At 44.6% G+C, this 144,179-nt stretch overlaps 3 protein-coding genes and 1 long non-coding RNA gene across 4 annotated transcripts in view; 2 read left to right on the forward strand and 2 right to left on the reverse strand.

Moving 5' to 3' along the window:
• Positions 1-37,640: 37,640 nt before the first annotated feature.
• shmt1 (serine hydroxymethyltransferase 1 (soluble)) lies at positions 37,641-97,034 on the forward strand. The gene is made up of 12 exons (XM_084329860.1): positions 37,641-37,759; positions 38,602-38,709; positions 40,434-40,579; positions 40,914-41,029; positions 64,959-65,119; positions 68,872-68,953; positions 81,192-81,404; positions 82,391-82,504; positions 83,010-83,132; positions 87,338-87,454; positions 93,772-93,882; positions 96,291-97,034. Exons 2-12 carry the CDS (start codon positions 38,626-38,628, stop codon positions 96,461-96,463), a joined length of 1,440 nt encoding a protein of 479 aa, XP_084185986.1. The 5' UTR covers positions 37,641-37,759; positions 38,602-38,625; the 3' UTR covers positions 96,464-97,034.
• A 1,095-nt stretch (positions 97,035-98,129) lies between these two features.
• Positions 98,130-99,995, reverse strand: LOC311240194. Its single transcript, XR_014620477.1, has 3 exons — positions 99,555-99,995; positions 98,811-98,910; positions 98,130-98,639 (listed from the first exon to the last, which is right to left on the reverse strand). It is a non-coding gene; the product is annotated as an uncharacterized lncRNA (long non-coding RNA).
• A 33,040-nt stretch (positions 99,996-133,035) lies between these two features.
• cpsf4 (cleavage and polyadenylation specific factor 4) lies at positions 133,036-139,398 on the forward strand. The gene is made up of 8 exons (XM_084328896.1): positions 133,036-133,448; positions 133,746-133,796; positions 134,541-134,693; positions 135,184-135,279; positions 136,469-136,562; positions 137,342-137,414; positions 137,581-137,757; positions 138,303-139,398. Exons 1-8 carry the CDS (start codon positions 133,346-133,348, stop codon positions 138,369-138,371), a joined length of 816 nt encoding a protein of 271 aa, XP_084185022.1. The 5' UTR covers positions 133,036-133,345; the 3' UTR covers positions 138,372-139,398.
• Positions 139,399-143,550: 4,152 nt separating this feature from the next.
• atp5mf (ATP synthase membrane subunit f) overlaps positions 143,551-144,179 on the reverse strand; it is an 11,272-nt gene continuing 10,643 nt past the window's right edge. Inside the window, exon 4 of the mRNA XM_084329551.1 lies at positions 143,551-143,731. Within this exon, the coding sequence (XP_084185677.1) occupies positions 143,703-143,731 (29 nt within the window). The 3' untranslated portion in view covers positions 143,551-143,702. The remainder of the gene's footprint in view (positions 143,732-144,179) is intronic.

Here is a 144,179-nt window from a genome sequence, read left to right on the forward strand (position 1 = left end):
TGCCCGGCCCAACACTCGGCCCCTCTCTACTAGGCGTGCTACTACGCTTCCGCCAGGACAAGGTGGCTATCAGCGGCGACATCAAAGGGATGTTCCTGCAGGTGAGACTAGTGGAGGAGGACAAGCCCCTGCTGCGGTTCCTATGGAGAGAGAGGATCGGAGATGAGCACCCAGCCATCTATCAATGGGAAGTCCTCCCTTTCGGAACCACATGCAGCCCATGCTGTGCTACGTTTGCACTACAAAAACACGTCGCAGAGGACCCAGCAGCAGATGAAGAGGTCCGACAAAGTGTGACAAATAGTTTCTACGTGGACAACTGTTTACAAAGCGTCTCGACGCCAGAAGAAGCCGAGGCTCTTCTACTCAAGCTCCGCGCCTCCCTGATCAAAGGCGGCTTTGATCTCAGGCAGTGGGCCAGCAGCGACCCGCAAGTATTGCGCAGCCTCTCCCCCGAGGACAAGGCAGCGAGCAGCGAGACCTGGATGGCGACCATCCCAGGAGAAGCCCAAGAAATGACACTAGGACTAGTCTGGCGCTTCAAAACAGACTCGCTCCATTATAGACACAAACCCCTGACCAAGGAGCAGGGAAGGTCGACGGCAATACCGACCACCAGACGGAGTGTATACAGAACACTCGCCAGACAATATGACCCGTTGGGATGTATTCTACCTTACACCACCAGGGCAAAGATGATTGTAAGAGCGCTATGGGACAAGGACCAGGGCTGGGACGATCCCATACCCGAACACCTTGCATCCACATGGAGAGAGTGGGAGACGGAACTCCGCTCACTCCCAGGTGTTAACATACGCCGCAGCTACTTCCCACCCACAGTGAGGCCAGAGACATGCAAGATGGACCTGCACGTATTCAGCGACGCCTCCGAAGTAGCCTACGGTTCGGTGGCCTACTTGCATGCCCGAGAGGAGGGAGGAGAAATACATACTGCTTTCATCCTGGCTCGCTCAAGAATAGCCCCACGAAAGCAACAATCTATCCCGCGTCTAGAGCTCTGCGCAGCCCTAGCAGGAGCGCAGCTCGCCACGTTAATCCAACATGAACTCACCATCCCGGTGCAAAGAACAATCTTGTGGTCAGACTCCACGACAGTACTCACATGGATCCGGTCTGATTCGTGCAGATACAAGGTCTTCGTGGGAGTCAGAGTCACCGAGATTCAAGAGTTAACAGAAGTAGCGAGCTGGAGGTATGTGGACACCAAACACAACCCAGCTGACGTCATCACCCGGGGAATGTCCCTGGATGACCTCACCCGTCACAACCTCTACAGTGACGGACCAGAGTTTCTCAAGCTCCCCGAAGAAGAGTGGCCTACACCCACCCCACGGGAGGCGAGTAAAGAGGAGGCCGAAAACAAGAAACCTATGTTCTGTGGATTGAACACACTCGTCTCCACAGACCCCGACATAGACGATTGCCTCACCCTACAGAGTGCGCAGCTAAAGACATTTCTGAACCACCCAGAGGTTCAGCCCACGACTGACATTTCAGCAGCTGACTACGAAGAAGCAGAACTTCTTCTACTACAACGAGCCCAGAGAGACTCGTTCCCCGATGAGCTAGACTGTCTACAGGGAGCAAAGCCCGTCCCATCAGACAGCAGACTGCTCCACCTAGCCCCCAAGAGCGACGCCCATAGTCTCATCAGAGTGGGTGGTCGTCTGCGGAGAGCCCCAGACTTACCGGATGACGTCAAGTACCCGATAGTCTTGAACAGCCGACACAAGGTCACAGAGCTGATCATAAAGAAATACGACAAGGATGTGCACCACGCAGGGGCAGAGAGAGTCTTCGCGGAGATCAGACGTCGTTATTGGATACTGCAAGGGAGAGAAGCAGTGCGGCGCTTCCAGCGAACCTGTCTAGACTGTCGTAAGTGGCGAGCCCAGCCCAGTATACCCCGGATGGCTGACCTACCTCCCTGTCGCCTCCGACTCGGCGACAAGCCTTTTCACTCCACCGGTATGGACTGTTTCGGCCCGCTGTATATAAAGAAAGGAAGAGGAACCGAGAAGCGGTGGGGTATTGTATTCAAATGCATGACCACCAGAGCGATACATATCGAACTCCTTCCAACCATGAGCACAGACTCATTCCTTATGGCCTTCCGAAGATTCACATCACGGAAAGGAAAACCGTCTACATTATTGTCTGATCACAGGACAAACTTCAAAGGCGGAGAAAGAGAGCTGAGAGAGAGCTTCCAAGCTATGGGCCCAGAACTTAAGACCCACCTCGCTCCATCCCAGATTGACTTCCAGTTTAATCCCCCGAACGCACCTCACTTCGGTGGAACTTGGGAACGAGAAGTACGTTCTATAAAGACAGCCCTGTATGCCGTGCTTGGGGCCCAGACCGTGGCGGAAGAAGTCTTAATGACAGTCCTCACGGAGATCGAGGGAGTATTGAACTCAAAGCCCCTCGGTTACGTCTCAAGTGATGTAGCAGATGTCGACCCAGTCACCCCCAACACACTCTTGATGGGGCGGCTGGACCCCGCGCTACCCCAGACAATGTACAGGCCTGAAGAAGCGAACGGCCGAAGAATGTGGAGGTACAGTCAAGTATTGGCTGACAAGTTTTGGAACAGCTTCCTACTCCACTACCTACCGTCTCTACAGACCCGCCAGAAATGGGTGAAAGAGAGAGACAATTTGACAGAAGGAACAGTCGTCATGATTATCGACCAGTCACTACCCCGAGCTATGTGGCCGGCTGGCCGCGTAAGCAAAGTGATCACCGGTGCCGATGGAAAGGTCCGAGCAGCTGAAGTGCTCGTCCAAGGGCGGACCTACACCCGACCCGTGGCGAGGCTAATAGAACTGCCAAGGCTCCCCGATACTATCGATGACGACCATGACCCCATGACTTTGTGAACTGACTGACCCTCACAGCGGACATTGAGTAGTGGACAGTGCGGTTAATCTGTCTCTGCTTAGCTAATTAGGTGGGACTAATTAGGGGCCGGCTGTTACGAAGGATCAGATTAAACCGAATATATATATTTATTTATGGATATATATTGAATAGTATTTGTATGTCGTTTGATATCCCTTGTATATTCCTTGTACATATACACGGAATATCCCTTTAGCCTACTATAGCCCATAATAGTTCATTCTCCTATTGGACAAAGGACCAGGTGCCAGGGGACCAGCCCCCGGAGTCAAGTTCAAAGGTACCGACGAGACATGTCCGTACTAGCCCCGGCTCCGCTCAGGGATACGGCTACCGAAATGAGAGTGGCACTATTTGTTCACTGTGCATATAAATATGGCGCAAGTAAATGTAGAAGTCCCTTACCCTTCTTCCCAACTTAGTAACAGAACGTGAAGCCTCACCCACGATACGACGTGCGGTGAAGTATGGCCTGTTTGGCCTTAGAATAGCATTGAGACCTCGTGCGAATTAATAACTGAATTGTCAGAGTTTGGCACTGTACCGTCGAGTGCGACGTATTTCTATCAAGTAATAATAGTCTATCGTGTATGGTGCATCGTGCGGTTAGAGTTCTAAAGTGACCAGCATCTCCAACGCTTCCTCGTGTTATCTAGAGTCTTATCCAGGTTGGGCCGACCACATGGCGCTTTCATCCGAGGAGATCTAGGCGAGGACCGAGGGACATGTACACTGGATTACCTACCCGACGACTGCTGAGCCCTATGCGGCTGGAATATATATTTGCTTTGGTACTGTGATTTGTGGAGCGGATAATCGCCGACGCCTGTGAGTGTTGGATTTACCCCCGAGAGGAGTCAAGTTGAGTCGGCGCTCAGAGAGACTGAGGTCGCCTAGCTTCTTCTTCATTGTGGAGCTACAGCCTACAAGAGAACCAAGGTGTATTCATCTGCGGATCAAGAGTCTATTGCACTGTCTTCTGTACTTGAAGTCTCCATAGATATCGTTGACCAGACGGTCTACTACCGACGGCTCTCCTACCCCCCCTACCGGCTTACAACCGGGAGGACCCCCATCCAGAATATCCCGCTATATCATTAAGTGTACCATAGATATAATTCCCTAAGAGCCAGGTTGTATACTTGCTTCCTGCGTAACCAGAGATTGGACATTCAGTGTTGATTTGCCTACGAGTACTCATTTGCCTTACAAGTGCATTCAAATGATAAATGTAAGATAAATATTCTATGTACCTTTTGCTCCATTAAATATTTGATTATTACCTTTGACTGGAACCGATTTCATTGTGGAAAGTGTTCATCATATTTAGATATCGTGTACTGTATGGCCAGTAGTTAAAGTACATAAAGCGGTAGTGGTTTAATGATACCATACTTATCAATACAGTCAGGGAATTGTACCCCTCAGTTACAGCTTGAAATATTTTGAAACATTCCCTCAGAATTCTATGTAGGAACTTTAGAAACTCCCTAGCTTTTTTGATCCTCCTTTTTCTGTGATTTTTCTCCCCATCCCAATTTACCTCTCGTGCCAATTCTCCCTCCCCTGTCCTGATCGTTGCTCGCATATGCCCCCCACTGGCCGGTTGTAGGGAGGATAGAAGCCTTGCATCACATGTCCCCTCCGATACATGTGGAGGCAGCCTGTCACATCTTTTCACCTGCCAGCGCGGACTAATTTGGCGAGGAGTAACGTGTAACGTGTAGCCAGCCGGCAGCCAGCCTGGCAGCGCAGATTCTCACCGGGAGAGTGTAACGTGTGGAAGGTCACACTACCTTTCTCCAGATCCTACCCTCGCTGTGCAGGCGTCCCAACCGACCTGTAGGAGTCGCTGTTCACAACGACCAGACTAGCACCCTTCGACTTCCCACTCGCTAACTCTGTCAATTGAGTTAGTATGACGGCCGGCCCAAGCCGGAGGCAACGCCGACAGCCGGATTCGAACCCGGTGTCTCTTGCGTTGGTGACGACCGCAATGTCCGCTGCGCCACCCAGCCGCCGAAACTCCCTAGCTTTGAATGACCACCAGTAGGCCTATACCCATTGTACCATCGTCATTAGAATGTTCACTTTTTAAAATTAAAATCCCACTTGTGAGGTTGTTAACCTAAAATGGTAATCCAACAAATATATACGATTGTTATATCAATATCTGATTATTATAATTATCATTATTATTGTTTTCATTATAAAACCGCCATCAATTACTTTTGGACATAATCCACTGTGCCAGTCATGCAGCTGTAATACATACTTGTCATTGACCAGCTCTCAACAGCAGCTTGACACCCCCCACCCCCCATCTACTTAGAAGAGTACAAAAATAATCTATCCGATATTTGTACTGTATATTCCTAGATTATACAGTTGCACAGTGCATACTTCAAGTCCATAAAGTTAGTAAAACTCATTAAAAATGTATTGAATAACTGCTTAAAGAAGAAAATTGCCTACATCACAGCTAATATAGCTGATATAGATCAATTAAAATATACTGTGATTATCTCTAATTACTAGTGCTGTCAATCGATTAAAATATTTAACTCGATTAATCGCAAATTAATCGATTTTTTTTCTATTTTTTTTTACCTTAAACGGATATTTTTCAAGTTCCAAGTTTTAATACTCTTATCAACATGCAAGTCAACAAATGCTTGCTTTATGCAGCCATTTAACACAAAAGGATGACCCTCATGCATTGCAAATTTGCATCAAATTCAAAACAGAGTGATGCACAAAATAACTTAAAAGAAAATAATAATTTAAAACAATGAATAAAGTGTGCATGAAATAATAGGGGAAAGAAAACGTTAGGAACTTGTTACATTCACCCACACAAGGGCTGAGTAATCACCCCCCCCCCCCTCTCTCTCACACACACACTCTCCCAGCTCGCTTTCTCTCTTGCCCCTTCCTCATCTCTCACCCCCTCTCTCTCTATATCTCACACACACACACTTCAGAAACAAACATAGTATCAATGAGAGCATCAATAATACACCTGAGTGAAGTCTAGTAAAAAAAAAAAAAAAAAAAATCTTAAAGGTTAATCGTGAGTTAAAAAAATAGTGGCGTTAATAGAATCGGGCGATAACGCGTTAACTTTGACAGTATAACTTTGCCAGCCTTACTAATTACGCTAGCTCATCATAGAGGGGATAAGAGGGTTCTCTAGGACGGCAGTCAGCTTCCTCCTCATCCTCCCCTCTGCCACCACCTCTAAATTGTCCAGTTCGGCTCCCACTGCAGAGCTAGCCTTCCTCACCAGGTTGTTCAGTGTGTTGGCATCCCTTGTGTTGATGTTACATACAAACCACGGTGAGGAAGTGCAACATGTCCTCTTCCAAAATATGAAGCTCACAGTATAATAATAAGTGTCTTCATTTGTTCTACTGAGGAAAATATTTGTAAACCGTACATTGTATCAAACGTTATAATGAGTTTCATAGGGCCAGCAACGCATGTAACTGGTCAACTTGGATAGTATAAAACATATTCAGCCTAAATTCACTCCAACCCAGTTGGGAGTTCAGCATGGACACACGCCCCTGCAACCCAGGCGGGGTCCCATGTGGGTGTGCCTGGGGGAGGAGGTGCCCCTTTGTCTTCTTTGTTTTGCCCCTGCCCATTACAGAGTTTGTGCACGCCACTGATTGATTGGTATTCAGGATACCAATGGCTGTTCAGGATTTACCCATTGTGCTCGCTTTGAATAGAAGTGCTAAGTCATATAACTAGAGTTACATTCATAACTATTGATACTGTTACGCACCCCAGTATGGGGACGCAACACAAGGCCACAGACATGGTAGGTGAGGGTGTAGTGACACAAAACCATGAAATTTGCAAAATAATAGTATTTATTTCACAAAAACACAGCAACACAGAACAAGGAGGACTACCAGTGGCACCAAATCAATATTCAAAAAGGAAAAGAAAACCCACCACCCCCCTTTACAGACGCCGAACGCCCAAAAGTACAGGTGGTGGTGCTCACTCTAGGCTGGTGTCTCTAACATCAGGTGACCTACGTGATGCAAATGTAGACCCCAGATTAATTAAAAAGATTAATACAGAGAAAAGCAATCACCATAGGCTGGGTGAACAAGAACAAATATACCAAGGGTTAGGGTTAACAGAAATGTGCAACAAACTATAATGACTCCACAAAAGATATATTACTAAACACTAAAGAGCGCAAAGCCCCAGAACTCTGCCACCAGCTCTCACACAAAAGATACCAAAAGCCACAGCACTACAAAACACACAACACTAAAGATACAGCTTTACAATAAAGAATAACACTAAAGATAGGGTTCTACAAACCCACCGCACAACAAACCAGAGCTTTAACCAGCTCTACCAAATATACCTCAACACTTTGAGTGCCAACGACGAGATTAGTCGTCCTAACTCGCCATGCGTTGAGTGCCAATGACGAGTTTTCTCGTCTTTTAATCGTTATTTCGTTTATTAGTGATATCCATACATTTTTCATCCATCCAGCCTGATGTTATCATTGTGAATGGGTCTGAGCTCAGAAAGGGCAAATACCGCCTCCTATCGTCTCCCGGATGGTAATTGTGGTGGAACATTTATCTATTATTCCACGACATAATGCACATCATTGGATTGGGTGGCCATGTGCATCAGAAAAAAAGTCCGGTCCGGGGTTTTCCCATCTCTGGCAAGCAGTATCGTGTTACCAGATTGACTTTGACTTGAGGACCCTCAGAGCAGCGTCGATTATGTGTTTCGGACTATAACGTTGGATCAATAAACGCGATCAATATTTGGAATGGTGATCAGGAATTGGATTAATCTTTTTGGAGAACATCTGATCTGAGGTAAGGAATCTATTTTACCAGTCTTAGGATAATCGAATCTGTTTTCACAGAGATATCAGCGTGTGCCATATGTGTGTGTGTGTGTGCGCTGATCAGGAAATTAGAGAATAGATTTTTCAGCTCGTTTCTCTAGCGTGCATAAGTACACATATACTATCGATAATCTAGCGTTTATTTGAAAACTATTCATAAATAGGCCGAAAAATTACAACGTTTTTTGTGTATTCCAGAATATTCCAGTAAAGGCTGAATCTTTATATTTTCCTGAAACTTTCAAGAAAGCAAGGGTTTTTCAAAATGGCATAAAACGGAAATGAACCGATTAAAAAAAACAATCCGTTTCGACAATGTTGAATGCAAACAAGTAATTGATAAGCGACGGCCATATTATACACATAGCCATAAGTTAAGATATAATATATACGTTCACAACGCTATCATTGAAGTGGGTGGTGGCATTCAACGGGGGTAAGGCGCACCGCATTGCTGGTAATCAAAGTGTTAAGATGACAAGACGGGTAAACTAAATCTAACATAGTGTAATATTCATGCCTTGAATATGTCATTTACGCCAGGCGCACCTTCCTGTTATGTTTTTTTTTTTTTGATCAAATTTTTTTTTTATTATTATTTACATGAAACAAGACAACACATTAATCACAATCACAATACACAAGGCGGTTAGGTGGTCGAGCGGAGATTGCGTTCGTCACCAGCCCCGGAGCTGTGAGCTTGATTCGCCTGTTCGAATCCAGCTCACAGCTCCGGGGTTGTCACCAGCTTGGCTGGCCGTCTGCACTGATACAATTGGCTGTATCAGAGGGTGGGAGAAGCTGGCGGGGTGGGTCCGGGTTGTTGTAAACAGCGACTCCTACAGTTCGGTCGGGGCGCCTGCTAAGCGCGGATTGGACGTGAGGGGGATAGTGTGGTCCTCCCACACGCTACGCCCTCTCAATGAGAATCCGCGCTGCCAGGTGAAAAGAAGCGGTGATTGGCTGGACGTGTGTCGGAGGAAGCACGTGGTAGCCTCCACTCTCCCAGATGATCTGACTGTGGGGGGTAAGTGCGCAGCGACCAGGAAGGGACTGGGAATTGGCATACGACTAACATTGGGATGGGAGAAAATCGGAGGAAAATGGAGGGGGAAAAAGACAAAAAAAAAAAAACAATCACAATACACAGAACTTCACAGGAAAATAACAAAAACAATAATAATACAGAAATAACTATTTATAAATTATAAAGACAAAAAGAAGAGAAAACAGAGTTCAACCTTTTTAAATTTTAAATTCAAGGGGTACTATCCAATAAATGGCCTTTCCCAGTATCCAGCCCCAATTCCCGGCCGTGTGGCCCTATATTAATAAAACGTACATCTCTAATTCACAACAAGGCCCACTCTTCCAATTCACCTCACAGCATTCACCCTCACCGAGCTGAGTTATCACAAAATGTGCATATCAGTGATGTCAGAGATCTCCCAGCTGCATAACAATGTGGCAGATGCCACCGGGTCACACAGTGGTTGGAGCCCCACCTCAAAACGGCCTAAGGTCCTGAGGTAGAAAAACGCCACTTTTGAGAACACGACTCGAAAACAGAGCAATGAACCTTCATGAAAAACAAAAACCTACAGAGGTGTTCCATAGACTCACAGGAACCGTGTAAAAGTGACCAAATAGTGAAGAAATAGCTAAATAGCTGCCCCCCAATAAAATCCCCAGTTAAATTCAAGAGGACAACACAAAAGACAAGACAGACAAGACATTTCCTCCTCCCCCTCCCACGAGACCGCCGGACTCCCCCGAACAAGCACCCCAACCCCGCTCAGCCGCACATGGCGGTCCTGACCTTCTCAGCTGCTGCGAACCACAGGTCAATCCCAGCCTGCCCCAACCCAATCACCCGCGCCGTGGATATCTCAAGATAAATCACATCCAACAGTGTTAGGGACCAGTTAATCACTGTGAGCTTCTCAGGCTCCTTCCATCTCAATGCTATTAGCTTCTTCGCTGCTGTGACGCCCGCTAGGACAACCCTTTTTAGTTGTACGGACGCGGGTAGTGTTGTTATATCGTTCAGGAGTAGCGTAACAGCTGTGAATGGGATAGTTAAGCCACACAGATCTGAAAGTTTGTCCGTTATTGACCTCCAGAAGCGTGCCACTGGTGGGCAATCCCAATACATATGCATATAAGTGCCAGTGGCCTTTTGAGAGCACAAAGTGCACGAGAGTCTGTTATCAGTCCCATAGCAAATAGCTTCCTAGATGTAAGATAGGTCCTATGAATATAATTAAAATTTATTTGCTGGTGATTGGGGTTGCGGGAAGACAATGCCACATTTGCCCAAACATCCCAGTCAAACTCGGGGTCCAACTCCGGGATATCCACACGCCAGATTGTATCCAATGATAAATTTTTATACGTGGATTGAATTAAGAGCGTATAAAAGTCTGAGACAAACCCTCTGGAGGTCGTCCTGTCCACTATGAGCCTGAGGAAGGGGTGTGGTTGCAAAGCTTGAGCCCACGGCACGCCATGCGCCCTCAGTGCTGACCTTAGTTGAAGGTAAAGAAAGAAGGACTCGCCGGGAAGATCATAAAATTCTTTTAAGTCCTGAAACGCACGAAGGCCGTTCTTATCATAAATATCCTCCAGAGTATGAACTCCCCTCCTTTGCCATTGAGGAATACTAACCGGCTTGTGCCCAACAAGTAGTTGCTGGTTATTAAAAATTGGAGAGTCCAGGTGCCATGGGCATTTAACCCCACATGACTTCTGTACATTACGCCATGTTTGGATCACGTGAGTTATGATCGGTCCATATCTCAGTCGGCATTTCGAAATAGGGACAGTGGAGTACACTACATCCTGCAATCTTAGCGGTGAGACCGCCGCCGCTTCTAAGGAGCGCCAAGATACAGCCTCTACAGGGTCTAGCCAGCACATCAGAGGTCTCAGTGAAAAGGACCAGAAATAAAGCTTAAAATCAGGGATTGCGAGGCCCCCATCTTGTGTCCTACGTTGAGTAGTAGCTCTTTTGATTCTCGGGCGTTTGTTATTCCAGATAAACTTAGATACCATCGATTGTACCTTGCGCCAGTGGTCTATTGGAGGGGGCAGGGGGAGCATTGAGCTAACAAAATTTATCCTAGGCAGGACATTCATTTTGATTATGGAAGCCCGGGCTTGTAAGGAGTTAGGAAGGGACGACCATCTGTCTAGATCCTGGCGTATTTTATCATAAGTACCCGTGAAGTTGTACTTAGTAGTTTGACTCAGCGTGGGGAATATCTCTATGCCTAAGTATTTAAAATGTTCCACTATGGGGATATCAGCTGGTAGTCGCACCGCCTTGGCCAGCTCATTAAGAGGTAGGCAGGCTGATTTGTTCCAGTTAATCTTAAAGCCTGACAATTTACCAAAGTCGTCGATTATTCCCAGTAATTTTGTGGCCGACCGGGATGGGTCATCCATAAAAATCAGTAGGTCATCCGCATAGAGAGCAATTTTGTGTGGTGTATTATTGACCATTATGGGGACGATGTCCTCCGATTGCCTAATAAATTGGACCAATGGTTCGAGGGAAAGCGCGAATAGTCCTGGGCTCAGAGGACAACCCTGTCTAGAAGATCTGGAGACTGGAAAAAGTGTGGAACAGTTTTTGCCTGTCAGTATCATTGCCGACGGCGAGGCATACAGGACTTTAATCATATGAATAAAATTCTTTCCAAGACCCATAACCTCAAGTACCTTCCACAGGTATGACCATTCTAGTCTGTCAAACGCCTTCATGGCATCCAAAGACAGAACTGTGGACGGAGCTGTATTGTCTTTATTGTTATCGACTACATGCAACAGCCTCCTAAGATTATCTGCAGCCAGGCGCCCCGGGATAAAACCAGTCTGATCGCAGTGTACCAATACCGTCATAAATCTCTGCAGGCGGCGGGCCAGCACCTTGGCAAACACTTTTAGATCGGCCCCGAGAAGACTCAAGGGACTATAGCTACCACAATCATTGGGATCTTTATCCTTCTTGAGAAGTAAAGAAATCAATGCCATGTTGACATCCCTTGAGAACTCCCCTTGTTTGATAGCGTAATTGATCATATCGAGCATCAATGGACCCAGTTGGTCCCAGAAAGCTAAATATACCTCGGGTGGAATCCCATCCCAGCCTGGTGCCTTACCCCTCTGCATTTCAGCAATCGTCTCCCTAAGTTCCATAAGAGTGATTGGTTTCCCCAGTTCCTTAGCCTCTTCCTCAGAAATGTGGGGTATCTCAAGCCCGCCAATGAACGATTCAAATTTAGAGTTATCGAAATTAACCTCTGAGCTATATAACTGTGAGTAAAATTCTTTAAAAGTGTCGTTGATCTTTTTTGAGTCAGTAGTGACTGTTCCCTGTCGCGTCTTGATCGAAGGGATATCCGAGAAATTATCATTCGAGCGTATCTTCATTGCCAACAGATGGCTAGGCCTGGAACCGTGAAAGTAGTAATTTTGCCTTGTCCTATGTATCAAGAACTCAGACTGTTGCTTAAGTATGGAGTTTATTTCTTTCTTGACTATCTTACGTTGTGTGTTTAGTCGTTCACTATAGTTAGTTTGCAAAGATGCGTATAGGTCTGCGTATAATGTTTCCAGTCCTTCTAGTTTTTTTGACCGGGATTTACGCAAATTGGAGGCGAAAAGTGTGACATGACCCCTGATAAATCCTTTCAATGCGTTCCACAGGACCCTAGGGTCTTCGACCGTGCCGACATTGATCTGCAATAATTCAGCTAGTTTACTCCTGAACTCAGTACAGAAATCGTCGTTCTTTAATAAGGTTGAGTTAAAACGCCACCTGGGAGCTCTCGTGGAGAGCCTGCCAAAGGTTGCCACAAGGAAAATCCCCTTGTGGTCCGAGAGAGCCAGGGGAACCAATGAGACGTCGAAACTATCAAACATATTAGGGGACGCGAATGCATAGTCTATTCGAGAGAAGGTTTTGTGTCTGGCTGACAGGTGAGAGTAATCCTTGAGGGTGGGATTGGATATGCGCCATAGGTCTGCGAGCCCTGTGTCCTGGGCCCACATCCTGAGGGCCTTAGAGGACCGTTTTTGGTCGCTTGTTTCAGAGGACCCGGACCTATCCATCTCCGCATCCCAGCAGGCATTAAAATCGCCACCCACAATGAGAGCGTATCCAGTAAGTTCCAACATATTCTTCGTGATTGTATTATAGAACGCTGAATCAAATGTGTTAGGGGCATACAATGCTATTAATGCCATCTTCCTATGGCTATGAGAGAACTCAACTTTTGCTATAGTAATCCTTCCCTCCGTGTCCGACCACACATCCAGGACTTTGATATCAAGGTTACGTCTTGTAACTATGACGACTCCTTTTGTCTTATCGTCGGCTGAGGATGAGGAGATAACTTGATATTGTCGATTTGCTAGCCTTGACACATCACCCACCAATAAATGTGTCTCACTAAGGAGAGCAATGTCAATATTTCTTCTCTTCAATAACCAAAGGACACTGGCACGCTTGTGTGGGGCGTTAAGACCCCCTGCGTTCCAAATTAAAATATTCAATTTAGCCATGGTCGAACTTGTCTAAATGCGTGGAGAACATACCAGTGCAGCCAGGCTGAGGACAGAGGCGCTGATCCAGGCGGGCCCAGACGGTCAATCCCAAGAGTTCAGAGGAGGAACAATTACACACATACAGGACAACAGTACAAAAAACACAGAAAAATACCACCCCAGTTACAACCCCCCCTACTTCTACTCTATACCCTAACCCACCCGTCCTAATATTAACCCTCCTATACCCATTCTCCAATCCCCTCCCTATGCTCCATCCACTAAGGATGGTCATCTTCCTATTGTTTCCCACTGGAATCATGGATCCAATAAGACGCTCTCCACTCCGACCCCCTCTCTAGATAAACCCCTGATTAAACCCCCCACTAGTCCAATAAACACAAATAAAATTTTTTAATTCAATAAAGTCGGTCGAAAACCACCGTGAGCCTTGGCCCTAACATGAGACAACTATAAGGGAAAAAATTGCTATTATTATTAAGGCTGTCAAATATATCGCGTTAATATCGCGTTAACTCCCGATTCTATTAATGCCACTAATTTTTTTAACTCAAGATTAACTAAAAATAAAAAAAAATGTAACTAGACTTCACTCAGGTGTATTATTGATGCTCTCATTGATACTATGTTTGTTTCTGAAGTGTGTGTGTGTGTGTGTGTGTGTGTGTGTGTGTGTGTGTGTGTGTGTGTGTGTGTGTGTGTGTGTGTGTGTGTGTGTGTGTGTGTGTGTGTGTGTGTGTGTGTGTGTGTGTGTGTGTGTGTGTGTGTGTGTGTGTGTGTGTGTGTGTGTGTGTGTGTGTGTGTGTGTGTGTGTGTGTGTGTGTGTGTGAGATATATAGAGAGAGGGGGGTGAGAGAGATGAGGAAGGGGCAAAAGAGAAAAAGAGCTGGGAGAGTGTGTGTGTGAGGGAGAGAGGGGGGTGTGTGATTAATCAGCCCTTGTGTGTGTGAATGTAACAAGTTCCTAACGTTTTCTTTCCCCTATTATTTCATGCACACTTTATTCATTGTTTTAAATTATTATTTTCTTTTAAGTTATTTTGTGCATCACTCTGTTTTGAATTTGATGCAAATTTGCAATGCATGAGGGTCATCCTTTTGTGTTAAATGGCTGCACAAAGCAAGCATTTGTTGACTCGCATGTTGATAAGAGTATTAAAACTTGGAACTTGAAAAAGATCTGTTTAAGGTAAAAAAAGAAATTAAAAATAAAAATGCGATTAATCGCGAGTTAACTATGGACAATCATGCGATTAATCAAGTTAAATATTTTAATCGTTTGACAGCACTAATTATTATATAATAACTCAACATCATCCCTGTAACCAACTACTTCTGAATCCGCATATCAATGTCGCAATGCTATAGCACAAATGAATAAAGGAAAATGTTAAAAATTAAAGCATACCAGAAGATAGTCTAAGGCAGGACCCGATCACAGGTAAATTGTGCAAACAGATGTCATTTAAACAGCAACAATAAAAAGAAAAAGGAAAAATGGTTATGGTCAAGGTGCAAGCATTTAACCGTCTCTCTGGTCAGGCACAAAGGCTGGAATGACATAATCCTATATAAGAATAGAAGTAAACACCTTCATTAACCCGGGGATAGTAATAAGCTATACCTGACACAGCCTGTTATTATATATTGCATATATATACTTAACCGACCTTCTACGACTGGAGCCTAAGGCTCAAAACAGCCAAACCCCGTCTAGACAAGGAAAACAACAAACGTGAGCCTTGGCCCTAATATGAGCCAACTATAAGGGAAAAATTAGCCATTATTATATAATAACTCAACGCCATCCCTGTAACCAACCACCTCTGAATCTGTGCATCAACGTCGCAAAGCCACAGCACAACTGGACAAAAGAAAAATGAAAAATAAAGAATAATAAAGCATATCAGAAGATAGGCAGGGCAGGACCCAATCACAGTTAAATTGTGCAAACAGATGCCACTTAAACAGCAACAACAGCCAAAATACGTAAACATTAACGGGTCCCGAATGATTCGGTGCGGGCGATAGCCTGGTAGCATGTTAGTTAGCCCGAGGCTAGCGCGCAAGCTAGTGATGACCAGCCAGCACGCTCGTATCTGAAATGAACATTGTCCAGCTAGCTCGCTAGCTTCCATAGAGGCGACACACACGTACGACCATGAGGTCAGCATTAGCAAGTAACAGAAGTCATTGGGATGCCCCGCTAGCTTGGATGGGCAGTGGCCAGTTAGCCTGTTTGGGCATGACAATAAGCATTTGTGAGTAGTCCGTCCTATCAATGTATTTAGGCCCCCATCGCCACGTCACTCACCCGACATAGTTATCAAGCTACAGTCTCGGCTATCCCCCCGAGATATTCCTCCGCTTTAGCCAACGACCAAAATGAACGACGATCATCGCCCTTACACAGCACAGAAATCTCGCGGGGGCGAATAGCGTAGGCCTCAGGCCCAGTTTCCATAGCCTGGCCATGACCACTTTGTATCCGCCTCTCTGTGCTTGAACCTCCGGCGTAAAGTCTTCGAAAATGGCCACTTTGTGATCGCCAAGACCTAGTTTACCCCTTCTGGCACGGGCCGACCGCAGGATGAGCTCCCTCTGTTGTAGCCTGTTTAGCTTGACAATGATGGGCCTTGGCTCCTTGTTCACTCCAGGACTGGCCTTGCCCGCTCTGTAGGCCGACTCGCATACGGGTGGGCTGGGGAGGACATCTTTCCCCAGTATTTTCTGCAACAATTCCAGCATGGTCTCCGAGAGACGACCTCCCTCACTGCCCTCCGGTACACCAACAATCCTGATGTTGTAGCGTCTCTCCCGGGACTGCATTTCCACAATTACCGACTGTAGTTTGGCAACTTCAGCCTGCCTAGCCTGCAGGGAGCTCTCCAGACACGCCAGCCTCTCGCCCTGTTGTGAGGCCTCTGTTGTTAGCGTGGCTAGTTCGTTAGCATTAGCCGAGGAGGCAGCGTGTAGCGACTCCATCTTCTCTCTCAACGGGTCGACCGCCAACCTAATTTCCTCTGTCATCTCTCGATGAAGGGTATCAAAAAATTCCGCCTGTACTTTTCTTTGTGTTTCAGCGAAGCGTACCTCAAAGTCTGCATGGAGTTTGGTCATGACCGAGAGAACAGCTTCACTTATCTCACTGATTCCGGGCGACGGCGAGGGTAGACCCGGTGGCAGTTTGCCGGCTGGAGTGCTCATGGCTCTGGTCTCCATCGACATCGCAAAAAGTTGAAAAAAGTCGACGAAAGTAGTTGAGACTCGACGACTCAACAAGAAGACCAATAACAAATAAAAATAAAATAAAGACTAATGGGGAGAAAAGTGTATTTTGCACGATAGAAGGGAGCTCTCGTGAAACACGTCTCACTCCATGAACGCCTGGCTCCGCCCCCCCACCTTCCTGTTATGTATACCTGCACAAGGGGTCCTGACAATCAGTTGGCTGCTAGCCGTGGATGGAGTCACACTCATGCTTAATGTTGCAATAAACAATTTAACGTAATCTACTCGTCCTAATAATAATAATAATAATAGCTTGAATTTTAAGAGAGAAGCGCCTTTCTCAGACTCAAGGACACTGTACAAGGAAAGGATGGAAAAAAAATAAAAAATAAGAAATAAAATTTGAGAAAAAATATAATAAAATACATAAAATATCTGTGTATAGTAACAACAAGAAAAAACAAATAAGATAAGAGATAAAAAATAAAAAGGAGGCAAGTTCTGTCCAATTGGATGAAGTGGTTGAAATTAACAAACAAACAAACAAACAACAAAACAAAACAAAACAACGGAATCTATGGCTTAAAAAAAGTCAGGGGTGGGCTACTTGGGAGTGGGGCCGTGTTGCGTGAAGGCAAGTGTGAACAGGTGGGTTTTTAGCTTGGTTTTGAAGAGGTTGATGGTGTCAGAGCCTCGGATGAGGGGGAGAGGGAGTTCCACAGTCTGGGGGCAGCTGCAGCGAAAGCTCGGTCTCCCAGTGTGGAACGCCTGGTGCGGGGGATGGTGAGGAGGTCGGAGTTGGAGGATCGATTATGATCGATTATGAATGATTATTCTCTTTAAATCGAATACAACATGGTGTCAGAAGCGGGATGAACATGGATATCAACGGAGTCCCATCGCCACGGATGAATTGGGATTCTCTGGACTTACCGGGAGAATGGAAGAAGTTCAGACAGCACGCGGAGCTAATGTTTTCGGGCCCACTTAAAAAGAAAGGAGAGGACGAGAAATGTAGCTACCTGCTACTGTGGAGCGGAGAAAAAGGAAGAGACATTTACAACACATGGACTCGTGCAGATGAAGCAAAGGTATTGAAGAGCTACTATGACAATTTCGAAGCATACGTACTTCCAAGGAGGAATACGATTTTCGCTAGGTACAAATTCCATGAAAAAACCCAGCAACCTAGCGAGTCGTTTGAACAATTTGTCACTGCATTGAAACTACTTGTGAAGGACTGTGCATATGCGAACAATGATGAGATGGTTAGAGACCGTATAGTGTTTGGCATACACTCAGCAAAAGTAAGAGAGAAACTATTAAACGTTGGATCAGACTTGTCATTAGACAAAGCGATAGATATAGCTAGAGCCCACGAGCTAGCACAATCTCAGATAAAGAGCTTTACTGGCGCCACGAGCAGCGCGCACGAGCAGCTCGTGCACGAGGTGCACAGACATGAACAGAAGAATGCCGCACAGAGGTACCGCCCCAGAACAGAGTGGACAGAGAGAGTGAACAGAGCGAGCGACACAGACACACGAAGGAACTGTGGATACTGTGGGAGCAGAGCACACAAGGAAGGAGATAACTGTGCAGCTAGAGGGAAACAATGCACGAAATGCGGAAAATGGAACCACTTTGCTAAAGTTTGCAGGGCCGGTAGTTTCCAGAAAAAGTCAGTACACGAGATTAGCATGCGCTCTGAGTCAGGCGAAGAGTCAGACGAACTGTATGTAGACACCGTGAGAGACAGACGGTTTGATGAGACAGAACAAGCTTTCGCAGACATACAAATAGGAAAACAGGGCACAGAGCTTAAATTTAAGCTAGACACAGGTGCACAAGTAAATATAATTCCTTTGAGAGAGTATCACAGTTTGCAAGATAAATGCAAAATACAGCCTACTTCACGCAGACTGACAGGATATGGTGGAGAGAAACTAGTAGTAAAGGGCACATGCACGTTAAGTGTAAATACAAAGAGCGTGACATGCTGTTAGACTTTTACATAGTAGACACTCAGCCACTCAGGCACCCCCAGTTCTAGGTTTACACGCATGCCTGAATATGGACCTCATTAAACTAGTGTTGTCAGTCACTGCATACACAGATAAGCAGACCATCATGGAAGAATACCACGATGTGTTTAAAGGGATCGGACTATGCCCAGGAGAGTGTCACATCCATATAGACCCAGACGCCACGCCAGTAGTCTGCCCACTGAGAAGGACACCGATCGCCCTGCGTAGCCGACTGAAAAAGGAGCTACAGAATATGGAAGACACACAGATCATCACTAAAGTCATTGAACCAACGGAGTGGGTCAGTGCACTGGTCATTGTTGAGAAACCACGCACAGGCAAGCTCAGAGTATGTTTGGACCCTAAGGAGCTAAACAAGGCTATCAAGAGCCTGCACTACCCTCTGCCGACACTAGAGGACGTCACACCCAGACTAACAGGCGCACGCTATTTCAGCGTACTGGATGCAAGGTCGGGATACTGGTCCATCAAGCTCTCTACAGAATCATCGAAGCTGACGACGTTCAACACACCGTTTGGACGATACAGATTCCTACGATTACCGTTTGGACTCGCCTCTGCTCAGGACGAATTCCAACGGAAAATCGACGAGACATACGAGGGACTGAACGGAGTAGCAGCTATAGTAGACGACATCCTTGTCTATGGCGCGACCAGAGAGGAGCACGACAAGAATCTACATGCAATGTTAGAGAGATCACGGGAGAGAGGTGTTCGGCTCAACGCAGACAAGTGCACCATCGGAGCCACCGAAGTGAGCTACTTCGGGCACGTCCTTTCAGCTGACGGCATGAAGCCTGACCCAGGCAAGATAGCTGCCATCAAGGAGATGGCGGCGCCAAAGAGCCGTGCAGAACTGGAGACTGTGCTAGGTATGGTCAACTACCTGGCAAAATTCGCCCCGAGCCTCTCCGAGATCAACGCACCCATGAGACAGTTACTAAAGCAATCGAATGAGTTCCTGTGGGACGCACAGCACGATGCTGCATTCCAGAAGATGAAAGACATACTCACCAGTGAACCGGGGCCAGTCCTCATTTACTTTGACCCGGAAAAGGAGCTCAGCTTGCAAGTGGACGCATCAAAGTATGGTCTGGGTGCTGTGCTGATGCAGGAAGGAAGGCCCATTAGCTACGCATCCAGATCACTCACAGACAGCGAGGTCAACTACGCACAAATCGAAAAGGAGATGTACGCAGTCCTTTATGGATTCAAACGCTTCCACCAATATGCCTACGGTCGCCATGTTGTGGTGCAATCTGACCATAAGCCCCTGGAGTCGATCATGAAGAAGCCGATCGCCGCAGCTCCACGAGGTTACAGAGGATGATACTACAACTACACAAGTACAACTTCACGATCGTGCACCGCCCTGGGAAAGACATCCCAGTTGCCGACACGCTGTCCAGGAAATCACTCACCTCTCACGACGACGGACTCAGTGAAGGGATGGACCTTCAGGTACACATGGTGTACAACAGCCTACCTGTACACGACGACAGACTACAGGAGATCAGAGAAACTACAGACAATGACACACAGCTCAGCTGCTCAGCCAGGCTATCATGGAGGGATGGCCTGAGGAAAGAAAACAATGCCCCCAGAACATCACTGAATACTGGAACCACCGAGATGAACAATCCAAAACGAATGGAATCATTTTCAAAGGGGAGAAAATAGTCATCCCTACCAGCCTCAGAGGAGAGATGCTGATCAAGATCCATGCAGGCCACATGGGCATGGAAAAATGCAAACTGAGAGCACGAGACATCATATTCTGGCCTGGAATGGGTAAACATATAGAGCAAGTCGTGGAAAAGTGCTCAATATGTCAAGAGCGCCGCCCATCAAACACCAAGGAGCCCATGATGCCTCATCGTATCCCAGACCGTCCCTGGCAGGTGGTAGGGACAGATCTCTTCAACTGGAACAACCAGGACTACGTTGTGACCGTCGACTATTACAGCAGGTTCTTCGAACTAGACAGACTTCACAGCACCACATCGGCAGCTGTAGTCCACAAGCTAACGGCAGCCTGTGCCAGGCATGGTGTCCCAGAGCCTATTGTCTCAGACAATGGACCACAATACAAGTCTAAAGAGTTCGAGGCATTCGCCAAGTCGTGGGAGTTTACACACGTCACGTCAAGCCCACATTATCCGCAGAGCAACGGACTAGCGGAGAGAACCGTAAAGACAGCAAAATCACTGGACAAGGCTAAAGCAGACGGGAGAGACCCTTACCTAAGCCTCCTTGAGTATCGTAACACCCCAGTCGACAACTTCAAATCGCCGGCACAGCTGTTGATGAGCCGCAGGCTGCGCTCAACCCTCCCGAGCACCAACCAACAGCTGCGGCCAGGGGTAGTCAGCCCCAAAGATGGACATGACAAGCGAGTGCAGAGACAACAGCACCAGAAGAAATACTATGACAGGTCAGCTAGACCACTGCCCCCACTACACTGTGGTGAATCTGTCAGGCTCCAAGAGTATGGACGCTGGAGGCCAGCAGTAGTCATACAACCAGCCGACACTGCGCGGTCATACTAAATTTACCATTAAATATTTTGTCAGAAACACGGCCGGGAAACGGTACTGAATACTGGGAAAGGCCAATTGTAAGATAGTACCCCTTTAAATTAAAATGTTGTACTCTGTTTTTATAAATTGTTATTTCTTTTATTATTATTGTTCTGTTATCTCCCTGTGAAGTTCTGTGTATTGTTATTATGGTTATTGTATTGTGTTGTCTTGTTTTCATGTTAAGTAATAATAAAAAAATGTGATCAAAAAAAAATAAAAATTTGTCAAACATCCAACATCCAACATAAATTGAGGATTTGAACGACCACATCAAACAAGAGGTGGACGCGGGCAAATACTGCGGCATGGTCATGCTGGACCTCCAAAAGGCTTTCGACACTGTCAATCACTCCATTCTGATTGACAAGTTAAAAGCATTTTTTTTTTTTGTATAGTTCATCACAGAAACAGCCTAAGACACTGTCGTATATTTCTAAATGAAAACATGAATATAAGCAACTATAAATGTACCAAATGATAAAACAGAGAAGTTGATTTGAAAGACAGGGTGATTAGAACACCATGTGAAGGTATTTCTGAGACCCTAGGGTAGAGGCGGTTGACTCCCCAGAAAACAGATGGCTGACCTTAAAGACAATAAAACTGACCCCTACCCTAAGTAAGGACTTTCAAGTTACGACATGGCAGAATGGTTAGGGGACAGAGTAAAAGGAGTGGTAAAAAGAGCCTCTCAGATAGACGAGTCAGCAGCACTCAAGTAAGGCCAAATGTTCAAAATGCATCCAGGATATAGAGAAAACTAATAAGGTTACATGTAGGCATAAACTCTTAGAAACTATTAGAATAACTTAGTCACAATAAAGAAAAGAAACTCTTAAAGCTAGAAGGTAAAACTATACCGTATTGGTCAAATGTTCATCAGGAAAATAAGGTGTTCTATTAAAGAACGGATATATAGGGTTTGTTATCTGGGCACTGTCTGGAAAAGTAGTCTGGTTCTTATCTAGACTATGTAAACCTTTTAGTCACAAGTATGATGTTGTATTACTCAGTGAAAACTACCCTCTCATTAAGTAATGATTAAAGTGTCAGCAGATTCAAACTGTGAAAACCGTTGTCGGAAGACCCAGGAAATTGTGTAACATGTGTTCACAGGACACCCTCAGACAAGTTCTGCTGGAATGTGACAGGAATAGGCAGGGTCTCCCCCCCCTCTCTCTCTCTCTGTCTCCCCCTCTCTCTCTCCCCGCTAATAAAAAGGGCGAATGGCGACTCATGAGACACAGGATTCACACCAAAAGGGGACCTGGAGAGACAGACAGACCTGGAGCGACACACACACCCGGTGACACTCAGAGGAGACGGAGAAAGATCCCTGCAGAGCCAAGCCGTGACACAGAGGGACTGAGACCCGATGACAGACGAAATCGCTTCGCATCAGGAGAAGCGCTGACACACCAGAAAGGACCTGAAGACCCAGAGACATGGGGACAGACGATGACAGAGATCGCATCGCAACTGGAGCACTGAGAACCTCCACCGACGGAGAGAGGATCACCACCCGGAGCTTGAGAGCCGAGCCGGAGACTCAGAGCCACTGACACCCAATGACAGAAGATCGCTTCGCAGCAGGAGATCCTGCCACGGAGAGAGATGAAATCAAGCGCTCCTTGCTTGAGCGCTGAGACTGAGGAGACCAGGTTGTCTTGACAACCAGACCAGCGAACCACAAGAGAGGACTCGGTGTTGGCTATGGACAACCTAAGACAGCGAACAGCACCGAGAGACGACAACAGCCAAATGAAAGAGACGATGTACTGTTTTAATTCCTAAAGCTGTTTTATTAATAAACACCGCCGCCCGTTGATATTGACCATATCGTCAGTCTCCTCTTACTTGAAACCGAACATCTGAAAATACCTAAAACCAATGCAGAGAGAAGGATGAAATAGAACACTATACGATCAATGAACTTAGATAAAAGATACATGAATTAAGAAGATACACTTCAAATGGTCCGTGACCCGTCCTGCATTTCGACCAGAAACCGGTTGAAAAACGACAGCAGCCACTTCTCAAGGACACGGAGAGGTTCTCTCCCCCTCATCGATGCTCTCTACGACTGAGGACGGAGGATCGTCACCGTTGCGACCGAGGCCAGTGGGAATAGGTAAGTAGTACTAATGTGTTTACAATTGGTAAATGGTCGAAGCAGTCTCGCATTTTGGGGTTGCTATTACATTAGGTAGAAATGAGTTGTAAATGGACCAGGATAATGTTGGTGTTGGAGGGGTACCGGGGTCCAGGTTTCACAACCTGGCTCTGGTCTCAGCCACACACCGGCGCTGCACTTATGTTCGGTTAGGATACCTATAATTGGTACAAGGCCAAGTGAGGAGAGGAAATAGATGTCTGTATTTAGTTATATCAGTTTGGGGATAGGCTAGGGTTTAGGTAAAATAATTGAGGGGACTGGCGTAGGAGCAGTAGAACGGAGATTAGTCACAGATAGCGGGAAGTGGGACTGTGCGTGACGGAGTGGTTCAGTAGAGGGTAAGGTTAGGGAGGGGATTAGGCACCCCGAACCTCTAGCCTTCAACAGGCGGCAGTGGGCTCGCAAGAGTCTGGGCGCACGTTAAACATCTTCTATAGTGCTGGGGAGAAACTGAAGGCCCTCGTGCGTAACGAGGTATGAAATAACATACCACTGTGGCACCGCCTAGTCGGCCCAGGAAACGTCGCACATAAGTTGGTGTGGGCACTGGGTGGTACGTGGGCGACAGTCCACACCTAGGAGCAGGGCGGTGCACCGTAGGGGGCACAGCTCCTGCCGTGAACAGGCAAGGCTGGCGAAAACGGTCAATATTTCCATGCCCAGAGCAAGCGGGGTGGGGACAAGACCGTCGGTTTCTAAACTGAGTGGCTGATAGGTACTACGGACAGTCAGCCGCTTGGGGTCCTGACTTGATGACGGACTATGAGGTCGCTATCGACTGGGTCGCCAGCCGGTTGGGAGAGCGTTATGGCAGAGACCATAAATGCACCTGGCTCAATGTACAGTCAGGCCACAGTAACCTTACTAGCCGATACAGGGTTAGTAGGCGAGTTGTGCTTCTGTGATCAGTGTTTTTGAAAAGAAAATGCTGGGAAGCAGAGGGATGAGGGGTGTCAATTCAGAGGAATCTGGATTGTATCTCCTAAGATTGGAAAGGGACCCAGCCTTAAACTGCACCTGAAAGTAAAATAAGGGGACTTCTTCCGTTCATGAGAGGAGACCTTACCGCCGGAAGTGGAGACCTGCATCTCTGTGGGGGGAGAGGGGCCGGCGTCGGACAAGGCAGCCCTAAGAAAGGAGCTGGTTGTACCGTCGTAGCGGACTGCCTAAACCTTACGGGGAGAGGTGCATCTAAGTAGGGGAAGGAGTGCATCCGAACGGGAGGAGGGTACTCTTAACTGGAAGGAGGTTAAAAGGGTCAAAGCGAAAGAGTTTAATGTGGAAACCGTGGTAGTACAGGGCAGCCTGGTTCCACGAAGAGATAACCGTGGTGAAGTTCAGGGATAGCCTGGTTCCGCGAAGAGAAATAGAGAACAGGGAGGTAATTGGTTGCTTTTTTTTCCGCGCCATCATTCGCGGACTTCACTCTTAGAATCGGCACGTATAACAGACGAGTTTAGAAAGACGTTTTCATACAGATCTGTTGTAGTGTGACCCGACGGAATCTGCTTAAAAAATTCGCCTTTGGTACGGATTTTTGAGAAGGTATTTGGTCGATTTGGGGGTGAGACAGGTAAAAGCTCCCCAAACGGCGCTGAATATGAAGATTGAGAGGCTGAGAAGAGGAATGATGGGGGGGGGGGGAAAGTAACCTTTGGAGATAATGCACTTGTGGGAGAAATGCGTGGGGTAACTGCACATGAGATTAGAGAATAGGAGGATATTGTGAAAAAAAAAAAAAAGCAAGGAGATGCGTTTGGAATGATTGTGTACAAATTAATAGTATGCTTGTGAATGAGACATTGTTTTGCTAAGTATATGTGTTTAAATGGATGGATGTTAGGAGCTCTGAGTAAATGTCAAGGTATTTTTTGTATTATTATGAACCAGCTGGTGGCCAAGGCTGCAACGGAGAAACCACACCCCTGTCCTGCCAGCATTAGCTGAGAGCGACGCGACTAACGTGTGGACGCTGTGTTGCGTTGTCGAGTGAATTGAATGAATGTCATGTGTGATGGAACCTAGGAGATGTGTAGTGTGCGTTGAAATTTTTCATAACGGTGGTGTGGAAGTCTAAAATTAATGTAGTAAAGATCAAAGAAAACGGGGATTTTAGAGCCGATGACGTCACTGGAAGCGTCGGAGCTTGGGGTGCGTTTGATACTGTGTGTTTCGGTCGGCGGGGCCAAGCGGGCGAGCATGCTAGAATGAGGATAATAATATAGGTTCTGTGAACGGGGGCTTAATAGGATTAAAGTTGTGTTACGGGGTATAGCTGGGGTTGTGTAAACGTCGCGATGTGTTGTGCCGCTCGAGTCAACAGGACTGGGCCGTTTAGGAGGAGTGGTGTTGGATGCTAAGCTAAGCTAATAGGAGCTAGCTGTGCTAAGCTATCGAAGCTAAGATGCTAAGCTACCTGTGCTAACAAAATAGCATGATTGAACTCTCGGGGAATCTCGCGTGTTGCTACTCTTTGCTAGTGCGGGATCTTAGAGAGGCGATGGACAGGTACTTCCGGTGTAGAGGGTTCTGGGAATTGTAGTTTTGTGGTTGAGGTAGAACGTCGAGTTGACGTCTTGGGGTGGTTTACGTAATGACGCGCTTGCGGGGGAGGCGTGGGCACCTCCTACAGGAAGTGGTGAGTGCTGTGGTGCGTTGGTGATGATGAGCGTACGTTCCAGTGGAGGGCGCTGTTGCCTCTTTTATAGTTTCACCTTTACAGGTGGGACGGGGTGCAGTTGGCAGTAGAGAAGGGTTTTGTGATTATTATAGGTTTTGAGTAAGCGATCATTTGTGGGGATTTATAAATTCTTTATGTTCGGTTTTTTCTGTTGTTGATGATGGGGGTGTTTACTGGTTTGATTATAGGTCTGTATTTGTTATGGGCCAGGTGTAATGGCGCTGGTGGGATTGGCGTGAAACCCCCCCCCCCCCCCCTTTTTCCTCTGTCTCTTCCTCCCTCGTTCACACTCCCTCCTTCCCTCCCTCCCTCCCTCCTTCCCTCCCTCCCTCCCTCTCTCCCTCCTTCCCTCCCTCCCTCCCTCCCTCCCTCCCTCCCTCCTCCCTCCCCCCCCCCCGCCCCCCTCCGCTCCATCCCTGTCTCCCGGCTTAACTTTGTGAGGGGACAGGTGCACAAAGGGAGTTTTTGTTTAGTATAGATTGCCTGATTGATTGATTGATTGAACATTTTTATTAACGGATTGTTTAATGGGTACAATACGGTACAGCTCAATACACACAATTGTTAAGGGTATGCAGACCGGGGAAAGACTTTCGTCTTGTTTACATCAGGGTCCCCCATTTTCAAATTCATCATGGGCGTGGAGTATTGGTTATATTAAAATAGTGTTACTTGCTAAAATAGGATTACATAAGGATAGATAGAATATTCATGATCATTTTTTGGTCTGATTAAAGTTAAGGTTGATTTAGACGGATTTGGTAGTAGTTGATGTTGCATTGTGTGCCCCCCCCCCCCCCCCCCCCCCCTTTCCTCCCCTTAGTCCCTGTATCCCTGTATCCCTCCTTCCTTTTTCTTTTCCCTTCCCTGTCTCTCCTTGTATTTCGCCATCCCTAGATTGCGGCGTGTGTTGTGGGCATTTGGTTGTAGGTTTATTTGAACTGCGTTGTTATTATGTATGTGTAGTGGGTACCGGATGGGCGTTGGACTGTCTAGGTGCAGGTGGTGGTAGGATGATTTGTGATATTCTTGGTGTGATAAAAGCTTGGGGTATTTCCGGTCAGGTTCGAAACTGAAGGGAGGACGCTTTGGGCTGTGAGTTGACGGTTCTTTGTATATTCAGAGAACTGGGTGGATATTGCGGTGGCATAGTGCGGGTGTCCATGGAATTATTAACGTGGCCAGCTGTACTATGTGTCGATCAGGGTTTTAGTGATCTAAGTTGCTAAAAGTTTATTGTTTTCCCTGATTAGGTGGTTGGTAGCAGTAGCAGCACTGATTAATTTTTATTAAGTGTTGTGGGGGGTAATGGTTGTGTGTAAGGATGAATGAAATGGATGTAGTATGAGAAGTGAAGCGAAAGCGAATAATACATTTAGTCGATACGCTAATAGGGCATTTAAAAGTAAGAAATAAGGTTAGGATAAACAGATTCATCAAGCAAAGAGAGATTAGAATCAGATGAAGGACCAGGTTTACAAAGGATTATTAGACAATGGATAGGAAGGGGATTAATGATTATATTTCCCAGGAAATCAGGTGGAGCACACAGGGGATTGGAAAACCTCCAGTGTTCCTGTTGAAGGAACGGACAAAAAACAAGATAAGCTGTATCGTTATTTTTTCAAGCAAATCACACTGTGTCTCTTTAAATATATTAGTATAGTGTTGCCCGACATTTCCAATGCATAACGAAGAGTGGAAATAATAAGGGAAATGCCACTGTATTAAGTCTGGATTTCTGCTTTCTTTCTATACAGATGCTCGGCCGGACAGGTGCTCTAAACGACTTCCACAACCATCTAGGGAAAACGGTTTTAAAGGCCTTGGTATAAGTATGAATGATAAGCCAGTTATCAATCCTTGTCTGCACAGTAAAATTTTGACAGTGTGAGTGTTTTAACTCAAGTAAGTAGAAAATAGTGTAAGACGGAGAAATTTGTTTTTTCAAACGGTGATTACAAGAGAGTGTTGAAAGTGGAATGAATGACAGAAACATAGGAAGTTCACTTTAGTGGGACATTTGATAGGAACAACTGAAGCGTTAGATGCAATAACAATAGAATAACAACAACGACAATATGGAAGAGGGCCTTAGTGATCGGGCCATTGGGGGGAGTAGGCCGAGAGCCTCTGCAGACATTTCCCAGATAGACTATACCAGTGATGATCTGATTGATTTGAATATGGACTTCTCTCATGTGACCAGTACGACAGAAGGACTTGGAATGATGACTTTGATTCCAACACAGGGGAGTGAACCAGTGACAACGGTGTTACTCCAACCAGAACCGATTCAAGCTGGAGTGTCCATTGCAGGCGACTGCGGTTTAACCAAGGGGCAGAAAAAGAGACTGAGGTTACAGCCGTCCCACGAAGTCCACTCTGGCCGGATGGCTGGAACTGAGACCGACAGCAGGTATGGAATACACGAACAGTTTCTACGGCCCACCCGTTTCCCACATCCATCCTGCCCTCAGCACCAGAGCCAAGATGAGAGGCGGAGCCCAACGGTGGGACGGCAAGCCGCCCGTGCTGAGATGGGGGGAGAGGCAGCATACTATAGACAACAGAGAGCGTTTGTGACAGCGTTCGAACAACACGAGGCAGTTCATCGAGATCTGATGAAGATACAGCTGGAGATCGGTCAAGCCGCACACGAGACTCAGAGACTGGGACGAGAACTGGCGAGAAAGACTGTGCTACTAGAAGCGACAGCTGTTGAGATCATGCTTCGGGCGTCTGACCTAGGCCGCTGTGATCAAAGAGTGCCCTGTGCTCCGTTGCCCGGACAGGGAGCTGGGCCGCGACAGGGTGAACAGGACCGCAGGAGGGGTGAGTTTCCAGGCCCCTCCCAACAAGAGAAGGCCCGAGGAGAGGCAGCAGAAAAGGACAGGTATGCCCCTCTCTCCTCCAGGCAACAGGACATGCGACCAGAGGACAGGAGAGGGGTGGACCTGGAGAGGACGGTGGGAGGCCAGCCGAGAGACTGTGGGAGTCGTGGTAAACTGGGTGAACTGGAACCCCTGGGATGGCCGGCGTCGGCTGTGTGCTGGGGTTGTGGGGAGGTTGGCCATTTCGCTCGGTCATGTGACAAAGGGTGGAGGCCTCAGCGAACGTCCAGAAAGCAAGAGTCCAAACAGGGTTGCTGGGAATGTGGAGAGTTGGGACATTGTCAGAGGGGGTGTCTGCATAGGTCATAGGTTAATTAAGAGCAAAGCGGAAATGCACCAACAAAGTCTTTTAAGTGCTGGGGAAAATAGAGTTATTAATAAGTTAAAATGGGAAGAAGGACTGATTGGAACAAAAAATAGAATAAAAAATATATAGGAGCGTTGATACATTAGATTATGAGTGGAAGCGACTAAGATGGATGTGCAACTAACAGGGAGAGATGGAATGACTGACAGATGCATGAGCCAATCGTACTAACAGTTAATTAATAGACAAATCATGGGTTTTCCTTTTTGCTACAGTGTGTCTGATCAACTCTTGCTGGGGCAGTGAGGAAAACGTAAGGGAGAATGGTAGGGTGGACGATTTTTGGTATCTCCCACCTGTGCAGCCTGGCCCGGCTGCACAGATTGGAGAGAGAGAGAAAAATGGTCACCGCAATGGCTCTTGTGGTCATGTGAACTCTGAACCAGACGGTGTCAGAGAAGGGTTAAACAGTTGGGTTTTAGACAGGAACAATGGAACATATAATATTAGACAGAGTTAGAAACAAAGGACTATTTATAGTAGTGATTACAATACTTGATCAAAGGGTGGTCAAGGTGGAACAAAAAAAAAAAAAAAAAAAAAAAAAAGAACAACAACAATATTATTATTTCATTACTTATTTTATTTCTTTTTGGATTTCTAATTTTGCTGTCTTAGTTTTGCGGGGGTATTTATGCCTCTGGATGATAGTTTAATTCTGTTGGATGGGTGTGTAGCATGTAGGCACTCACAGTTTATTTTGTTTATTTTTAATTTTCTTTGTTTTTGGTTGACTATATTTTTTTAGGAACTGGCTGGCTGGGAGGGTTCTCTCGCCGGTCAGGGGTAGCAGGTGGTGGTGACACAGTGAGACTGGTAGGAGGTCTGAGATAATGAGCTGGAAACTGAGGATGGACGGGAGCTGGTTCATGGTTTGTTTTCCGCTCATTAAGGCTCCAGATGTAGAATCTGGAGGGTTGTGTCACTTTTTGGGTTATGATAAGTGTTGGGGGAACATATTTCTCTGTCTATAAGAAAGCTCTGTAGGTTGTTGGTCGCAAATTGGCCAGACGGTGTTCATGTAGAGTGCAGACATGTGAATTTGATGATTGACTTATGGAAGACTCTGCACCGGCTTGTTGAAAGCTGGCGGAGTGTGTGTGATGTGTGTTTAAAGGGACTGTGGTTTGTTGACCATGCACATAGGATCTGTTGGTGATTGGCCTCGTCTAGAGCTGACTGTCCGGACCGAGGAGCTGTCGGGAAACGAGGTAATTGAAAGTGAAATGATGGTTATTCCACTGTCAAGGGTGGAGGTAGTTGTGTTGATCTTGAGATATTGAATCTAGTAAAACAGTACAGCACAAAAAGAAATGAGACAAAGATGATTTGATTGAATGCTAACGTAAGAAGCTGTGAAATACATAGATAATGAATTGGAGAAAAATGTATTGTCAAAATGCAGAACAGTAAAGATGTATCTGTGAAAATAAATGTTTCCAATCTATTGTGTGTTTTGTAAATAATAATCCAAAATGCAAAAAGGACAGAGGGAAAATCGATTCCTTCTGTGGAAAATCGGAGCAGTACCAGAGACCTGCATACAACGAAGAAAGAGGCGGTGATTAGCACAAAATACAACAAGAAGAAACAAAACGGTCAAAAACGAGTTAGCAGTAAAGGCCTTAGGAGGTTTAAACAGGGATAACTGACAGGGATGAAAGCAAAGGATAATTGAGGCCTCAGTGGTCTTTTTAAGGAGTAAAAATGATTTATGTTGCTTGTTTGAATTTCCCTCAAATGTTTAGAGTGTTAATATTTTAGTGGTGTGATGTATTAATCTTTTCTTGCAGAGTCCATTACACAAAATAGACATTTAAGCTAAGTACATGGATAAAAATAGTCTTAAACGAAAAGAAGCTGAGAATGGTACGATCATCTCTTTGCATAGAGAGACGGACCTAGACTGGATGTCATAATAATAACTGATAATGTGTATAAACTGTGAAAGGAGGAAAAGGTAGGTGAAATGATGATTTTGTAACTGTACAGATGGAAAGGGTTTTGTAGTTTGATTTGGGTCAATTTTGGATTTTTTTGAAATTTTGAAAAATATTAGCAAAAATTATGGATATGATTTTTAACATGTTTAATTTAGAATATTAATGTTGTATAGGAGGTTATTAAACCCCCTAAGGGTGGATTGTCGTATATTTCTAAATGAAAACATGAATATAAGCAACTATAAATGTACCAAATGATAAAACAGAGAAGTTGATTTGAAAGACAGGGTGATTAGAACACCATGTGAAGGTATTTCTGAGACCCTAGGGTAGAGGCGGTTGACTCCCCAGAAAACAGATGGCTGACCTTAAAGACAATAAAACTGACCCCTACCCTAAGTAAGGACTTTCAAGTTACGACATGGCAGAATGGTTAGGGGACAGAGTAAAAGGAGTGGTAAAAAGAGCCTCTCAGATAGACGAGTCAGCAGCACTCAAGTAAGGCCAAATGTTCAAAATGCATCCAGGATATAGAGAAAACTAATAAGGTTACATGTAGGCATAAACTCTTAGAAACTATTAGAATAACTTAGTCACAATAAAGAAAAGAAACTCTTAAAGCTAGAAGGTAAAACTATACCGTATTGGTCAAATGTTCATCAGGAAAATAAGGTGTTCTATTAAAGAACGGATATATAGGGTTTGTTATCTGGGCACTGTCTGGAAAAGTAGTCTGGTTCTTATCTAGACTATGTAAACCTTTTAGTCACAAGTATGATGTTGTATTACTCAGTGAAAACTACCCTCTCATTAAGTAATGATTAAAGTGTCAGCAGATTCAAACTGTGAAAACCGTTGTCGGAAGACCCAGGAAATTGTGTAACATGTGTTCACAGGACACCCTCAGACAAGTTCTGCTGGAATGTGACAGGAATAGGCAGGGTCTCCCCCCCCTCTCTCTCTCTCTGTCTCCCCCTCTCTCTCTCCCCGCTAATAAAAAGGGCGAATGGCGACTCATGAGACACAGGATTCACACCAAAAGGGGACCTGGAGAGACAGACAGACCTGGAGCGACACACACACCCGGTGACACTCAGAGGAGACGGAGAAAGATCCCTGCAGAGCCAAGCCGTGACACAGAGGGACTGAGACCCGATGACAGACGAAATCGCTTCGCATCAGGAGAAGCGCTGACACACCAGAAAGGACCTGAAGACCCAGAGACATGGGGACAGACGATGACAGAGATCGCATCGCAACTGGAGCACTGAGAACCTCCACCGACGGAGAGAGGATCACCACCCGGAGCTTGAGAGCCGAGCCGGAGACTCAGAGCCACTGACACCCAATGACAGAAGATCGCTTCGCAGCAGGAGATCCTGCCACGGAGAGAGATGAAATCAAGCGCTCCTTGCTTGAGCGCTGAGACTGAGGAGACCAGGTTGTCTTGACAACCAGACCAGCGAACCACAAGAGAGGACTCGGTGTTGGCTATGGACAACCTAAGACAGCGAACAGCACCGAGAGACGACAACAGCCAAATGAAAGAGACGATGTACTGTTTTAATTCCTAAAGCTGTTTTATTAATAAACACCGCCGCCCGTTGATATTGACCATATCGTCAGTCTCCTCTTACTTGAAACCGAACATCTGAAAATACCTAAAACCAATGCAGAGAGAAGGATGAAATAGAACACTATACGATCAATGAACTTAGATAAAAGATACATGAATTAAGAAGATACACTTCAACACAAACTGGCTGAAATCAGACAACTGTTTATTAGCGGTAAGGTTAACATATTATGTTTCTCAGAAACCAAACTTGATACATCAGTAACAGACCCTGAAATAGAAATAGAGAACTATTCAATAGTCCGAAATGATAGAAACAAGTATGGAGGTGGTGTCTGCATGTACATAAATAATTAAGGATACCAAATTCATTAACCGTACTGATCTATATCATGAGGAAATTGAAACTGTATGGGTGGAAATTCTATTTGAAAGGGCTAAATCTGTTCTAGTCGGCACAATTTACAGACCGCCAGAACAAAATGGCTTTTATGATACTCTGGATGTGTGTTTAGCTGGAGCTGAGGATGTAGAAAAGATTCTTATTGGGGATTGGAACACTGATATGCAACATAAGGAAGCACCCGTCTCCAAATCCTTCAGTAGGTTTTGTGATCTGCACAGCCTCAGCCAGCTAATCACACAACCCACACGAGTGTGACTCAACACAGACTACCATTGATCTCATTCTGACCTCTGACAAGTCCAAGATCTCCAGTAAAGGGGTTATAGCATGCAGGTTAAGCGATCATTATATGATATTCTGTACCCACAAAAAGCTAAAGCAAAAGACGATTTCAAACTCGAAATGGTAACAACAGCTGAGGTACACAATAAACTGAGCGCCCTCCAACCTAACAAGGCCACTGGCCATGACAATATCCCCTCCAAATTCCTAAGAGACTCAGCAGCCGCCAATACCCCACTCATCACACACATAATAAACCTCTCCATAAAACAGGGACACGTACCCAAAGACTTCAAAATTGCGAGGGCAACCCCCCTGCACAAAAAGGGCAGCAAATTGGACCCAGGCAACTACCGCCCTGTTTCTATTCTTACCTCCATCTCGAAAGTCATGGAAAAAATTGTATACGAACAGGTCGAAAAGTAACTCGCGGACGAATTCCAATCTGGCTTCAGAACATCCCACTCCACTGACACATGCCTTCTATATTTGAACGACCACATCAAACAAGAGGTGGACGCAGGCAAATACTGTGGCATGGTCATGCTGGCCCTCCAAAAGGCCTTCGACATTGTCAATCACTCCATTCTGATTGACAAGCTAAAAGCAATTGGCTTTGATAGTACATCAGTGAGCTGGATGCAATCCTACCTGGAGGGGAGAGAACAGATGGTGGAGGTAAACGGTACACTATCCGCCCCCCCCTCCCAGTGAGCTGCGGTGTTCCACAAGGAAGCATTTTAGGACCATTACTGTTCCTAATTTATGTCATCAGCCTGTGACTGCAACCTGTTCCTGTTTGCGGACAACTCAGCACTGCTGGTCTCTGACAGGAACAAGTTGCAGGTTGAAAACGCCCTCAGCTCTGAACTCTGCAGAATCTGCACCTGGCTCGCTGATAACAAACTATCATTACACCTGGGCAAAACAGAGTCCATTCTCTTCGGATCAAATAACAAACTCAGCAAGGCCAACGGCTTCTCTGTTACAGTGGGTGACAATATTGTCACAAGGAAAGATGAAATTACATACCTAGGATCCATCCTAGAGGCAAATCTTTCCTGTGACAAAATGGCAACCAATGTAATAAAAAAAAGTCAACCAACTAACAAGATTCTTGTACCGGATCTCCTCTCTGGTAAACAAGAATACCCTGAAGACTCTAACAGGAGCACTCATTCTAGGGTACTACGACTATGCTTGCACCTCATGGTACCAAAGCACCTCAAAGGCACTAAAAACAAGATTACAAACATCACAAAAAAAACTGGTCAGACTACTGCTTGACCTTACTCCTAAAACCCACCTCACCCCTGCCAATTTTGACAACCTAGGATGGCTTAGAGTAGACGACAGAGTACAGCAACTTGCAATGGGCCTGGTCTACAAGATACACTACACCACTAAGGTACCCATGTACATGTCGAAATACTTCCCAAAGGTATGTGGAACACCAGAGGGAGTTCCACAAATCGTGTTCAACCCTAAACTACATGGCCCCCCTACGAACCACCAGGGTAAAAAATCGCGCTGAGCCGTGGATGCACTCCGAAATACTGACCGCTATGAAAACCAGAGACAAAGAATGCTCTGAGTTTCGTAAAAATCAGTCAAAGCTTACCAAAAGCTCAAACGGTGAACTCCAAGCCCACGGCTCAAACAAGGGACTAAACACGTTTCGCAATTATGCCACAACAATGTGGAACCCAGGGTTCGAACCCAGCTCTCCGCATTGCTATCAGCTTGGCTGGTCGTTCATACTAATACAATTGGCAGTATTAGGGGGTGGGAAGCTGATGGGTGGGGATCGGACGTTGTGGACAGCAACTCCTACAGGTCGGTTGGTGCGCCTGCGCAGCAGAATCAGGAAGCGACAGGGCGGCGTGTCCCTCCCACGCAGACCCCAGACGCTGAGAGATCGCGCTGTGCAGGTGAAAAGATGCGACGGCTGCTTCCTCGAGTACCGGAGGGGACACGTGATGTAAGGCTTCGTCCACATTGCAGCCGGCTTGTGGGAGGCATGGCCTAACAGCATTCGAGACAGGGGAGGGTAGAATTGGACGATACGAAATTGGGATGGGAGAAAAATAGAAAATGGGAGAAAAAGTAGATAAAAAAAACAAAAACAATGTGGAACCCACAGCCGTAAAATAATGTGAATCCCTACCCACCTTCAAAACCGCTCTAAAAGAGCACCTACGGGAGGCTGCAATTCGAAACAGGCCCCGGTAAATGTGTGAACCCCTCCTCTCCCAACCCCCCCCCCCCCCCCCCCCAATGTACAGTTTCCTCCCCCTGGATCGCCATGGATTAAATTCATAATTTACCATCCCTCGCCAGCTCTATTTGTCTATGGAGAAGTTCCCCTTCTTTGCAGGGCTATAACTTTTTAAATTCTATTGCTAAATTGCCATTATTATGGCCCATTCAATGTCCTATATGTATTGTTCAGGGTGTAGCAACGTTAAACTTTTTCATTCACATATTCATACTAAAATATGGTCTAAAGTATAAGTATGTTTTTATCGTTTTCTGCAGCTTTCTTCAGAACGTGATTTATAGCCCTAAATGCATTATATTGATGATCAAATACAGTTTGGTAGGAATCTGTGCGAGATAAAAAGTTTCAACTGGACGTGCTTCTAGACGTTTCTACGCATCATCTGATGTTGACCGGATGGGCGGGGGATCGTTTATAATTCCGTGGGCAGCGTTAGATGATTCATCCACAGTGGGTCATATGTTCATCAGATCAGTTAGTATAGAATACGTTAGAAAATAACGCTGAATCTTACCGTGGCTTCCTCGCGCCGCTGGCAGATGAGCGTGGAACAGATTTTTTTCTATTATGGGATGTAGAAATGCCCGATCCATTTCCAGGTTGTATAATAGTATATACGTCCAAATAACGTTGTTTATTGAGTTAGGGCGAGCGATCTATTATCCAGCTATAGCTATCGGCCACCAGATGGCGCTCTTGAACCGCTAGAGAGTTGAGAGGAGATCAGCAGTGTGTCTCAGGGCTCCGGAAAGGAAATATGATTTCGATGACAAATTTTTGAAATATTGACATCAAAGACGAGTTACGGCGTCTTCGGCAGAATGAGCATGGCTCGGAATGACGTGAAAACTCGTCCGCGGCGATCATAGTGTTAAAGGGGAACTATTTGACTATTTCTTTCACTATTTGGGCACTTTTACACAATTCCTGTGAGTCTATGGAACACCTCTGTACGTTTTTTTCCCAAAAAATTCATTGTATTTCTAATCAAGTACTCAAAAACAGCATTTTTCTACCTCAAGATCTTAAGCCGTTTTGAGGCTGGGCTCCAACCACTGTGTGGCCTGGTGCCAACTGCCACACCAACTGCCACATTATTATGCAGCTGAGAAATCTCTGACATCACAGATATGCACATTTTCAGATGACTCAGTTCAGTGAGGGTGAATATTGTGAGAGGAGAATTGGAAGAATGCGCCAATATGAGAATTAGAGACATAGATCCTATTAATATACGTCCACATAGCCAGGAAACAATGCTAAACACTGAAAAAGGCCATTTATAAGATAGTTCCCCTTTAACAATTGTGTGTTTTGAGCCGTACTGCGTATTGTACCCATTCTACAATCTGTTAATAACATTTTCAATCAATCAATCAATCAATCAATCAATCAATCAATCAATACTTTTCTGTGGACACAGAAATAAAACGATGTTCTTTTGATAAAATTTGAGTATTGACTCATCTGAATTTCTACAGTTTCACTGTTTGGCTCCTTTAAAATATTCCACAACATTGGCTGGATCAATCCAGACAATTCTTGTATACAGACAGTGAAACAAGTAGTGTGTGTGTGTGTCAGTGTGCCTGTGGCTGTGAGTGTTTGTGTTTCGGAGTCTGTGACGTACAGGCGTAGCCGCGTAGATAATACAGCACTGAGAGTGTGCGTTTGATTTCTGCTGCGTAATTCTTTATTTTCAAACGACACCCAAGTGGGCGTGGTATAGCACACAAATACCGCCTCCTTGCGATTTGATTGGCAAGACGTTTCGCGGACTTTGCACAGACAGGGGAAGAGTGATTTCATTTCATTTCTTTATATACACACACATCACACACACGCCGAGTTTCAACCGGTCCGTCGCTGACAGCAACAGCTGCATCGCACTGCCTCCGGTATGTACACAAATAAAACCAGAACTAATGTATCTTCGAGATTATATTTTTTCCTGATGATGTACAATATTATATTTGATATGTAGCGGAAGATACCTAGTACCTACATAACTTGGTCATATTCATTGAACATTTGTTAATTTTTGTTTTGTTAACATTTGTTTCTGCAAACTCACTAAACCAATGTTAGTTATTGTTGTGTTCTCTTCGCTACCTGCACCTGAAGTGCAGTGTCTCGGACAGCTAACCTCAGCCCCACCGCCTGGTGACCTGGTCAGCTAACGTGCTCGTTACCCGCGTGGCCGTGGGCATTGTTCCTGCAGATATGTCGCGGGGAATCTAGCCTGCTCGCAAAAGTTTATAATCTATATAGTTATTCACATCTGCGTTACTCAGCGCTGTTTGTAACTTGGGTTCTTGTGCTTGTTGCTATTCGACCAAAGCAGATAATACGAGTCATGCGCTCAGCCGAACCCATGCCTGCTGTCAAATGACCCATTAGTTTGGATTGGTGGTCATTGGTCAGACTTGGATATATAGATGAAAGGAAGAATAGACAGACAGACATCACAACTTGTTTTTTTTTAATTGTCTTTGCTGTATTAAGCAACTACAACTGTATGGACGTTTCATCAACCTAAAGTTGGCTAACACGCATGTGTTTTGGCTGTGACGTTGTATTTCTCCATCTTATCAGTTTAAAGTTTAACAAACGGGGCACTTGGGTTTACCATGTTGCAATACTGCTTTCAACAGCCGAGGTGGGCTGACATGCGGGGAGGGACTAGTATTGTTTTTAAATGTGTTTACACACCGACGTCATGTTTTCTTCTTCTCTTCAGATCTCCAGTGTCTTGAGAGTAGCCATGTCCCTGACCAACGGTAACAAGGACCTGTGGGACTCCCACAACAAGATGCTGTTGGAGCCGCTGGCCCTCAACGACTCAGAGGTACAGTAATGCTGGACATGATTACAAAATAATCAATGCATGATCGATATGAGTCCAACTATCAAAATGAACACTTGGTTTATCTAGTAACAATGCTGTGAACTAATTATATTCAAAGATTAGATTAAAACGTATTGCCATTATACAGCACAAGTATAGTACAATGAAAAGAAGTTTGGCATCCAACCAGAGTGCAGATGTAACAGTACAGTGCAATATACAATGTACATACTTTATAATAATACTTTATTGTAAGGATTTAATTGCATTATATTTGTTCTTTAAAGGGAGAATCTGTACTGCTGTCAAACAGTGACCTCGTGTGACCTCGTGTGGGTTGGAGTTGAGTGGGGATAGGGGGAGGGGTTGCTATTGCTCGACACACCCCAGGCTCTGCCAAGAGAGGTCTGGAGAAATTTATAGTATAATAAGTGCAATAGCTAGCAGGGTTATTTTGCCTAGAGGTCGCTGTTTGGCGGCATTACATATTTTACCTTTTGTTTAATCATTCTCATAATTTATGTTGCCTTTATTTTTTTCGTATTCACCTCGCCACCATCTTTTTTTTTATTATTTTTTTTATCTACTTTTTTCTCCCATTTTCTATTTTTCTCCCATCCCAATTTCGTATCGTCCAATTCTACCCTCCCCTGTCTCGTACGCTGTTAGGCCATGCCTCCCACAAGCCGGCTGCAATGTGGACAAAGCCTTGCATCACGTGTCCCCTCCGGTACTCGAGGAAGCAGCCGTTGCATCTTTTCACCTGCACAGCGCGATCTCTCAGCGGCGGGGGTCTGCGCGGGAGGGACACGCCGCCCCCGTCACTTCCTGATTCTGCTGCGCAGGTGCACCAACCGACCTGTAGGAGTCGCTGTCCACAACGTCCGATCCCCACCCATCAGCTTTCCCACCCCTAACACTGCCAATTGTGTTAGTATGAACGACCAGCCAAGCTGATAGCAATGCGGAGAGCTGGGCTCGAACCCAGCGTCTCCTGCATTGGTGGCGAGTGCCTTGCCCACTACACCTAGCTGCCCTTCGCCGCCATCTTTGTTTTCGTAGATTGCTATGAACACATTTCAATGAGCTGATGACTAATTCACTTTCATGGGGGCGACAGTGGCTCGGGAGGTAGAGCAGTCGTCTGGTAATCCGTTGTTTCCCGGTTCAATTCCCACTCCTCCTGGGCAGCGTGTTGAAGTGTCCTTGAGCAAGACACTTAACCCCTAACTGCTCCCGATGAGCAGGTTGGCACCTTGCATGGTTGCCGTCTGTGTGTGAATGGGCAAGATGCGAGGAACAAATCTTAAAGCGCTTTGGATAAAAGCGCTATATAAATGCACCACTTTACTTCCAAGTGTATTCTGCCTGTTCTTTTGGTTCTTGGAAGTGGCATTTCTATAGCTACGTTTTTAACACTGAAGTGAACGGGCACTTCTGCATCTGCATCCATACCTCACATTACATCAACCTTGACCAAGCGACCTTGGGTTCTATGAAAGGCGCTATAGAAATTTGATTTATTATTAATATGGTGGCAAAGTGAATAGTAATAAGTAATTCCAAAAAAATATATATACGGTATATCAAAATGAATGGAATAGTGTCTGAATACATGGCAAATCCTTGACTAAATGATAATTATCGAAGCCAATGTCAATTGAATAAGTGGAATGTATTGATCTTTTGCATGCCTATCTATAAAGTAACATTGTGTGTTTCAGGTGTATTCCATCATCAAGAAGGAGAAACGGAGGCAGACATATGGTCTGGAGCTGATCGCCTCTGAGAACTTCACCAGCAGGGCTGTTCTAGAGGCCCTGGGATCCTGCATGAACAACAAGTACTCTGAAGGATACCCCGGGCAGAGGTACACACACACACAACCTATTAATATGCATAAATCACACTTTGATAGCTTACAGAAATGGTTTTCTACTAGTTCATGGGGTATTGTTCATACCAACTTTGCAAGGTGTCATTCTATTTTAGAAAGGCAAATTACATGTTAAAATGTTGCATTGAAAATTATTTGAAAGTAACTAAATATGCTTTCATTCAACATAGAAATCAATCAAGTTGGTATCAAAACATTTCCAGTGTAAATTAGCCCTACTCTACCAGCACTCACAACTATTTTGTCCTTTTTTCCTGACATGACTTACTATAAGCCTTGTTAATAATTGCGGTGTGTGTGTGTTCAGATACTATGGTGGTACAGAGTATGTTGATGAGTTGGAGAGGCTGTGCCAGAAAAGGGCTTTGGAGGTCTTTGGTCTGGACTCTGAGAAATGGGGAGTCAACGTCCAGCCATATTCTGGTATGATATACACAACACAATCAGCCATACTCTGGTATGATATACACAAGTCATATTCTGGTATGATATACACAACACAGTCATATTCTGGTATGATATACACAACACAGTCATATTCTGGTATGATATACACAACACAGTCATACTCTGGTATGATATACACGACACAGTCATACTCTGGTCAAGCGCAGAGACTCAATCGCATCGTCGACCCAAAAAAACAATTTATGTGTGTTCCTGTGTGTGTGTGTGCCGCCCATCGCAAGTGTGTCGTTGCATGCCGAATAAAGACTTCTAAAAAGTCCTGCATTATTATTATATGGTATGATATACACAACACAACACAGCCATACTCTGGTATGATATACACAACACAGTCATACTCTGGTAGGATATACACAACACAACCAGCTATACTCTGTTGTGATATACACAACACAGTCATCAGGGAACAAACTTAACTTTTTGACTTACCAGCCATTTGGCTGGTAGATTTTTAAAAGTACCAGCCGGGCAGATTTTTTACTAGCCAAAAATGATAAATAGCTTTTTAGTATATCGCCATGTGTTATTATTACATATAATACTCTCATATGCTATTTTCAATTAATATCATAAACAACATAAGGAATATTAGCATAATTTTGAGTGGACTGAAGGAATGAGTCAGCGTTAATAGTTTTAAATGCAAATAATTTATTGAAACATAGAAGTGGGGTCGGGACACACACACACACACTGTGTTTCAACTCACCACCCCCGCATCATATTGTAGTCCGTCTTCAAACTTCCACTCCTCTCAATACTTTTTTATATTTGAATATCAACATTATCTGTCCATCCTCAGTAATCCTCAGTTTACTATAATATACTCCTGTCCTGAGTCCTGACTAGTGACTCCGTCGTCTTTCCAAACGCACGCACACACACACACAGGGAAGGGGAGAGTGCCCCCCCCCCCCCCCCCCCCATTTCCCTTTCCTCAGTGCTGTTCACTGTGGCTCTGCCTCGTCTGATCATCAGGATTAGCTTGTTAGCTTACGTTAACGTTGTAGTGATTGGTACATAAACGTTCATTTCGGGCGATGTGGGCATAAAGGAATGGCGACGGTGCAAAGCATGTAGCTGCATTGGACTCGTTGTGAGAAGAAAAAAAACATCACAGACTTATTTCGCGTCTGTAGGCGCACTGCTGTGTTAACGCTGCTGTGTTGACGCTGCTGCTCTGTTTTCAAGAAACAACACTGAGTGGGCGGATATCATATGACTCGCGGAGTTGCTAAGGGTTTTTCAAAATAAGAGTATCATATGAACCTGAACGTTGCTAGCTGCCGGAGCCCAGATATTATGACTGGAGCTGCGCTTGGGGCGGCAATGAGACCCGCACAGGATTTTCAAAATAAGATTATCGATATGAACTACACGCCAGCTGGCGGGCAGACTACTATTTTTAGCCGCCAGACTGTAAATCTACACGCATTTGGCGAATGGCGTGCAGTTATTTTGTTCCCTGACAGTCATACTCTGGTAGGATATACACAACACAACCAGCTATACTCTGTTGTGATATACACAACACAAACATACTAGCTATATCTTTATACAGTTGGTTTGATTTTAAATTATAACACGTATACATGCAGACATATCCACTAACTCTTAACATATTAATTAATCAACTCTACTTTTGTAACTAACTAAAAGGGTTCAAATAAACCACATCAAAAAGACAAATCCTAGCTTGGTTCTCAACATCATTTTTGTCGTCATGGCAGCTCCTCTCATCAGTACCGTCCTCACGGCCCTCCCAACAAAAGTCTTATCCATCAGCTGTGCCTGTTAGCTGGCTCAGCTAAATGGCTATCACAGATGAACAATGGACAGACATAGGCTGTGTCTGAACGTTCATACTGTCTACTATGTAGTGGGCATTTTGAGTATACCAACTTCATTGACAGAAAATAAGTGCAAAAAAAAAAGAAAAAAAAATTTAAACTTTTGAAGGGACACGATCTTTAACCTTAATTCTATCATTGTTATAGTCTGTTGTGAGGAGGACGTGTAAATCGTACATGAAACTTGGCAATGTTTTGTGTGTCTTGAGAGCATCTCTACATTTCGTAGCCGCATTTCTGCAGACCCCTCTCTGATTGGTTGAACTCCATTTCTGCAGACCCCTCTCTGATTGGTTGAGCGAAGCACCTCTCTGATTGGTTTAGCTCGTCACGCAGTAAAAGGCGGATGTAATGTTATCATATCAATCAAAGCTAGTCAGACTACTACTTGACCTGACTCCTAGAACCCACCTCACCCCTGCCCACTTTGACAACCTAGGATGGCTTAGAGTAGACGACCGAGTACAGCAACTTGCAATGGGCCTGGTCTACAAGATACACTACGCGACCAAGGTACCCATGTACATGTCAAAATACTTCCCAAAGGTCAGTGAATACCACGATCACAACACCAGAGGGTTTCAAGTTCAAGTTTCAAGTTTCAAGTTTCTTTAATAGTTGTCATACAGAAGTACAGAATACTTTTGTACAAAATGCTTCTTACTGTTGCGCTCCAGAGACTGTGCATGACAAGATAAGTATGAAATAAAAACATAGTAAAAATTAGAAGAAAAAAAAAAAAGAGGTCACAGTGTTCAGTTTAGACATATGTACAATGTTCGTAGACGTAGTTACCATACAATATACAATACTGTGCAGTGTACTAATATACAATACTATATAGTGCAAGGCATAAATGGACATAAATGGACGAGGTGCAGTTTAGGTACAATTCACAGTAGGTGTACGAGTTGTAGTGCAAATCCTTTATCAATAAATATAAAGTGTAAGTGTGTTTGTGTGATCTAAAGTGTGGAGAGTGGGTGCTGCAGTGTGTTGTTTGTTTGAGTGAGTGTGTGTGTGCGTGTGGGTGTGTGTGCTGTGTGCATTTGATGGTTGTTGCATAGTGATTATTGTTCGTTTAGCGATTATTGTTCGTTTAGCAGCCTGATGGCCTGGGGATAGAAGCTCCTTCTGAGTCTTTCTGTGCTCGCCATAAGACTCCGGTATCGCTTGCCTGACGGCAGCAGTTCAAAGAGGCAGTTGTTCGGGTGGCTCGAGTCCTTAATAATTCTCTTAGCCTTCCCCTTGCACCGCTTGTTGTAAATGTTCTGGAGGGTGGGAAGCCCCCCTCTAATTGTGCGTTCGGCTGAACGTGTCACTCTTTGTAGTCTGCTACGGTCTTGTGCAGTGCTATTCCCAAACCAGGAGGTGATGTTGCCGGTCAGGATGCTCTCTATTGTACATGAGTAGAAGTTCCTAAGGATCTTCTGACTGACTTGGAACTTCCTTAGGCGCCTGAGGAAGTAGAGGCGTTGTCGTGCCTTCTTCACAACACTGTCAATGTGTGTGGTCCATGTCAAGTCCTCGGATATGTGGGCTCCGAGGTACTTGAAACTGTTCACTCTCTCAACTGGTGCCCCGTCGATGCTGAGGGGGCTGTAGTCCTTGACCCCCGACCTCCTGAAGTCCACAATCATCTCTTTTGTTTTGCTGACGTTCAGGGAGAGGCAGTTCTCCTGACACCACTGTGACAGGTTCTCTACCTCTTCCAGGTAGGCCCTTTCGTCGTTGGCAGAGATCAGGCCCACCACTACTGTGTCATCAGCAAATTTGATGATGGTGTTGTTGTTCCGCTGTGCTACGCAGTCATGTGTGTACAGGGAGTAGAGGAGGGGGCTCAGAACACAGCCCTGGGGGGCCCCTATGTTGAGCGTGATGGATGAGGAGGTGCAGTTGCCGGCTCTTACCACCTGGGGTCTGCCCGTCAGGAAGTCCAGGACCCACTGGCACAGGTCATAGTTCAAGCCCAGGTCCCTGAGCTTGGCTATGAGTTTGGAGGGGACTATGGTATTGAATGCTGAGCTGTAGTCGATGAACAGCATTCTCACATAGTTCCCCTTCCTCTTGTCCAGATGTGATGCTGCTGTGTGCAGCACATGGGCTATGGCGTCCTCCGTGGACCTGTTGGGGCGATATGCAAATTGCAGAGGGTCCAGGTTGATGGGGAGGGAGGAACAGATGTAGCCCTTCACTAGCTTCTCAAAGCACTTCATGGCTATGGAGGTGAGGGCTACAGGGCGGTAGTCGTTGAGGCAAGCGGGCGTAGATTTTTTGGGTACAGGGATGATGGTGGACTTCTTCAGACAGGTGGGGATGACGGCCTGTTCCAAGGACAGGTTGAAGATGTCAGTGAATACCGGGGCCAGTTGGTCGGCACAGACTTTTAGGACGCGGCCGGGGATGCCGTCCGGTCCTGCTGCCTTCCTGATATCCACTTTTTTAAAGATCCGTCTCACCTCATGCTCTGTTACCCTGAACACTGAGTCTCCATCAGCAGACCCCCCCCCCCCCATTGCCGTGGTTTGTAGGCTGGTGTTGTTATTCACAGCCTCAAACCTCGCATAGAAGGAGTTGAGATAATTTGCTAAGGAGATGTCACTGTTCAGTTTGAGGGGGGTTCCTTTGTAGTCTGTCATTGTTCTGAGGCCCTGCCACATGCCTCTAGAGTCAGCCTGTTCAAACTGAAGTTCAACTTTATCCCTGTAACGCCGTTTTGCCTCTATTACTGCTCTCCTGACGTTGTATCTTGCCATCTTGTGTTCTTCCATGTTGCCTGTCACCAGCCCGGTGTTGTATGCTGATGTGCGCACTTTCAGAGCCTCACGGACGGATTTGTCTACCCAGGGCTTTTGGTTTGGGTAGATATTAATTTTGGTGGTGGGGATTATTACTTCTACCTGAGTACAGACATAGTCAATCACCGTTTCGGTGTATTCGTTAATATTGGCTGTGTTATCACGGAGTACACTCCATTCTGTGCTTCCCAGCACTTTTGTACAAAATGCTTCTTACTGTTGCGCTCCAGAGACTGTGCATGACAAGATAAGTATGAAATAAAAACATAGTAAAAATTAGAAGAAAAAAAAAAAAGAGGTCACAGTGTTCAGTTTAGACATATGTACAATGTTCGTAGACGTAGTTACCATACAATATACAATACTGTGCAGTGTACTAATATACAATACTATATAGTGCAAGGCATAAATGGACATAAATGGACGAGGTGCAGTTTAGGTACAATTCACAGTAGGTGTACGAGTTGTAGTGCAAATCCTTTATCAATAAATATAAAGTGTAAGTGTGTTTGTGTGATCTAAAGTGTGGAGAGTGGGTGCTGCAGTGTGTTGTTTGTTTGAGTGAGTGTGTGTGTGCGTGTGGGTGTGTGTGCTGTGTGCATTTGATGGTTGTTGCATAGTGATTATTGTTCGTTTAGCGATTATTGTTCGTTTAGCAGCCTGATGGCCTGGGGATAGAAGCTCCTTCTGAGTCTTTCTGTGCTCGCCATAAGACTCCGGTATCGCTTGCCTGACGGCAGCAGTTCAAAGAGGCAGTTGTTCGGGTGGCTCGAGTCCTTAATAATTCTCTTAGCCTTCCCCTTGCACCGCTTGTTGTAAATGTTCTGGAGGGTGGGAAGCCCCCCTCTAATTGTGCGTTCGGCTGAACGTGTCACTCTTTGTAGTCTGCTACGGTCTTGTGCAGTGCTATTCCCAAACCAGGAGGTGATGTTGCCGGTCAGGATGCTCTCTATTGTACATGAGTAGAAGTTCCTAAGGATCTTCTGACTGACTTGGAACTTCCTTAGGCGCCTGAGGAAGTAGAGGCGTTGTCGTGCCTTCTTCACAACACTGTCAATGTGTGTGGTCCATGTCAAGTCCTCGGATATGTGGGCTCCGAGGTACTTGAAACTGTTCACTCTCTCAACTGGTGCCCCGTCGATGCTGAGGGGGCTGTAGTCCTTGACCCCCGACCTCCTGAAGTCCACAATCATCTCTTTTGTTTTGCTGACGTTCAGGGAGAGGCAGTTCTCCTGACACCACTGTGACAGGTTCTCTACCTCTTCCAGGTAGGCCCTTTCGTCGTTGGCAGAGATCAGGCCCACCACTACTGTGTCATCAGCAAATTTGATGATGGTGTTGTTGTTCCGCTGTGCTACGCAGTCATGTGTGTACAGGGAGTAGAGGAGGGGGCTCAGAACACAGCCCTGGGGGGCCCCTATGTTGAGCGTGATGGATGAGGAGGTGCAGTTGCCGGCTCTTACCACCTGGGGTCTGCCCGTCAGGAAGTCCAGGACCCACTGGCACAGGTCATAGTTCAAGCCCAGGTCCCTGAGCTTGGCTATGAGTTTGGAGGGGACTATGGTATTGAATGCTGAGCTGTAGTCGATGAACAGCATTCTCACATAGTTCCCCTTCCTCTTGTCCAGATGTGATGCTGCTGTGTGCAGCACATGGGCTATGGCGTCCTCCGTGGACCTGTTGGGGCGATATGCAAATTGCAGAGGGTCCAGGTTGATGGGGAGGGAGGAACAGATGTAGCCCTTCACTAGCTTCTCAAAGCACTTCATGGCTATGGAGGTGAGGGCTACAGGGCGGTAGTCGTTGAGGCAAGCGGGCGTAGATTTTTTGGGTACAGGGATGATGGTGGACTTCTTCAGACAGGTGGGGATGACGGCCTGTTCCAAGGACAGGTTGAAGATGTCAGTGAATACCGGGGCCAGTTGGTCGGCACAGACTTTTAGGACGCGGCCGGGGATGCCGTCCGGTCCTGCTGCCTTCCTGATATCCACTTTTTTAAAGATCCGTCTCACCTCATGCTCTGTTACCCTGAACACTGAGTCTCCATCAGCAGACCCCCCCCCCCCCATTGCCGTGGTTTGTAGGCTGGTGTTGTTATTCACAGCCTCAAACCTCGCATAGAAGGAGTTGAGATCCACAGCTCCACAAATCATGTAAAACCCAGATTCGGCTCAAACAAGGGACTAAACACGTTTCGCAACTATGCCACATCAATGTGGAACGCCCTACCTAAAGCTGTAAAGGAATGTGAATCACTACCCACTTTCAAAAACACTCTCAAAAAACACCTACGACTACGTGAGACTGCAATTCGAAACTGGCCCCTACAAATGTCCTAACCTAGTTGTACAGTAAATGACCAAGTAAGGCTTTGTCAGTATTCCAATGTACAGTGTAAAATGTGTGTGTCCCCTACCCAACCCCCCCCCCCCCCCCCCCACCTCCAATGTACAGCCCTCACCCAACCCACCCAACCCCACCCCACCCATCCAACCTCCTCCAATGTACAGTTTCTACGCCAAATGTATATACACTCCTTTTCTGGACACTTTTGTATCACAAACAGTACTGCATTTGCAAATCTGATATGTCATAAATGTATAGATGTAGCAGTACTGTATCTGTATGTCATGTATGTCATATATGTTATGATGAATTGAAAATGGGGGACCCTGATGTAAACAAGACGAAAGTCTTTCTCTGGTCTGCATCCCCTTAACAATTGTATGTATAGAGCTGTACTGTACTGTACCCATTCTGCAATCTGTTAATAAACTTTTCAATCAATCAATCAATCAATCGCGTATAACGTTATTTCGCGTGACTTCGCGGTTTATTCATAACGTTATGCACATTTCACAACACGGCCAGCTGTCAGAAACTGTACATTGTAACGTTATGTTATTTCGCGGCCTGCCCATTTGATGTTCCCAAATCATATTCAGAAAGTATCACAGAGACTTCTATTGACCAAGGAATTAGTTATTATTAGTAAGACACAACATTTCCGTAGCAATTGACCACCAGACTCTTTCTCTTAAGGCATTAACTGGGTTAATTAATATAAATGTTATATTGTAACTGTCTAGTTACACATTGGTTCCGAAACATGTATGTTCCAGGCTGCAATTAAAACTTTGAATCTGAGAGAGCTCTGGTCAGCGAAGTCTGCAAGCGATTATTATTGGTTTTTAAAATTGACAAACTAATTACATAAGCCTATCCAACATATGTGTAAAGGCACACACAACATATTCCAGTTAACGGTATATATTTTTAATGATTCGTTATGGCGTAATCAATACTTCCATGCGTATAAATTGCGTTCGCAACCTCCATGTTTTGGGGCTATTCATCAGAAAACTCGGATCCGGGATTCGGCTCCCATCCGTCGGGCAAGAACTGTGGGTTTTCAGCCTCTCTCTCTGGAGCTTTGTTTTGAGTTTTGACTCCTGGCTAGAGGAGCTTGTCGCGGCTCATGCGCATGCGCACGCTCGGCCAATCAGAGAGGGGTCTGCAGAAATGGGCTCAACCAATCAGAGAGGGGTCTGCAGAAATGCGGCTACGAAATGTAGAGACGCGTCTTGAGAGCTCAGCTGCATCGGTCCCCCTGGAAACCCAGTGGAGAGCAAACATTAGTGGACTGCACTATTTCCTTAACCATTTTCAATTGCAGTAGTCCTAGGTAGAGCTGCCGCGGGTTACCGCATTACCGCGGTATCACTGTTACGTCACGCCCACCGCAGAGTTAAGCTGAATACCGCATCACAGCTGTTTTTTATTTAATTAAAAAAATGTATAATAGTAATATTATATTTCTTTTATCCACTTTTTCTCCCTTCTATTTTTCTCCCATCCCAATTTTAGCCGTGCCAATTCTCCCCTCCCCTGTCTTGATCGTTGCTCGCATGTGCCCCCCACTGGTCGGTTGTAGGGAGGATAGAAGCCCATCGCATGTCCCCTCCGATACATGTGTAGGCAGCCAGTCGCATCTTTTCATCTGCCAGCGCGGACTCTCATTTGGCGAGGAGTAACGTGTAGGAGGCTCACACTGCCCCCGCCATTTTCCTGTCTCTGCTGTGCAGGCGCCCCAACCGACCTGTAGGAGTTGCTATTTACAACGTCCAGATTACCACCCATCGACTTCCCACCCGCTAACTCTGCCAATTGAGTTAGTATGACGGCCGGCCCAAGCCGGAGGCAACGCCGACAGCCGGATTCGATACCGGTGTCTCATGCTTTGGTGACGAGTGCAATGTCCGCTGCGCCACCCAGCCGCCCAATTTATTATAATTGTGTATAGCCTATTTTCTTCACGCCATGTGTTTGAAAGTTAACATTCTGATCGAACCCCATGTTCTTTTACTTCTTTTTAACTTTTACAGCATATTTTTAGTCTATGGGCAATAATTATTATTAGAGGCTCCATTTTTCGTGGACGAAAAATACACCAGTATTTTCCCGACAACATGCTACCTGCCACGACAAAATCCGTGCCTTGGTTATCCAGATACAGATTAATTATCGTCTCAGAATAACTATAAGTGGCTATGCGTATTTTACGTATATGGGCTAAAATTGAGAGAATAAATTGAGAGCGGCTAAAATTGAGAGAATAAATGCGAAAATGGCTTCATTTAATTTATTAGACCTTGTATTATTTCATTTAATTATTATTATTTCTTTTAACTTTTTTGTTTATTATACTTTTTTGAGGACATACAAATCAAAGTATATGTATGCATTATTGTATTGTCATTGTCCACATAGAACAGATAACAACATTAAACAGAAAACAAAATTAAAAGTAAACAATAAGACAAACAAACACTGACTTGGTCGCACAACAGAGTCATCTCAAAAGTGTATATATATATAGTATATCAAATATATAGCACATGTTCAAGTAGGGCTGGGCGATATGGAAAAAAATCATATCGCGATAACGATATGATAATGTTATCATATTTCTCTATATCGATAATTATCGAATTGTTATAAGTATAATTTTTTTTTATTTTTTTTATAACAACAGATGTATGTTTATTTTGCAGCAATTCTTTGTCATTGCCGCCATCTTTAGTGTTACATCCCCTCACACTCCAGTTCTCAGGCTGCAGCTGGTTTAAAAGCGAAAGTAAACCGGCTTCTCTGCTGGCTGTGGCTCCAGGGGAGTTGAACAGTTCTGGCTCTGCTCGTTTATTTTCTATCTTTTGGCGCTTTTTTGGTGGACAAACCACTGCACATGTGCACCGTGACTCGTGACTGGAGTCTAGTTCTGCTAGCACACATAGCCTACTGTGTACAGACGGTTTCAAACTGTATTTTAAATTAGAAAGCAAACAAAATAAATGGACAAGAGAAAAATACATTTCAATTTGGTCAGTATTGTCATTTGGACAAGCAAAGCCATTACTTTAAGTTGCAGGCAAGAAAGACAAGTCTGTCCACTGTCTCTGGTTTTAAAACTGCCCTGTTGCAGGTCACTAAAAAAAATATTTCAATATCGATTATTAAAATATATCGCAATATTTATCGTTATATCGCCCAGCCCTATGTTCAAGTACCCAAATATGCTTCTCCAATGTATATATCAAATAAATCACGCTGTATTATTGTAACTGAGGGGTACAATTCCCTGACTGTATTGAATAAGTATGGTATCATTAAACCACTACTGAGTTATGTACATTACTACTGGCCATACAGTACACATGTATATGAGATGAACACCCACACAATAACACGGCTTAACAAGAAAGTACTGTTTATAATAATATTTATTAGAAGAGCACCAAGATTATCTTACATTTATTAAGATTGAGAGTTGCGCTTGTAAGGCGAAGAATGTGCATGAATAGGTCAAGAGCGTAAGTCCATGAGCATATTACGAAGGGGATAATTAATACCACCTGTAGCATAAGAATTATATATGGTACACTAGTAGGTCAGCTGGAGATACTAAAGGGGTTCCCTCCGGTTGTAAGCCAGCAGGGGAGAGGATTTGTCGGTAGCAAAAGTCTGGATCAACGAGGAATAAGGAGACTCCAGGTACAGGAGACAGTGCAATAATCCCTTGATCCGTAGACAAAGCAACAGCTATTCTCCGGTGTGCAGTGCCGCATGGAGGAAAGCTAGCCAGCCTCAGAGTCCTAGAGGCGGGCTCGACGGTGCTCCTCACAGGGTAAATCTCACACGGTAGTGGGTGTAGACGATTCTCTGCTCCAACAGCCACAGGACCAAAGCATTATAATCCAGCCGAAAAGGGCTCTGTAGTCGTCGGTGTAGGTTATCCAGTGTACATATCCACACGGTTCTCGTCTAGGGCTCCTCGGATGACGGCACAAGGTTAGGCCGCCCGGCCTGGATAAGCACACTAGCTCGGTACGATGAAACGTTGGTAATGCTGGTCACTGTAGAACGGTAGCCGCACGATACACTATACATAATAGACTATTACTTAGAATAGGTCGAACTCGACGATACAGCGTTAAACTCTGACACTTCAGCTATCAATTCGCACGCGGTCTCAAGGCTCTATTTCGGGGCAAAACGGGCCCACTTCACAGCACGTTGTATCGTGGTGAAGGCTTCAACTTGTTGGGGTAACACGTTTCTAGGTTAACTAACTGCTGTATCCACCTGCGACGTATTTATACGTAAGGTGAACAATCTAGTACCAGCCTTATTTCTGTCTCATATTACTGCGCAGAACCGGGCATGTTCAGGCATGTCTTAGCTGTGACTTTGAACTAGACATTGAGGGGTATGGCCGTGGCGCCTAGGGGATCGCTGTCCAATAGGAGAACGAATATTATGGTCTGGCCTGTACTAGGTAAAGGGATATTCCGTGTATATGTACAAAGAATATACAAGGGATATCAGACGATATACAAATACTATACAATATATCTCAAGTGTGTGGGAGCTTAGAGGACTGTATATAATTATCACCTTAGGGGGTGTGGTAGGATGCCTTAACTCTTAAACTAATTGTACCAAATACACAACTGAGTGAATAACTTAAAATGGAGTCACCTAAACTAGAAAGAGCGAGGAAACTGTTTGAATCATAATGCTTTTATATAAGCAAAAAAGGGAAAAAAGATACATACAAAATATTGTTATCACGTTACACAATGCCTAATTAAATACTATTACTAAATTTAGATGGGCGCCCAAATAGTTCTATTAAAGTGTTCTGGCCAAACGTTGCCGCGGTTACCACTGTCAGAGGAACAATTCCCTCTGCAGGATGAGAGAGATGGAGAGAGTTAATAATCCTGGGGGTGAGAAAAGGACCCGGATGAGTTCTGTGATGAGGTGTAGTAGACCGCTGCGTGGTGATGAGGGCGGGAAGACGCTGCCCGGTCCAATAGGCGCCACCAGTCTGCTCCTGCAGACCAGATGCTCCGCTGTGGTGGATCCGAGTGTCTCGCTCCGCTCCGTGGTGCTGCACGGCGCACGCCGACAGCTGCTGCAGACACGCTGGTCCCCTCTGTACCACAGGCTACTGCTATGGCTACTACTTAGGACTAGTTGTGTCCTTTTACAGCGACACAGACCCTCGACACAGACCCTATCTAAATGTTCTCTGGTCTGTGTTATATATCGACTGATATGTCCAGTGGAGCAGCTATCTAAGCATGAGCCGAAGCTACTTTAGGTATTAGCGCCAAGCTAGCTAGCTTCGGCTAACTGGTAACGATAGATGGGGAATACTATAGTCCGCTGTAATGTGCTAATCCCAGACGTTTACTAAACATCGAATTAGCTGGGTACTAAAACTCGCTCTCTCTTGGTGGTATAATGTCCGCTTGGTAAGCCACTTTACATACTTGGTCACCGTCAAACTATAACGTTAACAAGAGCACCGCTGGGTGTACGTTTTCTCTCTAACGTGTCCGGTCAAGTTCAACGTCAACAAGCTCATAGAGAAAGTGACGCATTTACGAGGGAACACTAAACCACCTCTGGCCCACTAGATGGCAGCACCGTCATATAACCTGAGATGCCATCAATAGGCAGACAGTGTAACATTATGTGGTAAATAATAACTTAACTCCCACATATTAACTTAAAGGGGGATTATTTTAGGTCTAATTTTACCTAATTGCAGACCCTTCAGCACATCAAGTAATAAATATATATATTCGGTTTAATCTGACCCTTTGTAACAGCCGCCTCCTAATTAGTCCGCACCTAATTAGATAAGCATAGACAGATTAACCGCACTGTCCACTACTCAATGTCCGTTGTGAGGAGTAGGGCAATTCACAAAGTCAGGGGGTCATGGTCGTCATCAAGAGAGTCGGGGAGCCTTGGCAACTCTATCAGCCTCGCCACGGGTCGGGTGTATGTCCGCCCCTGGACGAGCACTTCTGCCGCTCTGACCTTTCCGTCGGCACCAGTGATCACTTTGCTTACGCGGCCGGCCGGCCACATAGCTCGGGGTAGTGACTGGTCGATAATCATGACGACTGTGCCCTCCGTCAAATTGTCTCTTTCTTTTACCCATTTCTGGCGGGTCTGTAGAGACGGTAGATAGTGGAGGAGGAAACTGTTCCAAAACTTGTCAGCCAATACTTGACTGTACCTCCACATTCTTCGGCCGTTCGCTTCTTCAGGTCTGTACACTGTCTGTGGGAGCGCGGGGTCCAGCCGCCCCATCAAGAGAGTGTTGGGGGTGACTGGGTCGACATCTGCTACATCACTTGAGACGTAACCGAGGGGCTTTGAGTTCAATACTCCCTCGATCTCCGCGAGGACTGTCGTGAGGACTTCTTCCGCCACGGTCTGGGCCCCAAGCACGGCGTACAGGGCTGTCTTTATTGAACGTACTTCTCGTTCCCAAGTTCCACCGAAGTGAGGTGCATTCCAGGTTAAACTGGAAATCAATCTGAGAGGGAGCGAGGTGGGTCTTAAGTTCTGGGCCCATAGCTTGGAAGCTCTCTCTCAGCTCTCTTTCTCCGCCTTTGAAGTTTGTCCCGTGATCAGACAATAATATAGACGGTTTTCCTTTCCGCGATGTGAATCTCCGGAAGGCCATAAGGAATGAGTCCGTACTCATGGTTGGAAGGAGTTCTATGTGTATCGCTCGGGTGGTCATGCATTTGAATACAATACCCCACCGCTTCTCCGTCCCTCTTCCTTTCTTCACATACAGCGGGCCGAAACAGTCCATACCGGTGGAGTGAAAGGGCTTGTCGCCGAGTCGGAGGCGACAGGGGGTTAGGTCAGCCATCCGGGGTATACTGGGCTGTGCTCGCCACTTGCGACAGTCTAGACAGGTCCGCTGGAAGCGTCGTACTGCTTCTTTTCCTTGCAGTATCCAATAGCGACGTCTGATCTCCGCGAAGACTCTCTCTGCCCCGGCGTGGTGCACGTCCTCGTCGTATTTCTTTATGATGAGCTCTGTGACCTTGTGTTGGCTGTTTAAGACTATCGGGAACTTGACGTCATCCGTTAAGTCTGGGGCCCTCCTCAGACGACCACCCACTCTGATGAGATTATGGGCGTCGCTCTCAGGGGCCAAGTGGAGCAGTCTGCTGTCTGACGGGACTGGCTTTGATCCCTGCAGACAGTCTAGCTCGTCGGGGAACGAGTCTCTTTGGGCTCGCTGTAGCAGAAGGAGTTCTGCTTCTTCGTAGTTAGCTGCATTAATGTCAGTAGTGGACGGAACCTCAGGGTGGTGCCACAGGAATGTCTTTAACTGCGCACTCTCAAGGGTGGGGCAGTCGTCTATGTTGGGATCTGTGGGGACTAGTGTGTGTGTCAACCCACAGAACATAGATTTCTTCTTCTCTGCCTCCTCTTCACTCGCCTCCCGTGGGGTGGGTGTAGGCCACTCTTCTTCCGGGAGCTTGAGGAACTCGGGACCGTCACTATAGAGATTGTGACGTGTGAGGTCATCCAGGGACATTCCCCGTGTGATGACGTCGGCTGGGTTCTGCTTTGTGTCCACATACCTCCAGCATGCTGCTTCTGTTAAATCTTGGATCTCTGTGATTCTGACTCCCACGAAGACCTTGTATCTACACGAATCGGACTGGATCCATGTGAGTACGGTCATGGAGTCTGACCACAGGATTGTTCTTTGCACCGGGATGCTGAGTTCACGTTGGATTAACGTGGCGAGTTGCGCTCCTACTAGGGCTGCGCAGAGCTCTAGACGCGGGATAGATTGTTGCTTGCGGGGGGCTATTCTTGAGCGAGCCAGGATGAAGGCAGTATGTATTTCTCCTCCCTCCTCTCGGGCCCGCAAGTAGGCCACCGAACCGTAGGCTACTTCGGAGGCGTCGCTGAAGACGTGCAGGTCCATCTGACACGTCTCCGGCCTCACTGTGGGTGGGAAGTAGCTGCGGCGTATGTTGACACCTGGGAGCGAGCTGAGTTCTGTCTCCCACTCTCTCCATGTGGAAGCAAGGTGGTCGGGTATGGGGTCGTCCCAGCCCTGGTCCTTGTCCCATAGCGCTCGTACAATCATCTTTGCCCTGGTGGTGTAAGGTAGAATACATCCCAACGGGTCATATTGTCTGGCGAGTGTTCTGTATACACTCCGTCTTGTGGTCGGTAGTGAAATCGACCTTCCCTGCTCCTTGGTCAGGGGTGTGTGTCTATAATGGAGCGAGTCTGTTTTGAAGCGCCAGACTAGTCCTAATGTCATTTCTTGGGCTTCTCCTGGGATGGTCGCCATCCAGGTCTCGCTGCTTGCTGCCTTGTCCTCTGGGGAGAGGCTGCGCAATACTTGAGGGTCGCTGCTGGCCCACTGCCGGAGATCAAAGCCGCCTTTGATCAGAGAGGCGCGGAGCTTGAGTAGGAGGGCCTCGGCTTCTTCTGGCGTCGAGACGCTTTGCAGACAGTTGTCCACGTAGAAACTATTTCCTACACTTTGTCGGACCTCTTCATCAGCTGCTGGGTCCTCTGCGACGTGTTTTTGCAGTGCGAACGTAGCACAGCATGGTCTGCATGTGGTTCCGAAGGGGAGGACTTCCCATTGATAGATGGATGGTTGCTCATCCCCGATCCTCTCTCTCCATAAGAACCGCAGCAGGGGCTTGTCCTCTTCCACTAGTCGCACCTGCAGGAACATCCCTTTGATGTCGCCGCTGATGGCCACCTTGTTCTGGCGGAAACGTAGCAACACGCCTAGTAGAGAGGGGCCGAGTGTTGGGCCGGGCAAGAGCTCTTTATTCAGATTTTGTGATCCGATCTGGTAGCTGCAGTTAAACACAATACGATCCTTGCCGTTGTGGTGGACTTTGTGGTGCGGCACGTACCATGATTCGGTCGTCTGATCGGCCTCTTTAATGTCAATTCTCTTTATGTGTCCCGCTGTGATTAGCTTGTCAATCTCAGCGCGGTACACAGTAGCTTGAGCGGGGTCTCTGGCTAGGCGCCGCTCTGTGTTCGATAGATACCGCTCCGTCGCTTCTTTTGGGGCGTGGAAGGTAGGCATACCCTCTCGCCTCAGGAGTGGAGTTGCGTATCTCATCACTCCGTTGACTTTGACTCTCTTTGTCCCCTGCTCGAGGAGGGCTATGGCATAAATGTCTTCCTTGGAACAAATGTGTTTCTTTTCGTTCTTAAAGGGCATTGTCTCTAGTGTCCATAGCCTCTCGACGTGCTGTAAGAGGGCGGTGTCTTCTTCTGTCACTCTGGAGTGGAGGCAGCGAGTGGCTGCTGTTCGGTTGGGAGACCTGGAGAGGGGGCCTTGTAGTGTCCATCCTAGGCGGGTCTCGACTGCTGCTGGACAGCCTCTGGGCCCAGTGTGGACCCGGTCCATCGGGACGATGAGGTGTGCGTGGTCGGATCCTATGAGCAGGGTCGGGGTGGCGCCGTCTATGAGCGGTATAGGTAGTTGACGCAGGTGCACGTATTTGTCCATCAGCTTGGCGATGGGGTAGGTGTACTGCGACAGGCCTATGTCTTGGCTGGTGAAAGCGTTAGTGATCCTATACCGTCTCTCTGGCTGCCCGCTTGCTGCGATAGTGAAGGAGACGTTCTCACCCTTGATCGTCTTCAGGTCTCTTCTTATAGTCCGAATCGTCATCGTTTCTTCGCTCTCCCGCAGCCCCAGCTGGGCCGCAGCGGACGCGAGGAGAAGGGTCTTTTCTGACCCGTCGTCAAGGACGGCGTAGGTGTCCATGACCTTGTCCTCGTAGCTCAATGTTACGCGGACCACCTTCAAGAGCACCCGGGCGCCCCCGCTGCTGGCGGGGTCAATGTACATAACACTTGCCTTTGTGCTGCTTGAGGGTGCGGGCTTTCTTCTGTTACTGTCATGTAAAACGTCCAAGTGGGCTCCGTCACACCGACTACACCTCTTCTTTAAGCGGCACTCGGCTGCCATGTGACTGCGCGCACAGCGGTAACAGCGGCGGTTGGACTTTATCCATTGACTCACCTCGTCGGCGGTCATCTTCTTGAACGTGTCACAGTGTGACAGCCAGTGTTCCTTTTCGCAGTACTGGCATACAATCTTCCACTTCTCTTTCGTCGAGGGGGTGCTGTGGTTCTTGTTACGCGGTACTGATTCGGCTTGGTGCATGACGGTCACCAGCCTGCGGTTATCGTTTGATCTCCTAGGTCCCTCTCTGGAGCTTGGTACGCTCCGCACGAACGTATCCAGTCGTAGGCTGCTGACTTCTCTCGCCAGGAAGTCGGCCAGGTCTAGGAGGGATGGCTCGGGACCGTTGGGATCACGGTGGTCCTTTTGCCGCCTGAAGCGCTCTTGTCGGGCGGGCGGAAGCTTCTCTAATATTCTTTCAACATTAGAGTTCACGTACAGTTCGTGCCTACCCTTTTCCTTTTGTGCCCCCAGCATCCCTACCAGGGATTGTACCTTGATAGAGAGGTCATCTAATGAGCGATTGTCTGTGGCTGGGGGTAGACGGTCAATATTCCTTATCTCTTGTATTACGTAGTCCCATATGCGTCCATAACGTTGGTCGAGGGCTACTAGAGCCGCGGTGTATGGGGTACTTGAGTTGGAATATGCCAGCGCTATATTATGCGCTCTGGGCACCTTCAGGTGCTTGAGTAGGATAGCATACTTGTACGTCTCATCGGGGACATCGGACATCATTGTCTCTAAGCACATTCGTAGCTCTGTGTACTGTGCTCTGTTCTCGTGTGTGAAGTCCGGGAACGTCGGTGTGCCAAGGTACGATGCCATGGATGGCTGGCACATCAGTGAGCGTTGGGGGAGAGGCCTCCTAGGCGAGTCTCCTAAGTGTCGTGGTGGGCCGGTACCTGGTGGGCACCAAGGCCCGGGCACCCAGGTGCTGTTCCTCGGGGCTGGTCGTGCGTCAAGCTCACCCGTGAGTTGAGTCGGGGGTCTGTAACGCAGGGCCTCGGGGGTAAAGTCTGGGCTGTACTGGACCTCCTGGTCCTGTGGAGTACGATGCTGCTGTTGGGCTTGACTTTCCTCCTCTTCCTCTTCTTCTTCCTCTGCCAGGTCTTCTAGATCCTGTAATCGTCTATTTAGTCTCTCAGCGGCGTAGGCCGGTTCTTCCCTGTTGCTGGGTCTCGCATGGACCGGTCGGGGAGGGGGTTCGGAGACGTGTATAGGCTCTTTCTGTTGGCCGGGCTCCGGGTCGCTTGATCGGGTAGGGGAGGGTGCCCTAGACCCTTGTCTTGACGAGGCCCTGGAGCTCCGTGCGGAGGGAGGGGGGGTTGCCCTGGCTATCAGTTGCTCCATTATCTGCGCTTGTAATTGGTCGCGCTCGGCTTCGCGCTTGATGTGAGCGAGGTCGCGCTCTGCTTCGCGCTGGGCTTGGGCTGCGTCGCGCTGTGCATTGGCGGCTTCGCGCTGTGCATCGGCGGCGGCGCGCTGGACTTCGGCGCGGTCTCTTTCCATATTCTCTTCCGTCTGGAGGCGTCTGGTCTCCAGGCGTATGCGGTCGTCTTCACTCCTTTGCTGCGCCTGGAAGCGCTCTCGCTGGGTCGCAGAGTGTTCGCGTTCACTAAGGGCTTGCGCTTGGAGTTGCGCGTGGAAGCGTTCTCTTTGGTCTGCAGATTGTTCGCGCTCACTTAGTTGTTGAGCCTGCAGGCGGTCTCTTTCCATGGTAGAGTGTTCGCGCTCACTTTGGTGTTGCGCGCGGAGGCGCTCTTGTTCCATGGAAGAATGTTCGCGCTCGCTAAGCGTCTGTGCTTGGAGTCGATCGCGTTCAGTGGAGGCTGCCAGGGTGGCGATAAATGCCTGCGCCAGCATCTTGTCCGCCTCGCTGGGGGAAGACACTGATGGAGGTGATCGGCTTCTGGCAGTGCTCGTTGGAGATCCGTTCTCCTGTCGCGCTCCGAGGAGGTCCATCTCCTGGGTGCGCGTCTCTTCTGGTGGTGGGTCGGGTTCCGTCCCTGGAGGGCTTTCTTTATCCTGGAGCTCTCCGGGGACTATCCCGTTGACGTTGGCGGGGGATAAAGTCATGTCATGTCCCTCCTGGTACCCCCGTGAGCTTGGTCAGTTACGTTAGAACCCACTAGGGTCTCTACTGGCAGGGTCGCCTGGTCGGTAGGGTTTGACATACTTTTACTATCCGCTTTTTCCGCGTTTAACGTCTGTATAAAGCTAGGTAGTAGACTGGCAGCGTAGTCCTCTAGGTAAGGAGGTGGCTGCCGTCTGCGCTGCGGGCGATCTAGCTTAGGAGAACCGTTTGTGGAGTGTTCATCGCTGGCCATGTCAATATTAATATTACGCTAATTACCATCCGGCTCGAAGGACCAATTGTAACTGAGGGGTACAATTCCCTGACTGTATTGAATAAGTATGGTATCATTAAACCACTACTGAGTTATGTACATTACTACTGGCCATACAGTACACATGTATATGAGATGAACACCCACACAATAACACGGCTTAACAAGAAAGTACTGTTTATAATAATATTTATTAGAAGAGCACCAAGATTATCTTACATTTATTAAGATTGAGAGTTGCGCTTGTAAGGCGAAGAATGTGCATGAATAGGTCAAGAGTGTAAGTCCATGAGCATATTACGAAGGGGATAATTAATACCACCTGTAGCATAAGAATTATATATGGTACACTAGTAGGTCAGCTGGAGATACTAAAGGGGTTCCCTCCGGTTGTAAGCCAGCAGGGGAGAGGATTTGTCGGTAGCAAAAGTCTGGATCAACGAGGAATAAGGAGACTCCAGGTACAGGAGACAGTGCAATAATCCCTTGATCCGTAGACAAAGCAACAGCTATTCTCCGGTGTGCAGTGCCGCATGGAGGAAAGCTAGCCAGCCTCAGAGTCCTAGAGGCGGGCTCGACGGTGCTCCTCACAGGGTAAATCCCACACGGTAGTGGGTGTAGACGATTCTCTGCTCCAACAGCGACAGGACCAAAGCATTATAATCCAGCCGAAAAGGGCTCTGTAGTCGTCGGTGTAGGTTATCCAGTGTACATATCCACACGGTTCTCGTCTAGGGCTCCTCGGATGACGGCACAAGGTTAGGCCGCCCAGCCTGGATAAGCACACTAGCTCGGTACGATGAAACGTTGGTAATGCTGGTCACTGTAGAACGGTAGCCGCACGATACACTATACATAATAGACTATTACTTAATAATAGAATAATTCGAACTCGACGATACAGCGTTAAACTCTGACACTTCAGCTATCAATTCGCACGCGGTCTCAAGGCTCTATTTCGGGGCAAAACGGGCCCACTTCACAGCACGTTGTATCGTGGTGAAGGCTTCAACTTGTTGGGGTAACACGTTTCTAGGTTAACTAACTGCTGTATCCACCTGCGACGTATTTATACGTAAGGTGAACAATCTAGTACCAGCCTTATTTCTGTCTCATATTACTGCGCAGAACCGGGCATGTTCAGGCATGTCTTAGCGGTGACTTTGAACTAGACATTGAGGGGTATGGCCGTGGTGCCTAGGGGATCGCTGTCCAATAGGAGAACGAATATTATGGTCTGGCCTGTACTAGGTAAAGGGATATTCCGTGTATATGTACAAAGAATATACAAGGGATATCAGACGATATACAAATACTATACAATATATCTCAAGTAATAAATATATATATTTGGTTTAATCTGACCCTTTGTAACAATTATCGTTCACACAGATGAATACAAGCAAGCAGCATGAGAATTGCTATTCTGGAATAGTATGGAACTGTACATCATCCACTAGCACAAGGAACATGTGCACTTTAGTATGTATTTGTATTTACTAACTTTGCAGTGCAAAGCCTTTATAAATGTGTAATGGCCTATCTGTTTCTGTTATATGCACATTTAGTTTCAAGAACAATTTGTTCTGTGTTCTCGAATCCCAAACAATATTCCTGCTGCAAAGTCGTCCTCTAAAGATAGACATTTAGACTATAGGCTATGAAGAATAGACTACTAGAGAAATAAATGCATTCAAACTCTTTTATTTTTTTTTGCGGTTTGAATGGCTTGATTGATTGAAAACTTTATTAACAGATTGGGGTGGGGGGGGGGACTCTACATTGGAAGTGGGGGGGGGGGGGGGGGGTTGGGTAGGCAGGGGGGGGGAACTGTATAACTGTACAAGCAAAACTGTACATTGGAATATCGACAACCTTATTTGGTCCCAAGAATACAATACAACAATTGGCTTCGCAAATTTGTGCGGTAAGTAAAAAAATCAATACCGCGGCAGCCCTAGTCCTAGGCCCATCTGAAGGAAAGTTGAGGAAATGGTGAGTTCACTAGAGGTCTGCTCTGTGCTGGGTGATGTCACCTGTTTATGTCCGGTCATCACATATCCTCATAACAGAACCATATGATTTAGGTTAGAATCTGCAAAGTGCCCCTTCAAACACCACTACACTTGATTAGGGATGGGTATCGTTAGGATTTTATCGATACTACTACTCCTATCGATACTGCTTAACGGTTCGGTACTTTATCGATACTCTTATCGGTTCTTTTTGATAATTTTTTTATGATTTTTATATTTGCAGTTGAGAGCATTGGTCATCTCCCTACAGTAAAGATTAGAAATGATTGAATTATTGTAAATTTGTGTGGAGTGGTGGGAATAGCTGCTTCAATAATAACTTATAACAACAACAGACAAGTTAGACAACTATGTATACAAAAAAAACGATATACACTGAATGATTAGTTGTTACCTAAAGTCCTTGGACTCCACTGTAGAGAACGGGTGCAGGCCTTTGACAACAAACTTTGTCACAGCCCTGTGACACTCGTTCACCCTATCCTCTGTCATCTTTCCTCTAGCTGCTAGGGAGAAAGGACTTTGGGTGGTGGAGGTAGAGGGAGGATGTGTGGTGGGCTCACTGGGACACATTGGTGGCTGACCTCAGCTTGACGATCTATAAAAAGTTTTTAGATTGTAGTATTTGTAGCTAAACAATTATTTTGTTTATTAGCCTATTTGTAATAATTCGTTATTAGCCTAGGAAACTCCGTATCTTGGCTTACCGGCTGCAGTGGACGTGGATGCAGATGGACCACTGCGCGCAAGGCAGTCGAATATGGCGCATTTCTGCAAACTAATATAGTGTTTTGCAAACAAATGTTTTGATAGATTGCTCGTATTGCCACCCTTACTGGCAAATGTTTTGTTGCACTTGTGAACGCTTCGCTCTATCCGCCATCACGACTCAGTCCATGCAGAGCTGTCTGTGTCTGTGTGCAGCGCGCGTCAGCACGGAGACAGCGCTGAGATGCTTCCAGCTGCAGCACATCAGGTGTGCGGGGCTTGTATGTGCGGGGCTTGTAAGCGCTGCGGTCTGACGTGCTGCAGCTGCATACTATTGACAGCGCTTTCATTAAGGAGTACCCGTATGTATGTGTAGCGCGACTCGCGAGGAGTGTGTGTAATAATGACTCGCTGCTTCTCGTGCAGAGACAGAGAGAGGAGAGATCGTTCGCAACTTTTAAATAATAATAATAATAATAGTAATAATAATTTCTCTAGAGTATCGATAGCAGTACAGAGGACGTCGGAGCTTATAAATACTCCGGTATTTTCTAATATAGTACCGGTTCCCGTTTAAAACCGGGGTCCGGGGGGCATCCCTACACTTGATTGCAGATGTTTTTAGTTGCATAGTGCAGTTCGAGTTATCATGTCATGTAGGGCTGCAACTAATGACTAATTTGGTAGTCGACTAATCTGCCTATTATTTTTTCGATTAGTCGACTAATCGAAAACCAATGTAAACAACAACAAAAAAACGTTTTTTTTTTTTTTTTTTTTTTTTTTTTATAATTACCTATCTTTGTGAAAGTGGCTTCTCAGCTCTGGTCCAGCTGAAGACAGAGCAGAGGAACAGATTGGACATTGAGCAGAGTTGCTTGTCTACCATCACCCCAGACTTTGAGACTCTTGTCAGGACCAAACAACAACATCATAACATGATGATCCCATAGCAAATTAAAATAATGACTCATGAAACATTTGAATTTGGATCTTTAAGCCACTTTAAATGAAAATGTATTTGAAGAACAATACAGCAATCACTCATAACAAGATAAATAAATTAAATAATACAAATTAAAGTGGAAGTGTACTTTAAATAACTTTTGTTTGCCGTGTGTGAGAGGAGTCCGTGTGTGTATGTGTGTGTGTCTTACTCTGATCGCTGTGTGAGTGAGAGGTGTGTACTGTGTAATTTGTGTATGTGTGTGTGTCTTACTCTGATCGCTGTGTGTGAGTGAGAGGAGTGTGAATGTGTGTGTCTTACTCTGATCGCTGTGTGTGAGAGAGAGGAGTGTGAATGTGTGTGTGTCTTACTCTGATCGCTGTGTGTGAGTGAGAGGAGTGTGTATGTGTGTGTGTCTTACTCTGATCGCTGTGTGTGAGTGAGAGGAGTGTGTATGTGTGTGTCTTACTCTGATCGCTGTGTGTGAGTGAGAGGAGTGCGTGTGTAATGTATTGTGTGTCTAGTCTGATCATCATCTCCTGCAGGGGAACAATGTTTTCAATGTCCAAAATTTGCTATGGGATCATCATGTTATGATGTTGTCTGGAACCCTGAGAAGCCACTCTCACAAAGATAGGTAGTGCACAAAAAAAAAAAAAAAATTAAATTATTTTTTTTTTTTTTTTTTTTTTAATGACTAATCGACGCAACAATTTCTCGTCGACGATTTTTTATAATCGACGTCGTCGATTATGTCGACTAATCGTTGCAGCCCTAATGTCATGGTAGTTATTGTGCACAACTCTTAGATCTCTGAAGTTTCTTTATTTGTCATGTCTCTCTCAGGTTCCCCTGCTAACTTTGCGGTGTACATGGCCATCGCTGAGCCCCACGGCAGGATCATGGGTCTGGACCTCCCCGACGGAGGTCACTTGACCCACGGCTTCATGACCGACAAGAAGAAGATCTCGGCCACATCCGTCTTCTATGAGTCCATGCCTTATAAGGTACAGATGTCAAATAGATACTTGGGCTACATACACAGGGGTGGGGGAAAAATGTATACAGGATAGTATCCCGATATTCTCATGTCATGTATCGATAAAAAAAATATATGTTTGCTTGACATCCCATTTTGCATTTTGCAATAAAAATGCTTGGAGTAAGGTGCACAGGCTGAAAACGTTCTCTTTTTAGATAAAACGGATTATATTGCAATATTATAGTATCGTGATCATATTTGATCATCCCTAAGAATCACCAGAGGCCCCACAATACCATATTATCACGATACTGGAGTCACAATATTGTAATCCTGTAAGATAACATTTTCAGTCTGTTCACCTCACTCCAGCTAAATGGAATTAACATTTATTTATTTATTTTTAAATACTTTGTGTATCGATTTACCGGTATAATATAAAATGTATAGTTGTATCGCTATATCTAGTGATTCCCATCCCTAACCTATACATACGTAGACGTATGTTGCCTACAATAAGAGCAACACACTGATTGTCCCCTCATGCCATGTGGTCACATTGAACTGGTTTCTACTTAAAACAAACAAAACAAGCTCTCAAAACAAGAAAGGCCTTAAAAAGCATTAAATAGTCTTAAATTGTGTTTGGAAAGGTTTTAAGTGTTTATATATTGAATGCTGTAAAAATATATCCGAAGTGCCTGTAAAATGTATAATTGGTGAAATCAACAAGAGTTTGAATGCCTCTGTTATCATGTTACAGTCTAAGGGATTTGCTATTTCATGTTCTCAAACGTTGGCCCTAGTGACCACCGTCCTCTCACATGATAGGCTGTTGCCTGAAGCATCTGCATCTGTATGGATGGTGTGGCGCTGGTTAGCTAACCTGCAAACCGTTTCCCTGGGGCTCTCATTTAGCCATTTCTCTAATCCAGTATTTCAGAGCAAGTCTCATTCATGATGGTTAACGAGTCATTTAGGGTCGTCAACTCCATATGAAGAAATTCCCAGAGAATCTGGGACCAATACAACTTTGTAAATACCAAAGCTAAAATTTCTTAGATTTAGAGGAGGCATTAACTTTACCCTTTACCCAACATTTGTATTATCCACCCTTGACTGATTATGATTATGAAAATCCCTCTGCCTTTCAGTGAATTCTGAAAAGGAATGTCATTGTGCATTATTGAAAAAACGATCGTAGTGGCTCTAGTGTTGATGAATGCACATGGAAATGACGGATGGATTAAACTATGATTTTAAAAGCATTGCTGGTGGAGAATCGGCTGTTCGAATGATGCTATTTTCTTTTCTGTATTCTCGGTTTTATATAATTTACAGACCTTGCCGTAATAAGGTGTATAGGCCTACATGTTGTGAAGAACCTGGTCCACCTGGGTACCTACTAGGTGTTTTTTTCTTACTATAAAACTAACGGACAAGTACAGGAACATATTAATACATTAAAGATAAAACAATGACAACAATCGAAAGGCTTCATGTGAATCTTGTTTATACATGCACAAATACTCTGGGAAAGATGACTGTCGCACACACACACACACATACACACTAGGGCTGACCCCGATTAGTCGGGATAGTTGACTAATCGATTGAAAGGAGCCGTAGTCGACTGCCAACCTCTTAGTGGAATGCAAAAAAAATATATATATATATATAATTATTTTAAAAAAAGTATCATTCTTTCCAAAAGCAAAGAGGCCTAGAAGCGTGGCTAACGCTAATGGCACACATACCAGAGAGGCTAACTGCCTAAGAAACGGGCACAGAGGCACTGAAAGAGGATTTCACCCATCTAATGAACACACTAGAGTAGACTAGACAAATATCAAGATGTATCCATCAGTGGACCAATTGCATGCTTTCGCAGAGGACAAGAAGCCTTCAGTCGACTCCTTCAGACATTCGACTATCGGCAAATTTCGGCCAATCAAAGTCGACTATACAAAACCTTAGTCGGGGACAGCCCTAATACACACACACACACTACTTACCAATATCATAAAAATAAATATCCAATATAAAAGGCACGGTCAGTTCAAAGTACTTTAGGGCCCTGGTTATGAGACACACTCTGGCACAGCACTGTCACTGTCCAGCCAAAGCCAGTTTACTTTAGGGCTGACCCCTATTAGTCGACTAATACTAATCGATCGAAAGGAGCCGTAGTCGACTGCCAACCTCTAGTCGAATGCAAAAAAAATAAATAATAATATTATCTTTTTTTATTTTTTTTATTTGTATCATTCTTTCCAAAAGAAAAGAGGCCTAGAAGTGTGGCTAACGCTAATGGCACGCATACCAGAGGCTAACTGCCTAAGAAAACGGGCACAGAGGCACTGAAAGAGGATTTCACCCATCTAATGAACACACTAGACTAGACAAATATCAAGATGTATCCATCAGTGGACCAATTGCATGCTTTTGCAAAGGACAAGAAGCCTTCCGTCGACTCCTTCAGACATTAAGCACCCCCACAGCCCAAATGGAATGATAAATTACATTATATATTTCTTTTTAATAGTCGACTATCGGCTAATTTCGGCCAATCAAAGTCGACTATCCAAATCCTTAGTCGGGGACAGCCCTAGTTTACTTGTAACACAGATGATGCTAGATAATAATACACAATGTGATAAAGATAAATAATATTATAATACACAATGTCTTGATAAATAATAATACACAATGTCTTGATAAATAATAATACACAATGTCTAGATAAAGATAAATAATAATACACAATGACTAGATAAAGAGAAATAATAATAATGGGCTGTTATATTAAAGATGTCTTACCCCGGCGTATGATGTCATCCTGGTCTATCCCACAGTGCACAGCATCTTAACAGCTTAACATCTGCTTGTTAGCTGGCACTAGTATTCAAACATTACAGCAAGTATTTTCGACCAACGTCATCAAAGATCGAAATGCGACCAACCATTGGACATAAAGTTAGCTAATGTTACTAGTAGCAAATGTGTGTTACCATTTCCTCACACCACTATAGGGTTATTCAAAGTGTGGGACGGGACCCACATTCTTCTTTTGTGATTGGCTGAAGGAGTTTATCTGTCAAGTCAACTACTCCCGCCCACTGAAATAGGTCTAAGACTGCTAGAAGTCCAGGCTTGGTTTCCGGTAGTAAATGAAAAAACAGATCTGGGCATACAGTACTTTGAATTCAAGCCGAATGAGACACTGCGGTCTTGTGACTTGGCTGACTGAAACGATGGCGTGCAGTTGTGTGTTTTCTTTTCACTGCTGGTCATCAAGTTTCACTCACTATGATCCAATAAGCAGAGGTGCGTTCCTCATATCAACTCTGATTGCACGCACGCTAATGACGCCACGTGCACGCGCGCTCCCGCGCATGCGCATAAATGTTCCCTCGCTTAAGCACAGACTAAAGACAGTGCCTAATTGCCTCTACGAATGGAATGTAACACATTTCATTCACAAGTTAGGTGTGAATGTATCTGAGAACGTATTTAACACACCTGACGACCGGCGCTATTGATAAGCAAAGTAGCCCAGGTGGGTACTTATAGCGAGTTGGCGCGTGCCGCGCATGTGCGTGCACGCACTTCTGCTCAGATCTTTGGTTGCACGGAGTGCAACCCCGTCCCATGAAGAACGCATCCCTGCCAATAAGGCAACATTCTGTGTTCTTACTTGAGATTATATATATGTTGACCCTTATAATTTTCTTGTGGTATCTTTCATCTCATGTGATCTGATGTGTTTTTTTTAAGGTGGATCCAACAACTGGCCTTATTGACTACGACAGGCTTCAGGAAAACGCACGCCTATTCCATCCAAAAGTCATCATTGGCGGTATGGTACACACACACACACACACACACACATATGCACACTTTGAATTCTGTCATAATGTAAATTCAAATCAATCCAGTGAAATTTTTTAGATTGTTAGATGAGAAGCTTTCAGTTTCAGTATTTGAAATGTACACAAACACCTGATGGTGCAGGTCCAGCTATACTAGATAACCTAATTTTATTATTTGATACAAGAACTTTTAAACTTTTTTTTTTTTTTTTTTTTTTTAAACAAACATATAAACAAACATGACAACACAAGATTAGATATACAAGCATTAATTAACAGTGCACATCCAATGAAATCACCATTTAGTTAAATGTCTTATACAAGATATACCCCTAATACCTGCTATCTAATACCCTACACACATATGCTCTAGCTCGCACCCCCCGGACCCCCCATTGGATAATCCATCCACCATCACTCGCTCCTAACCAGACACTACCATTATATGCTAGCTTTTATTCTCTCCACCACTTCTAACCACATTGTCATTTTGGATTCATTGAGACCCAAAATTCTTGCTGTAGATATTTCTAGATAAATCACATCGAGATATGTAAGAATCCAGACCTTCCGGCACATTTTTTCCGGTTGAAACCATCGTGATGCTATCAGCTTTTTAGCCACTGTGATACCAGATAAAACCAATCTCTTTAGCTGTATATTTACTGCACACTCAAAAACATCATTCAGGGGTGCTCCAGTAGCACACCATGTTACCGCGCTGCGTCGCGGGACTCCGTGCTGCGTCACGGATCTGGTTGACTCCGAGTTCGATTCCCGGACTCGCCGTCATTTGCCGAATGTCTCCCCCTGCTCTCTCTCCCGTTTCACCCTACAACTGTCGGTCATGCTTGACCAGAAAAGCGATAAACGCTAAAAAATAAAGTTTTAAAAAAAAAACATCATTCAGCAGTAATACAGAGGGGTGTACAGGTATATTCAGAGTTAAGAGATTTGATAATTGCTGGGTCACTTCTTTCCAGAATATCTTAACTGGTGGGCAGTCCCAGTACATGTGCATAAATGTCCCCTCGTCCCCATTTGTACATAAGGAGCATTTGGAGTCTTGTTTAAGACCCATTCTGTTCAGTCTTATAGGAGTCAAGTATGTCCTGTGAATATAGTTAAGATTGATTTGTTGATGGTCCGGGTTCCTTGATGCAAGTCGAACATTTGCCCAGGCTTCTTGCCAATCAAAATCTTTTTCCAGGTCTGGTATATCCCTCCTCCAGACTGAGTCTAGGTGGAGGGTTTCATACGAGGACGTTAGTAATTGATGATACAAATCTGATACAAAACCTCTCGATGTCTCTCTTTCATAGAAGAATTTGTGGTATCTGTGGTGTACAATTGGTATCCTTAATGGAACACCGTGAGCCTTCAAACATAACAATAACTGTGCGTAAAAAATAATATGTGGAATCGGTGAGATTAAATTTTTTGTGTATTTCATCATAACTACAAAAACCCTGTTTGTTGAAAACATCTCCTAATGTGTGTATGCCTTGCTTTTCCCATCTAGGGAATCTTATAGGTCGTTTTCCAATCAGGAGTGCATTGTTATTGAATAAGGGAGTATGATTATGCCATTTATGTGGGTTAGAATATTTTTTTTGTGTTTCACGCCATATCCGGATCGCATAAGTAATTATGGGGCCAAATTTCCGTTCGCATTGCTTAATTGATAATTTGGTGTATACTATGTCCTTCAGTCTATGTGGAGCTACTATATTTTCTTCTAAATTTCTCCAGGATACTGATGCTTGGGGATCAAACCATGTTGTCAGTGGTCTTAAAGTGTACGCCTTAAAATAGTGGAAAAAATCTGGAAATGCCATACCACTGTCTGCTTTGTTTCTCTGTGCGGTGGATCTTTTTATACATGGTGGTTTGTTATTCCAAATAAATGTGTATGCGGAGGAGTGTAATTTTTTCCAGTAACCCTCTGGAGGGGGTAACGGTAGCATTGAGCTGAAGAAGTTGATTCTAGGTAGGACGTCCATCTTAACTATTGATACCCGTGCCTGTACCGAGTTTTTAAGTTTTGACCACCTGTCAAGGTCGTCTTTGATTTTATTTTGGATTTTTATGTAATTGTGCTTCACCGTTTGGCTTATGGTAGGGAATACTTCAACTCCCAAACATCTAAAGTGTTTAACCATCGGTATCTCTTCTGGGAGGGTTATATTTCTTTTTTGCAGGGGCGTTAAGTGGAAGGAAAGCCGACTTCGGCCAATTTATCTTAAATCCCAATAAATCGCCAAAGTCCTCAATCAACTTGAGAAGATGAGGCAATGCGGCGTTGGGGTTTTGCATGAACAGTATTACGTCGTCCGCATATAAACAAATTTTATGTTGTGTGCCCTTGATTACGATTGGTTCTATGGATTGGGATTGTCTTATATATTGTGCTAAAGGCTCTAATGATAAATCGAATAGTCCGGGACTAAGAGGGCAACCCTGTCTAGAGGAGCGTGATACCGGAAAGATTTCGGAGGTGATTATACCTGTTGTAATCATGGCCGATGGGTCTTTGTATAATACTTTAATCATATCAATGAATCCTTTTCCTAACCCCATCCTTTCTAATACTGCCCATAGATACGACCATTCCAACCTGTCAAAAGCTTTCATTGCATCCAGGGACAGCATCGCCTTAGGTGTGGTGTCGTCCTTGTTAGCATCTAGTACGTGTAGTAATCGTCTTATGTTATCAGTGATCAAGCGGCCTCTTATGAAGCCAGTTTGATCCGGATGAACTAAAGACGTCATATGCTTTTGAAGTCTGATGGCTAATACCTTAGAGTACAGTTTGATATCGGTTCCGAGGAGGCTTAAGGGTCTATATCTACCGCACTCGGTGGGATCTTTGTCTTTTTTAAGGAGGACTGTTATGAGTGCAATATTGTCGTTCTTATGGAAGTTCCCCTCCTTGACTGAGTATAAAATCATATTAAGTAATAGGGGTCCAATTATGTCCTAACAAGAGGGGTACATTTCTGGTGGGATACCGTCTCTTACCACTTTGCATTTCGGATATGGCCTTCCTGAGTTCCTCTAGTGCAGGGGTGGCCAACCTTTTTTGAACCAAGATCTACTTTTTTATTTACCACCTAGCCCGAGAGCTACCAGCCAAAATTGTATATTGTAAGCCGTCATTTGAGGCTTTATAAAAGCAGCATAATGAACACAAATCTGTCAGTGCCGAGTCCGACCTCATCTTAAATAACAAACAGCATTGCTTGTTGTAGTTAACAAGGAGAGGAAGTTGAGTTGATTTAGCAAAAAAAAATAAAAAAATTATAATCAAATTTTATTAATCAAGATCTACTTGAAATCAGCCCGCGATCTACCTGTCGATCGCGATCGACTGGTTGGGCACCACTGCTCTAGTGTGATCGGTGTTTTTAACTGTTTAGCGTCATCCTCTGAAAGTTTAGGGAGGTTAATTGTCCATTTTGTTTTGATCGAGAAAAGGTCGTTTCTGATTTATACAAGTTGGAGTAGAATTCTTTGAATGTCGCGTTTATTTTTTTAGGGTCTGTAACAAGTCCTTGTTGTGCTTTAATGGTAGTTATATCTGCAGTTAGTTATATTGTGCTACGTATTTGTATTTCAGATTGTTGTTTGTATATGGCGTTAATCTCTTTTTTTAGTACATTAACTTGAGTTTCCAGTCGAACCGAGTCGTTGTATTGTAAAGAAGTAAATAACGTTGAGTAAAGCGTTTCCAGTTCAGCCAGTTTTGAGCATCGATTCTTGCGTATTTTGGAGGAAAAGCTATCAGTGAAATCCTTGATCATTCCCTTTACCGACATCCATAATATTCTGGGGTCCTGCACCGAATTCGCATTCACCAGTAGGAATACTGAAAGAGCTTCTTTAAATTGTGTAATGAATTCCTTGTTATTAAGCAGCATCGTGTTAAATCGCCATCTTGGGGCTTGGGATGATAGTATACCAAATGTTCCTTTTAGGAGTAAATAACAGTGATCTGATAATGCATTGGGTATCATTTCCACATCATAGTTATCAAATAGTCTCTGGGATGCAAAAACATAATCTATTCTGGATAATGTGTTATGTCTCGCAGATCGACAAGAGTACTTCCGGGTCGTGGGGTTCAGTGATCGCCATAAGTCATTTACACCTGTAATCTTCGACCAATCCTTTAATGCATAGGTGTCAAACTCACGGCCCGCGGGCCAAATCCGGCCCGCCACGTCATTTGATGTGGCCCCCCAAGAGCTCAGGTTTAAAAAAAAAAAAAAAAAAAAAAAAAAAAAAAAAAATACATTAACACTTTGGCTGCCATGGGTTAAATTCATTATCAACCGTAGGTTGCCGGCTCTATTTGTCTATAGAGAAAGTCCCCTTCTTTGCAGGGCTATAACTTTTTAAATTCTATTGCTACATTGCCATTATTAGGGCCCATTCAAAGTCCTATATGTATTGTTCATTGTGTAGCAACGTTAAACTTTTTCATTCACATATTCATAGTAAAGTATGGTCTAATGTATAAGTATGTTTTCATCTCTTTCTGCAGCTTTCTCCAGAACGTGATCTATAGCCCCAAATACATTATATTGATGATGCAATACAGTTTTATGGCAATCAGCGCGATATAAAAAATTCCAACTAGACGTACTTCTAGAAGTTACTACACGTCATCTGATGTTGACCGGATGGGCTAGGGGGCGTTTATAATTCCGTGGGCAGCGTTATACCAATCATCTAATGTGGGTCAAATGTTGATAATAGCAGTTAGTATCGAAGACGGTAACTTTACACGCTAAAACTCACCCCAGTCTCTGCGCGCCGTTGGGCGATCATCGTAGAGTATAAATTTGATCATTATGGGATGTAGATTTACCCGGTCCATCTCCAGCTTGTATAATGGTATATACGTCCAAATCATGTTGTTTATCGAGTTATTGGCAATCGATCGCTGTGTATTGTGACGAGCTAGAATGCCGGGACCTATAGCGAGTGCCCGGAAGTAATACGGCCGTCCAGCACAACCTCTATGGCACTTCCTGTTAAGCGATTGCGCCGATCGGCCACCAGATGGCGCTCCTGAACCGCCAGAGAGCTCAGTGGGTCCTCCTGGTGGATCTCAGGCCAGCGGAGGGGACATATGAATCCGATCCCAGATTTTTGAAATATTGATATTAAAGACGCTGTAAAGCGTCTTCGGCAACTTGAGCATGGCCGGGAATGACGTGTTTAAGCATTTCCCGGCACCCAAAGTGTTAATATTGGGTTAAAAAATAGCAGTGTTAAAATAATTGTGGGTTAATGCGTTAATAAAGCTTTAACTTTGACAGCCATAGTTATTACACATTCTTACACATACATGTATGTTGAACATCTGAGGTAACAAAGGAAAAAAGCCAAAAGCACTTACTCCTCAGACATTCTTTGACAATTTTACAGCCCAAAATACAAAAAAGATCCAGGCGGAATAGGTAACAAAGGGTTGAAGAAATATTGTCTGAACTGTCAGATGCAAACTGGCTGTGTGACATAACTGAGCATCTCGCTCAATTGAATAAGAAGCTGTAGGGACGCAAACAAGTCCCACCCAAAACTTGACCAATATAGTTGTGAACTGAGACAACCCTTATTTTGTTATTTTTGAGTACAGTTACAGTTGTGTGTTCATGCAGACACATAATAGCAATTTCATTACGAATTGAAAATGGGGGACCCTGATGTAAACAAGTCGAAAGTCTTTATCTGGTCTGCATCCCCTTAACAATTGTGTGTATTGAGCTGTACTGTACTGTACCCATTCTGCAATCTGTTAATTAAAGTTAATTAAACTATCTTCCATTAGTTGGATGTATGGCCTCTGCAAGGTTGTGTGCAGCCATTTGTTTTTGTAACATCTGCTACATCTGTCCCACGTGTTCTTTGCAGCTCACAGTTGTTAGTTCTGCCCCTCTTGACTGTGACAAAAAGGTTTTGAACAAACTTAATGTCATAGCTTGTATTTGATGATATTCTTCTTTGTTATTTACTTGAATGGTTTGATCATTGATTGGTGGAGTAATATGTGGTTCTGATAAACTAAAATTATTTGTTAAAATAACATAAGCTAACATATATTTTTACATTTATGCAAATGAATATGCAATATGTATAACTTGAATAAGTAATAAATACAGAAACACCATGTTTAACAATATGTAAATGTGTAGCTACATTTATTTTACATTACATTAACATTTATACGGTCTTTGGCCCTTTGAGGGCAACCATAATGCTGATGTGGCCCTCTGTGAAAATGAGTTTGACACCCCTGCTTTAATGCATTAGATGATTTTTTTTGTTTGTTGGAAAAGGAGGGGTAAGATTTATCCATCCCTGGATCCCAAATGGCATTAAAATCCGCACCAATTATAAATGAGTATTCGGGAAGGTCTAACATTGTTCTGGTAAGTGTAGTGAAGACATTAGCTTCGTACAAATTTGGGCTGTATACCGCTACCAACGCTATTTTCCTGTTCTTGTGTACAATCTTAGCTATAGTTATCCGACCATCTGCATCAGACCATACTCCCTTCAATTCAATATTCAACTTCCGTCTAACGACTATGGCAACTCCACGAGTTCTCGTTCCAAAGGAAGAGTGACTAATGTTATGATATGTGTTGTCCGCTAACGTAGCTATGTCTTTCCCTAAAATGTGCGTTTCGCTTAGCAGAGCCACGTCAACCTGTCAGTTTTTCATCAGTGTGAGCACGCTTTTGCGTTTGTTGATTATTTATCCCCCCAGTATTCCAAATCATTATATTCAAACTAGCCATAATCTATACATGTTGTTGTTGGTAATGCTTCTGGAGTGCGAAGCTACAATAGATATACATCCAACTATTGAGGTCCCGTTGAGAGCCGAGCTTAAAAACATACATATATACAAATAATAATCCCCTAATTCCCCCTCCCTCCAAGAGTCGTACAGGACTGTGTTCCATAGACACATCCTACGCGTATGACTCCCTCCCTTAAGCCACCGGGTTGCACAAAATGAGCTTTCTAACCCTAATCTTCCTATGCTAATTGCCATAGGATCTAAAACTTTCATTCTAATTCAAATTTTGGCCTTGCGCCTTCCCATTAATGTAATAACAATAGTGTGAAAAATGAAAAATATACCTCCATTGATATATTCATTTGAACATTCTACTAACTTATGTTGGAACCATCAGAAAAAAGAAAAAAGTGAAGAAAAATACAAAAAAAAAAGAAGAAAAAGTAAGAATTAAAATAAAACTCAACAGAAAAAAAATAGATTTTTAGAGCTAAATTATGCAAATCCCTAAAGCAGTGGAGTAATTGCTTAAAATATTAGAATAACCTTGTCATGCTTATACCTTTAGATGAGGATGATGTTTTTAAAACCTTATTGAACTTCCATCACTGGTTCATATGCATATACATACCGGATGTTAAAATTACAGGCCTTCATTGTAGGAGTACAGTGTATTCTAGAAAGTTGTAGAATACCCTTGTAAATTCGTAAACACTGCTGTTATGTTCCAGAATGTGCTTCCTGTCCAGGAGTTATGACCTACTAGTGTTTTCCAGCATATTCCTTTGTGTCCCTGAGTAGTCGAGAGAAGAATCCAGAATATTCCAGTGTTCCCAATGTCATTATTGGATTATTGCCTCCTCAGAAACCAGAAGTCTATAAATATAATGCCTATCGTTCCGTATTAAACACTTTGTGCCTCAGTGTTGCCAACATGCATATCTGCTGTTGCTTTTGTAGTTGAGCCGTGGTAAAGTCATTCTAATAAAAATAATTAAAAAAAAATAAAAATGAGAAAAAGAGAGAGATGAGTAGGCTTGTCTTCTGATACGAGCCTATGGTGCGACCGGCCCCAGGGGACCAGTATCATGTTGCTTCATGTATTCATCTGCGACTTTAGGCGAGCGTAATCCGAATCTTTTACCATCTTCCCCCAAGATGGATAGAAGGGCTGGGTAACGAAGGCTTGGCTTAAGATTTCTCTTGTATAGCCTCTGCAGCACATCTTTGTAGGGGACACGTAGGGCAATGGCCTCCTTGCATAGATCCTCGTAGAAAGACACTGGTTTGTCACCATATTTCAGTTTCCCCCATTGCTTGCGTGCCCCTCTGATGATCGCGTCTCTTATTTCTGTCTTGCGTAGAGTAGCAATGATAACCCTAGTCCCGTTGCCTTTTAGGTCCCGTGTACCGACTCTATAACACTGGTCCACTAACGGCGCTGTGGATAGGATCTGTTTACCTAGAATTCTTGCTAACACTGTTGGAAATATGTCGTCTGTGCAATTGACTGATTCATCCAATCCCACAATACGGATATTATTTCTACGGTAGTAACGTTCGGTCTCAAGCCGTCTCTCCATTGCTTCCTCTTCGATGTCTTGTATTTTCTTCCGAAGCTCTTTTTCCACCTGTTGTATCTCCTCCGCTATCTCTGTGAATCCATCGTGAACAGTCTTCGTGTTCTCCTCGACTTTCAATGTAATTTCTAGCACCGTGTTCTCCACTGCAGTAATTCTCCCGGCCTGTTCCGTGGCCGCTTTTTTAACCTCTTCGAATTTAGCATCGATGTGTAATTTGAATTCGTCTATGTGTAATTTGAAAGCGTCCATCTGATCCTTTATCAGGTTAGTCAGAGACTTGAAATCGGGTTGTGTATCTTCCCTGCTTGTATCAGTTGAGGTTGTAGGAGCATTGGGAGACACGGTGGATTTGACGGATATTTTCTTCTCAAATTCCACTGCTTTCTCTCTCACAGTGTTTGTCCCCGCCGTTACCGTTATATTGTCATCTGCTGTCACCCTCTCGGGGCAAGTCGCCGTCGGGCCCGGTATATTATCCGCTACTGTCTCCCCAACGGGGCTAGTCAACAACGGTGCTGTTGTATTGGCGGCTGCTGTATCCCTCGAAGAGCGTGTCACAACTTGCTCCGTTGTACTGTCTCCTCCGAGTTTCTTTCCAATCTCTTTCTTGTCCTTAGGTCCCATGTTGAATCTTTATTTCTTTTGATATAGTTAGTAGAAGGTCTTATTTAATATATACGATGAGGTTTAAACTCATTAGTGTTGTTCAAATAAGGTTTTTAAGCGAAATTAACGTTGACGGGAGCGGAGCTGTGACCAATCGTGTCTGCTACATGTTGCTGTCAAACCGGAAGGTCACTTTTAAACTTTTTAAATGAGGTTAAGAGTTTAAAGGAACACGCCAACATTATGGGAAATAAAACTATCCGGCTGCTAGCTTAGCACAAATGAACAGAAGCGTATACGGAGCACTAGCCTAGCTGTTGGGCCAGAAACGCCTCTCCCGGAGTTTTAAGCTACAGTACAGCTGGTCCGTATCTGCTTCTTTCATTGGTCCTCGGCTGGGCTAGCTTGCAGCTGGATAGCTTTCTGCTGAACGCACAGAGAGGAAATTGGTATCTATCTTCTTATCTTGATTTGATTTGTTTACGGATCCCCATTAGCTGGTGCCATAGCAACCAGCTAGTCTTCCTGGGGTCCACACAAAAAAAACATACAAAAACAATTATTATTGCAAAACAAAATTATCTATTTTCAACGTTAAGCCAAGAGAGGCGGGCATGCATACGGCTCACATTAGACCTTAGGCCCTGTCCACACGAGCGTTTGGATTTAATATAACCGAAGTAGAAAAAAATAAAACTCCGTCCACACAGGTGAACACAGGTGAACAACCGTGTATAACTGCGTACCCACAGCACCAGCAACCGTTACATGTAGTACAATGCCAAAACAGTAGGCGGCGATGTTGTTCAGACATGAAGGCCATTTCAACCAATCAGAAAAGGCTGAACGCTCACTAAACTTCCTGTTGGGTCGCGATCTGCCATTAATTCACTGAAGAAGAAGAAGTAAACATCCTGTTTAGAAACACAGCTGGACCCTATTGATCATTTTGCCAACGGAACATATATTTTCAGCAAAGAAAGAAACTGCAATAAACAAACAGATACATTCACTGTGTGTTCTGCCTCTCATTTTGTTGATGAAACAAAACCATCAGCAACACAATTTACCACCAAGAGCGGATAGTTTAGTCTCACAAAAGACCGCCGGTGTTGTTAGCTACATGCTAATGTGAATGGCTATATCCATGTACACAGGGAACAAAATAAGTACCAGCCAACCGCCAATGGCTGGTAAAAAATCTGCCTGGCTGGTAGTTTTTAAAATCTACCAGCCAAATGGCTGGTAAGTCAAAAAGTTAAGTTTGTTCCCCGAGAGCAGAGCTACACAGCAGTGCGCCTATTTTGCGAGCCGAAATAAGTCTGTGGTTTTTTCTTCTTCTCACAACGGGTCAAATGCATCTAACATGCATTGCATCGTCGCCATTCCTTTATGCCCACATTGCCCGAAATGAACGTTATGTTAGCGTAAGCTAACAAGCTAATCCTGATCAGCGGCAGAGCCATAGAGAACAGCAGACAGTGTGGACTGGGGAAAGGGAAATGGGGGGGGGGGGGGGGGGCACTCTCCCTTTCTCTGTGTGTGTGCGTGCGTTTGGAAAGACGATGAAGTCACTAGTCAGGACTCAGGAGAGGAGTATATTGTAGTAAACTGAGGATTACAGAGGATGCACAGATAATGTTGATATTCAAATATAAAAAGGTTTCGAGAGGAGTGGAAGTTTGAAGACAGACTAGACTACAATATGATGCAGGGGTGGTGAGTTGAAACAGTGTGTGTGTCCCCGACCCCACTTCTATGTTTCAATAAATTATTTGCATTTAAAACTATTAACGCTGACTCATTCCTTCAGTCCACTCAAAATTATGCTAATATTCCTTATGTTGTTTTGTTTATGATATTAATTGAAAATAGCATATGAGAGTATTATATAGTAATAATAACACATGGCGATATACTAAAAAGCTATTTTTAATTTTTGGCTGGTAAAAAATCTGCCTGGCTGGTAGTTTTTAAAATCTACCAGCCAAATGGCTGGTAAGTCAAAAAGTTAATTTTGTTCCCTGCATGTACAGTATATAGCTTAAATGCTAACGTAATGTGGTAACGTTACCGATATGAAATGGATGTAAACGTTATTTAACACATTGCAGAATGGGTACAATACAATACGGCTCAATACAAACAATTGTTAAGGGGATGCAGTCTGGACTGGGTTCCTTATAACAATAACTTGACAACACATGAGTTTAGTTTAGCTGCAGCTACATGTTTACTCTCAGCGTCAGGTCAGGAATGCGACAAGACATCAGTCGATCACAACACTCTTCAACACAGACGATACGTTTCGAACAAAAGTTTGTTACAATCATTTTCATATAACGCTACTTGGGACAGCTCTGCTGTAAACACTGGTGTAGCTGGCTCTGCTATAATCTCTCTACCCCGCGGTCTGCCGTAAACATGGGAAATAATTGCGACAGCTCTGCTGTAAACACTGGGAATAACCTCGGTTGCTATGCCCACACGCAACTGCAAAACCGCAAAACCCTGGGCACCGGTTTCAAAGACCGCGGTTGCAGTGTCGCAAATCCCCGGTTGTGTGTGGCCGAACAGTGCAACTGCGCACATACAATCATGGTTATATTAAAACCAGCGCTTGTGTGGATGGGGCCTCAGTGAGCAGCCCAGTACCAACCGTGCTGCCCTGTTCTGGACCACCTGGAGCTTCCTGAGGTCACCACTGGCAGCAGATGACTACATCGCAGAGCAATAGTCAAGATGACATAAAACTAAACTTTGCACTATCTGACATAAAAGGGGACGGGCAACAAAAGAAGCACATTTCCTGGAAATACCAATAGCTCTTCCCATTTTCAAAACAATATAATTAATATATTGAGACCAAGACAGAGTGCAATCCAGCATCACTCCAAGGAGTTTAGTACTTTCAACTTGTTGAACTATCTGACTCTGGGGAACACTGTAAGCTCATTTCCCATAATGTTTGCGTGTTCCTTTTTTAAAGTAAGGGTTTAGTTTATGAACAAACATGTATACAAATATGTGGAGAATTGAATCGGGTTAGGGTATAAACCATCAATTGTTCACTGTACAAGAGCCTTATTCACAGATTATTGGCCTCCGAAATCTCACATCTACCGAGCTAATGCGGGAATATATATATAAATAATGTATACTATAATAACTTATTTTAGCTGTTTATTCCCCATCTCGTCTTTCTCATTGCTCTCCCAGGTGCCAGCTGTTACTCCCGTAACATCGACTACAGCCGTTTGAGGCGGGTGGCTGATGAGAACGGGGCCTTCCTGATGTCTGACATGGCTCACGTTAGCGGCCTGGTGGCTGCCGGCGTCGTGCCCTCGCCCTTCGACTACTGTGATGTTGTCACGACCACCACCCACAAGACGCTGCGAGGCTGCCGTGCTGGACTCATCTTCTATAGGAGAGGTAGGACTGGAAGAGGGTGTATGTGTCTTATCACAGTGACCCTTTGACAAATGAACAAGAAGGAGAAATGTATTTGAAACATAGGGCTGCCCTCTACTAAAGAATAGCTGTCCTTGACTAAAGAATAGGTGTCCTCTACTAAATAATAGCTGTCCTTGACTAAAGAATAGCTGTCCTTGACTAAAGAATAGGTGTCCTCTACTAAAGAATGGATGTCCTTGACTAAAGAATAGGTATCCTCTACTCTTTGAACTGCTGCGGTCAGGCAAGCGATACCGGAGTCTCAAGGCGAGCACAGAAAGACTCAGAAGAAGCTTCTATCCCCAGGCCATCAGGCTGCTCAACGAACAATGAACACCACACAACAACCATCAAACGCACATAGCACACACATCCACACGCACACACTCACTTTAAACAAACACACTGTAGCACCCACTCCCCACACTTTATATTTATTGATAAAGGATTTGCACTACAACTCGTACACCTTACTGTAAATTGTACCTCATCCCATTTCTGCTTTGCACTATATAGTATTGTATATTAGTACACTGCATAGTATATTGTATATTATATGGTAACTCAGTTACGTCTATTCTGCATCGAACATTGTACATATGTCTATACTGAACACTGTGACCTCATTTTCTACTTCTAATTTACATGCTATACTATGTTATTTGATACTTATCTTGTCTAGCACAGTCTCTGGAGCGTAACAGTAAGAAGCATTTTGTATAAAAGTATTCTGTACTTCTGTATGACAACTATTAAAGAAACTTGAAAACTTGAACTAAAGAATGGACGTCCTTGAGTAAAGAATAGATGTCCTTTTATTGTGGATCCCCATTAGTCTACACACCAAGGTGAGACTACTCACCTTAGTTTAGTCCTTGACTAAAGAATAGCTGTCCCTAACACTGCTTTGTCCCCTACACTGCTTTCTTCCCACCTCACTCTCGTCATGTGTCTCTCTCCACTAGGGGTGCGTAGTGTGGACGCTAAGGGGAAAGAGACCATGTACAGCCTGGAGTCTCTGATCAACCAGGCGGTGTTCCCAGGGCTGCAGGGAGGCCCCCATAACCACGCCATCGCAGGTACCCATTTGCGCCTAGAACGCATCTCTCGTCTCGTATGCACTTGGGGCTTATTTATGGTAGGGCACTCTGTACGTTTGGCACCAGTCACTCGACGGAAATGAAACTTGTCTCTCAATGTTTTATCATTTCTGCTTTGGCAGAGGTTTTTGTTGTCTCTGCGGTAACAAAAGACGCCAACCTCCAGACTGTGTGTTTATCTGCTCTGCCAATCTTTCCTCTGTCCCCTCCGTGTCGGCTACAGCCAAAACCAAAGTGAAACCACAAGTATAAGGTTGTCATTTCAATCCTATGACAACAAAGAAAGAATTTCTTCTGTCAAATGCGTCATTTGCAGTCATTTATGTCTGAAGTGTGGAGCATTTAGGCTTTGAAACGGTGTCTAGTAACAAGTGTTCTATGGTTTTCCTATCTTGTAAATGTGTGCAGTCATTCCAAAGTGTAAAAGACCTAAACTAAAATCAAATTTTGTGTGCTACTAAGTGTGTGTTTGTGTCTCCATCAGGTGTGGCGGTAGCCCTGAAGCAGGCCATGACCCCAGAGTTCAAGACCTATCAGCTGCAGGTTCTGACTAACTGCAAGGCCATGGCCAACGCCCTCATCAACCACGGCTACGACATAGTCTCTGGTGAGAGAGACCCCTACCTCTCTGTAAAACACCTCACAAGAGAGACCCCTACCTCTGTAAAACACCCCCTTATCTATGTAAAAACACCTTACAAGAGACCCCCTTATCTCTGTAAAACACCTTACAAGAGAGACCCCTACTTCTGTAAAGCACCTCACAAGAGAGACCCCTACCTCTCTGTAAAAGACCCCCTTATCTATGTAAAAACACCTTACAAGAGACCCCCTTATCTATGTAAAAACACCTTACAAGAGACTCCCTTATTTCTGTAAAGCACCTCACAAGAGACCCCTACCTCTCTGTAAAGCACCTCACAGAGAGACCCCTACCTCTCTGTAAAGCACCTCACAAGAGAGACCCCTACCTCTCTGTAAAGCACCTCACAGGAGAGACCCCTACCTCTCTGTAAAGCACCTCACAGGAGAGACCCCTACCTCTCTGTAAAACACCTCACAAGAGAGACTCCTACCTCTCTGTAAAGCACCTCACAAGAGAGACTCCTACCTCTCTGTAAAGCACCTCACAAGAGAGACTCCTACCTCTCTGTAAAGCACCTCACAAGAGAGACCCCTACCTCTGTAAAACACCTCACAAGAGAGACTTCTACCTCTCTGTAAAGCACCTCACAAGAGAGACCCCTACCTCTCTGTAAAACACCTCACAAGAGAGACCCCTACCTCTCTGTAAAACACCTCACAAGAGAGACTCCTACCTCTCTGTAAAGCACCTCACAAGAGAGACCCCTATCTCTCTGTAAAACACCTCACAAGAGAGACTCCTACCTCTCTGTAAAACACCTCACAAGAGAGACTCCTACCTCTCTGTAAAGCACCTCACAAGAGAGACCCCTACCTCTCTGTAAAGCACCTCACAAGAGAGACCCCTACCTCTCTGTAAAACACCTCACAAGAGAGACTCCTACCTCTCTGTAAAGCACCTCACAAGAGAGACCCCTATCTCTCTGTAAAACACCTCACAAGAGAGACCCCTATCTCTCTGTAAAACACCTTACAAGAGAGACCCCTACCTCTTTGTAAAACACCTCACAAGAGACTCCTATCTCTCTGTAAAACGCCTCACAAGAGACCCCTACCTCTCTGTAAAACGCCTCACAAGAGACCCCTACCTCTGTGTAAAGCACCTCACAAGAGAGACCCCTACCTCTCTGTAAAGCACCTCACAAGAGAGACCCCTACCTCTCTGTAAAGCACCTCACAAGAGAGACCCCTACCTCTCTGTAAAACACCTCACAAGAGAGACTCCTATCTCTCTGTAAAACGCCTCACAAGAGACCCCTACCTCTCTGTAAAGCACCTCACAAGAGAGACTCCTACCTCTCTGTAAATCACCTTACAAGAAACACCCTTATCTCTGGAAAACACCTTACAAGAGACACCCTTATCTCTGTAAAACACCTCACAAGAGAGACCCCTACCTCTCTGTAAAACGCCTCATAAGAGAGACCCCTACCTCTCTGTAAAGCACCTCACAAGAGAGACTCCTACCTCTCTGTAAAGCACCTCACAAGAGAGACCCCTACCTCTCTGTAAAACACCTCACAAGAGAGACTCCTACCTCTCTGTAAAGCACCTCACAAGAGAGACCCCTATCTCTCTGTAAAACACCTCACAAGAGAGACCCCTATCTCTCTGTAAAACACCTTACAAGAGAGACCCCTACCTCTCTGTAAAACACCTCACAAGAGACTCCTATCTCTCTGTAAAACGCCTCACAAGAGACCCCTACCTCTCTGTAAAGCACCTCACAAGAGAGACCCCTACCTCTCTGTAAAGCACCTCACAAGAGAGACCCCTACCTCTCTGTAAAACACCTCACAAGAGAGACCCCTACCTCTCTGTAAAGCACCTCACAAGAGAGACCCCTACCTCTCTGTAAAACACCTCACAAGAGAGACTCCTATCTCTCTGTAAAACACCTCACAAGAGACCCCTACCTCTCTGTAAAGCACCTCACAAGAGAGACCCCTATCTCTCTGTAAAACACCTCACAAGAGAGACCCCTATCTCTCTGTAAAACACCTTACAAGAGAGACCCCTACCTCTCTGTAAAACACCTCACAAGAGACTCCTATCTCTCTGTAAAACGCCTCACAAGAGACCCCTACCTCTCTGTAAAGCACCTCACAAGAGAGACCCCTACCTCTCTGTAAAGCACCTCACAAGAGAGACCCCTACCTCTCTGTAAAACACCTCACAAGAGAGACCCCTACCTCTCTGTAAAGCACCTCACAAGAGAGACCCCTACCTCTCTGTAAAACACCTCACAAGAGAGACTCCTATCTCTCTGTAAAACACCTCACAAGAGACCCCTACCTCTCTGTAAAGCACCTCACAAGAGAGACCCCTATCTCTCTGTAAAGCACCTCACAAGAGACTCCTACCTCTCTGTAAAGCACCTCACAAGAGAGACCCCTACCTCTCTGTAAAACACCTCACAAGAGAGACTCCTATCTCTCTGTAAAACACCTCACAAGAGACCCCTACCTCTCTGTAAAGCACCTCACAAGAGAGACTCCTACCTCTCTGTAAATCACCTTACAAGAAACACCCTTATCTCTGGAAAACACCTTACAAGAGACACCCTTATCTCTGGAAAACACCTCACAAGAGAGACCCCTACCTCTCTGTAAAACGCCTCATAAGAGAGACCCCTACCTCTCTGTAAAGCACCTCACAAGAGAGACCCCTACCTCTCTGTAAAGCACCTCACAAGAGAGACCCCTACCTCTCTGTAAAACGCCTTACAAGCAAAGCACCAGCTTACTTGGCACTGATATGTCGATAACAACAATTGGCAATGACTTGAGCAAATGACAATTGACTTGACATTTCTAATGAGAAAATGTACAATCAGCAATCATTATCTAATGAAGACTCACATGGGGAAATGTTAATTAACTTTATTGAGAAAAGTGGTATACATTTACAGTTCTAATCTGTCATGTTCTCCTATTTGTGTGTTGTTGAGTATGTGGTTCTTATCTGCCATGTTCTTTGTGTGTTCCTGTGTAGGTGTTTCTGATCTGTCATGTTCTTTTGTGTGTTGTTGTGTAGGTGGTTCTGATCTGTCATTTTCTCCTGTGTGTGTTCTTGTGTAGGCAGTTCTGATCTGTCATGTTCTTTGTGTGTTGTGTAGGCAGTTATAATAATAATAATAATAATGTATAGACCTGCTCCGAGGTCATCATTTGGCACACATGCGAACCATGCATACAATGCGTATCTGCGATTAACCCATCCCGTCTGATCTGTCATGTTCTTCTGTGTGTTGTTGTGTAGGCGTTTCTGATCTGTCATGTTCTTTGTGTGTTGTGAGGGCTGGGCGATATAACGATAACGATAAATATCGCGATATATTTTAATAATCGATATCGAATATCGAAATAAAAAAAATATCGAAAAATCGTTTTTTTTTTTTTTTTTTTATACCTGCAACAGGGCAGTTTTAAAACCAGAGACAGTGGACAGACTTGTCTTTCTTGCCTGCAACTTAAAGTAATGGCTTTGCTTGTCCAAATGACAATACTGACCTAATTCAGATTTGTTGTTGTTGTTTGCTTTCTAATTTAAAATACATTTTGAAACCGTCTGTACACAGTAGGCTATGTGTGCTAGCAGAACTAGACTCCAGTCACGAGTCACAGTGCACATGTGCGGTGGTTTGTCCACCAAAAAAGCGCCAAAAGATCGAAAATAAACTAGCAGAGCCAGAACTGTTCAACTCCTCTGGAGCCACAGCCAGCAGAGAAGCCGGTTTACTTTAGCTTTTAAACCAGCTGCAGCCTGAGAACTGGAGTGTGAGGGGATGTAACACTAAAGATGGCGGCAATGACAAAGAATTGCTGCAAAATAAACATACATCTGTTGTTAAAAAAAAAAAAAAACGAAAAAAGTTTATTTTTATTTTTTTATTTTTTTTATACTTATAACAATTCGATAATTATCGATATCGAGAAATAAAATAATCATATCGTTATCGCGATATGATTTTTTTCCATATCGCCCAGCCCTATGTTGTGTAGGCGGTTCTGATCTGTCATGTTCTTTGTGTGTTGTTGTGTAGGCAGTTCTGATCTGTCATGTTCTTCTGTGTGTTGTTGTGTAGGCGTTTCTGATCTGTCATGTTCTTTGTGTGTTGTGTAGGCGGTTCTGATCTGTCATGTTCTTCTGTGTGCTGTTGTGTAGGCGGTTCTGACACCCACCTGATCCTGGTGGACCTGCGTAGTAAAGGAAGCGATGGAGCACGAGCTGAGAAGGTTCTGGAAGCCTGCTCCATCGCCTGCAATAAGAACACTTGCCCAGGTAACGTGATTCAATAACAAGAACTTTATTGTCCCTCAGGGGAAATGACGTCACAGTACAGCACGGCTGTAGGAATAAAAAAAGGAATAAAGCAAGGGATGAAAAAGATAAATACGAAAACAAGTGCTCCAGGTCATCTAATGGTCAAAGGATTTACATAAAAGAGAACCCCAAGGGGAGCTCTCGTAGCTCACCGCGTATCTCGGCGCTATTTCTGCGTCGGGGACAACCGTGCTCGTCACGGATCTGGGGTACACAAGTTCGATTCCCGGACCCGCCGTATTTTCTCAGAGTGTCTTCCCCTACTCTACATCCCATTCAACCTGTTTCTGTCGGTCATGCTTGACCAGAAAAAGCGATAAACGCTAAAAAATGAAGTTAAAAAAAAAAAGAGAACCCCAAACATCTTATTTAAAGCAAAAATGGAACTAGCCATGTTGGAGCTGTTTCAAAAGGCTGCCGACGCCAGCATCACTGGAAACGCCAACATGTGTTTGCGTACATGAGCATTTCCTGTGTATAATATATTGTGTTATCTTGTACTTTGCTAGTCTAGTCCTTGTGAGTACACATATAAATGTCTAGGTGTTAAGATTGCATTCCTACTGCACTATTTTAATTAAGCATTACATCACGCGCAGGAGTGGTTTGTGAAAAATAAACCATGACTAGGGGTGGTCGTTAGACCCCCCTAGGCATGGTTTATTTTTCACAAACCACAACTACAAGTGTTGTAATGCTTTTATACAACTGGCACATTCATCCAACCTTATTGCTATACAATAAACACACATTAATCGAAGATTTATTGAGAGAACCATCCGCCAGAAAAAGTAGTTCCCACAACAACAAAAAAGAGAAGTTGCCTCCATGTGGAAGCAGCTCGGAAGTGCATCCAACTGCACATCCAGCAAACTAACACATCCAACTGTCTCTCAACTAAGACATCCAACAAACTAACACACCCAACTGTCTTTCAACTAAGACATCCAACCAACTAACACATCCAACTGTCTTTCACCTAGACATCCAACCAACTAACACATCCAACTTTTCTTTAGTTTTTAACCTACTTTCTATAGAACTTCATTCTTATATGCTTCTATAGAAAGTAGGTAAAACAAATTTTTAAAAGTTTTCTTTGCCCTATGGGAAACATTTTTATTTTTATTATTTTTTTAAACCTACTTTCTATAGAAGCAGCTGGGAGGTGCGCTGTTTTAAGTGAGCGTGGGTTATTGAATTGATTAATTGCTAATTGTATTACTGTCCGCCTTGTTTCCAACTGGTTAAGTTTAGGCCCTCTTTCGAAGTTGGTTACGGTTAGAATTTGGAACCAGGGCTGGTGGTCTATCGCCCTGCTCTAAAGACAAACTCTAACCTTAACCAACCTCGAAAGAGGCCCTAACCTTAACCAGTTGGAAACCAGGCGGACAGTAATAAAATTAGCAATCAATCAATCAATTCAATAGGCCATGCTCACTTAAAACAGCGCACCTCCCAGCTGCTTGAAAGTAGGTAAAAAAGAAGAAAAAAAATGCAAATTAATCAATCAATCAATCCACACGATTTTTATTTTGTTCCACAATGACTCATGACCCATCAATTACATCATCCAACATTGTTTAAGCAACTAAGACATTCACCGTGACAGAATCGGTTTATATTTAAGCATTACATCACGCGCAGGAGTGGTTTGTGAAAAATAAACCATGCCTAGGGGTGGTCGTTAGAGAAATGCGAGGCCCTGTGCGAGAGAGAGAGCGAGAGAGAGCTCCCGTTCTACAGTCAATATACAGTGTACAGAGAGAGAGAGAGACACACATTGGAAAGAAATTGAAATGCTATTTGGCCCTAAACAGAGAGTACACAATGGCAGAATACCTGAGAACTGTGACTGAAGATCCTTGACTAGGTACAGACTCAGCGAGCACAGCCTAGCCATCGAGAAAGGCCGCCATAGGCAGACTGTGTGTGTTAGAGAGAGAGAGAGAGAGAGAGAGAGCTTGTGTGTTAGAGACAGAGAGCATGTCTGTGTGTCGTGTGTGTGTGTTAGAGAGAGAGCATGTATGAGAGAGAGATAAGCAAAGATGAGCCCCTAAAGGATATTCAACTTTTAATGGAAGAACAAAACGGAAGGAAAAGATAACTTCACAAAGGCAACATGAATATACATAGATCCAAAAGGACAAAGATCAAAACTTAAATCCAAAGAGAAGAGGGTCTATACCAGAGAAAACAAAGTAGCAAGGAGCCAATGGCCGACATCAGCTAAATAGGCTAACTGCAAATAGAGTAGCCAGGTACTGACACCAGGCCACACACAGCTTTGGCCAACGCTACCCAAGCTACACAAACGACCAAGACAATTCACACACAGCACATGTCGTATCTCCAAATGTTGTGAAGTAACATATGTTTTGCCTGGAAAAAAACATCGTTATTAAAGGGGAACTATCTTATAAATGGCCTTTTTGAGTGTTTAGCATTGTTTCCTAGCTATGTGAACTTATATTAATATGATCTATGTCTCAAAATTCTCATATTGGCGCATTCTTCCAATTCTCCTCTCACAATATTCACCCTCACTGAACTGAGTCGTTTGAAAATGTGCCTATATGTGATGTCATATAGTCACTGCTGCATGTTAATGTTCAGCAGACGGCGCCGGCCACACAGTGGTTTAGGTGGCACCTGCAGCTGCGGCTGCAAAACAGCTCGAAATCTTGAGGTAGAAAAATGCTGTTTTTGAGGACTTGATTAGAAATACAAAACAATGAATAAAAAAAAATATATATATTACAGAGGTGTTCCATAGACTCACAGGAATTGTGTAAAAGTGCCCAAATAGTGAAAGAAATAGTAAAATAGTTCCCCTTTAACTAAACATTCGGGAGGGGAAGGAAGGAAGAGTGGGGTAATGTCCAATGGACATCTTACCTGCACCAAGGAACGCAGGGCGAAAGGCCGCAACACAGGTCTCCACGTTGACGAAAGGCCTCTCGCTGGCGGGACAAAAAGAAGCTATGGCCGGAGCCTTGTCATGGTGCAGGCCCGACTACATCTTCTGTCAAAGATGTCGTAGTCAGAGTGCCAGGGCCCCCTGCTATTCTCACGGCTAATGTCAATGGTCGTAGCACAAGCTAACAGCTAACTCTAGGCTAACTGATAGCATCAAACTAACGTTCCCAGCCGAGCGCAGCCGGCAGCTAACGTCGTAGCTAAACAGCTAACTGGCTAACAGTTAGCTCAACCCGGCTATCGCTAACCATTAGCTAACGCAGAAGCAAGCTATGCGGCTACCACTGAAAAACTGTACAACGTGAGAAAAGCAATACAGGCCAACACTTCAGACAGCCGCTGTGTTTTCCTCTTCTCATACGAAGAGAGAAGGGAAAAAGAAGGCAATACACGTCCCACTGACTGACACCAGGCCACACACCGTTAGCTACTAGTACTACAACAGCTAGTCGGCCCGTTGGCTCCCGAGAGAGAGAGAGAGATATCCACGGCGGGAATAGAATAGAGTGCATTAAAAACTCACCAAACGTCCAAGAGGATGGAGACAACCGCGTGGAGTTGACGAAGTTCATCTGCCGAACAACCATCCTCTTCATCTTGGCATAACAATGCTGCACGCGCTGTCTCTAGGTTAGCTAACGCTAGTTAGCCTTTAGCTAAGCTAGCTACTAGCCGACATCATCATGGCTATATCCCGACTGAACCACACGTTAGCACTCAATATTATAACGTAGCTAAAGCTAACTAGCTGTCCCTGTCTTTAGCCGGGATGGCTAGCCTGACTGAACTGTCTAACATGCAACAACTTTCATCTTCAGTCCATCTGCCGAACGATGTCCTCTTCATCTTGGCTGGCATAACCTCCAATGCTGCACGCGCGAAATAGTCAGACGCTAGTGATGGGTCGGTCATGAGCGACTCGTTCATAAGAGCCGATTCATTGCCGTGAGCGTGAGTCGAATCCCCACACCCCCGACATCATCCCTGCCCCTAGGCATGGTTTATTTTTCACAAATCACGACTGCAAGTGGTGTAATGCTTTTATACAACTGCCACATTCATCCAACCTTATTGCTATACAATTAATCGAAGATTTATTGAGAACCATCCGCCACAAAAAGTAGTTCCCACAACAACAAAAAAGAGAAGTTGCCTCCATGTGGAAGCAGCTTGGAAGTGCATCCAACTGTTCTCAGTAAGACATCCAGCAAACTAACACATCCAACTGTCTCAACTAAGACATCCAACGAACTAACACATCCAACTGTCTTTCACCTAGACATCCAACGAACTAACACATCCAACTGTCTTTCAACTAAGACATCCAACCAACTAACACATCCAACTTTTAGTTTTTAACCTACTTTCTATAGAACTTCATTCTTGGATGCTTCTATAGAAAGTAGGTAAAACAAATTAAAAAAACGTTTTCTTTGCCCTATAGGGAAAAAAAAGTTTTCTTCACTCTATTTTTTTATTTTATTTTTTAAACCTACTTTCTATAGAAGCAGCTGGGAGGTACGCTGTTTTAAGTGAGCGTGGGTTATTGAATTGATTGATTGCTAATTTTATTACTGTCCGCCTTGTTTCCAACTGGTTAAGTTTAGGCCCTCTTTCAAAGTTGGTTTGGAAGGAGTTTGGAACCAGGCCTGGTGGTCTATCGCCCTGCTCTAAAGACAAACTCTAACCTTAACCAACTTCGAAAGAGGCCCTAACCTTAACCAGTTGGAAACCAGGCGGACAGTAATAAAATTAGCAATCAATCAATCAATCAATTCAATAGGCCATGCTCACTTAAAACAGCGCAGCACCCAGCTGCTTCTATGTCTCTCAGTCTGACTCTCCTCCGCCGTTGCAGACAGGAGTGTGTGTGTGTGTGTGTGGGTGTGTATGCGACCGAGTGAGTGTGCCAGACAGTGTGAGAGAGTGAGCTCTGCAGTCAGGGGCAAGAAAGGGGAAGAAAGAAAAGAGAAAAAAAAATGCAAATCAATCAATCAATCCGCGCGATTTTTATTTTGTTCCACAATGACTCATGACCCATCAATTACATCATCCAACATTGTTTTAAAGAACTAAGACATTCGCCATGACAGAATCGGTTTATATTTAGTCGTTATGACGCTATCAACATATCCATTTGTTAAAGATTATTGTCCGCCATTTTGTTTTTTCCTAAAAATCCGCACAGCGGAGTGATTGTAATTCGGTTGTGGGCGGGTCCTGGGACCAGGAGCGTGGAATTGTGAAGAATACATACGTGTAAATTGACTGTTTCAGCCAATCAGAATCGAGAAATTTGCATGCCGTTGTATAATTAATCGTTATGACGCTATCAACATATCCATTCAGTCCACCCTCACTTAAAACAGCGCACTTCCCAGTTGCTTCTATAGAAAGAAGAAAAAATAATAATAATTGCAAATTAATCAATCAATCAATCCACGCGATTTTTATTTTGTTCCACAATGACTCATGACCCATCAATTACATCATCCAACATTGTTTAAAGAACTAAGACATTCGCCGTGACAGAATCGGTTTATATTTAGTCGTTATGACGCTATCAACATATCCATTTGTTAAAGATTATTGTCCGCCATCTTGTTTTTTCCTAAAAATCCGCACAGCGGAGTGATTGTAATTCGGTTGTGGGCGGGTCCTGGGACCAGGAGCGTGGAATTGTGAAGAATACATACGTGTAAATTGACTGTTTCAGCCAATCAGAATCGAGAAATTTGCATGCCGTTGTATAATTAATCGTTATGACGCTATCAACCTATCCATTCAGTCCACCCTCACTTAAAACAGCTCACTTCCCAGTTGCTTCTATAGAAAGAAGAAAAAATAATAATAATTGCAAATTAATCAATCAATCAATCCACGCGATTTTTATTTTGTTCCACAATGACTCATGACCCATCAATTACATCATCCAACATTGTTTAAAGAACTAAGACATTCGCCGTGACAGAATCGGTTTATATTTAGTCGTTATGACGCTATCAACATATCCATTTGTTAAAGATTATTGTCCGCCATCTTGTTTTTTCCTAAAAAGCCGTGATAGTAATTCGGTTGTGGGCAGGTCCTGGGACCAAGAGCGTGGAATTATGAAAAATACATACGTGTAAATTGACTGTTTCAGCCAATCAGAATCGAGAAATTTGCATGCCGTTGTATAATAAAGTACACACTTCATTGCGCCCTTTGCAGGCAGTAAGAGTGCTCTCTTATTGTGCAGGTGATGGAGTGTTCTCCTGTTTTAATGAAGTATACACTTCATTGCACCTCTGCAGGTGATAAGAGTGCTCTGCGGCCCAGCGGTATCAGGCTAGGCACCCCTGCTCTGACCTCCAGAGGTCTGCTGGAGGACGACTTCAAGAAGGTGGCAGAGTTTATCCACAGAGGTAAACCTTTTAACAGACTTGTCTATAGACTGTTCAGTGGTTTGATTGATTGAAAAGTTTATTAACAGATTGCAGAATGGGTACAGTACAGTACAGCTCAATACATACAATTGTTAAGGGGATGCAGACCAGAGAAAGACTTTCGTCTTGTTTCGGGTTGGGTGAGGGCTGTACAGTGGGGGGGGGGGGGGGTAGGGGACACACACACATTTTACACTGTACATTGGAATACTGACAAAGCCTTACTTGGTCATTTACTGTACAACTAGGTTAGGACATTTGTAGGGGCCAGTTTCGAATTGCAGTCTCACGTAGGTGTTTTTTGAGAGTGTTTTTGAAAGTGGGTAGTGATTCACATTCCTTTACAGCTTTAGGTAGGGCGTTCCACATTGATGTGGCATAATTGCGAAACGTGTTTAGTCCCTTGTTTGAGCCGAATCTGGGTTTTACATGATTTGTGGAGCTCCCTCTGGTGTTGTGATCGTGGTATTCACTGACCTTTGGGAAGTATTTTGACATGTACATGGGTACCTTGGTCGCGTAGTGTATCTTGTAGACCAGGCCCATTGCAAGTTGCTGTACTCTGTCGTCTACTCTAAGCCATCCTAGGTTGTCAAAGTGGGCAGGGGTGAGGTGGGTTCTAGGAGTCAGGTCAAGTAGTAGTCTGACTAGCTTGTTTTGAGATGTTTGTAATTTGTTTTTTAGTGGAATGGACCTCATCTCAAACCCAGCCTTGTTTTCTTGATCCTCCAATCGCAACTGGCGCTTTCCTTGGACAAACTTGTCTGAGGAAAGTGAGTTATGTTTGGAGGATCAAGAAAACAGGGCTGGGTTTGAGATGAGGTCCATTGTGTTGCTAGGGAACATCTTGAGCCCCAGTTTATTTCCTGACAGCTTTACTGTTGGCAAACACTGCAACAGGAAACAAAACTTGACTGATGTTGTCAAGTTGAAACCATATATAGAGAAGGAGGAGAAAGGTCTGCTCATCATATACAGGTTTAGAAAAGCACACAAGTATTAGAATAGGGGTGTAACGGTATGTGTATCCGTCCTGCGACTTCACGGTATGGATGTCACGGCTCGGTACATCCAGCCATACGACGAATACGTCTCATATGACACTATAGGTGAAACTAGGGTTGCACATTTTTACAAATGTATGCTCAATATCTTTACTTTACACTGGCTTACTAACAGTCTTAACACAGAAGGTCATTCATTTAACTTTGCATATCAAGCTTGGATTGCCACATTTAGATGATAAATACAACGTTGAAGCTTGTAAAGGCATGAACAAGCCGACAGAACAAATTAACGCGCACTCTGCACTCGGCTGTTTCTCCCCTCCTCTCCTCCCCTTACCTACAGGTGTCACTGAAACAAAACCAACCATGAATGATACAGTATGTTTGTAACACAGCATATACAATAGGCTGAAAATGTTCATTGTTTTCTTGTTCGCCTAATAATGTTAACCAATGGAAAGACGCACACGAACACACCAACTTTCTTCCGCGCTACTTTCCAGCTGATCCGAGGGGGAAAAAACACGCAAACATACTTTTACTGATCTGGACTGGTCCTTTGAACTCCTCTGAAATGTGTGGCACTGGTTTTCATGCAGCAGATGTTGTCATGCAGTATGAGCAGTTCGTCACGACCAATATCTAGTCTGGCATCTTGTAGATGGCCAACTAAATGCATGTTTAATGTTGGGTGTATACATAAGAGATAAAGTTCTGCATTCAGGCTAACTTCCTTTTCAATATAATCCGTTTAATTCAATAAACTGATAATCAATTCAGATAAAACATGAATAGCATAAATATTTTGGCTCCCTGGCACACTGAAGAAGGCTTTATTTATTTTTTTGTGAAGTTTTATTTAATGTGCAACACAGTAGATAACATTATGTAGAATAATCATTTTAGAAAGGTGCGGAATAAAAGTATTGCTTTTCCCCAAAAAAACATATTGATTAATGAATTTATAATTTAAAGAATGTTTGCAGTTCCAAAATTAATGTTATTGTTTACATGTTGCAGACGTGTATCCCCTCCATACTTCCCATTTCCGTACCTGGAAAGCACCTGATTGGATAAATGACATGCTGGCACTCTAGTGTGACATCTAGTGGCTGAATGTTATCTATAGCACATTTATTTTAAACTTAAAAAGGAAAGCCTGAGCAGTATTGTGCAGACCTTTTATCTCCTGGACTGCGACACCAAAGACATTTTCTAATAATACAAACTGGGTGAGCGCAGTGTGCTTTCTTCAAAAGAACTGTTGGTGTATGTTCAACACTTGTAGTCCATGCATGGCAAGGGTGGGGGCACAGACATTTTGATTTGTATAGATAATCTCATCTTTTCCAACCCCCTCCCTGCTCCGCTGTCCATCAGGCGTCGAGTTGGCAGTGGAAATCCAGCAGAACTTGGAAACTAAGGCCACTCTGAAGGACTTCAAGGAGGCCCTGGCCCAGGGAGAGAAGTACAAGCAGCGCATAGCTGACCTCAAGACTGAGGTGGAGACCTTTGCCGCTCGCTTTCCCATGCCTGGCTTGCCTGAGCTGTAAAAGAAGAATTTTGGATGCAGATGGTTGTTTCAATGATGATTATGGAAAACGCTACTTTTCTTGACAGTCGCAGACAGCGTGAAATGCTGTCAAAGCTGATCAGGGCACTTACTCTTGCCTTCATGTCATTCATGAATGTTCAGACAGAAATGTTGTGATTTGGAACATATTTATAACCTCACAATGTGATCATATGTTTTGACTGAATGGTGACAATAATGTCTTATCTCTGGATTGTCCACTCTCCCTCCAACTATTTCCCTCCTTTGCAGCCTGATGAATGGTTGATGGTTTTGGGAATAACATCCTCTCTCTAAGAGATCGGACAGAAGTTTGACTACATGTTGCCTTTTGGAGTGAGCCTCTTAATATTCATGCACTGTCCGTGTTCAACTGTTGTGTATCAACGACGACAAGAACCATTAGTCCACTAATTTCAGCTTTATTCTCCCAAGTCCTGTTTTTGGATAATGGTTCATATTTAAAACACTTTTGATGTAAACGTATGTTCTTTGTGCTTATTGTGTTCATCGCTTTATTCTTCTGTAATTTCCAAATATTGATTACAGTATGAGACAAATTATTAAAAAAAGATTAACTTATTTTTCTCCTGCTTCCATTATTTAAGGGAAAACAATGAGAAATGTTAATTATCCCTTATCATTTCTCAAACTTGACTTGTAGCCAGTGTTGGGGAGTAGTTTTACTAGTCTGGCCCATTCTTTAGACCGTTGTTCTGATCAAGTTGTTAAACAGTCTAAAGGTTCAAGATAACCCTGTTCATATAAAATTGGTTGACTTTTAACTATTATGATTATGCAAGGCACAACGGGGTGTAGATCGAACAAACCCAGACTCCTTAGTTATTGTCCTTGGTGACTTTAACAAAGGTAACCTCACCCACGAACTCCCCAAATACAAACAGTTTATTAATGCCCAACCAGAGATGGGAACACTTTGGATTACTGTTACACCACGGTGAACAACTCCTTTCATGCCGTCCCCCGCGCACCACTGGGTGAATCGGACCATGTCACAATCCATCCGATTCCTGCATACAATGAACAATCGTAACAACCATCAAATGCACTCACAGCACACACATCCACACGCACACACTCACTTTAAACAAACAACTCACTGCTGCACCCACTTTAGAACACCTAAACACACTTTATATTTATTGGCAAAGAATTTGCACTACAACCCATAACTCATTACTGTAAATTGTACCTCATCCCATTTCTGCATTGTACTGTATAGTATATTGTAACTCAGTTACTTTTCTACTCTGCATTGTACATTGTATTGTGACCGAGTCCAGCGATTGTGCCCACATGTCTCCATTTTCATTTTCCAGATTGTGAAAGTACAGAATGTAAGCTTTCAAATTTCTCAGACTGAAGCAGGGAAAACTGCTCTCAAAGGTGAGCCACATTTTAACACCTACACCGAGTTTCTGCTGGGCGTAAACAATACTTCCCAGCCACACCTCTCCCTGAATAGTATTAACATAATTAAGTGCTGTGACAGGCATGCTGTCATGACAGAACAGATACAAAATCAAACACTTTGTATTGTAGTAGTAATAATAATAGTAGCAGTATGATAGTATGTAATAGAAATATTATCATGTCATGACAAATCAGCAGACAGAGATATCAAATCAATTCAAGAGGTTTATTCGTCACATACATACCGGGGCATACAGTGAAATGTGGGTGGTCATGCCCGCATCGATTGTGCAATAATACTAATAAGATATAAAAAACAGGTAATAAGTCATAAGATGTGCATGATAAAAATAGACATGCTAATACAATATACAGTTTCAACTCTGTCATTATGCTATACTTACTATAATCTAAACTATACTATATACTACTAGGGTCTTGCCCGCAACGATTGTGCATAATACAATCATAAGAATCCAATAGGATGAGAATGCGACATTTGTGCAATAATACAAGTAATAAGAGTGAGACATATCAGGTATATGTACATGAGTTTTACAAAAGCTTTACATCTATTTACTATACAAGAACCACTCCCGTTATTGTTTTATTTTTTTTAAGTGACCTTACATTGTGTAAAGTGACCATGAGTGAGCGTGTGTGGTTCAGCATCATCACGGTGTAATTTCACCGTCACCATGCCAGGACTGCTGGCATCGAAGCTGTAATAGAATAAACAACACATTTAAAATATGTGTGAGAGAGAGAGACACAGACAGACAGATGAGCAAGTGTAGTAATGTGAGAGAGAGAGACAGTTGGTAGTGGAGCAGGTGTTGTAGTAAAGTAACACTATCTAATAAACACTACTACAATAGAATATAGATAATTACCTGACGCTTGTGGGTCCGTGGCTGTTTCTTCCTCTCACGTGGTGTCAGGCCATCCGTCTTGTAGTGTTTGAAAAGGATTTTGAGAAGCCCATCGCTGATCCTAAACAAATTCAATTTTTGAATATAGAATACCGTCACTCAGTTCATTCCTAAACTGATATAAGATAAGATATTCCTTTATTGATCCCCTTGGGGAAATTCAGGCATCATAGCAGCATGTAAAGCAGTACAAATACTTTATTTTCACCAGTGCAACCGTTTTGAAACTAATTTCTAAAATCGAATTGTTCCTACATGTTAACAATAGGGAAGAGAAACTTGAAAGCCTTTCAATATTTGTCAAAAACTTTACCTTTTGTGTTATTATACCGAATAATAAGAGTTATTAAAGAAATTCATACAGAACTATGAACCCGATAGATCCCTTCAGGAAGTGTAGTTTTTAAGAATTCCAACGCTAGCTATGTGCATTACAAAATGGCCGCAAAAAGACTACAATTCCCAAAATATCCAAAATGGACGCCCTCACGGGTAGAATGGCCAAATCGAAAAGTTAAACTATCTGGACACTTTTAACCTATTGCTAAACTAACGTGGTATTGGTGATAATATACATTCTACATGCCGTTGTGACATGTTCATGATGTTAATACTTGAATTACGTTTGAAATTAACATCGCTACTTTTCTGTCCTGTAGATCCGATTGTGGTTACATTACAATATACAATCATAAATACACTTACCCATAAATAAAACAGAACGTTGGACGACAGACGACAACGTCGTGGAATCTGTATGCTGTCCGTGAAGCCACGCGTACGCCGTTGACTTTCTTGGTATTTTGAGTCATCTCTGAAACATTTTGGCACGTTCCAATAATCGACAACAGACACATGTCCCTTTCTTTTGGTGTCAACGACGCGGTGTCCAATCTGTTTTGGTAGATTAACTCAGCCGACAGTTTTTTTGAACAAGACAAGGCAGGTCGTTCGGAATTTTCCTTTCGCCGTTTCTGGCAATTACAATCGAAAGCTTGTATCTTTCTGAGTTCCTCTGCTACTTCGCTCTCCACCGTTAAACCAGACATATTTTCAACTGATCGCATGGTCGATTCAGCTGAAAAGTCGAATGTTACCTGGGCTCAGTGCTTATAAACACAGTGTGGGCGTACCTCTCAACGCGCAGACTTCTCGACTATTCACATGCAAAAATCTACCAGCCCCCACGAGTAGGGTATATCTGCAGAGCCACAGAGCCCAACGTCTGGGCGGGGCTTCGTGGCTTGATTGATTGAAAACTTTATTAACAGATTACAGAATGGGTACAGTACAGCTCAATACATACAATTGTTAAGGGGATGCAGACCAGAGAAAGACTTTCGTCTTGTTTACATCAGGGTCCCCCATTTTCAATTCATCATAACATATATGACATACATGACATGCAGATAGACAGTACTGCTACATCTATACATTTATTATGACATACCAGATTTGCAAATACAGTACTGTTTGTGATACGAAAAGAGTCCAGAAAAGAGAGTATATACATTTGACGTAGAAACTGTACATTGGAGGAGGTTGGGGGGGGGGGGGGTGACACTGTACAACTGTACAAGCAAAACTGTACATTGGAATATTGACAACCATACTTGGTCATTTACTGTACATTGGAGGGGGTTGTGTTAGGACATTTACAGGGGCCAGTTTCGAATTGCAGTCTCCCGTAGGTGTTCTTTGAGAGTGTTTTTGAAAGATGGGTAGTGATTCACATTCCTTTACAGCTTTGGGTAGGGTGTTCCACATTGATGTGGCATAATTGCAAAACGTGTTTAGTCCCTTGTTTGAGCCGTATCTGGGTTTAACATGATTTGTGGATCTCCCTCTGGTGTTGTGATTGTGGTATTCACTGACCTTTGGGAAGTATTTTGACATGTACATGGGTACCTTGGTCGTGTAGTGTATCTTGTAGACCAGGCCCATTGCAAGTTGCTGTACTCTGTCGTCTACTCTAAGCCATCCTAGGTTGTCAAAGTGGGCAGGGGTGAGGTGGGTTCTAGGAGTAAGGTCAAGCAGTAGTCTGACCAGTTTGTTTTGAGATGTTTGTAATTTTGTTTTTAGCGCCTTTGAGGTGCTTTGGTACCATGAGGTGCAAGCATAGTCGTAGTACCCTTGAATGAGTGCTCCTGCCAGAGTCTTCAGGGTATTCTTGTTTACCAGTGAGGAGATCTGGTACAAGAATCTAGTTTGTTGGTTGACTTTTTTTTATTACATTGGGTGCCATTTTGTCACAGGAAAGATTTGCCTCTAGGATGGAACCCAGGTAGGTAATTTCTTCTTTCCTTGTGACAATATTGTCACCCACTGTAACTGAGAAGCCGTCGGTCTTGCTGAGTTTGTTATTTGAATCGAAGAGAATGGACTCTGTTTTGCCCATGTGTAATGATCAGCGAGCCATATGCAGATTTTGCCTAGTTCAGAGCTGAGGGTTTTTTCAACCTGTAACTTGTTCTTGTCAGAGACCAGCAGGGCTGAGTCGTCCGCAAACAGGAACAAGTTGCAGTCACAAGCTGACGAAATGTAATTTGCATAAATTAGCTTGGACTAGGTTTGAGGCGGGGCTTCGTGGCGTGGACTAGGTTTGACTGTGCGTGGGTGGGGCTTCGTGGCGTGGACCTTGTTTTGCACTACTGTGCATGCGGATGAGGGGGGGGGGCTCTCTCGCTCGCTCTCTCTCTCTCTCTCTCTCTCTCTCTCTCTCTCTCTCTCTCTCTCTCTCTCTCTCTCTCTCTCTCTCCTTGTTTACGACATACACAACTTTCGTCTTGTTTACATCAGGGTCCATAAAAATAGGGAAACAATGTCCAGGTTTTTCCAAATGTATTGGCAGCCTGTAATCATGACGTTTCGGTGTGAACACACCTTCTTCAGAATGGCTTGCATCAGGGTCCCCCATTTTCAATTCATCATAACATGACATACAGATAGACAGTACTGTTACATCTAGACATTTATGACGTACCAGATCTACAAATATACTAGACATTTCGACCTAGAGGCTAATCTCTCCTGTGACAAAATGGCATCCAATGTAATAAAAAAAGTCAACCAACGAACTCGATTCTTGTACCGGATCTCCTCTCTGGTAAACAAGAATACCCTGAAGACTCTGGCAGGAGCACTCATTCAAGGGTACTACGACTATGCTTGCACCTCATGGTACCAAAGCACCTCAAAGGCGCTAAAAACAAAATTACAAATATCACAAAACAAACTGGTCAGACTACTGCTTGACCTTACTCTTAGAACCCACCTCACCCCTGCCCACTTTGACAACCTAGGATGGCTTAGAGTAGACGACAGAGTACAGCAACCTGCAATGGGCCTGGTCTACAAGATACACTACACGACCAAGGTACCCATGTACATGTCAAAATACTTCCCAAAGGTCAGTGAATACCACGATCACAACACCAGAGGGAGCTCCACAAATCATGTTAAACCCAGATTCGGCTCAAACAAGGGACTAAACACGTCTAGCAATTATGCCACATCAATGTGGAACGCCCTACCTAAAGCTGTAAAGGAATGTGAATCACTACCCACTTTCAAAACCACTCTCAAAGAACACCTACAGGAGACTGCAATTCGAAACTGGCCCCTGTAAATGTCCTAACCCAACCCCCTACAATGTACAGTAATTTACCTAGTATGGTTTTGTCAATATTCCTATGTACAGTTTTGCTTGTTTGTACAGTGTTCCCCCCCCAACCCCCTCCAATGTACAGTAAATTACCTAGTATGGTTGTCAATATTCAAATGTACAGTTTTGCTTGTACAGTTGTACAGTGTTTCCCCCCCCGACCCCTCCTACCCACCCAACCCCACCCAACCTCCTCCAATGTACAGTTTTTACGTCAAATGTATATACTCCCTTTTCTGGACTCTTTTTGTATCACAAACAGTACTGTATTTGCAAATCTGGTATGTCATAAATGTATAGATGTAGCAGTACTGTCTATCTGTATGTCATGTATGTCATAATATATGTCCTGATGAATTGAAAATGGGGGACCCTGATGTAAACAAGACGAAAGTCTTTCTCTGGTCTGCATCCCCTTAACAATTGTGTGTATTGAGCTGTACTGTATTGTACCCATTCTGCAATCTGTTAATAAAGTTTTCAATCAATCAATCAATCAATCAATCAATCAATCAACATACCAGATCTACAAATATACAGCACTGTTTGTGATACAAAAATAGTCTAAAAAGATTATATTATATGGGATATAAACTAAATTAAATATAGCACACATACAGTAGACCCCCCCAGTACTTTGTGGAGATGAAGATGGGAGGCCCGTCTGTGGACCTGATGATGAGTACCAGTCTTCTCCTCAGACATATAAAATCAGTTTTTCACATTAGGATCTGATTCAGTTTTAGTAGAATGTGAAAGACAAGAATGACATTGATGTGACATACTATCAAATCAGTTTCTTTACAGTGCAATGAAATAGTTCTGGATTACTGTTACTGTACAGTTCAAAGTCATCTTTACCTTCTGTTTGGTATCCAGTTTAAAACCTGACAGTCTTCCCTCTTGTCTGACACCCACTCTTATTATGGTATATATCAGTAAACACAATGGGTTTGATAATCAACCATGTGAGAAAGTACTGTATATCAAGTGCAATGCTGCATATTTCCATCTCTAGATTCCACATACTATAAATACTGCCAACAATGTAGAATGCATTACAGTTACCAGGAATGGAAAGATTGTCTACCCTTGTGCCTTTACTTTAGGAATGTTTTTATTTTTTTATCCACTTTTTTCTCCCATTTTCTATATTTTCTCCCATCCCAATTTCGTATCATCCAATTCAACCCTCCCCTGTCACAAACGCTGTTTCTTGCCTCCCACAAGCCGGCTGCAATGTGGACTTGTGAGGTTTTGCCCGCTGCTCACCACCTCTTTCTCTGTCTTCTTTAAGCCTACTGTTAGGAATTCCCTACTCACTCTCTCTAGCCCCCACCCTCTCGTTCTTTACTCTCGTTTACTCTCAGTGGCCACACCTGTTCGATATTCTATTATCTCTCGCACCTGTGGTGGCAGGCTAATTAGTCCCCCTGTGGGCTTTAAATACCAGGGCGCTTCCCCTCGTTTTGGCGTGGGGTCGTGTTGTATTCATGCTGAGTCATATTCTCTAACATCTAGACTCTTTCGGGAGATCCTCTGGTCTACCAATGCTGTAAGATGGATCTCTCCAGCCTTGAGATGTTTGCTCCAGCCTTCGTCTGCTGTCGCCGTAGCCTATGGAGGAGACTGTTCTGCGCTCCCTGTAACTTCCACGGGAGGCACCCCAGCGCTCCACTGCAGACCCCAGCGCAGCTGTTCGTCCTGACGCACATCTAGACCAACGCGCATCTCCCGGACCCTTGGGCTTGGCACGCTCTCCAGTCACCAGCGCGCAACGCGCATCTTCAAGGGCTTTGGCCACCTGTCGCCGTTTGCCTGGAGGGAGACATTGTACTGCGCTCTCTAATTCTCTACGGGAGGTATTCCAGTGTTCCACTCCAGACCAGCGCGCCAGATGCGCTCAAGCCTTCGCCACCTGCCGCCGTTTGCCTGGAGGGAGACACTGTACTGCGCTCTCTAATCCTCTACGGGAGGTATTCCAGTGTTCCACTTCAGACCTTCGAGCTTGGCACGCTCCTCCGTACCAGCGCACAGACGCGCATCTTCCAGACCTTCGAGCTTGGCACGCTCCTCCGTACCAGCGCACAGACGCGCATCTTCCAGACCTTCGAGCTTGGCACGCTCCTCCGTACCAGCGCACTGACGCGCATCTTCCAGACCTTCGAGCTTGGCACGCTCCTCCGTACCAGCGCGCCGACGCGCATCTTCCAGACCTTCGTGCTTGGCACACTCCTCCTCGCAGACGCACCCCGAGGCGTCTCTCGGTTCCGACGCGCACACCAAGGTGTGGCGCACACTCTGTTCCTCGGCTCCGACAGCGGCTACCCGGTGGACGACACCCTCGCCACCGCCACTGTTCCGACGCGCACACCAAGGTGTGGCGCGCACTCTGTTCCTCGGCTCCGACAGCGGCTACCCGGTGGACGACACCCTCGCCACCGCCACTGTTCCGACGCGCACACCAAGGTGTGGCGCGCACTCTGTTCCTCGGCTCCGACAGCGGCTACCCGGTGGACGACATCCTCGCCACCGCCGCTGTTCCAGCGCTCTGTTCCTCGGCTCCGACAGCGGTTACCCGGTGGACGACATCCTCGCCACCGCCGCTGTTCCAGCGCTCTGTTCCTCGGCTCCGACAGCGGCTACCCGGTGGACGACATCCTCGCCACCGCCGCTGTTCCAGCGCTCTGTTCCTCGGCTCCGACAGCGGCTACCCGGTGGACGACATCCTCGCCACCGCCGCTGTTCCAGCGCTCTGTTCCTCGGCTCGGACAGCCAGCCACCCGGTGGCGATGCCCTCGCCCCGTTGCTGTCCCTGTACCATTACGCATACGCCTGGGTGAGTTTTGATTGTGATGTCACTCACCCAGCGTAGTGCCCTTGCCCCCGTTCCCGCTGCTGTCCCTGTACCTTTACGCATACGCCTGGGTGAGTTTTGATTGTGATGTCACTCACTCAGCGTAATGCTTTTTGCCCCCGTTCCCGTTGCTGTCCCTGTACCATTACGCATACGCCTGGGTGAGTTTTGATTGTGATGTCACTCACCCAGCGTAGTGCCCTTGCCCCCGTTCCCGCTGCTGTCCCTGTACCTTTACGCATACGCCTGGGTGAGTTTTGATTGTGATGTCACTCACTCAGCGTAATGCTTTTTGCCCCCGTTCCCGCTGCTGTCCCTGTACCTTTACGCATACGCCTGGGTGAGTTTTGATTGTGATGTCACTCACTCAGCGTAATGCTTTTTGCCCCCGTTCCCGCTGCTGTCCCTGTACCTTTACGCATACGCCTGGGTGAGTTTTGATTGTGATGTCACTCACTCAGCGTAATGCCTCTTGCCCCCGTTCCCGCTGCTGTCCCTGTACCTTTACGCATACGCCTGGGTGAGTTTTGATTGTGATGTCACTCACTCAGCGTAATGCCCCTTGCCCTCGTCCCGCTGCTGTTACCCAGCGTATTGCCTCCTTTAGTTCTCACTTAGTTATTAGTTTTGGACATTTCATCTCCCACTCTGTTTTGTTCTCTCGTGGATATTATTTTGGACATTTCATCTCCCACTGTGTGTTTGTTCACACGAAGATAGTATTTACTTTGTTACTTTGTTATTTGGACTGTTCTGCATCTGCTCTGTTTGTTCCCTTTGAATATTAACCCTCTCCTCTGTTCTGCAGAGCGGCCCAGATGTTTTCCCACCAGTCCCCAGTTCCTCCCTGTCCCCAGCCCGCCTCCGCGGTTCTCTGTCCCCAGTTCCTCCCTGTTCCCCAGCCCGCCTCCGCGGGCCTCAGTCCCCTCAGCCCCTAGTTCTCCCCTTCTAGTTCCACCTAGTTCCTGGTCCCAAGTTCTCCCCTTCTAGTTCCACCTAGTTCCTTATCCCTAGTTCTCCTAGTCTCTAGTTCCTCTGTTCCCTAGGCGTTCCCTTAACCTTCCCTTAGGCGTTCCCTTACCTTCCCATAGTGTTCCCTTTTCTTGCCCGCCTCTTAAAGGCACTTTACCTTCCCCTCATATTATTTTCCTGTATTTGTGTTTTCTCCCTTAAAGGGACAGTGCCCTTTTTCCCTGTTCTAAATAAATATCTGTTTCTTGGCAAACCATCATACCTGTCTTGTGTTGTGCGATTGGGGTCGGTTACAAACCATAACAGTACGACCCCACCAAATCGACGACCCCAGCCAGCACAGACGGTTTATGTTGAGTTTGCCTTTTTTTTTTCTTGTTCCCTCTAGCTCCCCTGTTAGCCCTGTTAGCTCCCCTGTTAGCTTGTTAGTCTCCCCTCTAGCTCCCCTGTTAGCCCTGTTAGCTTCCCTGTTAGCCCAGTTTAGCTTCCCTGTTAGTCCTGTTTAGCTCCCTTGTTAGCCTGTTACTCCCCTGTTTAGCTTGTTAGTCTCCCCAGTTAGCTCCCCTGTTTGCTTCCCGTTTTGCCCTGTTTGACCCCCCTGTAGCTAGCCATGCCCTGGCAGCTAAACCAGTCCCTCAGCAGAGCCCCTGTCTGCTAGCTTAGCCCCGGCTGCTAGCACAGCCTCTATGTTTATGCAGCCCTTGCTGCTGGCATAGGCCCTGTAGCTAGCCATGCCCTGGCGGCTAACCCAGTCCCTCAGCATGGCCCCGGTCTGCTAGCTTGGCCCCGGCTGTTAGCACAGCCTCTATGTTAATGCAGCCTTGCAGCTGGCATGGGCCCTGTAGCTAGCCAGGCCCAAGCAGCTAACCCGGTCCCTCTGCATGGCCTCCACTTTTTTGTGTAGTTTATCCCACTGCTAGGACTGCCCTTTCAGCTAGCAAGGTCAGTTTTTCTCACACAGCTAGGACTGTCCTTCCAGCTAGCTTGTGCTCTCATGCTGGTCCAGCCCTGTCTGCCAGCCTAGCTCCGGCAGCTAGCGCAGCCTCTATGTTGATGTAGCAGTACAGCTAGCATAGGCCCTGTAGCTATCAGTGCCCTGGCAGCTACCCTTTCCCTCTGCTAGCCCTTTCCCGGTGCTTCCATGGTTACCCCTTAGCTACCCTGCTTGCCCCTCAGTTCCTCTAGACCAGTTGCTCTAGACCAGTTCTCTAGACCCAGTTCCTCTAGACCCAGTTCCTCTAGACCAGTTCTCTAGACCAGTTCTCTAAACCAGTTCTCTAGACCAGTTCTCTTGCCCAGTTCGCTAGACTAGTTCTCTAGACCCAGTTCCTCTAGACCAGTTGCCCCTCTGCTACCCTAGTTACCCCTCGGCGACCCTGTTTCTTTTGCTAGCCCCACTCTTGTGGTGGCTTCCCCTGCTGGCTTGGCCAGTACCCCTTGTTTTGCCCCCTGCCACTCTGTCTGTATTTGTTTTGGGTCGCCGGGTGGCTCCCGTTGAGGGGGGGGTACTGTGAGGTTTTGCCCGCTGCTCACCACCTCTTTCTCTGTCTTCTTTAAGCCTACTGTTAGGAATTCCCTACTCACTCTCTCTAGCCCCCACCCTCTCGTTCTTTACTCTCGTTTACTCTCAGTGGCCACACCTGTTCGATATTCTATTATCTCTCGCACCTGTGGTGGCAGGCTAATTAGTCCCCCTGTGGGCTTTAAATACCAGGGCGCTTCCCCTCGTTTTGGCGTGGGGTCGTGTTGTATTCATGCTGAGTCATATTCTCTAACATCTAGACTCTTTCGGGAGATCCTCTGGTCTACCAATGCTGTAAGATGGATCTCTCCAGCCTTGAGATGTTTGCTCCAGCCTTCGTCTGCTGTCGCCGTAGCCTGTGGAGGAGACTGTTCTGCGCTCCCTGTAACTTCCACGGGAGGCACCCCAGCGCTCCACTGCAGACCCCAGCGCAGCTGTTCGTCCTGACGCACATCTAGACCAACGCGCATCTCCCGGACCCTTGGGCTTGGCACGCTCTCCAGTCACCAGCGCGCAACGCGCATCTTCAAGGGCTTTGGCCACCTGTCGCCGTTTGCCTGGAGGGAGACATTGTACTGCGCTCTCTAATTCTCTACGGGAGGTATTCCAGTGTTCCACTCCAGACCAGCGCGCCAGATGCGCTCAAGCCTTCGCCACCTGCCGCCGTTTGCCTGGAGGGAGACACTGTACTGCGCTCTCTAATCCTCTACGGGAGGTATTCCAGTGTTCCACTTCAGACCTTCGAGCTTGGCACGCTCCTCCGTACCAGCGCACAGACGCGCATCTTCCAGACCTTCGAGCTTGGCACGCTCCTCCGTACCAGCGCACAGACGCGCATCTTCCAGACCTTCGAGCTTGGCACGCTCCTCCGTACCAGCGCACTGACGCGCATCTTCCAGACCTTCGAGCTTGGCACGCTCCTCCGTACCAGCGCGCCGACGCGCATCTTCCAGACCTTCGTGCTTGGCACACTCCTCCTCGCAGACGCACCCCGAGGCGTCTCTCGGTTCCGACGCGCACACCAAGGTGTGGCGCGCACTCTGTTCCTCGGCTCCGACAGCGGCTACCCGGTGGACGACACCCTCGCCACCGCCACTGTTCCGACGCGCACACCAAGGTGTGGCGCGCACTCTGTTCCTCGGCTCCGACAGCGGCTACCCGGTGGACGACACCCTCGCCACCGCCACTGTTCCGACGCGCACACCAAGGTGTGGCGCGCACTCTGTTCCTCGGCTCCGACAGCGGCTACCCGGTGGACGACATCCTCGCCACCGCCGCTGTTCCAGCGCTCTGTTCCTCGGCTCCGACAGCGGTTACCCGGTGGACGACATCCTCGCCACCGCCGCTGTTCCAGCGCTCTGTTCCTCGGCTCCGACAGCGGCTACCCGGTGGACGACATCCTCGCCACCGCCGCTGTTCCAGCGCTCTGTTCCTCGGCTCCGACAGCGGCTACCCGGTGGACGACATCCTCGCCACCGCCGCTGTTCCAGCGCTCTGTTCCTCGGCTCGGACAGCCAGCCACCCGGTGGCGATGCCCTCGCCCCGTTGCTGTCCCTGTACCATTACGCATACGCCTGGGTGAGTTTTGATTGTGATGTCACTCACCCAGCGTAGTGCCCTTGCCCCCGTTCCCGCTGCTGTCCCTGTACCTTTACGCATACGCCTGGGTGAGTTTTGATTGTGATGTCACTCACTCAGCGTAATGCTTTTTGCCCCCGTTCCCGTTGCTGTCCCTGTACCATTACGCATACGCCTGGGTGAGTTTTGATTGTGATGTCACTCACCCAGCGTAGTGCCCTTGCCCCCGTTCCCGCTGCTGTCCCTGTACCTTTACGCATACGCCTGGGTGAGTTTTGATTGTGATGTCACTCACTCAGCGTAATGCTTTTTGCCCCCGTTCCCGCTGCTGTCCCTGTACCTTTACGCATACGCCTGGGTGAGTTTTGATTGTGATGTCACTCACTCAGCGTAATGCTTTTTGCCCCCGTTCCCGCTGCTGTCCCTGTACCTTTACGCATACGCCTGGGTGAGTTTTGATTGTGATGTCACTCACTCAGCGTAATGCCTCTTGCCCCCGTTCCCGCTGCTGTCCCTGTACCTTTACGCATACGCCTGGGTGAGTTTTGATTGTGATGTCACTCACTCAGCGTAATGCCCCTTGCCCTCGTCCCGCTGCTGTTACCCAGCGTATTGCCTCCTTTAGTTCTCACTTAGTTATTAGTTTTGGACATTTCATCTCCCACTCTGTTTTGTTCTCTCGTGGATATTATTTTGGACATTTCATCTCCCACTGTGTGTTTGTTCACACGAAGATAGTATTTACTTTGTTACTTTGTTATTTGGACTGTTCTGCATCTGCTCTGTTTGTTCCCTTTGAATATTAACCCTCTCCTCTGTTCTGCAGAGCGGCCCAGATGTTTTCCCACCAGTCCCCAGTTCCTCCCTGTCCCCAGCCCGCCTCCGCGGTTCTCTGTCCCCAGTTCCTCCCTGTTCCCCAGCCCGCCTCCGCGGGCCTCAGTCCCCTCAGCCCCTAGTTCTCCCCTTCTAGTTCCACCTAGTTCCTGGTCCCAAGTTCTCCCCTTCTAGTTCCACCTAGTTCCTTATCCCTAGTTCTCCTAGTCTCTAGTTCCTCTGTTCCCTAGGCGTTCCCTTAACCTTCCCTTAGGCGTTCCCTTACCTTCCCATAGTGTTCCCTTTTCTTGCCCGCCTCTTAAAGGCACTTTACCTTCCCCTCATATTATTTTCCTGTATTTGTGTTTTCTCCCTTAAAGGGACAGTGCCCTTTTTCCCTGTTCTAAATAAATATCTGTTTCTTGGCAAACCATCATACCTGTCTTGTGTTGTGCGATTGGGGTCGGTTACAAACCATAACAGGACTAAGTCATACATAGCACAAGTCCCCTCCGGTACTTGAGGTAACAGCAGTCGCATCTTTTCACCTGCGCAGCTCGATCTCTCAGTGGCGAGGAGTAACGCGTGGGAGGCTCACGCTGCCCCAGACACTTCCTGATTCTACTGCGCAGGCGCACCAACCGACCTGTAGGAGTCGCTGTCCACAACGCCCGATCCCCACCCATCAGTTTCCCACCCCCTAATACGGCCAATGTGTATTAGTACGGACGACCAGCTAAACTGAAAGCAAATGTGGAGCGCTGGGCTCGAACAGGCAAGCCCAGCGTCTCCAGATTTTGTGGCAAGCGCCTTGCCCACTACGCCACGTAGCCGCCCATTTACTTTAGGAATGTTACAGGTTAGAAACTGGCTGACAACTTATTAAATGTACATGGAAATTTGAGGCTCTTACAGATTGAAACTTTATTAACAGATGCAGAATACAATACAGTACGACTCAAGACACAGAACATTAGTATGCCAAATAAAAAATGAACACAGATTTGAGGGCGAATAGAGTTACGAGGTTTAGACAGATGATCTGTTTAATGCTTTCCCATTAGGGGTGTAAAGGTACACATATCTGTACCGAACCGTTTCAGTGTGTAATGTACCGAACAAATACAACGGTATAATAATAATAATAATAATAATAATAATGGCTTGGATTTATATAGCGCTCTTCTCTGACTTCACAGAGTCCATTATTCGTTCATACACAGTGGTAAGCTACAATTGCAGCCAGAGCTGCCCTGAGGCAGACTCACAGAAGCGTGACGAATAATCATCGCCTACGGCCCCTCCGACCACCACCAACATTCATTCACATGCATACACATTCATACGAGGCAAGTAGGTTAAGTGTCTTGCCCAAGGACACAACGGCAATGGGATGGACATGGGCTTGAGCGGGATTCGAACCACCAACCCTTCGATCATTGGACGCCCCGCTCTACCCCTGAGCTAATGATTGACCGCCCATCTGTTTGTTTTCACAATCCAATATAATAATTTTTTCTCTTTTACAAGTCGATTATTCATTTCGATATAGAATATTTGTTGACAGCCCTACAAGTACAATTAGTTATTGCACTACATCACCCCTGAGTGGAACATGGAAGAAAGAGAAAAAAGAGAAAGAGAGAGAGAAAGAGGGAGAGAGAGAGAAAGAGCGAGAGAGAGAGTTAGAAAATGGGGGACCCTGATGTAAACAAGACGAAAGTTGTGTATGTCGTAAACAAGGAGAGAGAGAGCGAGCGAGAGAGCCCCCTCATCTGCATGCGCAGTAGTGTAAAACACGGTCCATGCCACGAAGCCCCGCCCACGCACAGTCAAACCTAGTCCACGCCACGAAGTCCCGACTCAAACCTAGTCCAAGCCACGAAGCCCCGTCCAGACTTGTCGGCACGGGTCGCTGGTCTCGGTCACATTATGTATATATTGAACACTTTTTGTCTACGTACTTGACTTCTATTTTATACTTACTATACTTTTATACTTATCTATTTTTATCTAGCACAATCTCTGGAGCAAAACAGAAAGAAGCATTTTATATAAAAGTATTCTGTACTACAGAATTAGTATGACAACTAATAAAGAAACTTGAACTATACAGGCAGAAATTAAAACTCTCTAAGCCTGTTGTCAGGACATCAAAACTTTGGACCAGTGAAGCGGTGGAGGATCTTCAGGCATGTCTGGACACTACTGATTGGGATGTTTTTAGGACTGCCACAAACAGTCTGGACGAGTACACAGAGGCTGTAACGTCCTATATCAGCTTCTGTGCAGCTGTGTACCAACTCGGACCTGGTTCACGACAAAGCTAAGAATCCTCACGCGGGAAAAAGAGCAGGCCTTCAAAAGTGGAGACAGACAGTTTCAAGGCGTCAAAGTACAAGGCAGTGGGCACTGCATACAGCACTACGGTGCAACATGGCCGACCCGGGTTCGACTCCCCGACCCGGTGATCTTTGCCGAATGTCTTCCCCGGTCTATCTCCCATTCCTCCTCTCTCTCTCTCTCTACCGGACTGCCCAGTAGCAAAAATCAATAAAAAACCTACAAAAATATAACTTGTCCGAAAGGACAAGTAACATTCAAAGTACAAGGCGGTGAGAGAAGCTCCGACACCAGCTTTCGGCCAATGACTGTCTGGAGAGGGCTCAGGAACATTACTGATTACAAGCCCAAACCCCCCCACTTAATGAACGATGCCCGCCTAGCCAATGAATTGAATGAGTTTTACTGTTGCTTTGAAAGACAAAGGAGCAGTCCTGATAACAGCAGTCAGCCCCCACACAGCTTCTCACCTCTGAGTCCCCCCCTCCCCCACCACTTGTGCTTACACACCTCAAAACAATAACAGACCCTCTCCTGGACCCCCTGCAGTTCGCCTACAGAGCCAACAGGTCTGTAGACGATGCTGTCAACATGGCACTCCACTTTGTCCTCCAGCATCTGGACTCTGCAGGAACCTACGCCAGGATCCTGTTTGTGGATTTCAGTTCGCCGTTCAACACAGTCATCCCGGCCCTGCTACAGGACAAGCTCTCCCAGCTGAGTGTGCCTGACTCCACCTGCAGGTGGATCACAGACTTCCTGTCTGACAGGAAGCAGCATGTGAGACTGGGAAAACACACCTCAGACGCCCAGACCGTCAACACAGGTTCCCCCCAAGGCTGTGTTCTTTCCCCTCTTCTCTTCTCTTCTCTTTTCCCTCTTCTTACCAACAGCTGCACCTCCAGTCACCAGTCAGTCAAGCTCCTGAAATGCGTACAACACCACCCTCATTGGACTCATCTCTGGCGGGGATGAGTCCGCCTACAGGTGGGAAATTGACCATCTGCTGACCTGGTGCAGCCAGAACAATCTGGAGCTCAACGCTCTCAAGACACTGGAGATGGTTGTGGATTACAGAAGGAACCCCCCCCCCCCATCACCCTGTGCGACTCCCCAGTGGACACTGTGGAGTCCTTCCGATTCTTGGGAACAATCATCTCCCATGACCTCAAGTGGGAGCTGAACATCAGCTCCCTCCTCAAGAAAGCACAGCAGAGGATGTACTTCCTGCGGCAGCTGAAATTCAACCTGCCAAAGACGATGATGGTGCACTTTTACACAGCCATCAATGCCTCACCTCCTCCATCACAGTATGGTACGCTGCAGCCAAGGACAAAGGCAGGCTGCAGCGTGTCATCCACTCTACTGAGAAGGTGATTGGCTGCAATCTGCCATCCCTCCAGGACCTGTACGCCTCCAGAACCCTGAAGCGTGCAGGTAAGATTGTGGCCGACCCCTACCATCCCGGCCACAACCTGTTTGAGTCACTCCCCTCTGGCAGGAGGCTGCGGTCCATCAGGGCCAAAACCTCACACCACAAGAACAGTTTCTTCCCCTCTGCAGTGAGCCTCATCAACAAGGCTCTGGACTCTCACTGACACCCCCCCCCCCCACTGTGTTACATCAACACACCCTACTGGACTATATACTTGCCCACTGTATTGTTACTTCATTCTAATTAGTGTATATAATTGTATAATTGACCACATCTGCCCAATTGCACAGCCCTGGCCTATTCCTACTTTATTTTTTACTTACAATTTTACTATATCTATCTATTGAGCTATATTTAACTTAGTTTATATCACACATAATTGTATTCAACCTCTTATACAGTTGTATAGCCCTGGCCTATATTTTATTTCATAAATATATTCTATTGTGCTTAACTTAGCTGGCTCATATTTCATTTTACTTTACTCCACCACTTTATTGTATTATCTGTCTGTTAATGTCTGTCCGCTAATGTTGCACCAGTAACGTCCAAAGCAAATTCCTTGTATGTGTAAAGTATACTTGGCAATAAAGACCTTTCTGATTCTGATTCTGAACACTCCTTGTACTTTTTTTCTTTGAAGAATTCAGATTAGATGGGGTAAGTTAGTGTTGGTTCATGTCCAACTGGCAGGCAGTATGTGCACTTTAGCTTTTGCAATAAACTCAGTTGAGTGATATGTTATGCAGTCATGTGACGTCCTTTTGTAATAATTGTGTATTGCTTTGCATGTCATATGTGGATATGATTAAAAAAAAAGTTAAGGTAATTTGAACTGCTTTTTACAAGTAACTTTAGTTAACCAAACCATATGTATCTTATATAGGATAGCTACTATAGGGTAACCTTGCTATAGTGGACTTCAGGAGGTCGGGGGTCAAGGACTACAGCCCCCTCAGCATCGACGGGGCACCGGTTGAGAGAGTGAACAGCTTTAAGTACCTCGGAGCCCACATATCCGAGGACTTGACATGGACCACACACATTGACAGTGTTGTGAAGAAGGCACGACAACGCCTCTACTTCCTCAGGCGCCTAAGGAAGTTCCAAGTCAGTCAGAAGATCCTTAGGAACTTCTACTCATGTACAATAGAGAGCATCCTGACCGGCAACATCACCTCCTGGTTTGGGAATAGCACTGCACAAGACCGTAGCAGACTACAAAGAGTGACACGTTCAGCCGAACGCACAATTGGAGGGGGGCTTCCCACCCTCCAGAACATTTACAACAAGCGGTGCAAGGGGAAGGCTAAGAGAATTATTAAGGACTCGAGCCACCCGAACAACTGCCTCTTTGAACTGCTGCGGTCAGGCAAGCGATACCGGAGTCTTAAGGCGAGCACAGAAAGACTCAGAAGAAGCTTCTATCCCCAGGCCATCAGGCTGCTAAACGAACAATAATCACTATGCAACAACCATCAAATGCACACAGCACACACACCCACACGCACACACTCACTCAAACAAACAACACACTGCAGCACCCACTCTCCACACTTTAGATCACACAAACACACTTACACTTTATATTTATTGATAAAGGATTTGCACTACAACTCGTACACCTACTGTGAATTGTACCTAAATTGCACCTCGTCCCATTTCTCCATTTCTGCCTTGCACTATATAGTATTGTATATTAGTACACTGCACAGTATTGTATATTGTATGGTAACTACGTCTATTCTGCATCGAACATTGTACATATGTCTAAACTGAACACTGTGACCTCATTTTTTTTACTTCTAATTTTACTATGTTATTTTATTTCATACTTATCTTGTCTTGCACAGTCTCTGGAGCGCAACAGTAAGAAGCATTTTGTATAAAAGTATTCTGTACTTCTGTATGACAACTATTAAAGAAACTTGAAAGTAATTGGTAGCTTGCAAAACGATGCTTTAAAAGTATAGCTTCCGCTAATTATAGTAAACTAATTGGTATTAGTAGTGATTTGGAACGATAGTCTGTGCTCCCTCTCTCATACGGGGCCACATTGAAAGTATTGGTATGAATGTTCTGCCCAGACTACTCTTATCTATTGCAGATGCTACCTACAGAAATCAAATTAACTTTTGATAATCATATGTCAAAAAAGCACCCTTGAATTAGATTTAAAATATTACAACTTTCGAAGCCAGATGGAGGCCTTAAACTTCCAAACTTAAAATATGATGTCTGGGCTGCACAAATGAAAGCCTTTAATAGTGTGGATTCAGAACGGTGCATACACACAATGGCTTGTCTAGAGCCCCTGCAAATCCTATTTAGATGCCATATAAAATTATTGACAGACCGGACTAAAATCACTCTTAAATCTGAAATAAAATAAAGTCAGATTTTGGGCTATAAGCGAATTTCATCATTGGATCTACAATTTAGATATCGGCTTTAGAAAATGGTGACAATCTTACAATTTGACAATTCGATTTTTACCTCCCCAGGAGTCCAGGACAGGTTTCTTTAGATATTTACAGCTAAGAACATTATTGACAACACAACGAGTGGGGAAAACCTAAACGTTTTATAACAGAAATACAAATGGGAAATGGAGATCAGGACATAATTAGTAAATATCATGTTATATCATGTATTTGTATGAATCTATAATACCCTACAGCAGAGATGGGATGCGGACAAGGACCTATACAGGACACCTGGGAGGAGATGTGCTGAGGCTAGATGAGTCCAACAGATCCCAGCTCACTGCTGCGGATCACACATTGCCAATCACACCCATAATTCTGGCTCATGTCCTAAATTGAGTGTATTCCGGAGAGATGTTTGATGCCCTCAGAGAGGTTTTCAACAGGATATTCCACAAGAGCTCAGGGTGGCACTATTGGGAATAATACATGAAGGTGCATGAGGGGGCCAAGAAATACATTTTATATTTACAGCAGCCTTTACGTGTAGAACCATTAGATGGCTGAAACCAGACCCTCTCAGTATGGGACCTTCATCAAATGGAGCAAATTGCTTACTCATTAATCTCTTAAAATTCCGACGGCCCGCCCCACGTTTATTGATTGATTGATTGATTGAAAAGTTTATTAACAGATTGCAGAATGGGTACAGTACAGTACAGCTCAATACATACAATTGTTAAGGGGATGCAGACCAGAGAAAGACTTTCGACTTGTTTACATCAGGGTCCCCCATTTTCAATTCATCATAACATTATGACATACATGACATACAGATAGACAGTACTGCTACATCTATACATTTATGACATATCAGATTTGCAAATACAGTACTGTTTGTGATACAAAAGTGTCCAGAAAAGGAGTGTATATACATTTGGCATAGAAACTGTACATTGGAGGAGGTTGGTTGGGTGGGGTGGGGTTGGGTGGGTTGGGTGAGGGCTGTACATTGGAGGTGGGGGGGGGGGGGGGGGGGGTTGGGAAGGGGACACACACACATTTTACACTGTACATTTGAATATTGACAAAGCCTTACTTGGTCATTTACTGTACAACTAGGTTAGGACATTTGTAGGGGCCAGTTTCGAATTGCAGTCTCACGTAGGTGTTTTTTGAGAGTGTTTTTGAAGGTGGGTAGTGTGTTTATGTTTATGTTTATGTTTATTAAAGGATCCCCATTAGAGACTCATAAAAGAGCCTCTAGTCTTCCTGGGGTCCTAGACAATACAAATTCACATTATAAAATCTAACATTCCAGTCAAACAAAAAAAAGATAAAATACACAGATAACAGTTACATACTTGACAAAACACAAATTAAAAATTAATACAAATATACAAATTCACATTATAAAATCTAACATTCCCGTCAAACAAAAAAAAAATATATATATATAATACACAGATAACAGTTACATACTTGACATGTTTGCAAGATATCTCGTCACCTCACATTTACATCACGCATTACATTCTAGAGGGGGATGTGTGGATGGGCAACATAAATATCAGCATCATTGTTATTCATCATTTAAAACTATCTGTGGCATCTCATTAAAAAAAAAAAAAAGCATTCCAAAGCAATTCCAGACGCATGCAACATATGCAAATCGTCTTGTAGAAGTGGAGCAATCTGCCATTTACCTCATTCACTAACATGATAGCCCCCCCCTGCATGGAGAGGTTGCCAAAATGATCACTTAACATTCCAGAGGGGGAGGGGAGGCCGTTGGTGATTGGATCAATGAACGTTTGAGGAACCCGCGGTCAGAGGATCCGACTTGCTGCTTTATTATATATATATATTTTTAAACATAAAAAGTTAAAATGTGTTTGTGTAAATGTTTGCACCAATAAACACAGTGAAAACTGTCCCACATTTCAATGAATTTGTGCTAAACGTGTTAAATATATGAATGGTTTGTATAGTTGGAGCTCGAATTTATAATAAAGTTACAATAATAACGTAGATTCTACAGACATTCTACACAGTACATTTTGCAGAGTAAATTTTACTCAAACTGAGTACATTTTACTCAAACTGACTCAGTTTGAGTAAAATGTACTCAGTTTGAGTAAAATGTACTCAGTTTGAGTAAAATTTACTCTGCGAAATGTACTGTGTATGAATTAAATTATTTTAATAATGTGTTGCGACGTGCACTGGGTTTATGGGTTAATGGGTTAATGGGTTTATGGGTTAAATAATTAATAAAAAATGACAATGTGTGAATGTGTCTTATTTGATTTTGTCACTATTAATAAATACAGTTTACAATTGATCTCAAGAAATATAATATCACTTCAGTACTACATATGTTAGAATATATGCCAAACTTATTTTCGTTTTATTGGCTGCAGTTGGAGCTTGAATTACGAAGTCAGACACACGGCATGCATTAGACATCCTCTGAACAAAATAATTATAATAATACTGTAATAAATACCAAAATATGGGATTCAACCGATGTTATTCAGCGTGGCGCCGACAGATGTGCATGGGCTGCCTGCTCGCTGGCGGATACATAATTAATAATAATGATAATGTGTGAATTGGTCTTAGTTGATTTTGTCATTATTCGATCCTACATTGCATTCCAGAGCAATTCAGCATTCCAGAACAATGGTAAATACAACCAAGTCTGAAGTCTTGACCTATACCTATATGCATATAAATCTCAAAACTGCTTTCCTTAATCTTCCGAATTGATTGATTGATTAATTGAAAATTGTATTAACAGATTGCAGAATGGGTATACAATACAGTACAGCTCAATACACACAATTGTTAAGGGGATGCAGACCAGAGAAAGACTTTCGTCTTGTTTACATCAGGGTCCCCCATTTTCAATTCATCATACATGACATAGATAGACAGTACTGCTACATCTATACATTTATGACATACCAGATTTACAAATACAGTACTGTTTGTGATACAAAAAGAGTCTAAAAAAGAGAGTATACATTTGACGAAGAAACTGTACATTGGAGGAGGGTGGGTATGGTGGGGTGGGGGGGGAAACTACATTGGAGATGGTTGGGTGGGTGGGGAGGGTGGTGGGTGGGGGGGGGGGCTGTACATTGGAGGTGGTTGCTCCAATCAGGTTATCAGATAAGGCTGCCCATCAAAGTTGTCTATATAAAGTGTTGTATCATGTTGAACTTTCCAATGGTCTGTTGTCAAGGTTGAAAATGAAAATCAACAGACAGCATTCGAGACATGTGCGGCAGCTACGATCTCAAGGAATGTCTACAAGACGGATCCAGCAACACCTTGCATCACTAGGGATCTTCGTTACACGCGGCACCATTGGATGGCATTACAAAAGGGAAGAAACACAACGCCGGGCCCGCGCACCACGTAAACTGTCTGAGTAAGTATTTTGTTCTATTAGGCCGTAAAGTGAATGCTGTATTCATGATAATTCATCCCGTTCCTACAATCCCACCTCGGCCGACTACTCAATTTTCACTCTGGGTGAAAGATATATTGGCGTAGATTTAGAAATAAAAACGTCTCCATTTACAATCCTGCCCGTTTTGAGCAGTCATCATTTTAAAGTCGGGACTATAGCTTTCCTCGCAAACGGATACTTTGTCACCACAGAGTTTTATTTTACGTAATTGGTGCGAGTTCGGGCAAGTTACAGACCACAATAATTGTGTAAACAGTAACGCGATTTTAGCGTGTCATCCACGGAGTAGGACATCTCGACGAAAATGGACAAAAAACACATTCTAACGTTCGCAAAATAGGCATAGGCGATTGGATACAGCTGTGAAACGGGCCATAAAGTGTGGGGCGTCCATTTGGTATGGCAAGGTATGGCACTCGCGACTCGCCATACCTTGGCAAATAAAAATGTAAAAAGAAAAAAAAAATCAAGCAAAACTGTACATTGAGGGGGGGGGGGAGACACTGTACAAACAAACAAACAAAATTGTACATTGGACTATTGACAACCATACTAGGTAAATGACTGTACATTGGAGGGGGTTGGGTTAGTATATTTACAGGGGCCAGTGTTGAATTGCAGTCTCCCGTAGGTGTCCCTTGAGAGAGGTTTTGAAAGTGGGTAGTGATCCACATTCCTTTACAGCTTTGGGTAGGGCGTTCCACATTGATGTGGCATAATTGCGAAACGTGTTTAGTCCCTTATTTGAGCCGAATCTGGGTTTAACATGATTTGTGGAGCTCCCTCTGGTGTTGTGATCGTGGTATTCACTGACCTTTGGGAAGTATTTTGACATGTACATGGGTACCTTGGTTGTGTAGTGTATCTTGTAGACCAGGCCCATTGCAAGTTGCTGTACTCTGTCGTCTACTCTAAGCCATCCTAGGTTGTCAAAGTGGGCAGGGGTGAGGTGGGTTCTAGGAGTAAGGTCAAGCAGTAGTCTGACCAGTTTGTTTTGAGATGTTTGTAATTTTGTTTTTAGCGCCTTTGAGGTGCTTTGGTACCATGAGGTGCAAGCATAGTCGTAGTACCCCTGAATGAGTGCTCCTGCCAGAGTCTTCAGGGTATTCTTGTTTACCAGAGAGGAGATCCGGTACAAGAATCGAGTTCGTTGGTTGACTTTTTTTATTACATTGGATGCCATTTTGTCACAGGAGAGATTAGCCTCTAGGATGGAACCCAGGTAGGTAATTTCATCTTTCCTTGTGACAATATTGTCACCCACTGTAACTGAGAAGCCGTCGGTCTTGCTGAGTTTGTTATTTGAACCGAAGAGAATGGACTCTGTTTTGCCCATGTGTAATGATAGTTTGTTATCAGCGAGCCATATGTAGATTCTGCCTAGTTCCGAGCTGAGGGTTTTTTCAACCTGTAACTTGTTCTTGTCAGGCTACGTTTAGACGAGCGTTTTGTGAACAGAAACCGCAAAAGTCATCTTGCGGTTTCACTTTTAATTTTACGTTTAGACGAGCGTTTTGGGGTGGAATTCTCCGTGCAGACGACGCTGTAACGACGGAGCCCCGCTGTCACACGATTGGCGCATATGTCACATGACGTGCTGTGAAGACCCGCCCTACTCTGCCTCTGATTCGCAGACTGTGGATGGGGAATGTGATTGAACCAAAGCAGAGTCACTCACAGACAGTGGGTCCACTCACGCCGCGGGACAGATTCTTGTGTATTTAACCCTTTCACTGCCACACGACAGCCGGTTGTGTGATAGTAAAGGGTTAACCTTCTGTCGTGTGGCAGTGAAAGGGTTAAAAGTACTGCCAATGAGGGCGGTTAGGTGGTCGAGCGGAGATTGCGTTCGTCACCAGCCCCGGAGCTGTGAGCTTGGTTCGCCTGTTCGAATCCAGCTCACAGCTCCGGGGTTGTCACCAGCTTGGCTGGCCGTCTGCACTGATACAATTGGCTGTATCAGAGGGTGGGAGAAGCTGGCGGGGTGGGTCCGGGTCGTTGTAAACAGCGACTCCTACAGTTCGGTCGGGGCGCCTGCTAAGCGCGGATTGGACGTGAGGGGGATAGTGTGGTCCTCCCACACGCTACGCCCTCTCAATGAGAATCCGCGCTGCCAGGTGAAAAGAAGCGGTGATTGGCTGGACGTGTGTCGGAGGAAGCACGTGGTAGCCTCCACTCTCCCAAATGATCTGACTGTGGGGGGTAAAGCGCAGCGACCAGGAAGGGACTGGGAATTGGCATACGACTAACATTGGGATGGGAGAAAATCGGAGGAAAATGGAGGGGGAAAAAGACCAAAAAAAAAAGTACTGCCAATGTAGCCTTCAGGTGATCTCCGTTGATATACTTGCTTTGTTTACGTCTCGGCTACTGGCGCATACCTGCTACCTGTGATGTAAGCAGTACGCGCAACCAGAGCCGTGACAACCCTTTCGTCATCGTTTTAACAGATTTATACGTTTTGACAGTTTAGACGAGCGCAAAGCTTTTGCGTTTCTAGGAATTCCACCCTGGAAGGTAGTCTCACTTTTTTGCAGTTTCACCCCGTAAAAACGCCGTTTCCGTATAAACGAAAGGCACATCCGAAAAAATATTTTTGCGGATTCACCTGCTAGCGTTTCCGTCTAAACGGGGCCTCAGAGACCAGCAGGGCTGAGTCGTCCGCAAACAGGAACAAGTTGCAGTCACAAGCTGACGACATGTCATTTGCATAAATTAGGAACAGTAGCGGTCCTAGTATGCTTCCTTGTGGAACACCACAGCTCACTGTGAGGGGGGGGGATAGGGTACCGTTTACCTCCACCATCTGTTCCCTCCCCTCAAGGTAGGATTGCATCCAGCTCACTGGTAGACTATCAAAACCAATTGCTTTTAGCTTGTCAATCAGAATGGAGTGATTGACCGTGTCAAAGGCCTTTTGTAGGGCCAGCATGACCATGCCGCAGTATTTGCCTGCGTCCACCTCTTGTTTGATGTGGTCATTCAAATAGAGAAGGCATGTGTCAGTGGAGTGGGATGTTCTGAAGCCAGATTGGAATTCGTAGATTAGATTTTTTTCCGCTAGGTACTTTTCGACCTGTTCGTAGACTATTTTTTCCATGACTTTCGAGATGGAGGTGAGAATAGAAACAGGGCGGTAGTTGCCTGGGTCTAATTTGCTCCCCTTTTTGTGCAGAGGGGTCACCCTCGCAATTTTGAAGTCCTTGGGGACGTGTCCCTGTTTTATGGAGAGGTTTATTATGTGTGTGATGATTGGGGTGATGGCGGCTGCTGAGTCTCTGAGGAATTTGGAGGGGATGTTGTCATGGCCAGTGGCCTTGTTAGGTTGGAGGGCGCTCAGTTTATTGAGTACCTCATCTGTTGTTACCATTTCCAGCTTGAAGTCGTCCTTGCGGACCCCTAGGTTTTTGTAGTAAGCTACTATGTGTTCTACCCCATAAAGCCCTGAGTGGGAGGGTAGTTTGTTTACCAGTGTTGTGGCTATGTTTGTGAAGAAAATGTTTAAGTAATTGGCTACATCCAGCTTGTCTGTGATGAGCGTGTTGTCCGTTTTTATGTTTATGTTTGAGAATCTGGTTTTAAGTTTTTTACTGCATCCTAGTTGATTATTGAGTAATTTCCAAAGTTCACATGGTTTGTTTTTGTTTTCCTCAGTTTTGTCATTGATGAAATTATTTTTTGCAGTTTTGATCATGGAGTTTACGTCGTTTTGAAATATGCCCAAAAAAAGGGAAAATGGACATAGGGACGTTTTTTTTTAATCAAAGGGCAGCAGAGACAAGTGATACAGGGACACAGGTAAGGTCTGGCTTAGTGATTATAATAGTGCAGTTCAGCATTCAGTAACCCATACTTTTTGTGAATGTGTTTTTGATACTACATTCTGTTGAACACACACCTCAAAACCATACCTAAGGAAAATTGGCTCAATTGCAAGAAAAGTAATAGACAGTTATGATATTACATTCTGCATAATTCGTATGCAAAATATGGTGGTTCCCTGCTTTAGTCTGTTGACACATTTCTATACTAAAAATGCTTGTGTAGTCCTGTGTACCTAAATGTCATATAACTGAATTGTATAGAAACAACTCACCAAAAGTGACTATTGCACAACTGATTTGACAAAAAAAGATTGAGGCCGTACACAAAACAGTTGGATAGTATAATGACAAAAATAATAGACCCACACCATCCCTACTACACCACTGCACTGTCTGCACATAACACTGTATAGCTATGTCAATGATCCTTGTTCTATTGCCAACTCCTGTGAAAAAATACAATCTACATAGCAGTTCTGCTTGCAGCAATCACTGCCACATCTGTATCAGGGCTCTTGATAACTACAGTTTGTTGTGCGTGTATAAACACCCTGGTGTCACATTCCTTGTGGTCACATGTTAGATCATCAACAGCACAGAGAGTTTGTGAACCGTTTGTTACAGTCACTCACAGTGACACAGCTTTCCATGTGCTATGTACAAGCTGATGTCCCTGCCCTGCTGCCCACAATGGTAAGATCAGCATCTCGCCACGTAACATAAAGGAATTCAGTTGTGCTGCATGTTTGTTCCATCTGATTTTTGTTTCCCCACTGTAGTGTGAAAACCAGCATCTCCAGGAACATTGGCAAACTCTATCTCTAAACAATGTTTGTATGTATCCGCAATGATACGATTCTCGCCTGGCAATTTAAGCCACCGCTCGACGCAGTGAATGAATGAATGAAGTCTATATATCCCACCGTGTCTGTGTAAATCTTGTACACTTTTTTTCGGAACGGATGTGAGATGCATATAACATTGTTTAGAAACCTTTTTGCGAACTTTAGACGTTTTTTTTCTCCATTTTCGTCCGTTGCTTCCATTCCTATACACAAATCTCTTGTTGTCTGTAACTAGGCAACAAAGAGAGCTGCTATTGGTCGAGCGCCAGATACGTGACAGAATTCGCACCAATTACGTCAAATAAAACTCTGTGGTGACAAAGTATCCGTTCGCGAGGAAAGATCTAGTCCCGACTTTAGAATTATGATTGCGCAAAAACTGGCAGGATTGTAAATGGAGAACTTTTTGTTCCTAAATCTACACCAATAGATCTTTAGCCCAGAGTGAACATTTTGTAGTCCGCTGAGGTGGGAACGAGAATCGTTTTCTAGCGACTTCTCAGCCTTCACCGTACAGCCTATATCGGTCTATCATCAAACCTTTATTAGCTATTAGCCCATTGTGAAATAATCTGTTGCCCTGACATTGCAGTTATTGATAGTTTCACAATATTCTGTTCTTCTGTGCTTCATTCTGTGCTGACAGTTCATTAACTCTCAGTTAATTAATTTCCTCTTTTTTCTCTTTCTCTAGCAATGTCATGGTTGCCATTGACAACATGACAAAGGCCCACGATTGCATGGTTGCAAGGGAGGTCCAGAAGCAGCTGGAGGACGACTTGGATGTCCATGTCAGCCTGACTGCCATACGCAGAGCGCGCAGACGTCTTGCCCAAGAAAAGAATAAAGAAGATAGACTTGCACAAGCTCAGCAGTGGATTGATGCATGTGAATTGTGGCATGACATGATCTTCACAGATGAAAGCACTGTGGCACTGGAACCACAGTGTGTTGGTAAGCCGGCGCCAAAAGGCCCATTGGAAGTGCATGTTTGGGGAGCGATTTCCCGGATGGGTGCAGGTCCCATCGTCATCTTCGATGGGATAATGGACAGAGTCTTTTTTGAGGATGCGATCATCAAGGCAGCTGCCGCCCCGTACATACGGGCAACATTCGGGAGATGCCATAGGTTCTTCCAAGACAACGATCCCAACCACACTGCTGCAAGAGCGTGCATTGAAGCAGAGGGGATCAATTGGGTCAAAACGCCCGCTGACTCTCCAGATCTGAACCCCATCGAGATCGTTTGGCAAATGATGAAAGACTACATTCGCAGAGAAGCCAAACCACGGACCAAGGATGCGTTGGTAGCTGCCATAAGGTTTTTCTGGTTAAATAAACTCAACATAGAAATGTGCAACAACCTAATAAGTGGTTTGGCAAAAGTTTTGCCATTAATTGTAGAGAATAATGGAGGTCAAAGCGGCAAATAAAAAACACAACTAAGATAATATTTATTATCCCTTGGGGAAATCCAGGCATCATATCAGCATGGGGGAGGGGAGGTACAGGTACAAACAATGTGACTGAACTTGCTTCTCATCCTGACTAGTTCGTCGTAGAGGGGGTGGGAGGGATTCTACAGGATAGCAGCCAGCTTCCTTCTCATCCCCCTCTCGGCCATCACCTCTAGTCTGACCAGCTCGACTCCCACCACTGAGCTAACCTTCCTCACCAGCTTGTTCAGTTTGTTGGTGTCCCTCGAGTTGATGTAGCCCCCCCAGCATGCCACAGCATTATTGCACAGTATTGTGTTTTAATAATTGTGTTTTTTTTGTGTGAGTTTTAATAAAGTCATGGAAACATACTTTAATTGTCCTAGTACTTTTCTTCAGCAGCAGGTTATTATTACTAATTCAGTATAAAAGGGTAATGCGGACATACGTGACACCGGTGGATTTAAACATATAAAACATATATGCACAAAATGGCATTTATAGCCAAAACATTTATTGCAATGTTCTGGAAAAAAGTACATAGACCAAGCGCTACATATTGGTTAAGACAGATGTTGTCAAGTCTTCCATTAGAAAGAATATCTTATATATTAAAACTTAAGCAACAAAACATTTAGAATATATGGAGACCCTTCATGTAGTATGTTAAGGACCTAGATGCTAGATCTAACTGATGACCAAGTGAATGAGCTGTGTATTGTGCAGTTCCGAGCTTGTAAAAAGAAGTATAGAGATGTCCCTTAATGGCTGGCTGGAAGATGGGCTGACCATCAGGTTGACCAAAATTTTACAAAAATAAAACAAAATGGTTCTCTAAACAAGCATAACAAACTTCTTTCTGAAGAAGGGAGTAGAGCTTGGCACGGGTGCTGTGTACAGTGGCAGTGGGAGCATGGCTGTCAACATTGGGATTTGCAAAAACGGGAGAGCTCAGCTGCTCTCTGCTGAGCTGCCTCGTCGCTGCCATCTGCTGGTCAAACCCTGTATGTACCCAAGGACTGGGTGAACTATACTAATTGCTACATTAGATTAATCAGATACCTGGTTGAAAGTGAAATGCTGTGTACATCCCTGCATTCAATTAATGGAAGTGTCAGTGTTTCTGTAGAGGAGATGGAACGCCTGCTCTTGTCGGCACTGCGCAGCCGTGGAATCGCAAGGCCATAGATTTAGAATAGATAGAAAGGGCACATTGTGGTGTATCATAATTAATTGAATACAATATGATTTTTATAACGTTGACACAAATTAAGGAATATTTACACTAAGTTCTCTTTTACCTCTTATTTAATTCATTCATTAATTTAATTGTAGGTACTGTTTATATTGTACATAGTCCTGTGTGTTGTATATTGTGTCCTATGTTACTTTTGTGTTTATTGTCTCTTTCTATATACACCGTGGGAAGGGGGGCACGTAATTGAATTTTTCTGTATGTCTTGCACAAATTGGAAAATGACAAAGTTGACTTTGACTTTTAACATGTGTCTATAGTGTCAGACACTAATTGTAATGTTAAAAACGGATACTGCTGTAATATAAAGTGAAATTCTACCATGCCTCAATGTATCAACTTTAAACATGCACTAAATGTTAATGTTAGAAATGTTCATTTCCATTATTTCCACCATGTGCAACATTTCCTAAGAACAGCAATGTCCATTCTATCAACTCCAAATGAGCGCAATTCTCCCTGTGCATGCAGAAGTAGAATTGCTGTCTTGTTTTGGATGAATGAGTAGAAATGAAAAACGTAAATCTTGTTTTATTAAAGTAGTTTTGACATGTGATATAGATAAAGATATTGTTTCATTGTGTATTGATTAACTTTACATTTGCGCTTCATTACTTTACAAAAGTTATACTGGCACATGGGTCTAATACAGCAATGGATAATGGATAAATGCAACGTTAAAGCAGTGGCAATGTAAGACTGACTTTACATTAAACAAATGACAATTCTCCACTTGCACAACCTGAAAGTAGGCACTTCCGGCTGACTTCCGGTTGCCAATGGTACTTCCTGTCCCATCCAAATACATTGGTTTTACTTTTCTCCCCTTATTTAAACAACTTTGTCGTCACAGAGAGGCAATGAAACGTTTGTATTATTATAGTATAGAATGTATTTAATAAGCAAACGTTTGTCAGCAGGGTTTTTGGGCTGTATTTCATGTAAAAACGTTTACTGTTAGTTTCCTTGCTCAGCCAGCATTAGCCTTCATTAGCTAACAGAAGCTAGTGGTTAAACAGGCCGGATTAGCTTTGAGCTAACTATCTTTCCCGACCCATGTATTCATTCCATTCTAAACATAACGTTAGTTTACAAAACATGACCTGTCTATATAACGTTGATATAACGAATTTTAACGTGCATTCTTTCGCCGGTTAAGTTTAGGCATGTTAACTTAAGGTTAAGGTTAGGCATTGTTTCGGAGTTGGTTAAGGTTAGAAGGGTTAAGTTTAGGTGCTGTTAAGGAGCTGGTTAAGGTTAGAGTTTGTCTTAGAGAATGGCAATATTCTTTCGGAGTTGGTTATGGTTAAGGTTAGGCATGGTTAAGGTTAAGGTTAGGCATTGTTTCGGAGTTGGTTAAGGTTAGAAGGGTTAAGTTTAGGCGCTGTTATGGAGCTGGTTAAGGTTAGAGTTTGTCTTAGAGAATGGCAATAGACAGCCTATTTCCGCGCTGCAGCGCGAGGCAATAGACAGCCTATTTCCGCGCTGCAGCTGAAGCCCAGCTGAAGCATGTGACGCACTCTTTCGCTGGGAATAAGCTACACGCTTGAGGGAGAGCACCATACATTATACACTGAGAAACACGGCAAAGTGGCGTGATTACCAAACCATGCCGCATTTCTCGGAGACGCTCTCTGATTGGCCGACGTCAGTTTCTACACTGGTTAAGCTTAGGTTCAACCTCGTTCCCAGCTTTATCTCGAGAGATAGTTAAGGTTAGAGTTTGTCTTAGTTCGTGACGGCAAGTTCTTTCGACGGTTAAGCTTAGGCACTCTTTCGAAGTTGGTTAAGGTTAGTTTGTCCTAGAGCATGGCGATAGAACGCCAGGTAGTTTGCAGGCTGTTCGACGCGGAAATGGGCAAAGACACAGCTCGTCACGCTATTGGGCAAACATGTCAGTGGCCAATCAGAGAGCGTAAGTCAGTGCCAATCAGAGAGTGTCTCCGAGAAATGCGGCTTGGTTTGGTAATGAATGAATGAATGAATGAATGAAAACTTTATTTAACAGATTGCAGAATGGGTACAATACAGTACGGCTCAATACATACAATTGTTAAGGGGATGCAGACCTGAGAAAGACGTTTGTCTTGTTTCCATCAGGGTCCCCCATTTTCAATTCATATAAACATTTATGACATACACAACATACATGACATTTATGGCATAGGGACATATAGGTATTTAGTACTGATACATTTGTGACATAAACGGTATTCCAATATACAGTACTGTTACCCCTAGATCCTGACAGAGTATATACATATGATGGGGAGGGGACTGTACATTAGGAGGGGGTGGGTGGGTGGGAGAGAAATATACATACGGCGGGGAGGGAATATATACATGCGGTGGGGAGGAGACTGTCTATTAGGAGGTGGTGGGGGTTTTGGGCATTTACGGTGGCCAGTTTCGAATTGCAGCCTCCCGTAGGTGCTCTTTAAGAGCGGTTTTGAATGTGGGCAGGGATTCACATTCCTTTACAGCTTTGGGTAGGGCGTTCCACATTGTTGTGGCATAATTGCTAAATGTGTTTAGTCCCTTGTTTGAGCCGAATCTGGGTTTAATATGATTTGTTGAGCTTCCTCTGGTGTAGTGGTTGTGGTATTCACTGACCTTTGGGAAGTATTTTGACATGTACATGGGCGTACATGGGCACCCCGGTCGTATAGTGTATCTTGTAGACCAGGCCCATTGCAAGTTGCTGTACTCTGTCGTCTACTCTAAGCCATCCTAGGTTGTCAAAGTGGGCAGGGGTGAGGTGGGTTCTGGGGTTCAGGTCAAGTAGTAGTCTGACCAGTTTGTTTTGTGATGTTTGTAATTTTGTTTTAAGCGCCTTTGAGGTGCTTTGGTACCATGAGGTGCACGCATAGTCATAGTACCCTTGAATGAGTGCTCCTGCCAGAGTCTTCAGGGTATTCTTGTTTACCAGAGAGGAGATCCGGTACAAGAATCTAGTTCGTTGGTTGACTTTTTTTATTACATTGGATGCCATTTTGTCACAGGAAAGATTTGCCTCTAGGATGGAACCCAGGTAGGTAATTTCGTCTTATTGTCACCCACTGTAACTGCGAAGCCGTCGGTCTTGCTGAGTTTGTTATTTGAACCGAAGAGAATGGACTCTGTTTTGCCCATGTGTAATGATAGTTTGTTATCAGCGAGCCATATGCAGATTTTGCCTAGTTCCGAGCTGAGGGTTTTTTCAACCTGCAACTTGTTCTTGTCAGAGACCAGCAGGGCTGAGTCGTCCGCAAACAGGAACAAGTTGCAGTCACAGGCTGACGACATGTCATTTGCATAAATTAGGAAGAGTAGCGGTCCTAGTATGCTTCCTTGTGGAACACCACAGCTCACTGTGAGGGGGGGGGGATAGAGTACCGTTTACCTCTACCATCTGTTCTCTCCCCTCCAGGTAGGATTGCATCCAGCTCACTGATAAGCTATCAAAACCAATTGCTTTTAGCTTGTCCATTAGAATGGAGTGATTGACAGTGTCGAAGGCCTTTTGTAGGTCCAGCATGACCATCACGCGGTAAAGTGGGGTTTTCAGCCTCTCTCTCTGGAGCTTAACGGAGTTTCGATTCCTGGAGGAGCTTGTCGCGGCTCATGCGCATGCACGCGCTCAACCAATCAGAGAGGGGTCTGCAGAAATGGAGCTCAACCAATCAGAGAGGGGTCTGCAGAAATGGAGCTACGAAATAAAGCTGGGAACGTGGTTAACGAAATGTAGAGACGCGGTTGTTACCGGAGATTTGCCGCGTCTCTACAATTCGTAGCCGCATTTCTGCAGACCCCTCTCTGATTGGTTGAGGCCATTTCTGCAGACCCCTCTCTGATTGGCCGAGCGTGCGCATGCGCATGAGCCGCGACAAGCTCCTCTAGCCAGGAGTCGAAACTCTGTTAAGCTCCAGAGAGAGAGGCTGAAAACCCACAGTTGTTACCCGACGGATGGGAGCCGAATCCCGGATCCGAGTTTTCTGATGAATAGCCCCAAAACATGGAGGTCGCGAACGCAATTTATACGCATGGAAGTATTGATTACGCCATAACGAATCATTAAAAAAATATACCGTTAACTGGAATATGTTGTGTGTGCCTTTACACATATGTTGGATAGGATTATGTAATTGGTTTGTCATTAAAAACCAATAGGCTTCGCTGACCAGAGCTCTCTCAGATTCAAAGTTTTAAGCCTGGAACATACATGTTTCGGAACCAATGTGTAACTAGTAATTAATTAACCCAGTTAATGCCTTAAGAGAAAGAGTCTGGTGGTCAATTGCTACGGAAATGTTGTGTCTTACTAATAATAACTAATTCCTTGGTCAATAGAAGTCTCTGTGATACTTTCTGAATATGATTTGGGAACATCAAATGGGCAGGCCGCGAAATAACAACGTTACAATGTACAGTTTCTGACAGCTGGCTGTGTTGTGAAATGTGCATAACGTTATGAATAAACCGCGAAGTCACGCGAAATAACGTTATATGCGAATCTGGTAGTACATTTCCAATCAGAGAGGGGCTTCGCTCAACCAATCAGAGAGGGGTCTGCAGAAATGGAGCTCAACCAATCAGAGAGGGGTCTGCAGAAATGCGGCTACGAATTGTAGAGACGCAGATTTGGAGATAGCTTAAGGCGGAGTCACCAGCGTCACTGAGCCGCCGCCATCTTGCTCCAGTTAGCCTTGAGTGAGAGTGAGTGAGCTGCACAGACAAAAATACTCATAACTCGCTGAAATATTGACGGATTTACAAACGGGTTGGTTTGCTATAAACATCAAAGATGTAGTTATGATACTGCATACTTATTAAAAAAAAAGGTTTAAAGATGTTTTTTTTTTTACAAACCGCTTGAATCATAGCCACGTTAATAATGCTTGTAATAAACCAAACCGTTTGTAAATCCGTCAATATTTCAGCGAGTTATGAGTATTTTTGTCTGTGCAGCTCACTCACTCTCACTCAAGGCTAACTGGAGCAAGATGGCGGCGGTAGCGCGGGCAAGCTATCTAGTGTTCTATATATATCTATGGATTTGCCCGACAGTTTTCTCGGCAACCGTCTTCCGGTCTGACTTCCTGTGCTAACGTTCTAATCTACACTGCTGCCACCTGTCGTCACGGAGGGGAATTGCAGCCATTTTGTATAAATAAATAAAACTGGAAAATACGGGAACATATTTTAACGTAGGCGGGAGAGAGGATTGCCCTGTTATAGAATAGAACGGGAGAGGCTACAGTATTGTATATAATTTTGTTTCAGATGTATGTCTTGTGAATTGTTTGATGAATTGCACAATGGAACATTTGTAAAAAGAACATAACCAAGAACTGGAAAATGAAAATAAAAACATTGTGGAAAAAAAACTAGCATCCCACTTTGTGAGGTACAGTACATGCAAACTGAATGAGCATTTTGTGAGCCAAATGACGACTAATAATTATACTAGTCTTATCTGGGATTCACATCCACAAAGAAAGAAAGATAATTTACTATGCCTGCTAGGCGTGTTCAACGAGATCAGAGAATGTCGATTCCTATCACACACAGACAATATGTATAATGTATCACCAATATATCTATGCAGTGCACTGACTCAAAGTTCAGCATACACATTTAGTGAGAATTGCTTTAAGCACGTGAAGTTTTATTATACATATATTTCCATTAAAAAAAGTTCTCAAAAATCATTCGATTCGATTACACATGCCTTTCCACCCAGGTCAAAGTTCAATCAGCGCGCGTTCTTGTTCATGCCACCAAATCGGAGACTCGGGGAACGGCTCCATCCTAACCAATAAACAACAAATTTTCTCACCGTCTAACAACATATAATCAGAGATTATCAGAGCCGTTTGTTTATGATCTGATAATTTTGGTATCGTTGGTTTGTAGTCTACTCCTACCACGTTAGATTGCCAGCTAGCGTGGCTAGCATCGTTAGCTGGCGGATCTAGCTAACGTTTAAACGAGCTACTAGCGCCCGTTCCCCCAGCTGACTTCACAGCGTTGTTCTGTTGATCGGAACCCTGTACACTTGCAAACATGCAGGATCTTCTATCTACCGTGGAACACCTCAAGTTTGACCTGGAGATCGCCGTGGAGCAACAGCTTGGTGCCCAGCCCTTGCCCTTCCCAGGAATGGACAGTGAGTGCACCTACTGTAGCTGTAGCCAAGCAGGCTACGTTAGCCACCTAAGTTACGCTCAACTGCAAAATGTACAAACACTTAACGGTACGACAACAGTTCCATGTTATGAGGTGGCAAGAGAAAAGTCAAATGTTTCAAGCAGCACTGACTATCCTTTTGGAATCTTGCTATAACTGGCTGCCTTGCTTAAAAGTGGGGAAATACTTGCTATGCTAACGTTGCATCTTTATTTACCGATGAACCTGTCAGTTTTTATTTATTATTAATTTTTTATTAATGTCCCCACCATTACAGAGTCTGGGGCAGCTGTGTGTGAGTTCTTCATGAGAGCAACTTGTGTAAAAGGTAATAACTCAACACGACCAATAAGCAATACTACTCGTGTGTACTACAAATGACTGATGATGATGATATAGGAATATAGGATGTATGCACAAGCGAACACTGACGCAGGTTTATCATGTACAGATGGAGTGAAAGTGTCTCTGTTCACAGCATATTGTACACTGCACACTTGTGGTCAAGCTACAAAAAAGCAAGTTTGCAGAGACTTCAGGTGCCATAATAATGATGCCATGAGAATATTACTCAAAAGACCTAGATGGTGTAGTTCAAGTGAAATATTTGTGGCTGCACGTGTCAATACCTTCCAACTGTTGGCTAAATGACTGGTTTTAACGGACATTAGGCTCAGTGCCACACGTTACCACTCATCGATGTGGAGACATTGGCACAGCGGTCTATGTGTGGGACATTGATGTGTATTTTAACTTAAGTGATGTTATTTTTGCCTGTTGTGTGTAATTTTAAATAGGTTGTGTATGTTTTATCTGGACCATGAGTCTGTATTAAAGTTTGATTGATTGTGTGAGACAGAGAGACAGTGTTGCCAGATGGGAAATCATCTTTCCAGAGTCTTAAAATTATCGTTTTTGAGTGTTTACTTTAAAGGAAATGATCCTTTGCAAGTTCTAACTAATAGAAGAATGGACACACCCACAGCCAAAATGCACCACAGTATTTGGCTGATAGATTAGCTTATGTTAATTTGAACACCCTGCAAAAATTCTGTGCCTTGTGTCTGTCCAGGTGGGATGTGTCCATTTCGTCATATCAGTGGAGAGAAGACGGTGGTATGTAAACACTGGCTGAGAGGCCTGTGTAAGAAGGGGGACCAGTGTGAGTTCCTCCACGAGTACGACATGACCAAGATGCCAGAGTGCTACTTCTACTCCAAGTTCGGTCAGTCGCCCCAGTGAGAATGTTTTGTTTACATGTCGCCTAATGAATTTCTTCCTCTTCCTTGCTTTCATTTTCATCAACGTGTGCTTAGCTGTAATCCCTATCTGTTAGAGATGCACCGATACTGCCGTCCGATACCGGTCCAGTACTACTAAAATACGAAACAAAGAACCATGTGTAATATGGCAGAAAACAAAGTAAAGTGACTTTCTTTTGGGCATGTTTGGCACACCGAAGGATCCTAGATCTTTCTAGTGGTGAAACATTGAATATATCTTATTTGATTTTTTCCGGTGACCCCAAACTAACTGTCAAATCCTATACTCTTCAGTAAAATGAATGGATGGGATTGGTACTTCGTATCAGCTGACGGTCAAAGTTTAAGTACTCTGAATCGGTATCAGCATTGGTGTATCCCTACGTCTATCAAAGTAATGTGCTGCGGTACCAATATTTGGCTGTATTTCTGTTGGTCTGTGTGTCCTTCCAGGAGAGTGTAGCAACAAGGAGTGTCCATTCCTGCACATTGATCCTGAGTCCAAGATGAAAGACTGTCCCTGGTACGACAGGGGATTCTGCAAACACGGTAAGTCACAGGAGGACAGGAGGAAACCAAAGTGGACACACTGCGTTTCCGTTTCAATTTCCATTCCATTTTTGGGGGGGCACTACGATGATGGTAGTGGACTAAATATGATGGAAGTACCACAATATCAGAATCAGAATCGTCTTATTACTCCCCTTAGTATTATCTCCACCAGGTGGAACGCCTGGGGAGAGATATTGTAATAGGGGGTGTGTGCACATGTTTTTTAGTGCTCCAAGCACTAAAATATTTAAAACATTTGAACTTTTAGCAAAAAGAGGGTTGTGCTTCTAATAGGTTAATAGTTGCTTATCAACAACAGCTGCAGCTGAAACAGAGGTGCCCAGTGAACATGCAAACTTAGCCTGCTGGTCCACCAGGACAACCGCTTTCTCCTCAGCTGAGCGTACTACGGGTATTGCACTACCACCCCTGCAGGTCTTATATAACAAGAGGTGCAAATCCAGAGCCTGCAGAATAATGAAAGACCCTCACCACCCCAACAACAGCCTGTTCAAGATGCTGCGGTCAGGCAAACGCTTGTGAACACCAGCAACTAGGACAGAGAGACTTCGGCTCAGCTTCTTCCCCCAGGCCATCAGTCTTGAACACTGAACTCTCCACACACAAGCACACACACACAATACACACACTGTATACGCTCACACACTAGCAGTCACTTTAGCATGAACACACACACACACACACACACACACACACACACACACACATGCTGCACACGCTCACACTCAACGGTCAATTTACACAATGAAAGGTCACTTTAAAAACAAGAACGGGAGTGGTTCTTGTATAGTAAACAGATGGATATAGCAAGCTAGCATAAAGACACATAGTATAACTGTAGATTGTATAGTATAGCATTGTATAGTAGTGTACATAAGACCCAGTGCCTCATCCGTAGCTAACAGTGTATTGCACTATCGCAGGACCTTAGCATGTCTTACCATGCTTTTTGTAAACTTTATGTACATACAGTATACCTATTATGTCTTATTATTGTATTATTGCACAATCGTTGCGGACAAGACCCCCCGCATTTCACTGTATACTTGTATGCCGTGACAAATAAAAACTCTTGACTCTTGACTCCTCTTCAGTGGAAGGATAACCGGTCTCATAATTAGTCTGTCTCTCTCCCTGTCTGTCTATCTGTCCATCTCTGTCTCAGGACCTGAGTGCAGAAACAGACACACCAGGAGAGTGATTTGTATGAACTACCTGGTGGGCTTCTGTCCAGAGGGGAAATCTTGCAAATTCATGCAGTAAGATCCTGTTTCATTACTTTTATATTTCATATTGACTTATATTTGATTTTGACCTACCCCTGAATTATATTACTTTTTATATCTCATTGACTTATATTTAATTCTGACCTACCTCTGAATTACATTACTTTTTATATCTCATTGACTTATATTTAATTCTGACCTACCTCTGAATTACATGACTTTTATATCTCATATTGACTTATATTACATTTGGACCTACCTCTGAATTACATGACTTTTATATCTCATATTGACTTATATTAAATTTGGACCTACCTCTGAATTACATTACCTTTATATCTCAGTAGTTCTTGCTTCCAACATGGCTGTCTGTACCCACATTCAAAAGAAAATGCCTAGTTTCTGTGCAGTGTTAAGAGTGGGTAAAACACTGTAAAAGCATGATATTACTGTTCTACTGTAACTTGTTCACAAGACACTTGATTAATTACATTTTTGTTGATACATTTCAACACATGGCATCCGTTGTTTTGCACATAGCAACCGCTGTCTCTTCCAACATTGAGGGAAAATGTGTGTTCTGAACACATTGTTTATTAAATGTTTTTTAGATTTAAATGTGAGAACAATCAACAAACAAACAAAGTTTACAAAATAATTACATCTCATCTCTAAGAGACGCATACTATACACATATACACACATCTACATACAAATACATTGTTAATACATATATAGATATGCCTGCTTTTACCAGGTTGCCATGTGGTTATTATTCTTGTTTTGTTTATTAAATTTTTTTCCCCTTCCAGCCCTCGGTTTGAGTTGCCCATGGGAGCCTCTGAGCAGCCTCCTCTTCCACAGCAAGTCCAGAATATGTCAAAGGTTAGAAGATGCACACACACACACACACACACACACACACACACACACACACACACACACACACGTATAACAGTTGAATATTTATTCATGGTTATTTTGGATGAAACATTTCACCCTTCCAATACTACTACTTTGTGGTTCCTCACATCCTGTTTTCGTGCTCCAGCCTGTGCCTACGATTGGTCGTCCGTCCATGTCTCTGATCCAGCTGACCAATCCCGGTCCGGGCCCGGGCTATTACCAGCGGCCACAGTACCACCACAACATGGGCGGTCCTAACATGCAACACAACACTGGTCACACCCGAGGCCCCCGGCCACTCGAACAGGTCACCTGCTACAAGGTGAGACGTCCGTCCTCCTCGTGTCCTCATTACGATGACCACGTCTTCCGTGATGTTAACCACCTGTTGTTTGCCTACCAAGATGTCTGCGATGAGCTACTATGTTTGTTTATTTAGGATCCCCATTAGTCGTTGCCTTAGATACAACTTCCTGGGGTCCACGCACAAGACAAAATTAAATATAACCATCACATGATGTACATTCACACAGTTACAATTATCAATAAAATCAATTAGGATAGAAGAATATAGGACGTTTTCTCACCAGAATAACGTTTTAACATTTACTTAAAACGTTCTTTTTACTTCTTACTTGTAAAATACAGTGGTAGTCTGTTCCATTTTGACATAGCTCTATACATTGCAGTTTTCTTTAAAGCATTGGTTTTAGGTAAGGGTAACGTGAAGCTTTTGGTAAAAGCACGTCTCGTATGATAATGATGTTTTATCACGTCTTGTATGATGATGTTTTATCATGTGTGTGTTCCATACAGTTCTGTATTCATGAAGTCTTCAACATCTCTCTTTCTCTTCACTGTGTCTAGTGTGGTGAGAAGGGCCACTACGCCAACAAATGCATCAAGGGCCACCTTGCCTTCCTGAGTGGCCAGTAACCTTCAGTAACCCTCATGTCCAAACACACGCACACACACACACGCTCTGTGGTTTTGTTCTCTGATGTGCACGGAGGGGATGGGAGAGAAAGGAAGGACAATACAGGGAGAGGAAGCCATTGCAGCCATTTTGGGGCACGGCCTGCAGTCCCAAACCGTACGAGCTTCTACTGCAAAGCACAAACGTTACTGTACGTCACTTCCGGGCCGTGATTCCACTGACCGATCCGGAATCGCTAGGAGGGAATTCAAACATTAAACATGGCTTCTCCGGTCTGCTGTTGGACTTTTGACAGAGGAGAATGACAACACTGAGGGCAGCATCTGCATCACCCTGGTCAAATGACTTGGTGTTGAGGGTGAATCCTACGGTCCTCTGTCTCGCATCGCATCTATATTTCTGTACATGGTTTGTATTGTATGTTACAAGGACTCTTCTGGACTCACAGAATGTTCTAGTAACAAGAGACATTGTAACCAGGGCCAGTATGCATAGGTGCCTTTAGAATAAGAGGGCTGACCTGTGACCAGTTTGCTCCTCGACCAGTACTCTATTCTGATTATATACAGGTGAACACAGATCTGATGCCCTGTTCACACAGGACTAGTATCACCTGGGGACCTCTAGTCAATTGTTAAAAAATAAAAAAATAAAAATGTGATCTTAAGCCTGTGTGAATATGCCATGTCTGCAAAGTGTAGCACTATTTACCTAGCATATCTTGGGGAACCTAGAGGTGTTCTGATTAGTCCCATGTGAATCGGCATCGCAGTCATTTTGGGGTCATTTGTTCTTGGTTGTAGTAAAATCAAAATCATGTTTTAAATGCATTTTCAGTGCAAACGTCAAGTCAATCTGCTTCACCTCAGCATGGAGATTGATAGGCCTACAGTTGCTTCTTGAAAAAACATAGTTCCATCCAAAGTAGGTGCACTTTCTGTAACTGTTACCCAGTTCATTATTCCCCCCCCCCCGTTGGATTGTCATATACCGGTATTTGATTTATCATTAAAAAGATATATTGAAGTACTCTGCATGATTACATTTTTGCATCAGGCAGTGCATTAAGCCTTGTTATAAATGAGTCTGAGGTTCCATTTTGAAACAGTAAGGTTCAATCACGCACCCCAACTGTCAGAACTATGAGCGTGTCAAGTTCAATCTTTGGACACCCGGGTAAAAACATCCTGTGCGACTGCCCGTCTGGAAATAACGGGTCAGGTGGGTAATGTAATACTAGTCCCATGTGGGCTTTAAAGGGGCACTTCACCAAAAGAAACTGCTGATTTATTTTGGATATAATCTCACACATACAAAAATGTAAATGTTTTGCACACATTCATTTATGAAAAAATAGCAATACCTTGTCTTATAGGGAATGCTACCTTACCATTTCATTGAGCTGTAATTAAGGATTCAATTTCCCCAATCACATCACTGGTGGCTATATTGAAACTAATTTACTCAATAACTGTCCAACTCAACATTTGAGAGTTTTTGGATGTGAGATTATGTGCAAAATAAATCTTCATTGTTGGTGAAGTTCCTCTTTAAGTAAATAGATATTTTCTAATAGATGTCAACAGAATGTCATGTTGCTGCTGAATGATTCTGTAATATCTCTTGTCCCAAAATGTCCCCGGTCATCATTTTACTGCAGTCACCGCCACCGGACTCTAGATTATGACTTGCTGTTGTGTCTGCCCATGTGTCTGTCATGCTTGTGGAAGTTGGGATGTGAAGCTTGACTGAGTTGTGTTGGTCATTCATTTTATTTATTTTTAAACGGCTATCGGTTAAAACCTTTGGCTGCCATAGGTATATATACCATATTCATAATCCTACATCTGTAGATTTCCCCCCCACCCCAAGTACGGCCTTATTTACCTTTTGATGCCATGGGCCAAAGCAAGTGCCAACATGGTGTGTGTGTGTGTCCAAAAAGAACCAGTGCAAATCCCCTCTACCCTCTATCAATCCTACAAACAGCAGTCAGCCATAGTCTTCATGCAGTGCCAATGGTAGCCAGCCCAACATATGTCTGAAATATGATTGGATCTTAGGCCCACCAGTAAATAAGTAGTAGGCTATGTCAAATAAACTGATGCTGAACAGACTGGGAGCACATGCAAGTTGAGTCTTGCTACATGCACCTATACCAGGGGCTTCAGTGGCGCAGGAGGTAGAGCAGTCGCTTGGTAATCCGGAGGTTCCCGTCTCGATTCCCGCTCCTCCCAGGCAGTGTGTCGAAGTGTCCTTGAGCAAGACACCCAACCCCTAACTGCTCCCGGTGAGCAGGTTGGCACCTTGCATGGTTGCCTCTGCCATCGGTGTGAGTGAATGGCATGTGGATACAATTTTGGATAAAACCACTATATAAATGCACCATTTACCATTTCTGACAAACAATGACTTTCCATAATAAATAATGACTTTTCATCATAAATAGCTCTCCCATATTTGGACTTATTGGGCACAGTTCCATGTCTGGTCAAAAAGGGTGTCAAAACCTAAAGGTTTTAAAACATAGTTGTAACACTAGAGAATGGAAAGTAGTATATAAGTAGTGTGGCCCCCAGATAAGACATCCTAAATTAATAATTAGCAGTATGGCCTATACAGTAGGGGAGAACGGGGTTGGTTGTCACATTCATTATATTTTGCCACCAAAGGTGCTGTCTTCCATATTTTGGTATAGAAATGTCCAGAATTGGGATCAGAGCTCTACATAGTCTTCTTTGGAGTAAGACAGCTGAGCTTGAGGTGAGAAGACCTTTTGTGTTTTTCATGTCAAATTTAAAATATTCAGCTCAGTATTTCTCTTCTAGGCTTTTACACAATTATTACCCTTAAAAAGTGTGAAGGGAAAGCTATAGTTTAGATTGTTGTTGGCCAACTAAATAGTTGTTCTTGATACTAGCAAGACATTCCAGTTGGGGTTGGTCATCACATTTCCTTTGGGGTTGGTTGTCACATGTGACAAGCATGTGCCAGTGCTTTTAATGAGCAGTGAGCACAACGTGGGCTGTTTCTTCACCAAGGTGAAGGAGGTGATGGCTGATCTGAGGACAGACCGAGCTGAGCCCAGTGCACCCCAGCCAACCTCACCACTCCTCCCCCAGAGCCATCCACTAGATCTGGACAGAGACCACCAGTGACTCCACAAGAGCTGAGGCCTGCAGCCAGGAAAGTAGCCCAAAAACGAAAAAACAATGTCAGTATTAGTATCCTCACTGACACCCCAGAGAAAGAGAGATTAGAGCAGGGGGAAAAAGCCATAAACATCAAAACGACCCAGTCCACCTACCAATTAATAATTAATTTAATAATAATTAAATAATTAATTATAATAATTTTAGGACCTGCTCAGAGGTCATCAATCGGCACACATGCGATGCATGCAATTCGTATCTGCGATTAACCCATCCCGTCGTCCTTCCCCCCCAAGGGCAGCCGGGAGCAGACAGGCGTAAACGTGAGCCGCGCCAGGGGACCAATCCAAGTGCTCCTGTCAGTCTTCGTCAAGGACGCCACAGCGTTAGCGATCTATTGTTGTGCATGTTTTTCCATTGGGTTTATCTTATCGGGGGGGAAACCCTTGCGAGCACGGGGAGAACATGCAAACTCCACACAGAAAGGCCTGGGAGATACCCCACCTGGGTAACTGGCATCATGGAAACCTGGTCCCCAAGCGGGAATCGAACCCTGGACCTTCTTGCTGTGAGGCGACAGTGTTAACCACTACACCACCGTGCCGTACCAAGCCTAGTACATCGCAGCCTAGACCACCTGCCAAGCCTAGTACATCCCAGTGCACTCCACCCCAGCTGGAAAAGGTAGCCAGCAAGAAGAAGAAACAGGAGGAGTCTTCAACAGATGAAGGTGATTATTCTTGTTTGGTTTGTATGGAAATGTTATCCCACAGCCATTCAGGGGAGGTATGGGACAAGTGTTGGATGTGCAACCAGTGGGCACACAAGCTCTGCTTAGTTGGAGTGCCCAGACACTACATTTGCCATCACTGTAACTCAGATAGTGAATGAGTGTAGCCTAATTGTGTGTAGGCTATTATTGTTAGGCCTATTTATTTTGTTCTATAGGATGGCCTAGTGAATACCACAACACCAGAGGGAGTTCCACAAATCATGTTCAACCCAGATTCAGCTCAAACAAGGGACTAAACACGTTTTGCAATTATGCCACATCAAAGTGGAATGCCCTACCCACAGCCGTAAAAAAAAGGGAATCCCTACCCAACTTCAAAACCGCTCTCAAAGAGCACCTACGGGAGGCTGCAATTCGAAACTGGCCCCTGTAAACATCCAACCCCCCCCCCCAATGTAGTTTCTTCCCCCTCAAAATGTATATACTCTTTTAGAAACAGTCTCTTAAACAGTACTGTATATTTCATAAATGTCTGGATGTAACGGTACCGTTTATATGTATGTCATAAATGTTACAATTAATTGAAAATGGGGAACCTGATGTAAAGACGAAAGTCTCTCTCTGGTCTGCATCCCCTTAACAAGTGTGTATTGAGCCGTACTGTATTATAACCATTCTGCAATCTGTTAAAAGTTTTCAATCAAGATTTGTTTCCCGTTTAAGTTGTGCATTTGTCAACGCAATTCAACTTTCAAAATTAGTTCCGCCTTCTTGATTTTTCCCATTAAAAACACATTGTGTACTCATCTCAAGATACAGATTAAATGGTCAATGTTTCTAAATGATTGACTAGATAAAGACATCCATGGTTTGTCTGGACACTGCACATGACAAAGACACACAATTGAGAAGGAATATCATTACAGGGTGTGCAAATCCAAAAAAACAGATGCAGGCAAGTGACACAAAACAATCCAATTTCTATGTCACGCACCTCAGACAGGCGATGTCACCAATTCAGTCACGCATTCACTCATGGTCAGCCTAGTGGATGATCACAGGCATGGCACTTTGTAAAATAAATGTCATGATCTGATGAATGCTTTGCATCTATGACACGTTGTGTCCTTGTTTATGGTCAACCTCTCATGAATGTAATTGACCCATCTCAAACTCCTCCCTCTCTTAGGTTGACCGAGGAAATCAACGCTTGTGATAGGAGGGTCAAGAAAAGGGTGGAGTGTGAGATAGGTCAATAGCAACAAACTTTGCACACAACCCAACCACAGCATCCAAGGATAAATGTTATTTTATTGGTCACAACGATCACATTGTACAGAACGACAAGTTGTAGAGCAGATAATGGGTTGTTTGACACTGCTGTAGGGTAGCGGGGGGGGGGGCAGGGGTCCAAGCCGAACCCCTATTATAGAGTGGGGAGGGCCTTAATGGTACTTCCTCCAGCGATCGTGTTCTACAAGAAAGGAAAGAGGGAAGCAGGAGAAAGAGATGGAGATGTTAGACTAACAACTTTCAGGTAAATGTATTATCTACAGGTCTGGGCATCGCCACTGACTTCCTGATTCGATTGAATATCTGTTCTGTTAGGGATATTTCAGTTACAATATCCAATGTTGCTTGGATACGAAAGAGATTCTCTGAGAACTAATGCTGTAAATTGTACAAGGAACCCTCTAACGTGGTGCATTATTAAAATATATGAATGTTTACATTAACTCAATCTCCGCCAACGAGTATACTCGTTATTGGGCGCCATCCTTTGAATGCCAACAATGAGTACTCGTTATTTGATCGTTTTTCCTTTTTTAATATTCTATTCAATGTCAGGGACGTGTGAATATTAAAGGCAACCAACTTGTGTTCAGCTTTTCGTTCAGCGTTTCTCTGATTGGCCACACGGC

Source organism: Notolepis coatsorum, assembly GCF_963971535.1.
Source record: "Notolepis coatsorum genome assembly, chromosome: 14".
Classification (NCBI taxonomy): domain Eukaryota; kingdom Metazoa; phylum Chordata; class Actinopteri; order Aulopiformes; family Paralepididae; genus Notolepis; species Notolepis coatsorum.

Bases quoted from the DNA above. Each gene is read 5' to 3' on its own strand.
- shmt1 (XM_084329860.1), top strand. From the start codon at position 38,626: ATGTCCCTGACCAACGGTAACAAGGACCTGTGGGACTCCCACAACAAG. The intron at 82,505-83,009 runs GTACCCATTTGC...TGTCTCCATCAG, and splicing joins CCATAACCACGCCATCGCAG to GTGTGGCGGTAGCCCTGAAG. The intron at 83,133-87,337 runs GTGAGAGAGACC...GCTGTTGTGTAG, and splicing joins CGGCTACGACATAGTCTCTG to GCGGTTCTGACACCCACCTG.
- cpsf4 (XM_084328896.1), top strand. From the start codon at position 133,346: ATGCAGGATCTTCTATCTACCGTGGAACACCTCAAGTTTGACCTGGAG. The intron at 133,797-134,540 runs GTAATAACTCAA...GTGTCTGTCCAG, and splicing joins GAGAGCAACTTGTGTAAAAG to GTGGGATGTGTCCATTTCGT. The intron at 137,758-138,302 runs GTGAGACGTCCG...CACTGTGTCTAG, and splicing joins AACAGGTCACCTGCTACAAG to TGTGGTGAGAAGGGCCACTA.